This window comes from Durio zibethinus, chromosome 11, assembly GCF_047325235.1.
Source record: "Durio zibethinus cultivar Kanyao isolate XHJ-2024 chromosome 11, ASM4732523v1, whole genome shotgun sequence".
Classification (NCBI taxonomy): domain Eukaryota; kingdom Viridiplantae; phylum Streptophyta; class Magnoliopsida; order Malvales; family Malvaceae; genus Durio; species Durio zibethinus.
In genome coordinates, this window is record NC_143172.1 from 17,461,233 (window position 1) to 17,587,747 (window position 126,515).

At 31.2% G+C, this 126,515-nt stretch overlaps 7 protein-coding genes and 1 pseudogene across 14 annotated transcripts; 5 read left to right on the forward strand and 3 right to left on the reverse strand.

Moving 5' to 3' along the window:
- Window positions 1-12,993: 12,993 nt before the first annotated feature.
- LOC111290997 (peptidyl-prolyl cis-trans isomerase FKBP53) lies at window positions 12,994-17,538 on the forward strand. 2 transcript variants are annotated; one of them, XM_022882524.2, is made up of 11 exons: window positions 12,996-13,106; window positions 13,444-13,517; window positions 13,910-14,148; window positions 14,286-14,428; window positions 15,111-15,456; window positions 15,598-15,753; window positions 16,249-16,522; window positions 16,832-16,919; window positions 17,025-17,066; window positions 17,173-17,221; window positions 17,338-17,538. In XM_022882524.2, exons 1-11 carry the CDS (start codon window positions 13,094-13,096, stop codon window positions 17,417-17,419), a joined length of 1,506 nt encoding a protein of 501 aa, XP_022738259.1. In that variant the 5' UTR covers window positions 12,996-13,093; the 3' UTR covers window positions 17,420-17,538. The 2 variants fall into 2 exon arrangements, with proteins under 2 accessions (XP_089624254.1, XP_022738259.1); XM_089768128.1 differs by lacking the exons at window positions 16,832-16,919; window positions 17,025-17,066; window positions 17,173-17,221; window positions 17,338-17,538 and adding an exon at window positions 16,648-16,824 and having other exon boundaries at window positions 12,994-13,106.
- Window positions 17,539-22,420: 4,882 nt separating this feature from the next.
- Window positions 22,421-26,087, forward strand: LOC111290728 (enolase). Its single transcript, XM_022882175.2, has 17 exons — window positions 22,421-22,569; window positions 22,756-22,819; window positions 22,947-23,011; window positions 23,180-23,227; window positions 23,346-23,432; window positions 23,518-23,598; window positions 23,692-23,793; window positions 23,876-23,956; window positions 24,052-24,126; window positions 24,349-24,411; window positions 24,531-24,611; window positions 24,708-24,902; window positions 24,987-25,037; window positions 25,180-25,268; window positions 25,430-25,481; window positions 25,603-25,659; window positions 25,795-26,087. Exons 1-17 carry the CDS (start codon window positions 22,504-22,506, stop codon window positions 25,873-25,875), a joined length of 1,338 nt encoding a protein of 445 aa, XP_022737910.1. The 5' UTR covers window positions 22,421-22,503; the 3' UTR covers window positions 25,876-26,087.
- A 3,104-nt stretch (window positions 26,088-29,191) lies between these two features.
- Window positions 29,192-30,129, forward strand: LOC111289152 (putative rRNA-processing protein EBP2 homolog pseudogene; annotated as a pseudogene).
- Window positions 30,130-47,424: 17,295 nt separating this feature from the next.
- LOC111290472 (AT-hook motif nuclear-localized protein 3-like) lies at window positions 47,425-51,990 on the reverse strand. The gene is made up of 5 exons (XM_022881791.2): window positions 51,160-51,990; window positions 49,926-49,993; window positions 49,010-49,141; window positions 48,363-48,524; window positions 47,425-48,018 (listed from the first exon to the last, which is right to left on the reverse strand). The coding sequence occupies exons 1-5, from the start codon at window positions 51,524-51,526 to the stop codon at window positions 47,734-47,736; spliced, it is 1,014 nt and encodes a 337-aa protein (XP_022737526.1). The 5' UTR covers window positions 51,527-51,990; the 3' UTR covers window positions 47,425-47,733.
- An 18,964-nt stretch (window positions 51,991-70,954) lies between these two features.
- Window positions 70,955-76,780, reverse strand: LOC111289810 (65-kDa microtubule-associated protein 3-like). Its single transcript, XM_089768130.1, has 14 exons — window positions 76,663-76,780; window positions 76,031-76,554; window positions 74,988-75,071; window positions 74,396-74,602; window positions 74,055-74,306; window positions 73,753-73,962; window positions 73,489-73,644; window positions 73,202-73,361; window positions 72,953-73,104; window positions 72,641-72,728; window positions 72,378-72,451; window positions 72,208-72,282; window positions 71,771-72,062; window positions 70,955-71,611 (listed from the first exon to the last, which is right to left on the reverse strand). The coding sequence occupies exons 3-14, from the start codon at window positions 75,057-75,059 to the stop codon at window positions 71,151-71,153; spliced, it is 2,199 nt and encodes a 732-aa protein (XP_089624256.1). The 5' UTR covers window positions 75,060-75,071; window positions 76,031-76,554; window positions 76,663-76,780; the 3' UTR covers window positions 70,955-71,150.
- A 33-nt stretch (window positions 76,781-76,813) lies between these two features.
- Window positions 76,814-83,136, reverse strand: LOC111290214 (protein YLS7-like). The gene is made up of 4 exons (XM_089768726.1): window positions 82,979-83,136; window positions 78,981-79,846; window positions 78,012-78,286; window positions 76,814-77,630 (listed from the first exon to the last, which is right to left on the reverse strand). The coding sequence occupies exons 1-4, from the start codon at window positions 83,134-83,136 to the stop codon at window positions 76,821-76,823; spliced, it is 2,109 nt and encodes a 702-aa protein (XP_089624852.1). The 3' UTR covers window positions 76,814-76,820.
- A 710-nt stretch (window positions 83,137-83,846) lies between these two features.
- On the forward strand, window positions 83,847-87,186 carry LOC111289958 (ATP-dependent Clp protease ATP-binding subunit CLPT1, chloroplastic-like). 3 transcript variants are annotated; one of them, XM_089768132.1, is made up of 6 exons: window positions 83,852-84,360; window positions 84,442-84,477; window positions 84,647-84,756; window positions 85,304-85,355; window positions 86,436-86,563; window positions 86,648-87,186. In XM_089768132.1, the coding sequence occupies exons 1-5, from the start codon at window positions 84,257-84,259 to the stop codon at window positions 86,437-86,439; spliced, it is 306 nt and encodes a 101-aa protein (XP_089624258.1). In that variant the 5' UTR covers window positions 83,852-84,256; the 3' UTR covers window positions 86,440-86,563; window positions 86,648-87,186. The 3 variants fall into 3 exon arrangements, 2 of the variants coding, with proteins under 2 accessions (XP_089624257.1, XP_089624258.1); XR_016346419.1 differs by having other exon boundaries at window positions 83,862-84,028; XM_089768131.1 differs by lacking the exons at window positions 86,436-86,563; window positions 86,648-87,186 and having other exon boundaries at window positions 83,847-84,360; window positions 85,304-86,429.
- Window positions 87,187-109,592: 22,406 nt separating this feature from the next.
- On the forward strand, window positions 109,593-124,713 carry CPSF160 (cleavage and polyadenylation specificity factor 160). 5 transcript variants are annotated; one of them, XM_089768133.1, is made up of 27 exons: window positions 109,593-110,079; window positions 110,603-110,749; window positions 110,916-111,069; window positions 111,745-111,880; window positions 112,300-112,445; window positions 113,132-113,227; window positions 113,399-113,451; window positions 114,427-114,558; window positions 115,227-115,278; window positions 115,385-115,504; window positions 115,812-115,946; window positions 116,470-116,598; window positions 117,180-117,257; window positions 117,444-117,584; window positions 117,915-118,009; window positions 118,320-118,516; window positions 118,694-119,481; window positions 119,967-120,047; window positions 120,146-120,211; window positions 120,308-120,385; window positions 121,000-121,230; window positions 121,610-121,741; window positions 121,896-122,072; window positions 122,298-122,483; window positions 122,885-123,270; window positions 124,033-124,157; window positions 124,493-124,713. In XM_089768133.1, the coding sequence occupies exons 1-26, from the start codon at window positions 109,757-109,759 to the stop codon at window positions 124,145-124,147; spliced, it is 4,374 nt and encodes a 1,457-aa protein (XP_089624259.1). In that variant the 5' UTR covers window positions 109,593-109,756; the 3' UTR covers window positions 124,148-124,157; window positions 124,493-124,713. The 5 variants fall into 5 exon arrangements, with proteins under 5 accessions (XP_089624259.1, XP_022736190.2, XP_089624261.1 ...); XM_022880455.2 differs by lacking the exon at window positions 124,493-124,713 and having other exon boundaries at window positions 124,033-124,426; XM_089768135.1 differs by lacking the exon at window positions 124,493-124,713 and having other exon boundaries at window positions 110,916-111,014; window positions 124,033-124,426.
- Window positions 124,714-126,515: the final 1,802 nt, after the last annotated feature.

The window sequence follows — 126,515 nt, forward strand, 5'->3', positions numbered from 1 at the left end:
ATCCAATGTCGGTAGTAACTCATTTTTTAATCATCTAAAGGAATAATTTTAAGAGGTTGATGGGAACTGCTTGTCATCTTAGATCTTTTGAAAATGTGGATCTTTTTTTATATACTTGAATTTTATCTTATTTTTCATCATTTTAATAAAATGACATGCTTGATGCATTTTCATGCCATTCTTTTTTTTTGTGAATACCCATTATTTACTTTAACTTTTCATGCCTCTTTCATACTTATTTTTTTATTTTGAATAATGAATGTTCAGACAATCGTGACAATAATTCAGGATTTGACTTTGAAAATACTATTCATGATGTTTTGATTAATAAATTTGAGATTGCTGGGACTACTGAATAAAAAGATAAATTTGATGAAAAATTTTAGCGGTGATACAACACATGATCCTTGTAATTATTCTTCATAAGTCTGCTTTTAGTCAATGAATGTTTTTTATTAAAAGTTTTCATGTTCAAAATGAGAAATGGTCATCTTTTTTCTATTATTCAAAAAATTATTATCTCTTGTTACCCCATTTGAGTCGGTTAAAATTTTTTTTTGAAAAACCCTAACTAAAGATAAGGCAAAGTCGAAAAGTCTACTTATCTTTAGTAATTTTAAAGGCAAAGCCGTTCTGTTGAAAAAAAAATTGATAGGGTAAAATGCCAATATGCTCCACCAAAAAAAAAAAGAGAAAACAAAAAACAAAGAAAAAGAAAAAAGAAGAAAAATTGTTGGGCTAAAATGTCAAAGTGCTTAACATAAAGAAATTATCTTTGGTTTGATTACCTTTTAAGTACAATTTGGGCATATTTTATCCTTTTCTTTGGCACCCTTTACCCTAGCCTACGTTACATCCCTTAAAAGTTCATTTTTATCAAATGTGAATATTTGATTAGAGAATCATGAATTGAATTAGGATAGGTTCACCATTAGATTGTGTGAAGCTTTGATCAAAGTGTCATTGATGAATAAATGGGGAAAGAGAAATGAAAATTAAGAAAAAATGTGCAAAAAGAAAAAAAAAGAAAAAAAAAAGAAAAGAGACAAAAGAGGAAAAAATAAAACTTAAACTAAAAAGCCAAAGGCGGTTTAAGATGAAAACTTGAAAAAAAACAACTTCATGTGAAGGTCCCCAGAATGAAGATGATGATTAACTTAAAGATTAAAGATATTAATGGATATTAATGTCCTATTTGAATAAATTATAGTATTTTACCTTTGTTCACCCTTGAGTTACTCTTGACCCTACCTTTTGTTCTTTTAATAATAAAAACACATTCTTCTTATCCTTCACTAAATGAGCATCCCTTGAATGAACCAAAGAAATGTATCATGTCTGTCACTGATTTGAATGATGGTAAATAAATTAATAACATTTTTCATAAAGAGTTTTTCATTTTTGAAAGAATCACAAGATAAGATAAATGAAAGAAACATGAGAAAATGATTTACATTGAGGTAAGTAAGGTGATCCTGTGATAGATTGATTGACATGACCTACGAGTTATGACTAGATGAAAAGAATGACATGGACTAGTTGATAGATTGCTTTGAGATGCTGAGAAGCTAAAAAGAACTGATAAAGTCTTGAGAACCTTGTCTTCACAATTGAAATTTCATAATATCAACATTACATGTATTGCGTTTACTTTCATAGCCTAGATAAGATATACATTCATATCATTACATAGTTATTCATCACAAGTTCTGATCTTGGCTCAATCTAGATCATTTTTTTATGACTCGTGATTTTATCCCAATCATTTATTTTCGACCTTGAGTCGGTCTTAATCGTTTTATATTTTGATTCGTTGTTTCATCTCGGTCACCCGATCTTGGCTCAGTCTAGATCATTTATTATGACTGATAGTTTCATCTTGATAATTTATTTTTTACCTCAACTCAGTCTTGGTCGCTTCATTTTTTGATTCATGATTTCGTCCCCGTCACCCGATTTTGTCTCAGTTCAAATCATTTGTTATGACTCTCGTGGTTTCATCCTGACTATTTATTTTTAACCTTGACTTGATCCTGGTCACTTTATTTTTTGACTCATGATTTCATCCCGATCACCCAATCTTGGTTCATACTAGATCATTTCTTATGACTTATGATTTTATTCCGATTATCCAATCTTAGCTAGGTCCATATCATTTTTTTTACCTTTATGAAACTTAGAATCTTGTGAATATTTCTATCTTGCGAATCTTTCTTACGAATTTAAAAGTCTCTGCGAACCTGAAATTTTGTTAATCTTTTTATCTTACGAATCTTTCTTACGAATTTGAAAGCCCCTATAAACTTAGAATCTTTGTGAACCTAAAACTTTTACGAAACTTAAAATCTTACAAATCTATCTTTCTTAAGAATCTGAAAACTCCTTCGAATTTGGAATCTTTGTGAACTAAAACCTTTACGAAGCCTGAAATCTTGCGAATCTAAAAGTCCCTGTGAACTTAGAACTTTTACGAACTTAGAACCTCTATGAATTTTGGAGTCTTACAAATATTTCATTCTTGTGAATCTAAAAACCTTTGTGAATCTTGAATCTTTGCAATTTTGTTAGACTTGAAATATTGGGATCTTTCAACTTTTATTATGAAACATCACAAAATTTTGAATGTCTAAATTGTGAATCTTTGGATCTAGAGTGAAATTTTGAATTTCATTTTTAGATCCGATCTCAACTCTAGCCAGATCATTTTTTTTAATTATGATATCATCTCGATCATTCATCTTCGATCTCGACTTGGTCTTAATCACCTTCAGATTAACAGCATCATCCCAGTCATCTAATCTTGGCTTAGGTCAAATCATTTTTAGACTTACGGCTTCATCTCAATCATTCATTTATGACCTCGACTCGATCTTGGTCACTCTCAGAGTCGCGACATCATCCAAGTCATTTATTTACAACTTTGACTCGATCTTGGTCACTTTTAGACTCGTGGCATTGTCTCAGTTATTCGATCTTGGCTTAGGTTAGATCATTCTCAGACTCACAGTATCATCTCAGTCATTCATTTACAACCTTGACTCAATTTTTGTCACTTTTAAACTCGTGACATCATCCCAGTAATTCGATCTTAGTTCAAGTCAAATCATTCTTAGACTTGTGGCATCATCCCCGTCATTTATCTTTAACCTTAACTTGGTCTTGGTCACTTTCAAACTCACGGTATCGTCTCGGTCATTCATTTTCGATATCGACTCGATCTTAGTCACTTCCTAATTCATGATTTCATCTCAGTCAATCATTTTCGACCTTAACTTGATCCTGGTTGTTTTATTTTTTAACTCATGATTTTATCTCGATCATTCGATCTCGGTTCCGTCTAGATCATTTTCTGATTCATGGTTTCATCTCGATCAGCCTTATTTGGCCTCGACTCGATCCTAGTCACTTTATCTTTTTGACTTACGATTTCATCTCGACCATTCTTTCCTGATTCTGTCTAAATCATTTTCCTAACTTGTGGCTTAATCCTAGTCATTTTTGCTTACTAAGTTGAGTTTTGAAACAGAATGGGTGTTTAAGTCTTTGCATCATCCCTATTTAATAGAGATGTGCAAAGAGGGGCAGTTGTAGACACCTATCTGTATTTAAAGTCAACTGGATCAATTTTATTTTTTCTATTATTATTACTAGAATTGTAGTATAGTATATCACTATTATTATATTATTATTATAGTACTATATTATACTATATTATATTATTAAATTATTATACTATATTATATTATATTATTATTGTTATTGTAGTTATTTTTTTTTTTTTTATTATTATTATTATTATTATCTTTCTTCCTTTCTTTCCCAAATTTTGGCGAGAATTTTGGAAACGAAAACTAAATAAGCCAAATCAAAATCTCACAGTCAAATGTTTTTAATGATGAATCAAGCCTGGATAATTGACCAGATTCAATTGGGACCAAATCAGGATCTTAGACTAAGGCTTAGGCAGAATCAAATTCTAGGATTCAAGCCTAAATTGATTTTGTTCGTTTCCTAAAATTGGTTCTAAGATTGCCTATAAAATGAACTAAAGATCAAAGGAATAAGATGATGGTGGATTTTAAGAAAAAAGGTTGGTTTTTGGAAAAATGGATGTTCTGGAATTTTTTGGTAGAATAGAAGTGTCCGGGATTTGGATTTCTGATTTTGGTTTCGTTCGAAAGATCTGGGTTAGATTTAGGTTTCTGGATTTGGATTTGGATTCTTGAGCATTTTTTAAGAAATCTGGGCAAATTTGTAAAAATTTGGGATTTTTTTGGAAAATTTTGGGTTTTTAAGAAGAACATGAAGTTTTTGATGAATTTTCGAATGATCGGTTGAATTTTCTGGTCAATTTTCGATTAGATTTCTGGAAACCAGTGAGTTTTCCAATTTTTGATTAAAATTTTCAGTAATTTTTCTAGAAATCGATAAAATTCTCAGTTTTTGGTTGAAGTTGCCGATGGTTTCTAGAGAAATTCTAGAGAGAAGTCAGAGCTTCTCGGTTAAGAGAGAAGGAACAGATGAGATTCTGAGAAAAATGCTAGGACGTAGCTTTTATAACAGCCCAAAACGATGTCGTTTTGGCACATCAAAATTCATGCTCTGACTCGATAACCCGCGTGTTGACCCGTGCACCAACCTAACCCGGATCACAAGGTTTTCTTTTCCATTTTATTTTTATTTTTTGATTTTATTTTAGTTTATATTTTTTAACTTATTTTATTTTTAGTTTTTGTTATTTTTATGGTTTTATTTTTGAGAAATTTCGTAAAAATTGTTTCTGTTTTTTTTTTAAATGATTGTATAAAAATAAAAAAATCTTTTAAGTAAATAAAAAAAATCTTTTTCAAATAAGTTTTCAAAATAAAATAAAAACAAAAAAAAGATCTTTTTAAGTTTTTTCAAAAATAAAAAATCCTTTCAATAAATAACAAAAAAAAATCCTTATAAAATAAATTCATGAAATTCTATCAAATTATTGGAGAATTTTTATGGATTTAATTTTTTAAATGGAATTCACTAAAATATTGAGAAATTTCATAAAATTAGTTTTAAAAAAAAATAATTTTCATTGTCTAAACTATTGGAAAATTATTTTCTAAATTAAGTCTTACCAAACTATTGGGAGACTTAATGAGATTTTTAAAATTTTTACAAATCTTTTTACAATAAAATCTCATCAAATTATTAGGAGATTTGCCTCAAAGTAAGTCTTATCAAACTATTGAGAGATTTTACTAATTTTTTTGAATAAAAGTACATTAATAATCCGATGATGAAGCCTCTTCAGAATGAGAGACTAGTCTTTATGAATACTTATGAGGTAAAAAAATTATCCTAAATTGCTATCAAACTATTGGGATAATTTTAGAATTAATTTTTAATATTAAATATTTTGGTAAATCATAAATATGATTAAGGCTTGGATAATTGGGAGTCAAACTGATACCATCTTTTGGATGGACGTTATGGGGGTGTTATAATCTTTTCCATACGTAATTGTACTCTCGAACCTAACATCTGGTTCATGGATCAAAATATATTCTAGGTGGCCAATCACACCTAAAAAAAAAAATAGTGGCAACTCCTCTTATACATGTCTAGCAGTAGGTCCATGGATCTATACGTTATGACATTATTATTTATTTATACAATAAAATCATATTCTCTTTGTTATCTATTTATATAACAAAAGAATTTTTACACACAAAATATTTATGGGCTTTTTGTATAAAATAAAATGAAGATGTGCTTGAATAAATGTAATCTGTCCACATAAAAAAAACTAACAAATTATTTATTCTTTATTAAACTTTAGCCATATAAAATGAAGTGAAGATGTGTTTGTATATACTACTGTTCATAGTATAAATATTTGTGGGCTTTTTATATAAAATAAAGTGAAAATGTGTTTGTATAAATGTAATCTATCCACACAAAAGAAACTAACAAATTATTTCTTCTCTATTAAACTTTAACCATTGCCATCAGCTTTCATTCATCAATTCCTGGAAAGCATAAAAATCCCACAAACTATTTACCTAAAAGGAATACATCCAAAGACATTTTAAGTTTAGCTAACTATTATTCGATGCACTGTACATTTCTACTATAGTTGGAGAATTTTACAAATACTCATCACCTACAACTAAGAGATATTGCTATCTTTAAATATAACAAAGTCAACAATACATTCGATGTGTCCATCTTCACCTTTGAGAAAGTTCTCCTAATTTCTAAAACAATTCTTACTAGAAATGGTTTGTTATTTCTTTGTTTCTTATATGTTATATTTATATGATACCTTAATTTGAAATTTATTTTGTCAAAACAAAAGTTCATAATTCTCAAAATCAACCAGGCTCATCCAATGACAATGACATTGAAGTCATTAACCTTGTAAATTAAAATGCACATTTTGAAAATTTCATTATTTACAATGATGAAGATTTTGATAAGAAAGAATTCAACACTGAACAAATCTTTGATGATGATAATGACATAGAAACTTTTGACTACATGTTAACAAAAATGAATGTATAAACATCTTATATTTTGTTAATGAACACTGACTTACTATTTTTATATTATTATACTATATTTTTCTCTGACAACTAATTTTGATCATTTTTGTTTTGATAACAACATATTATGATTGATTTTGCTAAACAATATATGCCAAAACGATAGTCAACCATTACCTTTTCTGTTCAAAGTAGTGATCAAGAATAGAACATTTAATATATATGCAAAGGAAAAAACAAAGCTTTTTTTGAAGGTTGGCGTCAATTTACAGTTGAAAACAATTTAAACCTAGGTGATCATTGCATTTTCATGAAAATTAGTCCAAAAAAATTCCAATTTGTTACATATAACGGTAATTGGTGATTAGTAATTTCTCTAAACTACATAGAACAACTTTTAGTTTTGTTACTTTTATAATTAAGCTACTTTTATAACTTAAAACTACAATATGGTTTATGAGAGTTTCTTTTTACTTACTATTACTTTAGCTAATTCTTTTTGTTATAAACACCCAATTACTATTTTAAAAGTTGTAACTATCTATAACAAGCGACTTTTAGTTTATCTTTACTTTATATTAACAACTTATACTGTTTAAATTTTATTTTTTTTCTAATTTTCTACTCTATTTAATTCTTAAAATATATTTTAAATACATTATAGTATTTCGAGTTCTTAACTAAATTGTACATTTGGCTATAAAATATTTAGTATTTTTATAGACAAAATCTCTACAAATATTAATTTATTTATGGACTGTCAATTTGTAGTAGATTTTTTTATCTACATTTCAGGTTACACATTTTTAATTTAAACTTTAAAATTACAATTTCAATATAACAAATACAAAAAATATTGACAATGTCCTTTATAAAAAGTAAAGACAAGATCCAAAATTTATTTTGTTTAATGCATGAAATACAAAAAAAAAAAAATAGTGCTATTTACAAAATAAATTACTAAAAATCAATTAAAACAATGAAATAAATCTTTTATAAATCTATAATCACTCATTGTCAAAAAACAAAATGCTATTTCGTTTTCTTTTAAAAAATCATATGAAATATTACAATGCAATAAAAACATCAAAATTTTCCAACAAAATCACTATTCATAGTTATCTTAAATATCAATTTTAAATAAATAATAAAGTTCAACTTTTTCTAACCTATATCAGACTACCCAAAAATAATAACAAATATATTAAACCCTAACCCAATCTTTGCATAAAGTCCAACAATTTCCTAATTTTTACATAAAGCCCAACATTTTAAAATCTATTACACAAAAAATTTGACCAAACAATTCTTACAACAAACAATCTTTTAACAACCCGACAAGTTTTCCTTCTAGATCACAAACTCTAGTAAGCCTACATCACACAGTACTCATTTAACTCAAACCATGGACTCACTACATTAAAATTAAAAAAAAAATTCCCTTAAATTGTTTTCCTACACCCATTTAGAGCAATACCTAAATCTAATGATATTTAAAACCCACAAAATTACTTGACCCAATTATACACAACAACTTTTATCCACAAACAACTAAAACTAAATAAAAAACTTTAGAAGGCACAAACCTTACAAATTTCCCTATCAAAACCAGTCAACCTAAAAAAAAATCATGGTTGCTAAAACTTCTTCTCAGAACAAAAACACTACAAATCTCCAATAACTACCATGATTCTTCAAGCATCTGACTTATGAAGATACTATTCAACATTCCATGGTAAAAATCTTTCTAACAAAACCCTTTTATATTTAATTTATAGTTTCAAATTATATTAACCCATATCAACTATTATTATTTTATTTGCATAAAATATTTTGCACTGAAAATATAGTTGAAAATTTTGATGTTAATTTAATAAAAATACTATTTCAGTTTGTACAATTAGAACATCAACTACCAAAAAATAGAGTTAGAAAAAATTTAGAAATACATAGTATTGAAAAAATTGTAAATCAAAAACTTTTTTTTTATTTTAATAATTTTTTTTGAAAAAAGTCAAAATTTTAAATATCTTTCCCAAATCTTCTTTTTTATTTACAAATAAAAAAATTTCCATTTTTGTTTTAATTTTCTATTCCCATAACAAAACTATATATAATTATAAGAAATTTCAAAAGACTTTACTCAATAATATGTGTCAATGATCCAAACTTCAACAACTGTGCACATCAAGGGTTTTTCTACCAAATCCATTCAAAATGGAATTGGCAAAAAGCAGTAGACAATTATACTTCTAAAATAGATGGCACAAATTTGTTATCACACATTATCTTGCATAAGAAAATATTCTAACTTTTACATACAAAAATGCTAACACTTTTGAAACATTTTTGCATCATAAATCATCCACTACTATAACAACAAATGTCTTCCAACAAAAACAAGGTAAAATTTAAATTTCATAGACTTTTTTTATTTCAATTCATTTAAAATAACTCATTATATTTTATAACTTACATTACATTTCTCAATCTTACTATGTAGAAAATGAAAATGATGACTATTGTGACTTCTGTTTTTCATTGCTTAATGACCAACACAAACATTAATCTTCAACCCATCTTGGTAAATAATTAGATATATACTATTAGTGCATGATATAACAAAACATACATTCAAAATTTTCACTAACAATTTCTTATTACATTATTTTTACAACATATTTAAAGCTATTTTCATAATCATCTACCAAACAATAATTCTTTTATCACATTCATGCTTCTTGAAGAAAATAAATCTTGGCTCATAAATTATAATAACAAAAACAAATTATTCTCAGAATGATGGAAAAAATTTGTCACCGACAACGATCTAAAGATCAACGATTACTATTTATTTGTTATGATAGCAAACAACACATTTCAAATAGTTATCTATTCTAACTATGAATAAATTGTTCAATGATCATCTACAGCTACAAAGCATCTAACTATTCTTCAATTTGATTCTGTCTTCTTTTGGATCTTTCTAGCTTTGTCATGATATTGAAGTTCTTGGTTTGTTTTTAATTTTTTAACAACATTTATACTTATTTTTATCTTAATAATTGAACTTAGAAATTTTAAATTTATTTGTTTATAATTTTTACAAAATCCTTAAATTTAAAGTATTAATTAGTTAAAAATTATATAATTTTTTTATTTAACGATTAACATTTTTTATTCAACATTATCCAGTAAAATATTAATTCAACACAATACAAAAAATTAGATGAAACCATTCCAATTACTAATTGAGTAAAAAAATAAAATTCAAAAATCCATATCATAACCCATAGCCCATTTGTTAAAGTCCATCCAAAACAAATGAAGACTTAAAAGGCCAAATTAAGCATTAAAACTTCTTATTTATTTAATTAATAAGACTATAATAATAATAATAATAATAATAATAATACAAAGGTAACCAATCAATTACTGTCAAATGCCAAATAAATAATCTTTAAGAGAGTCTTTTCAGTGTATGATAAATAATAATAATTGTCGTAACGATTTTGGGACCGTCAGATATAAAGTGTTTTATAATCGAGAAAAATAAAAAAGGAGTAGCCACCAATCTTTGTTAGGGTGTGATTGACCACCCAAAAGTTTATCTTTTTAATAAAACTATAAAAATGAGTTTAAAGTTTATCAAAAAAATAAATTTCGATTTACAAAAAATCAGGTTGGGTTCGGGAGTGTGTTACGTGTGGGGAAGGATTAATACTCCCACAACGCCCATAACTTTGTACCACTTAATTACGCGCTATTTTCGGTGTTGGATAAAAATGATTTCAATTTAAAATTTAATATTAATTCCCTTCAATTGGAAAAATAAAATTTTGCTAAAGCTATTTATTTAGGAATATTGAAAAAATCTTAAAGTTAAAGAATTATTTTAAAATTCTCTAACATCTAGGCAGAGTTTGAAATAACTCTTTTCGCTTAAGATTTAACACGATAATCCTTAAAATGAAATAACAATATTTATAGAAGATAATTGTTAGTGACTCTCCAACATATAGGCAGAATACCAAGAATTATTTCTTTCGAAATGTTATTTTTATTTTATTTTATAATATCACAAAAAAATTTTTTAAAATGTATTATTCTTTTTTATTATAAAATATTTTATCATCAAACAGTAAATTAAAGAAAGAATAATGCAGATAATTATTGATGATAACATGATAACGTATGAATGCTAATGAATGTCATGTAAAATGAAATACAATTTAAAAGTTAGGTTCTTAAGTATAATGAGACCACCTCGACTCTCCAATATCTAGACAGAGCTTAGGTGCGACTGTTTATATTTGAGATTCTAATTTACTATTATTCTTTTTACTTATTAATCTTATTACTAATGCGAATTAAGAAATCGTGTGAAAAGACTTAACAAGGTAAAATTTTCTAAATACCCCATCATCTAGGCGGTATTTAGGAACAAATTACTTCAAATGAGATTTTCACATGCGTCCTTAGAATTTTCAGGATGTTTTGAGTAAGGGCTTGAGTAGAGGTTTTAAAGATTAGGGTTTCAAGATTTTGAAGATTCGGATTTTAAAGGTTTAATTTAAGTTTTGAAGGTTTTAGGGTTTGGTTTTAAGGTATGGAAGGTTTAGAGTTTTGATTTTAGAGGTTTCGATTTAAAGGATTTTGGATTTAAGAGTTTAAAGGTTTGGGATTTCGGATTTTATGGGGTTTTAGATTTTAGGGGTTTCGAATTTTAGGGGTTTGGATTTAAAGGATTTTGAATTTTAGGGTTTTGGATTTTAGGGGTTTTTGAAATCTAGGATTTTAAAAATTAAGAATTAGTGTTTAAAGTTTCGTTTTTAAGAAAATACGAACATCTATAAAAATCCTCAACATTTAAGCGAATTTTCGAAGCAAGTTCGATTTTAATGATTTTTGAAAATTAATTAAAAATTTCTTATATATTTCTTTTTATGAAAATTTATTAATAATAATTCTCTAACATCTAGGCGAAATTATTTCTTTAGAAAAATATTTTTTATTCCCTCCAATATCTAATAATTATTCTATTATTATTATTTTTTTAAACATTTTTAATATATATATTTTTAATTATTATCTTACTTATTTTCATTTTTATTATTATTAAAACAATTAAAAAACTTATCCTAAAAAATTTAAAACTTATCATGCATAAATATATAAAAAAATATTTAAAATAACAAAAATATATATATAATTAGATAATTAAAAAATTTTTTTTTACTTGAATCAGATCGATCAACGGTAATTCAGTTGGACCGAAAAAGGTTTGGTTTGGTGTGTGGTTCAGGTCGGTCTAGGGAGCGGTTCGGTCCAGTCTGATCAAACCGATTCAGGGCTGCTAAAGACCGGGTTGGCGGGTCGATTGCACGGACCCCGGGTCGAATCCGGATCCATGCACGGATCTTCCCTTACCCAATACGACGTCGTTTTGGCATTTAGGCCTTTTATATATAACTGAAAAGAAATTTTATTCATTTTTTTTCTGTTTCAGAAAAAAAAGAAGAGAGAGAGCTTTGGGGGAGAGCTCCGAGGCTCTCACTGTCTGATCGTTGGACCGTCGTGCTGGCCGTCACCTAGGTCACCACCGGCTGTGATCGCCAGTGATCGAAAAAAAAAATTTTGACCAACAGGTTCCGTTCAACCTCCTGAGCTTAGATCTGTCACCTTTTTTTATGAGAAACGATCCCAATTGACGTAAATCGAGTTTTAAAGTTTCTAACCCTTTTTTTTTAAAGGCTGAAACTAATGATTTTTTTTTTGTTGCAGGTATCTCTTTGGCCTTAGGTTCATAGTCGATTCGGTGAGGACTATGGTTTCTATTTTTGTGTTTTTTTTTGTGTTGATTTTTTTTGTTTTCTGGTGGGCATGGGTCTGTCTGTGTTTTTGGCTTCTGTTTGGGGGGTTTTTTTTGGGAGCAATATGAGCTGGGATTTTTTTTTTTTTTTGGTGTTTCAACCCCTTTCAAAAAGGAAGAAATTTGGGGTTTTAAAGAGTTTCAAATAAGAGGATAGATAGTGATCGTAGGCATGGTAGGGTGACTGTCTGGTCTGATGACTGGAAAGGAGGTTGATCAAAGGTTGGAAAGAGATTGGTCGGAGGCTGGACAAGGGTGACAATGATACCGTACCAACCCTATGATTTTTGTCTTCTTTTTTTATTATTATATTTTTTAAAATATATTATTATTATTATTATAATTATTTCAAAAAAGACAATAAATTCAAACAAAATCAATGTTTACAATAATTATCAAAGACAAGCAATCAATTGCTATATCAAATAAACAATTCTTTAGGGATTCTATTCGATATATAGCATAGATTTTTTCATTCATGCCATATCCTATTGAAGAGACACGTGTTATTCTGTGGATTTAATCATCTAATGACACGTGTCATCTCTTCATAAAGGTTGTATACCTTTTCGATAATACTGCATGTACCATATCTAACCTGAAAACGGCGAAGTATGTAATAAACTGGCTCAGCGAAAACCCTAGGGTTTTAGAAGGAGCTGCTTTTTGTAACCAATATTTTCTCCATCAGGAAGAAATGGGGTTCTGGGGTCAGTTCTTCTATATCTTGAGCAAAGCCATTTTTTCTCGCTTTAAATTCTTACTATTTCCATTTTCAGATTTCATTTTTCGATATGTTTGGTTACTGGCAAACTGCAGAGAAAAGATTAAGCATATAGAAATTGCAAATTTAATTATGATAACGGGTTTGGATCGACGTGTATGCTTATGAAATGAAAACCCCAAGTTTCATTATCATCATCCTGCCATTTGCGAGTAACCAAACGGCTCATTAATAGTTGTATTTGTTATTCATGAAATTCTCTATCTGTTCTCATAGCCCTTTTCTTTTTTCTTTTTTTTTTTTTTTAATTTTTTTGGTATCAGGAATTGAAATCAAACCTGGAAAACCGCACCCTTATCATTCGGACAATGTGCGGGGAAAGCTTCACATTACACAGGTACATTCTTCTGGTTCATTAATTGAAAGTTAAATGAAAAAACTAGATCATTTCATTTTCTGAATTGTGGTTCATGTTGGAGTTTTCGTTTTTATCTAATTAGTAATTAATAATTAATGTAGCGGTAAGGTATTGTAGTTTTAGTAGTTTACATGCTTTTATGAGTTATTTTGAGGTTCTTACACTTCATTACTGGAGTGCTTTGCTTATTTGGAGTGGAATGAAGTCGAAACATTTACAATGCAATTTTGGTTAATTTTAGTTAGAATTTAGACTTAGTTCTCTGAATTGCTTCTCCAAAGCATTTTTGGATTTCTAGTTCTGGTTTTTGGTTTTGTTTTTCTTGATGCTGTGTATGTTCCATTGTTAATCTATGTTATGTGATAATTCAGGCAACTTTAGGCCTTGGATCGTCCACAGAGAGGGCTGTACTTCAGTGTTCTGTCAGACACAAGAGTCCGATTATCTTGTGTTCCTTGTTACCAAATCAGAATGAGACTTGCTCCTTAGATCTTAAATTTGATGAAGATGATAATTTAATTGCTTTCTCAGTAATTGGCCCTCGAAGCATCCACCTCTCTGGTTACTTTGTTGCTGAAGATGGTGATCACCTACGAGATGAATATGAATCGTATCCTTTTGTTTAATTTCTCCAATTTGACTAACAAGAATTTGTGCATTCCATTTTTTTTTTTTTTTAAGTTTCATGAAAGAACTTAGAATATGGTATATATCGCGATTTATTCATTCCTTTACTACATTATGAAGTGATTCTTATGGGGAGGATATTGCTGAGACTGAGTCAGAAGATGAGTCCTCTGATTATGATTCTGAAGATGAGTATGAAGATGACTTCATAGATGATGATGATCTTGAGTTCTTCCCACCTTCACCTGTCCCAAATAGCGGAGGTATGTGGCATTTTGGATAGCTTTACGGGAATTCATTAACTAGAAATTAGATCATACATGTTCCTTTTTCCATCATGTCATGTGATTCAATCTGTAGCCTTCCAAACCAATTTTATTTTGATTTCTTAATAATTTTCTAATAGCTTGTTCCCAAAATTTTGACCTATTGGTTCAGGAATTTGGGTTTGTTTTCAACAAATTGAAGCTTCAGTTAAAATTGACGTCACTGCAGAAGTTTGGATGATAGAGTAGCTTTCTTTTGTTGAAAACCTGTCTATCAAAGTGTCTAGAACATGGCCCAGGGATAAAAATGAAAAAATTGTTAGAATGAAAAGTATCAGCCAAAATCAATGTGACACAAAGGAAGATTTAAGAACCATTTGGTAGATACGATGAGAATTTAGTAAATATAGCTGCTTTTCTTTATACAAAAAGAAAAAAAAAAAGAAGATTATTTCTGTGGTTGACAGGTAAAATTTTGGTGAAATTTTAATGTTTTAAACACATTACCAAAGCATTACCAATAGATTAATCTATTATTTCACTTTGTTGATCCATTGCCCATTTTCTGAAAATTGTGCCTCATAATTTTTCTAGATGTTCATTCTTACAGGTTTCTGTTGCATTTGTACTGGTACTTGACATGCTTTTTGCTTACTATTCTTTTTTGAATTAACTATAGTTGTAATTGAGGAGATAGTGGATGATGAGAAACCTACAAATGGAAATGTGGAATCTAAACGATTCAAGAAAAAGAATCAATTAACTGGCTCTGAGGACAAAAATGACTCCCAGCGTCAACTTGTTGTCAAAAGAGGTGCTGGTGTGACAGTTTTGGAAAGTGAAGATGAAGATGGCTTTCCGGTTTCTGCTTCATGTAAAACCGAAGATGCTATTCAACAGCCTCAGCCAGAAGCTGAGAAACAGAGAGAAGAATTAACTACTGAAGAAGGCAAGAAGACAACAAAAGATGGTAGAGAAAAGAAAAGAAAAATCAAAAGCACTGATGAAGATGGTCAACAAGAAAGGTGAGTTGGCCTTCAACTTAACAGTTTTTCCTGAACTTGATATCATAGTTGGTTCTATTATTTATATTTTGCTGGCCGCCTAACTTGCTAATGATATGTTCAATCCATTGATCTTTGAGATGGTTACAAAAACTTTGTTAGGAAAAAGAAGAAGAAGAAGAAGAAGCAAAAAGAAAAGGGTACAGATAACATCAATGGTTTCCTGTATGATGAAGTTCAGCCTGTGAAGGAAGAGAGCCTGGATCCAGAGCAGGTTTTGCCTGTTGGAAAGAAACATGATCAGCCATCCAGTGATAGGTGAGTACTCCTTTCCACATTTTTGTATTCATAGAGAGATATGACTGTAGATAGACAGTGCCTATCTGTGGATATGCACATGCATGTACATTTACTCAATTATATTTTCTTTTTAAACCCTCTCCAATAAGAAAAGGATCATAAATTGATTTGCATGATAAACAAGTATACTGATTAGGTAGGGTCTTAAGTTAAAACCTTTCAGGTAAAATATTGTAGGGAGAATAGACTTTCCTCTCCTTAATCTGTTGACCTTGCTTTACATAAGCAAGAAGAGCAGGCTTAATGTTCAATGGTACTTTTTGATAGACATATCCGAAGTCTTGAAGTGGTGGAAACTTGGAAGTGACTTAGGATGTTAGGATTTTCTTTTCTCCCACTTTTTCTCTCTCAGAAATGTACAGAATGTGATTTGCATGGTAGGATGATGCTATATGTTGCCCTTAGCTAAATTTATATGTTAGTTACCCAAAAATGTTACTACATACCTGGCAGGGTCCTTGGTTCAGAAGCAGACAATATACCTGGCGGGAAGCTCTCTGAGAAGAAGAAGAAAAAGAAAAAAAAGAGTAAGACTTCGCAGGAGAATCAAGAGGGTGCAAATGCATCAGTTTCACAAAGTGGAGACAAGGATACTTCCACTTTGAAGTCTGAAGAGAAGCAAACTGCTGCCAAATCTTCTCAAGTGAGAACCTTTCCTAATGGATTGGTCGTCCAGGAGTTAGCAATGGGCAAACCAGATGGTAAAAGAGCATCTCGTGGGAAGCAGGTTATTCTTTCTCCATTAGTTTTCTATTGGTCAATTTTCTCATCTGAAGAAAAATAACATTAGTGCTTTGCTCTATTTTTCTGCAATCATGAATGCTTTAATCATATTTTGGATATTTTCTGAAGGGAATGGATAGCAGATTGCCTGAAAAGAGAATGGAGCCTGTATAACTCTGATAGATTTCAATTATTCATGTGATGTGATTCTGAATTATATTTGATGCGAAGATCATGTGTGTTATTATGTGCACTGCCCATGTCACTAGGATTTAGTCGGAGATTCTTACCCAAGTCTGTTCACTTGGTTCAGGTTAGTGTCCACTATATTGGGAAGCTCAAGCAGAATGGCAAAATATTTGATTCCAATGTGGGAAGGGCCCCCTTTAAGTTTCGCCTAGGTATTGTGACATTAAGACTTGTGAAATACCAAAACTTTTTTTTTTTTTTGGAGTGAAACTTTTGATTAGTTAATCATGTTTAATTATTTTGTTTTGGTTTTATAGGTGTAGGAGAAGTCATTAAAGGATGGGATGTTGGGGTTGAAGGTAATTTAATTTGAATTGTTACCAATTTGTTTAATTCTGGTTATTCTTGTTCCTTTAATTCATTTTTGAAGCATTTATATATTTCTGGAACATATATGGCTCTTAGGCATGCGCATTGGAGATAAAAGAAAACTCATAATTCCACCATCAATGGGGTATGCAATACTTCTTAAGTAATCACATTCAGCTTTTGTAGATTAGTGGTATAATGTTGTGTACCTTTCTTGTGACCGGCAATTTTGATCATGTTTAAATGCAATTTTTTTCTCAGTTATGGTTCTAAGGGTGCTGGCGGCAGGATACCTCCAAATTCATGGCTTGAGTTTGATGTGGAGTTGGTTGGAGTCCGCTAATGCCTGTTATTTTTCTTACCTCTCAAGCTATGAAAAAGTTTTTCACTGCTTGAGTGATCATGAACCTGAAAAGAAACAATGATAATCAATCTTAATTATCTTGCAAATTTACAAGTTCATCCGATAGTCTGTCTGAATTTTGAGTTTGTATGAGTATGAGGGAAGCCGTGATGACGAGTTTTTGCTGAAAGCGTCATCTGTTTCTGCTGAATGAAATGAAAATAGGTAATTTTGTGTGGGAAGTTGAACTTCCATTGCCAAATCAACCATGAAAAGGACGTATTCGTGTTTTACGTACTGAGGGTAATGCTGTATGAAGTTTTTAGTTAAAAAAAAAAATCGTCATTTTTCCGGAAAAATTAATTATGCAAAGTACAAAGAGGCAAAGATTCCAAACATAAACGAGAATTTTAGGTTTATTTTTTAACAAAAATTCAGGATTCTTATGTTAAAGTAAAATATGTCTCATATTGTAAAATAATTTTAATAAGTGATTATCGATTAGATTTAAATTTAAAATCTTTACTACTACTGGAATTGATCATTCAAAAATTTTAATTATGTTAATATGAAAAATAAGTAATGAACTATAGATGTGAAATAAAAAGATAAATATATTTATTATATTTTTGAATTGTGATTTTAATTTTTTATAATAGTAAGATTGATTTAATTTATAGATAAGAAGTTTATTTTTTTGAAAGATTTTTATTAAATAAATTTATTTGATAAATGCAAATGAGTTAAACATTACATTGTACTTTTCAGTTTTAAATTTATATTAATGTTAAAAATAAAAATTTATATTAATTAACATATAATATATAAATGTACATCAAACAAATTTTACATGTTAATATTCACTTTATTAATTTGAATTGTTTTTATATAATTATATATTTAATAAATAATTATTATTTAAATTTTTTAAAGATTTAAGTTTACATTAAGGATAAAAGTAATAAACCTATTGTCATTCTTGTGTATTTTATAAACGGGACAAATATTATATGTTAACTAGAATAGATCTCGCACTTTGTAGCAGTATTTTTTAAAATTAATTTTAATTAAAAATTATAAAAATTTAAAAATTATTATAAATAAATTATCAAAAAATAAATTTATTTCAAATAATTTACATATTTTCATCCATTATTAATTATTTATCATATTTCATTTTTATGAATTTTGTGACTTTAATTTTATTTATTGTTTATTAATTTAATTAATTTTTAAAATTTTTTAATATTTTTATAGAGTTAATAAAAATCTATTAACCTTAAAATTTTATCTGAATTTATTTAATTCTAATTTTAAAAATTCCAAAGACTTCATTAATACTTTGATAAATTTTATAAAATTCTCATCACTTTAAAATTTTATTTTAAAATTTTACTTTGTTTTCTACGTAAAGTTGAACTATTTTTAATAAAGTTAGCATATATTCATTTAGATTAGTTTTAAGCCCGTGCTATGCACAAATAAATAAAACCACTATAATTTTTGTTATACATAACATTATTAGTTTTTAAATAATTATATGAGTAAAATATTAGAATATCTATATTGTTATAATAAATACATGGCTATATTTAATACATCCACTTTTTTTTTTTTATACAATATTGAAAAGTCAAGTTTTGATTTCTATCAAATATTTAAGAATATTATGTAATTTCAAAATTTTAAGATAAAAAAAAATTGCTATTTTTTTCAATTTAAAAAATTAATTGTCAAATACTATTTATTTCAACATTTAAAGTTTTATATTTCTGTGCACACGAAGCAAGTGTATCTATAATAATTTTGTAATTTAATATAATTATAATTTTTTATAGCAATTTAAATTTTATTTTCATGATTACAAAATATATGGATAATGGTTGATAAAAAAAACTTAAATCATCATAAATAAATTTTTATCATCATTTTTATTTACAATTTAATAAATAACTTTGATTTGATTAGTAAAAATAAAACTATAAGAGTTAAAACAGTAAAAAGTGTGATATAGATTCTTTTTCTCATTTAAAAAGATAAATTTATTCATAAAATTAAAGAATTACAAAACTTAAGAATCTCACTAAAAAGATTCTAATGCATAAATAAAAAAATATTTGTAACAACTCCTAATAATACACACAATCTAATTTATCAAAAAAAAAAAAAAAATACACACAACCAACCTTTTTGGAGTCTACTATCAACAGGCATAAAATAATTTTGTTTTTTGCACTGTCGTCTTTGTTAAATAATCAGTAATATAGTTTGTTACTTTGCTTCCCTAAAGGTATAGGCAAAATTAACAATTCTAATTTTGCTTGTAACAATTAAAAACTTTATGCTTATTCTAATCTTGTGAATCTATGTTGAATATCTAGAATATAATTGTTACTTTAAATTTAATACCATAGATTCACCTAATTTTAAGGGGATATAGAAATAATTAATTAGATAAAATTATATGTTAAGAAAATCAATGCAAAAATAAATTTTGATATTAATTGTAAGAATTTTTTATAATATTAATATATTAAATTTAGGACTTTATTATATGTATGTTTTCTTCGTAAGGATGAATGAGTTGTAATAATATATATATATATATATATATATATACACACACATATATCTTATATTATGAAAGAGTTGAACTTATATTAAAATTAAATTGTTAGCATTTTTTCTTTCAATATTGTATGTGTTTTTGTTATGAATTTGTGACATATCAACATATCAATATGGAATCTTGAAAATATCTATTTATCTAAAAAAAAATTGAATAAAAAGTGTTTATCTAAAAAATAAATGTAGAAGAATATAGGAAATTGGGTATAAAAGTTTTAATTATAGTTTTAGTATTTCTAAAATTGTAGGACTTATTAAATGAAATAAGTGGTAAATTTCACAAAATTGAAGAATTTGTTTCATTTTTTTATAAGATTTTTAAAAATTATAAAACTAGTACCACTTATATCATCTAAAACTTCATTCGTTACGAATTTAAAAAATAAAATTTTCATTTTTAATTGAAACAAAACATGTTTAGTCAAGCCATAATCAACTATATTATTTTAGGTTGATTTTGCTTATAATACAATATTTGTGAATCTTTATGACTTAGTTTACAATTAATACATAACGCCCAATATGATAGCATCTAAATTAATCAATCGTTCTTAGCAGCTGATTGTAAAACCTTACAAATAAACATAATCTTATAGAGTAACCTCCTAAAATAAACCAAAATCATTAAGTCTATGCTAATTATTACCTCACAAAAGAAAATAACTTTTTAAAAATATCATATTCAACATATATATATATATATATATAATATCATAGATTCACCTTTAAATTATAAATTAGAAAAAAATAAAGTATACTAAAATACATAATTAATAAAATTACTATTCTAAAAACAAAACCTAACATTTGCACAAACCAAAAAAAAAAAAAAAAAGAAGTAAAAACTCAATAAACTTACAAAAGAGTAGTAAACAGGATTAAAAAATAAATTTTTTATAAGATGATAGAGATAAAATTGCAGCAAAACAAAGTTGAAGAATAGTTAAATTTAGTTTACTTAATATTCCTTTTAGAATAATATTTATATTTTATATTATTATCAAGAAATATTATCGTAAATGTATTAAAAGGTTACATTATTAACCGTCTAATGTAATAAGTATTTAAAGATGTAAAATTAATGTAGTTTTTTCTTTAAATTACAAATTTATTTATTCTATTTTTTTTAAAAATAAAATAAAATCTTCTCTAATTTAATGATATTATTATTGTTAACTTGTTAAATGACTCATTTTTCTTTTCTTATTTATTACATTAAATTTCATTTAATTTTTCATAAGTAACAAGGAGATATGAAAATATATTAATGAGTAATTAGCTATTAATTTAATTTTTTAATCTATATTATTAACTAAATTAATTGTAACTTATTCGTATAAAGTAAAATATTAGATAATTAAAATGTAATAAATATAATTAATTTAGTATAACTAATTATTTTTTAAGTAATAAAAATATTATTATAAAAATAATAAAAATATTTTAAATAAATAAAATACATTTATTATAGAACACATGTTTAAATTCATCTACATTAAAAAATATGAACTATTCACATTGAACTGCTTTCTTTATTATCAAAGGGTTTGGATTTTATATATTTATATAAGATAAATGAAATAAAGCTTTCTGGAAGATCTCAACCATAAAATATAGTGAGTAAATTCTTTATTTCTATTGAAAAATTTTTATCCACACCAACAAAATTAGACAAAAAAACATTTTTCATGAAAAATGATAAATTGAATCCTAATGGATCACATTACGATTTTTCATGTAAATAAAATCCAAATACAAATGTCAAAAATTAAGAGTAAATATTCAGTCAATAGTAGACATGGATAGCTGTCAATATTTGAATATTTTTTAAATTCTTTTAATATGATGTGGTAGAGATATATATTATTAATTTTAAATATTTATAATATACAACTATATATATTTAATATCAATATATACTGTTATTTAAATACAGATATAATATAACAATAAATACTAAATAACAGATTTTATTTTTTCTGTAAAATTTACGCTTCCCGGAATTGTACCTGACGAGAAACTTCTCGCTAGTCACTTGTTTAGTTTTGTCAGAGTACAATACAATACGTCATTTTCTAGGAAAAACAATTACTTCTAACGCTCAAAGTCTAAACCATTTGAGTTGCCCCGGTTTAGCCGAACCACGGGCGCCCCCCAATCACATCTTTTCATGGCCACGCCACTTCAAATTCCACTTTTACCCTCACTTTTCAAATTCCAATGCTGCTTTTGTAGCCGCACCAAAATCTCGTGGCCCTCACGGTCAATAAAACAATCTCTACCGTCCACTTATCACCAAACTTCCCACGATGAACGGTCTGGATTGGATTCTCTAACCTCATTATATTTCCCCCTGGAACCTGCTTTCTTCTCAGGGCAAGGAAAGAACAAGAAAAACTGAAGCGGTAGTGTAATACTAAAGACGAACCTCGTTTATATCGAAAAAAAACCAAGCAATGGCGACCATCAAGTGTGTCAAAGCCCGTCAGATCTTCGACAGTCGTGGAAACCCCACCGTTGAAGTAAGTTGTTGATTTCATTTTTGGCGTCCGATTTATAATACTATAAATGGCATACACATTTCCTTTTGGCTTTTGTTTTTCCCTTTAGTCATCGTTTTCTTTGGCTCTGTTTGGTTGAGGAGAAGCCCTAAATGTAACTTCCTTTTGAGTTGAGTGATGAATCTGGGTTGAATGAAAAATTAACAGGTTGATGTTATTCTCTGTAATGGGACCGTAGCAAGGGCTGCTGTGCCTAGTGGTGCTTCCACTGGTAATTTAATCCTCTCTTATATTTATTTATTTATTTTTTCATTTTGATAGTTATAGTTGAAAATGGAAAAACTGAATATATACCGATGCACTGTGGTTACTGACTCTCGTCTCATTTACTCTGGAAGGTATATATGAAGCCCTGGAATTGAGGGATGGAGGATCTGACTACCTTGGAAAAGGTGTACTTAAGGTAACTTCTTTTTTTCGTTGTTGTATAGATTGTAGATTGAGTCAAATTTTGAACTATTCTTCTTTTGATAACTTTACGCATGAATTCCAACAACTGTTGTGTGTGTTACAGTGTCTATTGATGATTTTGAACTATTTGTAATGGTTTTATCATCTTGATGACGTTTAGGCTGTGGAGAATGTGAATACAATTATTGGACCTGCTTTGGTTGGCAAGGTATTATATGCAGCTTTAAGTTCTGATTTTCGTTTTTTTTTTTTTTTTACATCGACTGCAAAATCAAGATCATTAATGTATTTTGATTTATATATTGTTACTCCTTATGTGTTAACAGGACCCAACAGAGCAGGCCAAAATTGATAATTTCATGGTACAGCAGCTTGATGGAACAGTTAATGAGTGGGGTTGGTGCAAACAAAAGGTAAGTTTTTTTTTCTTTTATTATTTTTAATCTTTTTGTTATTTTAATTGCTCTTTTCTAATTAGTTAACGGATGACTATTTCAGCTTGGAGCAAATGCTATATTGGCTGTTTCACTTGCTGTTTGTAAAGCAGGCGCTATGGTGAAGAAGGTTGCCCTCTACCACGTATGTATTATGCTCTTGTATCGACTTGTTTGATTCCTCTCCCAATATAACTTTTCTGTAGGTTCAATTCGATTTGTGTCTTGTAACTTGCAGCACATTGCCAATCTTGCTGGTAACAAGACCTTAGTCTTGCCTGTACCTGCATTCAATGTTATCAATGGAGGTTCCCATGCAGGCAATAAACTAGCAATGCAGGTATAATTACTTAATCTTGTGAACGATGTTTGGATGCCCTTTCTCTTTGTTGAAGTCTTTGATTGTTTGGTACTTTTTTCAGGAATTCATGATTCTCCCAGTTGGGGCATCTTCTTTCAAGGAAGCCATGAAGATCGGTGTAGAAGTATATCATCACCTGAAGGTAGACTTATTTTCCTTTTTGTCACTTTCTTCCCGTTCCCTTGGCTGGTTGTTTTTCAACCCTTGTAGTTTGTTTTTACTTATGTGCTCTTTCAGGCTGTTATAAAGAAGAAGTATGGGCAAGATGCTACCAATGTTGGTGATGAAGGTGGCTTTGCTCCTAACATTCAGGTCTGTAACTACTTGCTTTAATTATGAACCCAATTCTACGTCTGTGGTTTAGTATGAAAGGCCTTTCACTTTTCTTATTTTCATAAAAGCAGTGTATTGAATAAAATGAACTACTTCGCAGGAGCTTAGATTTGTAATGAGCAATAGAGCTCAGGGTCCTGATCATTTGAATCATCTGAGTAAAGAATTTAATTTGCATTGGATTGATGATATAATTTGCAGGAAAATAAGGAGGGACTTGAGCTCTTGAAGACAGCTATAGCTAACGCTGGGTATACTGGAAAGGTTAGTTTCAGAAACATTTGGCATATTAACCTAAAATGTCATGGTTGCTTCATTATCTGCTGTGTTTTTGGTGAAAGCTTATCATAAAAATTGAATTGACCGAATATCTTTGTCGGCAGGTTGTTATTGGAATGGATGTTGCTGCTTCAGAGTTCTATGATAACAAGGATAAAACCTATGACTTGAATTTCAAGGAAGAGGTAAAATATTTTTTTCATGTGACATATGTCCATTTCCGGTAGTCTTCATTTGGTTTAAGGTAAACTGGATTGCTTATCAAAGAATTGTTGCTGCAGAACAATGATGGATCACAAAAAATATCAGGAGACAGTTTGAAGAATGTTTATAAGTCGTTCGTGACTGATTATCCAATTGTCTCCATTGAGGATCCATTTGATCAGGATGATTGGGAGCACTATGCAAAATTGACAAGTGAAATCGGTGAACAAGTGCAGATTGTCGGTGATGATCTCCTTGTCACAAATCCTAAGGTAAAAGGTTTTATGATTGGGATTAAAATATAGAGGTTGGCTTCGTGGAGTTTTTAAATACTTTATGTTTTATGCGTGATTCAGCGTGTGGAGAAAGCAATTAACGAGAAAACCTGCAATGCTCTTCTATTGAAGGTACTTTTGACTAATTTTGTCTACTTCTTCAAGTAACCTCGTGCGTGATGTAGAATTAATGGCGTATTTGTTTGTAGCTGTTGGTTCATTGTTCAGATGAATTAAATTCTTCAATGATATTGATGCTCCGTTTATTTGTCAGGTGAATCAAATTGGTTCTGTAACTGAAAGTATTGAAGCTGTAAAAATGTCTAAACATGCTGGTTGGGGTGTCATGGCAAGCCACCGGAGGTATGCCTCCCTCCATGATTTGTTTTGTGTTATATTGATCTCTGCTTTGTAATCCTCCATGTCATTTATTTGAAGGAAAAATTGTTTGATACGACCTGATGGTTTGAGATATCAGTGTTACATATATCCCTACTTACGTTGTGTTTATTTTCTCCATGTAGTGGTGAAACTGAGGATACTTTCATAGCAGACCTTTCAGTTGGGTTGGCAACAGTAAGTGTTATGCTAATCATATTTTACTGTTTTAAGTTTTCACCAAAACACAAATGTTCCTTGGTTTTTAATTTTACTATTTCCATTTTGTGACGTATTGACCTGCCATTTTCCAAAACAGGGCCAAATCAAGACTGGAGCTCCTTGCAGATCAGAACGTCTTGCAAAGTACAACCAGGTAAAAGTCTTATTCAATATTGCTGTTGGCTTGTAGGTACATTCTGCTATCTCTATCATTCTTTATAGGGAGCCAAAATATCGACTGCATTTGCATTTGGCTAACTATTTTATGATATGGATTGCTCTACTGCAGCTTCTGAGGATAGAAGAAGAGCTTGGAGCTGCTGCAGTTTATGCAGGAGCAAAGTTTAGAGCTCCAGTAGAACCCTACTAGGTTCATTGATGGTACCTTGGATTGCAATAAGCTTCATGGTGTTTCTTGCGGAAGTCAAGCAGACTTTGGTAGTAGTAGGGAAGACTTGAAACTAGTTAAGCATAGATATGAGGTGTTTGTTTGTGTAGGTGTGGTTTTGAGCCGTTTTTGGAGCAATGCATTTGTAACAGTTGTTTATAAGTTATTTATTATGATGCTTCAACTTTGGTGTTTCTCTGCGTAATTATGCTTTGAATGCCGGTTGAATATTTAATTTTGATTTATTCTCTAAAGATCACAATCTAGCGTACATCTATGTTTGTCCTCAGGCCCTATTCTTTCAACACGTGGCAAAAGCTTAATCAATATAAGTATCGGCCTTTTCATGAGCAGATGTAGAATTTCAATTGATTAAAGCTTTTTTTGAAAAAAAATAAACAAGAAAATTCCAACCGATTTCCCGTTCATTCATCTAACCCGTTCGTTTAGAATCCTTTATAATTATTCAAACCTTTTGGCTGCCTAAATTCATTGAATCTACAACAATATCCTAAATATTATCTTAAATTTCCTTAAAAATCCCAAAAGTCCAAATGCTTCAAATCAATACATCTCTATGAGATTTTCGCATGCTTGCATTTTTCAATCATTTATAGCCCCGAATACATGGATTGTGATTTTCTCACCAAATTCTGGGCAACATCAAGCTACGTGTGGGTCATCGCTTTTTATGCCAGTATCACCTTTTCTCCTTCGATCCAAGGCAGGTAAATCCATATTTTATATATCAAACTTTTTAAATAGAACAATCATATCATGATCGTTGTCTTAGATTTAAAATTGCAAGATTTTTCGTTTTGCATCTCTTCCAGTGGAATGTTTAAATCTTAAATTTAACAATTGCAAAAGCTTTCTTTCCTTTATCACAAATTTAATTCCTTCAATTTTTTTAGAGTCCCACCAACTCCAGATTTGATCTGTTCCCCTTCTCGATATGCCTAAATCCCTTCCCTTATCCAACCATTCCCGTATTGTTTGCCAATGGATTTATTTACTTAACAATAAACAATTTCGATCTTATGCTATTTTAGATTTTTTTTCTTTTTGTTTGTGCCATGTAATGCAGAATTTGACTGATCTACCATGTAATATGCCTTCAATGCCTTTGCTTCTTCACAAGATCTTATACTATTTTAGATTTTTTTTTTTCTTTTCGTTTGTGCCATACAATGCGGAATTTGACTGATCTACTACGTAATAGGCCTTCAAATGAGAATACAAATGCTTCAAAGAATATCAAACCGCAACGCGCTGAAAACTATCTAATAATATCTAGTCTTCAAATACAAAAAAGAAAAAAAAAGTCTTAAAAAAAAATTAACTACCTAATTTACCTTGCATTCTTTCTTATCATGTCGCCTAAATCTCATTAAGTTAGTGTAATAAGTTATCAAGCAAATAAATTATAAGAAATTAATATTGATGGCTCAAAATAACTAAATAAATTAAATTAAATATATAAAATTTAAATTAAAAAAATGATAAATTATCTTGTAACTTTGTAATATTTGACACTCTAACATTATTTTCAATGATTTGTTTTTTTCCTCTCATCTTTTTTTCCTTAAAACTTTTCTCTTGGTAGGGATATATAAGATGAATTTAAATGTTAATTTCAATAAAATTCATTGAGTATAAATTTTTTCTTGACTTTTTTTAATTATAATTATAATAATTATTTTAAATTATAATTATAATTATTTTTAATTTAATTAAAATAAATCTCATTGTTCATCCGAAATAAACATAACAATAAGACTTATTTTCTGTTCACTTTACTTCTCATGTCCTATCTGCCTACCATCCAAAATAAACCATATAGAATAACAATAAGACTTATTTTCTGTTCACTTTACTTCTCATGCACTATCTGCCTCCCACTTTACCATTCTACCAAACAAAGCTTATTCATCTCGTATCTTCCTTCCATTTTTGTCATCTTATCAAACAAAGCTTATTCATTAAAAATAAAGTTCACATTTGACAAAATGGTTAACCAAAGGCTCAATATTATTTTAATTCATAATGCTAGTTGATTATCGGCATGCTATGATTGGATTGATTTATTGAATAGATTTAAAAATCATTGGTATAATTTATATTTTATGTAGTTATATTTTTTACATGTCTTAATTTTTATATTTGATTAGTTTTGTGAAAATTGTTTTAAATTATAATTATTTCAAATAAAATATTTAAGTAAACAAAAGAATAAATAAAAATAAAAAACAAAAAAAGGAAAAAATATAATGCTTTAGAGGTTTCTTTTTTTATTATGGGTACCTTAGTTTTAGTGAATCCAATGTAATGTTAAAGGAGAACACAGCAAAAAATTAATCAAAATAATTTCTCTTACTATTCATATTAAAGTTAATGATGTAAATGATTTTTAAATTATAATAAAAAAATTAAATTTAACACTTAAATTATGAACCTTTTTTTAATATGATATAAAAATTATTCGTCATATGTAATCGTTTAAAATTAATTATTTTAAAAATAAATAATATTTTAATTAATAAATTTGTAATTCAAATATTGCATTAGAGATATTTAAAATTCAAATATTCAAGACCTCTGGTTTTTCTAAACAAAATAAAGGGTTTTGCTGAAGTTTTGAAAGAAGCAACATGTATTTTATTCTCAAATTTATTTTGTTTTATCTTTATTGTTTCCAATTCTTGGTGTATGACTTGATATGATTTTACTTTAGATTTTTTTTTTTTTGGTAAGAAAAATCCGAGAGTAGATAGGTTACTCAATCCCTCAAGTCAGGATAAGATGTACCGTACTTGACAGCCTAAGACAGGTGACTGCAGGTCGTGCATTCAAGATAATCCCAACAAGCGACCACCAAAAGGACTCGAATCCAAAATCTCTTTGTTTAGGAGGATGAGCCTTAACCAATTGAGTCAACCACTTGTTGGTATTTTAGATATTTGTATTTGTATTTGTATTTCTCTTTTTTTTTTTTCCTGAAAAACACAAATACAAGCACAAACATTAACATCAGATATTGGGTTTTAATTGCCTTTTGTTTTCTTTACTTTTTTTATTTTGCTGTGGAAACTGTTATAAATCTAGGTCCTGTCTTGGGCTCTTACTCACAATTTAGTATGGTTTATGGGTAATGGCACCCTTTTTCTTTCTGATTGTTTGTTTTGGAAAATGTTTTGCTACATTTGATGACCTATACTTTGCTTTCAATGTGTAGTTTCTTTTTTAAAAAAAAAATACCAAATTTGATTTGCTATTTTCTTTGCCTCGTCACTTTCGATTTTGATTGCTTTTATGTGAAGAATAAAAAATAGTGAGAAAAAAATTACCCAGTGCTATTTAAATCCTAGCAACCTTTTTGAATTTCTCCTTTTTTGGATGGTAGGTTTTAGGTTGCCTAGTAAAGAATCAATCTTACTAGATAAACATGTAGAGGATGATGATGATGATGTTATGGATGATGTTAGTGAGGCAGAGTCTGAATTTGAGTCAGAATAAGAAGAAGAAGATATGAAGTCGACCGAGCCTTATTCGTAGAACTCTATATACAACAGAGATGATTTTATTGAAAAACTTGAGAAACTTAAAGATACCAGATGGCCAAAAAATGTTGAATGGATGCACAAGCTTTCCCTTGATATTGATAAAGAGAAAAATGTGGATGTGAATGATGACTTGGCAAGAGTGATTGATTTTTATACACAAGCATTGGAATGGAGGGGACTAGTTTGGCATTTGAGAAGTTTTAGTCAATAGGGCTATCTTTTTTAAGGCATTCTACCTATTGTGCAGAGATGGTTAAGACACATGCCTACGTGCTGAATGTGAAGATCAAGCGTTTGGTGCACAAAAGACAAATTAAAAGGCTGAAGAGGGAAGAAAGTAGAGAGAGGCCAAGAGAGTTGCTAAAGAGATACAAGCTGATAAGTTAAAAAAAAGAGCTAAGCAGATAAAATAAGAGATTGAGGCAATTAAGAAATGACAAAAGCACAATGGCTTTCCTGCAGATGGCAAAAATAGTGACCTGGACTTAGGTTTTGAATATGGTAAGCCATTTGAGAGCTCAAGTAAAAAAAGGCCAATAGTGTCTGTTGGGGATCGCAAAACAAGGTGACGAAAAAGGTAAGTGTTGGGGACACTTAGTGGTTAAAAAGTTATGTTGATATCTTCCCCAATAAGGGATCCTAGCATATAGCTAGGGGAATTTAAGATATTTGTGACGACTAATCAATACGCTTAGTGTCACGTCAACTTGACTATTTCATTATTATCTCCTATTAAATCTCTGCCTTTCATTTATAAATACAGACATCAATGTATTATTAAGGCAGGTTTTTCTTAATCCTAATTTTATATCTTTCTCTCTTTCTGACTTTTTTTTGACTTGCGCATCGAAATGTAAATGCAATGAATACTCCTTGCCTTTAACTTTAACTATTTTTTCTCATGTTCTTCTAGAAACACTTTCGCATTGGAGCTCGACACAAATATTTGGCGTGCTAGGTAGGGGTTCTTTTATTTATTAGTCAAGCATAAAACAATGCCACCTAGGAAAAGATCTTTAAAGGAAAGAAAAATGATCGTTTCGGCTAAAAAGAAAACACACCATAGCCAACATTCGGATTGACCTGCCCCATAATAGGTTGGTTTGACCATGAAGTAGTTTTAGGCTTTGATTGAGCAGACACAAGCCCTTAAACAAATATTGTAGACTATAACCTCACCACAAGCTTTAAAAGTGCTAGACTTAGTTACCCTCGATAGACATGCTTCAAAAGGATAGTTAAGTTACAAAGAGATGGAAGCTTCATTGGCCTTAAAAGAAGAAGAACATAACAAACCAGCTTGTCACTACCTCAGCCGTAAGATGACAAATGGCACAACCTAAAAATCTAAATAAATAAATACAGAGCCCCAGTTGAACAAAAAGCTTGAAAGCTCGAATGTAAGTTATGGAGAAAGAGCTAAAGGCAAAAGTAATGGCCTTCAAGGATGAGCTTAAATATTTGCAGATCTCATCGTGAAGAGATTGATAGAGCCATACCTTTCAAGGGGTTTAAAATATTGACCTTAAAATTTATGACAGTAATTTTGACCCCTTCGATTATTTGAAACTATATAAAACTAACATGATGATGTAGACCATGGATAAAGCTTTGATGTATAAGGACCTTGCTACCACCTTTAAGGGCACAGCTCAATCCTAGTATAGCAGTATGGAGCTGAGGTTAATCATAACATTTAAAAAACTCAACCATTTTTTCTTATCCTGATTTGTAAGTAGCCAAAAAACGAAAAAGATAACCTTGAGCTTAATGTCAATCCATCTAGGATGCAATGAATCCTTGAAAAGCTATGTTATGCATTTTAACATAAAAGCTTTATAAGTAAAAGACCTAGAACAAACGATCACTATAGTCACCTTAATAAGTAGACTCAATGATAGAGAGTATCACATGAAGTTGTCCTTATCATTAGAATCGTCTAAGACTCTGGCCGACATCCTACTTGTAGCTGAAAAGTATATAAATACTAAAGCTATAATGAGAAACAACCAAGGTGAGAAAGGTTTATCTCTTTTTTTTTATTGTAAAAAAGATAAAGATTTCTACGATTCTGCCTCAATAGGGAGACGACATAGGGTTACAAGCTCTAGTAGATAAAGAAATTATATAGCACTGAATACCTCTCGAGAGAGAATTTTGATACAAATTGAAAGGATCTCGTAGCTTAGATGGTTGAAGCCACTAAGACATAACATAAAGAAGGATTCGACCAAAAGATGTATTTTTTATAGACATAAGCCACAAAATTGAAGACTGCGTTAACCTAAAAAATGAGATTGAAGCTCTGATTAGGAGAGATCAGCTAAGAAGATTTATGAAATAACAAAGATGAGGACAAGCTAGATCAGGCTATGGATAGAACCGAAAAGAACCCACTAGGGATAGGAAAAGTAGGCCAAAAGAAAATAAAAAAAAAGTTTGAAAATATTAATCAAGACGGAAAGAAGGTCAAATTGATAACAATAGGCCAATCTCTTGAATGATTAATGTGATTACTAGAGGGAGCTTAACCTCAGCTAAATGAAGGTTCAATCCAAGAATGATAATGGCAATTGGTTCTTCAACAAAAAAAAAAGATTGGAAAGATGAATTGATCTATTTCAGTATAAAAATTTTGGAAGGAATCCAATACCTATATGATGATGCTATAGTAATTATAGTTGTGGCATATAATTATGTAGTAAAAAAAATCTTGTTTGATAACGGGGGCTCTATCGATATCATGTACTACAGCACCATAAAAAAAAAGAAAACAGTGAAAATAAGCTACAATCAATCATTTCAACCTTAATGAGATTTGGGAACTAGCATGTATCAGTAAAAAGAACTATTAAATTACCAACTCTCTAGGCATAAAATTGAGGATGGTTACCTCTATCATAGAGTTCATGGTTATGGATGTTCTATTTGCCTATAATATGATATTAAGTCAACCTAACCAATTTGTTACGTAGCTCATAAGCTCAGCTCCCTATCTAAAAGTGAAATTTTTAACACCCTAGAGAATTAGATAGGTGATGGGAGACTAGTCCATTTAACAATAGTGTTACGTTAACATAATGAAAGAGAAGATTGGGAAATAGACTAGTAGTTCGACTGAGACTAAGAACTTTGAAGAAAAACATGCAACATAAATTGAGAAAAAGCAACAAAGTAAAAGCAAAAACATACAATGTAAGATTGACTTGACGGAAACGTGCTCTTAAGTCATTCCAAGCTCTTAAACTCAGATTAAAAGACATTTTTTTATCCATTTTTAAAATTTTTGAAATAATTTTGAAGATGACTAAGCTCTAAAGTAGGTACAAACAAATTACATGATATCTAGATCAAGCTAATACGTTGGCTAAAACATAGTTTGAAATGAAAAATACATACTAATTCAACCATGTATTTCAGCAAATTACCATAGTAATTATCACGTCAGGATTTGTCTTTATAGGAAATGATCCTGACCTGATTGAATAAAAAGAGATAATTGATCAAAGACCTAAAAATCAACCTAAATCGGTAGATGATCTCGTAACTATACCTTTCTGATCAAAGACCTAAAAATCAACCTAAATCGGTAGATGATCTCGTAACTATACCTTTCTGAGATAACATCTTTAAAAAATATATGTAGATCAAAACTAAACTTAAGCACGAGAAACAGTTAATTCAACTTTTAAGAAATAATGCCAATCTTTTTACTATGACATCGTTCAATATGCCCGAAATTGATACCGAGGTAATAGTCCATAGACTGCACACTAATCTCGATGTGAAACCAGTTTGGTAAAATAAGAGAACTTTTATCTAGGAAAGATAAAGGACTATTGAAGAAAAGGTTGACAAACTATTACAAGCAAGCTTCATCAGAGAGGTTTATTACCCTGAATAGATAGCCAATCTGGTCATAGTCAAAAAGTATAATGAAAAATGAAAGATGTGTGTTACTTTATCAGCCTAAATAAAGTATGCCTAAAAGATAGTTTTACCCTTCCAACATAGATGACTATTGGATAATAGAGCCGAACATGACTTTTTTAGCTTTATGGATGTCTATTCTAGCTATAACCAAATTAAAATATTGAAGAACAATAAGGAAAAAAAATTTTTTTTACCAAGAAAGGCTTTCACTATTACAAAGTGATGCCCTTCGAATTAAAATATGCATGAGCAACCTATCATAGGCTGGTTAACAAGATCTTTAAACACCAGATTGATTGTAATATGAAAGTATATGCAGACGACATGATAATCAAAATTAAAAGTTTGACTAAGCACTTGAAAGACCTAGAAGAGACCTTTAAACCTTGAAAAAGTATAATATGAAGTTTAACCCAAGCAAATGTGCTTTCGAAGTCATGTCAAAAAAATTCTAAGGTTACATGATTAATAAGAGGGGGATAGAGGTGAACCTAAAAAAAGTTCAAACAATTTTAAACATGAAAGCATCGACCTCGATAAAAGAGGTACAAAAACTAACTAAAAGAATAACTACCTTAAATAGGTTCATATCTATGTCAGTAGAACGATGTTTGTTTTTTTTTTTTTTTAATTTTCAGAAACATCTCTGACCCTAGGTGGACTTTTCAGTGCCAAAATTTTTTTTGGAAAACTAAAAGAGTTCTTATCTTTTCCACCTATTTTATCCAAGTCGAGGTCTGACGACACCTTGTACCTATACATAGCCACCATAGACTAGACCATCAGCTCGATCTTAGTCAGAGAAGAAAAAAAAAAAAGGTAAATATTAGTTTACTTTGTAAGTAAGGTACTGATAGGGTCAAAAATAAACTACAGCAATATAAAAAAATTAGCTTATGTGGTCTCATATTGGTCAGAAAGCTTAGGCCATATTTTTAAGCTCATGTGATCTTTATACTAATTGATCAACCATTGAGACAAGTCTTACAGAAGCTAGAATTGTTAGGAAGATTAATTAAGTGAGTAGTTAAGCTTAGTGAATTTGACCTGTATATACTGCTCAGGGCAGCCTTGAAATCTCAAGTGTTAGCATACTTTGTTGTAAAGCTTACCTTAGTCCTTCTTAAAGGATAACTTGAGAAAAATGAAAAAACTCCAAACAAGGAAAAGTGGAAGCTTTTTGTTGATGGACCGATCATAAACCATAGTGGATGAGCTGGTTACATTTTGATCAGCCCAGAAGGACGAGAATATCAATATACCTTGAGGTTTAAATTCAAAGCATCTAACAATAAGATGAAATATGAAGCATTGATAGCTGGCTTAAGATTGGTAGTTGAGTTGAGTATTCAATATATAACCATGCATAATGACTCCCAATTAATGGTTGATCAGATAAATAAAAAGTTCAAAGTTCAAAAAGAAAGGATTAAAAAATATCTGGATAAAACATTAGCCCTAATCTTCAATTTTGAGAAAGCTAAGGTAAAAAAAAATCAAGGTTTGAAAACTCATTGGTAGACTCCTTATCTAAGTTGGCTTCAAAAATAACAACAAAGAGTGTAGATCAAGTCCTGGTGGAAGAATTGGTACAAAAAAATATTGAAAAAAAGCTCGTAGGATAAATAATAGAAAAAGAAACTTAGATGACCCCAATAAGGACATACCTGACCATGGAAGCGCTACCTGAAGATAGAGTCTGAGCTAAAATACTAATGAAGAAGGCTCTTCGATACACGATGGTTAATGAAAAATTATATAAAAGATTTTTTAGCTTGCCTTACTTGAGATGTGTAGATAAGGAAGAAGCAAATTATTTCTTATGATAAATCCATGAAAAAATATGCAAAAGCCATCTTGAACCTTGACCATAAGCCTATAAAGTGCTTAGATAGAGTTACTATTGGCCCACCATCAGAAAAGATGTGATTGACCTAGTAAAAAAATACAATAAATGTCAAAGTTTTACCCACATACAATATATCCTCTTGACTGAGCTCATTCCTATCATTAGCCTTTGGCCATTTATAAAGTCAGAAATGGATGTTCTTGGACCATTTACCTTAGCTATAGATTTAGCCTATCTCGATCTATAATAACGAATAATGGCAAATAATTCAAAAACTTAAAGTTCAAGAAATAATGTTCAAACCTTCAGATCAACCTAAGATTCACATCGATGGCATACCCTTAGTCCAATGGATAAGCTGAAACTAAAAATAAGATAATATTAGAAGCTTTAAAAAAAAATTGAATGTAGTAAAAAATAAGTAGGTATATGAACTTTTTAAAGTACTGTAGGCCTTGAGGATAACCACTAAGGTACCAATAGAAAAAACCCCATTTCATTTAGCATTTGGAACAAAAATTGTAGTGCTCATTAAAATCAACATTTTAAGTTTAAAAGTTGAATTAATGTCAGCAAAAAAAAAATAAGGATGTTTTAAGGGCCGACCTAGAACTCATTGAAGAACAGAGAGATGTAGCCCTACATGAATAGTAGCTTATCAATAAAAGGTATCCAATTATTATAACAAAAGGGTCCAATGTAAGAGCATTTCAAAAGATAACTTGGTATTTAGGAAAGTTGAAGCCTCAGGAGTTAATGATTGAGGTGACAAATTAGCTTTGACCTGAAAAGGACTATATGTAGTCAAAGAGATTGTCTAAGACATGACTTACAAGCTATAGGACATGAACGACAACACCATTCAAAGGACATAAAATGTGAATAAACTAGAGGTGTATTATCAATAGCTTGGATACGTTGAGTTCAAACTTGTAACCCAAAAATCAATGAAGTTGTAACATTATGTTTATTTGACAGCGTCCATGTTTACTCTTCACTCTAACTAACCTAACAAAATTTAACCTGAGAGTTTAGATAGATTCTTAAGTTAATTTATTTTTGGATACTTGGTGAATCTTCATATCACTTTAATCAAACTTAAAGTTGGGATTATTTCTAATCAAATCAAATACTAGTTAATTCATTTTAGATAGTTCGAGGTAAATTTATAAAACTTATGTCACGACGGTCTTGACAACAGTTAACCAAGCTTAAACTTCTCTGAGTAAAGAAAAAAATAATGTTAAACTTATCATTGATAGAAATTAAACTTCATTTGAGTAAATATATTTAATTTTAAATCAGTACAAAAAAAATTATCTTAGATAGAAGTTTTGGTAGAGTAATTCCTATTCGAGGTCACAACAAAAACCAACCTCTTACGTCAACAATTCTAAACAAAAGTTTACAAAAGGTTAAAAAGGAAAAAGAGCTATGTATTAACAACATCAACAGTAGCAATGACACCTTCATCATCAGGAGTAGCGGCAACAACCTTGGCCTGAGGCCCTTAACCTAGTCTATTTTAGCTTCGATCCCAAAAGCAATTTCAAGCTCAGTATCTAGTGCCCTATCTTCATCCTTTTCTTTTTTTTTTCCTTTTTGGGCTGATTCGAAAAAGGCATTGATATGATATTGTTGATATCGATATCAGAGAGATCAAGGTTGAGGTCAGTAAATTTGAATTGCACTTTATCTTTGGCCAACTCGAAGGCAAGCATGTTATCATTGGAGAACTTTAATTAAAGCCTATGAAATTCACTTGAGGCTTTGAAGTCTTCGATGACATTCTTTTTTAGCTCTTTTTTTTCTTTTTCCCTAGCTTTTAGCTCATATTTTAGCCTAGCTATCTTAGCTTGAGCGTTACTAAGTTTTACCTCAACTTGCTTCCTCATTGACTTTACTGGGCCTTCTTAATATGGACGGTCTCTAATTTGTCCGTCAACTTGTCTATTCTCTTTCTTTGCTTGGCTTTCTTTTTATAAGACACATTAAGACTGGACCTAATATTACCTTGAGCATCTGAGCTCCTTTGTGCTTTTCACTCAAGATACCTATATCTTTCTCAACCTTAAGCAAGTAGGCTATAGCAAGGTAGGCATGCTGCAGGGCTTAGCTGGTATTATTAAGAGGCTGAAGTGGGAGTTTTTAATGAACTACATAAGATGAGCTCTGACTTAAGCAAAAATAATAATGAAGAACAATGAAAAAGCTAAACTAGAGTTAAGTAATGCTCATCTAGATGAGGGACTACAACTTTACAGAATCTTTTTTACCACGTGGAGGTTTTTCATGGGATTATCAGTCTGGGTGTATTCCAATCTCATGTAGATTTTTTTCGAGCCAAGCCTTAACACCTTTAACTCAAGATTTTCAAAGTAGAAGAGAAGACTTTGACCCTTGGCTTTTTGGTATAAGGGGTGTCCATCGAGAAAAGCTCTAAATGAGCTATTAACTTTGTTTTTCTATCAGTGAGGAAGTGTTAGGCTAAAGTGTTCGGTGGTCTACCTATTGTGGGGTTGATAACCTTATTTTCCTTGCAAGAGGGGGCCCCAAGCTAAATTTTCTTGCTTTAGGCCTTGGTTTGTGTTTGAACAAGGAAAAACTAAAGTCTTTGTTGGTGGACATCTTTGTAAAATTGAGCTAAGTGTTAGATAAAAAATTAAATAAAACAAATATCCCATGAGGTTCCTCATACCTAACCTAGTATTTTGTTTCATTTATTACTTCGGGAGAAATCAGCTTGTGGGCATCTATAACAAACTCTCCCCTACGAGTGTACTCTATTATTTTATCTTAATTTGATAAGTCTAGGACGAAAAGAGCTACTGGCATATCTACAAAAACATTGGGCTTATTTATTATCTCCTAGGCCTCGACATCGATCTCACCGTCCTTATTTATTTTTTATTTCTAAAGGCAAAAGAAAAGTAGTTTCTAATTTTTTATAGAGCTTGGGCAATTAGCGAATAGTTTTTTATTAGGCCAAGTTGTTACGTAATACCACCTCCTATCACTAAAGTGCCTTTTAATGAAAAAAAATTCTCTAAATAGAGGAAGATTGGAAAGAATATCTACATGTTGGCAAAGAATGATAAAATATATTATGTATCATATAGAGTTAGAAGTGAGCTGAGTGATAATTAAATTATAATAATTAAAAATTAAAAACAAATAAAAAATGAAGTGAAAACCTCATACCAACCATAAATGAATCTTAATATACATAGCGCCCATATGGCTCCAATTTATCAATGACCTAATATGAGGAGTTTGACATTAATATACTATACCCCTCTCTGGGGAAAAAGAAGTTTGTTACCAAAGTACAACGTGATGAGCTGAACATATGATAAGGCAGTCTTCGAGATTGGCCTTACCTTTCAACTTTCTTATCACATCTTTAGGGATCACATTGAGGTCACAGTAAGCATATACAGTAACCTCGCCTAACTCATCTTGCTCTGAAATATTCTCTTCATCGTTGTCATTTCTTCCAGCTAGGATGCCTTTCATTTGTTCCTCATCAAAACCTTTCTCATCGTCAGAATCTTCACTGCTAGAAGACTTTGAATCTTGAGTAGGAATAAGATTTCGAGATAAAACAATGGCTGAGAGCAACATAATTTTGAGGGAAAAAAGGTGAAGTGGAACCCCTTAAGAAAAAAAGTAATCTTAACAAGAGTTAACCGATAAGGAATGAAAGTAAAAATGGGAGCATTTATGGGTGAGAGAACATAAAAAAAGAAAAATTGATGAGATTGTACCATGAAAAAGGGAACAATCAAATAAAAAAAAGGTCATCCATAAAAGATGTACTGACTTAAGATATAGGACAAGAAGGTGGATGTGATTTTTTAATTCAAAATCTATCTGAGCACATAACTTCTCTATGTTTAGGACCTGTTTTCTTCTTGCTTGAGCATTATTATCATTTTGTTGTTACCCTTCCTTAGACATTGGTTGAACTAGTATGCCATCCTTTGATAATCATGACCTCTGAAGATTGATAAAATTAGGTCGTTGTTGTCTTCCCTGAGCTGACCTTTCCTAAGTTCTACCCTAAAACTTTTAGCTTCCCCATAACTAAAACTAGAAGACTTAATGAAAAGTATGTACCAAAAAAGTTAGTAAGAATGGATGAAAAGAAAAAGAACTGTAATGCCAAAAAGCTTTTGAAGTTGAAAAATTTAAGTCAGATTAAGAGTAATGAAAGCAAAAAGGTGAAAAATGAAGGCCCTAATGGCTCTTTATATAGCTACATCTCAAATCAAATAGGCGGCCTAGATTTCGCCATATGTTAGAGCACAAATTGGAAGATATCTTTTTGTCTTTCCCATTTTATATTTTTTCGCTCAAGCTACATTTCTTCTTATTTAATGCCATCAGGCTAACCAAACTAGATGGCCCCCTAAGTCAGATTGATCAGATCAGATAACTTTTCAGGATAGGTTCGACAGATTCCCCAACCTGAACCAACTTGATGAACTGATGCCTCAGTTCATCACCAAAATTCAAAATGAAGACTTGAATCCAAACTTTCAAAAAAATGTATAAGTTCTATGTTGACTAAACAAACTCTTATTGTAATTCCAGATCACTCTAGACAAAAGGCACATTGGCCACCTTGAAGCCAACTATGCACTCAACCTAAAATATGTGCACAAGATCAAACTCCCACCAGTTTAGACCACAGTTTATGGTTGGTTATCCCAAATGTCGACTTCTAAATTAATTTCAACTAGAAGAGAAAGGATTTCACATCGTCTCCCTTCACTCGATTGACCTATACAAAATAGATTAAATGTATACCCTACAGTCTGACATTTAAATTGCTTGATAGAGGAACAGAATGTTAGGGACATTTAGTGATAAAAAAGGTATGTTAGTCTCTTCCCCTATTAGGGACCCCTGGCACATAGCCAGAGGTATTTTGGATATTTATGTTGACTTGATATGTCAATTCAGCCTTACATGCTCAGTACCATATAAGCTTGGCTATATCATTATTGTCCCTTACTGATCCATTACCTTTCATCTATAAATACAAACATCTAGGCATTATTAAGGTAGGTTTCTCCTAATCCTAATTTCATATTTTTCTCTCATTCTGATCTCTTTTCTAACTTACGTGTGGGAGTGCAAACACAAGAAATACTTTATGCCTTTGCCTTTAACTATTTTTCTCTCTTGTCTGTCCAAGACCATCCCCACATTAGAGCTTGGCATAAACAATAAGAATATGAAAAATAAGGAGCTCAATAATTCTAAGCTTGGATTTGGAAGAAAGAAAGGTTTGAAAAAGTAGAACATTGCTAAACCATGAATGATCTTAGGGGTTTTAATAAAGGTAGTGTTACAGGAAATAAGAAAAGGAAAATGTGATATAACTAGGACCTTTTCTCACTTCTTCCTACTTTTTTTAGCTTTTATATTTACTTTAACCTGTTGTTTCATCTTTTTAAGTATCTTTTTGATATTCTGGTTGAGTAATGGAAATTTGAAGTCATGATATTAGTCACTATTTTTTTGGTTGAATTTATGAAGAAAATCATCCAATATGCATAATTTACTTCATGTGACTCATAATGGTAAACTAAGATCCATTATTTTTCAATTAATAGAATAGTTGTTGCTTGATCCAACCTTTCATTCTGTAATAGAAAAATATATTTGGAGGCATAGGATTTGCCTTGTGTCAAGTTTAGCCAATGCCTACTCAGGCCTCAGAAGCGAACTCAATAGCTAGGAATGAGAAAAAAATTTTAGAATAATGCCCATATGTTACCCAAAAAGGAGAAAAAAAATCAATAATGCGAGGTAGTTGGTGTTTCAGTGTACTCATTTGATTCTGAATTTTATTCTACCACATCTTTCATTATAGATTCTTCCATATACCTTATTCGTATAATGCATTGAAATTTTGAGTTCAACATGTTCAATTAACATGATTACAAATATAGAAAGTCAAAAAAATTTAGAATGAAGCACTAGTCATCTTATGAATAAAAGAATTTTCATTTTGATCTTTAGCCCTTTGTTTATTTGCCTTGTTCTTCTCTTCCTTATCTGATTTCTCATTCATCAAAAAGACTATCAATATATTAATGATTTTTTAAAGAAAAAGAACCCATTAATCATTAATAAAAAATGTTTAATCATTTGTCACTTTTTATTAAATTATACCTTTCAGTTAACTTTTTTTTGCTACAAAAGCTTCACATCCTAATTCATTATTTTCTTCAACTATGCAAAGCTACAAATAGACTTAACTAAACTCCCGAAGTTACAAAAATTAATGGTAGGCCACATTTCGTCACGGGTATGATTGATTATATTAATTATTAAATATTTTAATAAATAATTGTGTGTTATTGCGGGTCTAAAATTTTTTCTGTTGTCATTGAAGAATAAGTCATAATTTTAAAATGTGTTTAAAAAGTTAAATATATAATTGGGAACAATAACAACATAAAAATGATAATAACTACATCAGGTTTGTAATTCTCTTTTAAAAAACTATAAATTAAGTTATAAAACTCTTATTCAAGAAACATAATAATTCTTCTAACATATCAACATATCAATTGGTACTTCACATAAAAATGAATTAACATTTATTTATGGTCATTTCTTACTCATAGATAGTGATCAAGATTGGAGTGAACACATGAAAAACAATTCTATTTTGCTATTAGTCAACTCATTTAGAACTCTCCACCATATTTTTACTGCAAATAACATTATAGCATTAAAATTTAAACTAATTATCAATGATTAATAAATCAGAAGTTGTAAATGGAGAAGTTAAGAACACCAAAGGCACCAAAGCAAGTATGAAAACAATTCAGCTTAATAGAAGAGATGATAGATAAAGATTACACTTACATCTTTAAAGTGCAAAATACAATCACATCTAAACCATTTTGACCACTTCTCATGATCTACAACATCATCTTAATCATAAAAACATGAATTAATAACCATTAAAAAATAGATAAAAAATTTCAAATTAAAATTTCAAACTATAAAAAAATATAAAAAGATGAGATAAAGAATCAAATGATTTATAGGTATAATAAAATAACAAAGATCATCCACGTGTCACATATTCATTTCCCCTTTCAGCGTTAAGCTTCATTTGATACAAAAATTATTTATATGTGTAAAATTATAAGCTGAAATGCTAACAAATCAAAATTTTCAAAGCATAAAATATAAAGAGATGAGATAAAGAATCAAAATCTTTAAATTAGTCTATTGTATGCATGATTTTTTTCTTTTCATGTTATATTGAAATAAAATATACATTTTTCTTTCTCTTGTTTGAAGAAAAAATATCTTGAGAATAAACTTATGAATGTAAAATGGATATACAAAGTAAAACGTGGCCAAACTTACACATTCTTTGAATTCTAAATATAAATTCTTCAAATCCATATATGTATTGACATGCATTTATGCCAACCTTTGCTAAGTAACACATTCAATTTCTTTTTGCAATCCACATTTAAAAATTAACATCCATTTATAAATTCTTTTTCTTTTGAACTTCTTTTGGCATTCATGTACCCTGCAAACATTATGTTCTAAGAGGATGAATGCCATTTTGTACTATATCCAAATTTTTTTATGATTACATTTTTCAAAGATAAAGAGTTTTGACATAAAATACCATTAATTTAATAATTAAAATAAAAAGTTTCCAGAATTTTTCCAATATTAAAAATCGTGACTATTATCAAATTCAAGAAAATAAAATAATACATCAGTTTAAAATAAATTTGCAATTGAATGGATAGAACAATGAGTAAAAGAAACCTAGACCTAAGCAGTTGTAATGCAGCACCTAGCAAGAGCAAGAAAACCCTACAACAATGCATCTAAGATCAAATTGGCAATTTTTTGTACCATCATTCTTTTTCTTGCTTTTTGTTTTCTACCTACAAATCTTGAAAGCATTTAAGAAATAAAATGCTAAATATTAATTACCTAATGCAAAGTTTCTATTCATAAATAGAAGGAAAGGAAAGAGAAAAAACAGGTTTTGTAGTAAGGATATTGTACACATATAATCTACAAAAAAAAATAACCATAAAAAAAAAAAACATGAATAGAAACTTAAGTGAAACCTTAAATATAATTACCACATTATACTCATAACGAGAAATTAAACCCTCTCATTTTCATGAAGGGACTATCTGTAAACCCAAAACAATAATTCATTATTATAAAATGTAATGCAAACAATTGATATTAAACTTTCATGAACCCACATAAAATGTAATGCAAACAATTGATACCAATGGACGCAGCTATGTTCATTAGAAATGGACACATATATAGAAAGGCACATTCATTTCAACTGACCAACTTAAAAAATCAACAAAAATCATCTAACAATGGCTATATACAGAAAAGTGACAAAATCAATTATTCTAACAACTCCTAATGACACCACAAATTAAAGACAATAACCTACATAAAAAAATTACTAAAACATCATAAACTTGTAATTAAAAAAGCCTATGCAAAAAAAATCTATCCAAAAAAGCCAAATAACCAAGATAATATCACTAAGGAACAAGCAAAACAAACCTAAAAGCTAGAAAAACAAAATGATTCAAAAATAATTAAAACAAAACAAAAAAAAAGGTGAAAACTTTTAATAACTTCAAAAACAGAGTTATATTAGTTGAGGGCATCAACAATGAACTTGTAAAGTTGAAAAGTAGTAAGTTTGACCACTTTACCAAATGGATTTAGATCCACAACTGAGTTTCTAATAGCCTTTGTAATGTACATACGATCTGTCCAAGTAATCCTTTGTAACATCAATAGTTAACAATGAAGGTATCCTGTGAAAGAACATGGCAACATATAGCAAAAATGAAATTAACCAAAATTCTTTACACACCATATTTGTTATTCACCAAGTTACCATATGCAAATATAATGAACTACTTGGTACCAATGTTTTCCAAGGAAGAGATCCAAGCCAAATTAAAAAGAACCCATTTAAACTCCTAAGCATTAAACAATTTCAAAAAAAAAAAAAATGACCTCTTATAAGAAAGTTAACAGTCAAGGAAAAAAAGGCTAAGGAAACTTGTAACGCCTTGCAAACAATTCTTTGAGAGGCTGATGTGGTGGTGGTAAAGGACCAATTTGATATGATGTTGCTGGACCTGATGATTTTGAAGCAAAATTATTTCCTTTATATTGCTCATGAAATTGTTTCAGTTGAGCTGTAGTTTTTGGAATAAGAAAAAGAATCAAATTTCAAACACCCATAAACTTGTATTATTTGAGAAGCAAAAGCTAGGACAAAAGTTAAAAAGATGATAACTTTTTTTTTTTTGGGTTTAAAAACAAAAGAAAAAAAAATGAGCTTTTGAAGAACAAAAAAATGATAGGTTTTGAGATACCTTTTTTAGGTTTGTTGTCATAAAGCTTTGGACCTTCGCTCATTATTAGCTGAAACTCCTTTTTGTCACAACAGTACTTTGATCTTCCTCTACTTTCTCACGTAATGTTTCCTTGTTACGCCTATATGGTTCCCAATTATCTTTATAGGAAACAAGTTTTTACCTTTTAATGATAAAAGTCTAAGGGATCAATAATGACTTTAATCGAAAGTAAAAGTATTCTTAGTAAAGGATAAAGCTTTTTATTTCTCCATTTTGCTTCCATTTCTCTATCCCTAGTAAGGAACCAACCAATTAACCTTACTTAGCAAATCATAGGGTTCTTCATCTTGGCCTCCTTTAATGCAACATCTCTTACATTATTAATGTTTGGTGGAACTGCAATGAAAGAGAAAAAAAAAAGAATGGTCAAGTAATGGGCAAAAGAAGGAAAAAAAAAAAGATGAAATAAAAAAGAAAAAAAAAGGTGGGTAGGAAATGGCGTGAAAAAGGAAAAAAAAAAAACAAAGATTAAGTATCTAGCTGAAGAAGAAAGGAAAGGAAAAATGAAAAAAAAAAAAAAAATCAACATGTAGATAACTTAGATGAAAGTCAAAATGGGAGTTGAAAAAGATGATTTTTTTTATATGTTAAATACTACATTTCTTATGTATGAAATGTGGTTTTTAGATTTAAAAATTACGTTTTTTACATAAAAAAATACTCTAAATAATTTTTAAATTTAATCCTTTTTATTCATTATTAATCATGTTTTAAAACTAAAAAAAGTGATTTTTGTTAAATTATCAATCACATTTTTAAATTAATAAATGTGATCTTTATTAGGAAAGATCACATTTTTAAGCATCATAGGTTTTTTTTAAATTACATTAATGATTACATTTCTCATATCATAAACATCATTGATATAAAAATATTTATATTATTTTGTTATTATTTTAATTGATCTATTACATTTCAAATATAAAAAATATAATATTTTCTAAAATTAAAAAAAAATTAAATCATAGTTATTCACTCCATTTGTTCATTTAATAGCTATCCTTATATCAGTATTTGAAAAGTTACGAAATAATTTCAGTATAGATTTATCGCTTTTGACTTTTTACAATCTTTCTCTTATTCTTACTGCAATTAAAGCAAAATAGGAAAAAAAAAGAAATAATTACGTGGGGGTACCTTGGCTTTGTCTTTGCATTTTTACTTCTTACTTTCTTTGTCATTTTTTTTTGCCAACTTTCGTAACTTTTCATCAATCTTTTAATAATATCCAATCAATCTTTTCTTTCTTTATTTTTTTATTCACATACAAAAGACAATAAATTGAGCCATGTGAAAGAAAAAAAAAGTTATAAATAAAAAAAAATTAAGAAAATTAAAAAAAAAAAAGAAATTAGACGACTTATCCGTTCAGCATTTCTTCCAAAATTAATTGGATATTTTGATTTACTGTTGCCCTTCTCCTCAATTCATCTTCTTGTCTTTACGTTTTTGCTAACATGCTTGATTCAACACTGGATTTGATCAGCCAAGCTGTTTGCAACAATCTTTATGTTTTCTGTCTCTTCAATTTGATCATTTTCATGATCTTCATGGGTTCAAAGCATAGTTCCAACTTCGATCGAGATTATGAAATTTCTCTCTCGACATCTACAAATGATAAAGCAAGATTTAGAGGTAAAGCAGTTACCCAACAGAAGTGAACAAGCAACGAAGGGCAGTGGAGTGTCAAGTGCCCATGAGACAGCTACGGAGGAAAACAAAGGGAACAGAAATGATTGTAATGGCAACAATACCGTTGAAGACGCTGAAGGGGTTGATGAGTTAAGAAGAAGAGTAAATTTATTGTCAAGGTCAACAGAGAATGGAGAGCAGAAAAGTTAGGGATGTCTATTTCAGCTCAGAGATAAATCTGAAATCAAGGTTTTCAAAGCCTTTTTTTTAATTGATGGGGTCATGGCTGCTGGAAAATATTTCCCTTCTATTCTTTTTCTTTGGAAAAAGCGTCGGGACATGATCTCAGAGCTGATAGGTGAGACCATACAAGACATTTTCTGCAGCTTTGTTTAGAATTGTACCATGGCTTGGCTCCCTATGTAACTGAATGCTCTAAGTTTCGATGATCAAAGGAAGAATAAAATGAGATTAAAGATGGATTATTTTTCTCTCTATGCTGTCCAAATGCTGCATTCTTGACCACTAAACTAATAGAAATTCATTTAAAAAAAGGTTAAATATAAACTGGTCTTCTGAACTCTGTTTTTTTTTTTTTTTTTCTTCTGGTCTTTTGAGCTATCCTTAATCTCACTTTAGTCAAATAATAAAGGGCCAGATTAATAATGGCAACTTTGTTATCTTGATGCTGCAATTTGAAGGCCTGATTTTTTTTTTCTCTTTTTATCGAACATAATATTCTGCAAATAACGCAGATTTTGACATCAAGGTTAAGATTGTATTTGACCAAAAAAAAAGGTTTTAAGGTTGTCTGACAGCAGTTAGAATTTCAAAGACAATGAGTACACAACTAGCCGTGACCCATGATGAAACCCTTAAAGCCGAGCTCTGGAAAGGTCAAATATCTATGAAACTTGAAATAAATTCTATTTTGTCGTGTGGCAAACTTGAAATGGTGGGATGCGGGATTCTCTGTTATTTGGAAATGTAGCAATTCATTATTTAATTAAGCATCTTGAGTTTCGACAAACCATAATCAAAACATGCATTTTAAGCTTCAAATCATTCGGATACAGGCACTTGATCAGGGGAAAGGCACACCAGGTTTCAATCATTCATAAAATTTTACATCAATAAGTAATACACCATCACCGTTAAGAAAGCCGGATACCGATCTAAAAATTAGAAATCCTACCTAAACCTAAAAAGGCAGTACAATTATGGGTTAAAACCATCATGACATTAAACCTACTTTTCCCTTGGTTAGAAGCCAATGAAATTATACTGGTTTTGGACGAGTTTGACTTTGGAGGCTACAGTATGTTGTGTCCACATAAAAAGAACAATGATGATGAACTAGCTTCCAGCATGCAAATGCTATCAACTGGAAACCTCACTGTGATAGACTGTGGCCTTTTGATTCCTCTCCACTTGAAGATGATTTATTGTCAATGGTAGAATTTCTCAAGCCCTGGATAAGGTTGAAAGTACCTGAACTGTCTCCACGGAATGATGGAGAGGTGAGAATTGCCTTTACTCCACTACAGGAAACCTTAATTCCATCTGCAGACATTGTATGCACAGCCATTGGGCTCACAACAGCTGCTGCCGGTTCAGTTCTCTGTTTCTTGTGCTTCTGCTCCTGCTGGTGACCTGGAAGAAAACTGCCCACAACAACCTGTTTGCTCAAAACGATTGAGAAAGAAGGTATTAGACGGTGACACATATTCCTAGTGTTGTCCACTGGCCAGGAGGTATTAGACAGTGACACATATTCCTAGTGTTGTCCACTGGCCAGGTGGCACATTCTATGTCCATTGCAATAAAATTTACCATTGAGTTTTTGTTATATTTTATGTCAATAACAAATGTCTGAATTTTCTTTTCAAAACAAATTATCATCATCAAAACCTTATCTTAAAATTAGAAAGTTTTTAACAACTTAATGACCCTCAACTTTTTTATTATTTGCCTTTTTTAAAAGAAAAAAAAAATGCTATATTTTATATAATATTGTTTTACCTGCACAGGACCAGCAGCTACCAACAGACCAGCAAGCCCCCCTCCTAGAACGCGACCATCTGGGCCTGCCAATGAAACACTCATCCCACCAGATCTACTCTTTGTTCCACCATTCTCAGTAGGCATAAATGAACCGGACAAGGAAAGGATCTCAAAACGTCCCTGTAGAAAATAATAGGGAAGCTGGGTTATTACTTCACAGCTATGAGGAGAAAAAAATAGGATACACTTGATAATCACTAACTGTCCAAGCTTGGAAGCATCCTTGTGATACAAATGCAAAAGCAAGTTTGGGGCAATCTAGATTGCATCATGAGTTACTTTTTGGGTTCATATGAAGAAACAAATTGGCCTCAAAAACACAACCATGTTCATATGTGTAACTGAGTTCTACAGAGAATGCCACATGTTTTCTGCCCTTCTTCCATAATTAAGTGAAAATTAAAAGCTTCAAAGCATATCACATATTGAACTTCTAAAGAAACTAACACCCACTCACAGGAGTTGTTCCTCTGCCTCAGAAGTAAACCAGAACCGTTCTTCTTAATTGGTTTAATGGGCCTCAATAAAACAAGGAATCTTTTTATCTAATATTTCATATATCCTTATGCAATTGAACTTGAATTAGAGGAGGAATAAAGGGGCACCTCATATGTCAGAGAACCACCAGATGAAGTAGGCTGTCGAAGGGTAACATTTGAAATAGTGCCATTAGCAGAGAGAATGCAGATAGCATGAGTGCCTTGTTGAGAAAAAGACATCACCTTCATTATAATATCCTATGACAATCATAAGGAAAGTAAGAGATACAGAAAAAAACATAATAGCTGAAATGAGAAAAAAAGTCACCTTTTAAAAATAAAAAATTCCCAATCAATTTACTTCTATTGTTCACCCCTAATATCATGAATAAATTTATATATATATATATATATATATATTTTGCTCATTGTGCAATTAACATTCACCAAAGTAATACAAAAGATAAAAGAAAAACAGTACAACTTAAATGTAACATGCATGCATGTCTATGTTTCTATATTTGTTTGATTATAGATATGCATTTATTTATCCTATGGTTTCTATACAAAAAACAATAGGAAGATTATGTAACAAACTGAGAGAGTTTGAGAAATTGTGTTTGAGTTTTTATAATAAATTTGTTCCATTCTTTGAACCACATTCAAAGGGAGTCAGGATACTAAACCCTAAGAGCAAGAGGGAGAAAATTAAAGTTTAGATTTGATAGGAATCAGGAGTGGAATGTGGCCTTGGAAAAAATACCAACTTGAAATTCATTTTTTCTTTTGAGTTGGGGAAGGGGATTTGAACTGTGCTCTTTTGAGTAAGGAATCATGCACCAACCAAGAAGCCCAATGCCTAGGTGCAGCTTGAACGTTTTTTAATCATTATATAACTGTGCAAACGCAACTCATTTCCTAAATTACGTTTCCTCTGTAGAACCACAAGAATAATGCCAGCAGAAAACACCACACAATAATAATGCCATATGCAACTTACTTTATAGTGGTCAAGGAAACATGCTAAGTTACCAGGGCATACCTCACCAGCATTAACAGTGATCACATGAGGTGTGAAATTTGCCCCAACAAAATATGCAATTCCGTCACCTATAAAAAGTAATCAAATTAGTAAACAAAAATGAAGCAGCAGATTTTTTAAGCATATTGATTGATCACATCTCAAATAAAAAGTTTGTCTTACCAATAAATAAACAACTTTTTAAAGATAAAAAAAAAAAAAAAAAACCAAGCACAGTTATAGTAGAACTTGATGCTCTAGCTGGGTGCCTAAGTACAAAGAGGCGATGAGAAAAATCTGAATCATTGACATCTAAGGTAATTGGCTATTCACCAATGCGCCCTACATGTGTTGCACGACCCTATCCTGCAGTTAAGCTTAATTGTATCCAAGGAAGACTGAAAGTGGTGTGAGTCGAGTAAATATATACATTAATTATTGTGCTCAACTGTGGATTAAAGACAGTAATTGTACTTCAAGTTAGGATCATCTTCTGACAGAGATGGAAAGAAAATAGAAGTATAGCAGTAACTGCACCACAGAACCTGACAACTATTCTAAATACTAAGAAAATTAAAATGAAAGCTTAGAAAAGGTCAATTCAACTTCTAGAGGCATCACCTTGAGGTTCATGTTTAAGGTCAAATGGTTGTAGGCTTGTAGCTGAAACCTGATTCCCAGGTTAAAGAGGTGTGGACTTAATCAGCTGCAATATCTAATACTTATATTTTATTCTAGCTTACCTACTAAAAGGCTAAAACACAAAGGAAGGTGGCACTGGCACCTTGACTAATATTCTGTACCTTGCCATTTTTCCCTGTGGAAAGGCAGTACAGTACTCCAGACAAGAGAGAGATTCTCCTCGTTTTGCAACATCATCATATCATTAACTCGGCCTGTCTTTCAATAACTACCATTAATTCTAGATAGGGGCTAGAATCAGATATAACGGTCCCACTCCCATTTCAAACCCCACAAAAACACAGTCTCTCTGAACCCCTAAAACTCAAATCAATGAATTATCCTTTCATCCCTTTCTACAAAACTCAAAAAATGTACCACGCCTTTAGCTTTTTCGCAATACCAAAAACGTTAGTTGAACTCTTAACCTTTTTTAAAACAGATTTTCATTTTTTAAGCGGCCCAGATCCTGATATCCAATGTAACATTAAAAGTGTTAAACATCAGTCAAAAACATCTTCTAAGATTTCAAGGCAAACTAAAAAAAGAAACAAATGTATTACTGTCAAAGTACCTGGGCTGCTCTCGAACTCATACTGGTTTGACTTTTTGACCGTGTCAACCGACCGCCCTCTTCCCCGTTTCCAAGGGGTAACCTCTCCCGACAGTGGAATCGACGACGATATTGGCATCGGTGACAATGCCATTGCCAAAGACCCATCTGGTCCGTACTTTCTTGGTCTGCCTCTTTTTTTCTTCATCTCGGTGCTGGTGCCAGGTCCCAGAGGCGCTGCTATGCTCGCTGGAGGTGCAGCGTTGGCCTGCATTGTGGGCCCCGCATATGGGGTGGGGTTTTCCATTCTGGGCGCCACGTGGTAGCCCTTTGGAGCTTCATCCACTTTCACTGAGACCCCGGGCGTTGGTCCCTCTTTGTCCTCCATTCATATATGTTTTAGATCAAGAAAAAAGAAAAACCCCAGCTGCCTAAAACCCCTTCAACCTACGCATAAAACTTTAAAACTCTCTCTAAAATTTGGGTGATCAGAAGGTTCAAAAGAATTAATTTTGCCAATAAATCATCAAAAAGAAAAGAAAGAAAGAAAACAAAACTTGAGTTCAATTACAGAGTAAAAAACATACCAGAAAATAGAAGAAAATGTAAAATAGACAACAACTTCAATTAAAAATTCAAAGATCAAAAGTAACCCAGTTTTATGAGCATGAAAATGGGTTTACTTTTTTTTTATAAAAACAATTTTGTGGCTTAAATTCTCACCATTGCAGAGACTGCAGAGAGCTTGAAAATGCTCATAAAAAATTCAACAAAAAAATCATCAAGAATTACAAAGAAGAAAATGCAAACCTTTTGGAGTGAGACAAGAATTTGTTCAGGAAACAAGAATTTAGGGTTTTGCAGGGAAAGGAGATAAATAAATAAAGTAAAAAAAAAAAATTGGAAAAAATAAAAAATTATAAAAAAATAAAAATATAGTATATATGATTTAATATTGTGAATTTAATTAATAATTATTATTTTAATTGCAAAATTCAAAGTATGAATTTTGGTTAAGAAAAAGGTTCACGTCCGTCTTGGAAATTTAATAAATGGCAAAGATAGAAAATTTTGGGAGATTAAAGAAAATGAAAATTTGGGAAAAGAAAATTGCTTTTCCATTTTAAATTCCCATTTTTTTTAATTATTTAAAGCTTTAAAAATATATATTTTAAAGCTGCAAAGCTAACATTGGAGCCATGCCATTTTCCTACAACTGACATCTTCTTTGTCTTTTCAGTTAAACTAAAGTTGACAATACTAAATTAAACTAAACTAGAAATCGCCCCCCGTCTTCGCACGGCGTTGTTAATCTATCACTATAAGAGGAATATACTAATTAAGTTGTTCATACCATTAAAACATAAAATAGAAAGATATTCTTTGAGTTAGGGTGAGAAAATTTAGTAAATTTAATACGAGAATGAAACTGACTGTAGGGCGCAAATTTTTTTAAATTTATAGATTTTTATAAATATTTGGCAAAATAATCAATGTTACTGCTTATATTATATAGCATTGAAAGTTTTATGCATATATCCAAAAGTGAGAAGCAAAAGTTTGTTATTGTCACATATTTATGTACAGATTAAGTGGTTTTATGAGGGTTAGCCAAGCATATGTCAGTCCCGATATGTTTGATTTCCATCACAAATTTATCCCTATGTTTTGGGTTGAGCCGAAAAGCTGGGTTAACCTTTTTTTTTTTTTTTTGATTCTTTGATGCAAGCAAGAAGTTATTTCCTCCAGTGTTGTTTTGCTTTACATGCTTTAACATATTGTGGCTTTTGTTTCTTAGTTTTTACTAGTTGAACCTAGCAGGAAAATGAAACAAAAATGAAAATCAAATATTTTTTAGTAGTTTTTGGAAAGTGTAACGTAAAATTTTGGTTTATAATACGAGGTTAGGATTTTTTTTCAAGATTTTGGGTTAATATCTTGCTTTTGGGCAAAATAAGATACTCCATATGTACATGTTGCAGAGTTGCTACCGTCTTCTACTTGTGTAAGGGGTCTTTCCCCTTGCTGCTTCCACTGCCATAAAAAAAGAAGCAAGGAGGTATTAGTTTTTTAGTCAATGTTTTTTCTAATTAAATGTTAAGAATGTATTTTCTTTGGAATAGTAAGGATGCCTACCTTGTTTTTTGCATTTTTGTTGGTGATTCTTTAGGAAATAAGTCTGCAGGTATTTTCTGTTGTGTTGGTGAGCTTGGCAATTGCTCTTTCTGTTCTTCCTTCGATGGGGATTTTTGTTCTGACTGGTTAGGTTCCATTTCTTGTTAAGTCAACTATGTAGGTTCCATATGAATTTCAGATGATGATCTTCCTCTTAGTTTAGGTGGTAGTAGCAACAGTGGACTTTCTTCACCACCTTCATTTGGTTGATAAGCGGTATGAATAGAGAAATGAGGAATTCCTATATCTATTAATTGGTTTGTCATAGATATTTGGAAAGCTCCTTTTTGGTTCTCAAGTCTTCTTGGTAGTTGGGGAAGGATCATAGGATCCCCTTTGGCCAATGCTACCAAGCTCATTATCGAACCTCTCCATAACCTGTCTTTAGGGGCGCCAAAAAACATAAACTGTATAATTCCAGTGCGGTCTTCAACAACAATGGGCATATTACAAATGTAACAGGCAATGTTTAAGTCAAATGGTTATGACTATTAGAGGTATTTTCTTTTTCCAAGTTTTAGAGTATACCTGGGTGTGGGTATCCTTTCATGGTGTTGTAAGCACTAAAATTTACCATCACATACAATAACTGTTTGGATGCATTGGTTGCAAGAGTTGTAAAACCAACCTTGTGAGGTATCAATTTCAAGGATCCTTGCTGCACATGTGTACCTAATGTTCTGTAGTTGAGAAAATGTGGAGAATTTGTTATTTTTTCCTATTGCTAAGAACAAAAAGAAGTAATAATGAAGCCAAACGAGTTGATGAAATACCATAGATTTGTTTGGATCAAGTTTAAGCAGCTCTTCAATGGTCATTTTGTTTTTTCCTTTTTCTTCTTGTGGTGGGAGGCGAGGCACAATGTTGAGATCTAGCAATTCAACTTGTCTTCTCAGCTACAAACCTAAGAATGCAATCATAAATATCATTTCAACTGTTGTTATTGCTATCACATGCATTGTAATTTATTCATGTTTGTTAGCTTGTGATATACCTATCTTTTAGCTCAATAGCAAGTTCAATATCAGGATTGATAATGATCCTTGAGGCTGAACATGTTGTAACAGATAACCGACCTCTTTTTTTCTTTTAAATGGACCAGATGCATGTTGGTCTATGCATGAAGTACACGAGCTATGTGTATTTTTGGAAAATGGATAAGGGTTGAGAATTTTTTGATAAAAAAATTGTTTAATTGGTTATAAGTTCAAATTATGGAACATGCAACACCATTTGAACCATAAATGTAACAACGTACCCATAAATTTTGTGACAGTCATGGCAGTAAACAAAATTATTAGTTTATTTGCATCACCCAAAAACTGATCTTCTCTAAGTAAGTTTGCAAAGTCACCCCAAAGCGTTACATTAATCAAATCATTTCTGCAAAAGGATACTACCTGTTCAAAAAAAGAAAAAACAGCACAAACTATATTGATTGGTCAAATGATAATAAACCTGACAAAACTACAATGAACAACACATACTCACAAATTCATATTTGCAAGTTTCTCTATGTCACCTCCCGAGGGTTGTCTCCAATACATGTGCTACCTAGCTTTTCTATGCTAACCAACAATCCAAGTACATCTGGACATGATTATAGAAAAGTAGTGAGCTTAAAGTCTAGCTTAGAACATAAGATTTAAAGTTTTGTGTTTCTGTAAACAGTTTTAAACCTAAAATGATTTGATTTTTTGTAAAAAGTGGATTGTACTTTAAAAGATGATTTTTCATTGGTGTGCTTAAATGAAGACATACTTATTTGCTTTTTTCTGTCCAATGGGAAAATCTTCTTTAAGATCTGGGTGTGTCAAACCATTTCATTCCCTTAAATAGACCATATTGAGATTCATTTTCATCATTCGATGCAATAATCATTAATTTCTAAGAGATTCAATCACATGTTTTCAAAAGAATATGCGTTTTTTGGATCATGAAATAGTTATATGGTCAATTTCATTGGTTGTCATAAACATTGAGGCATTTGTTGTGAAGACATTTATATTTTAATTAACATAAATTGGTGTGGATAAGAGATAGGTGATTTGAGATCATTATGGTAAGAATGACTTTTTGGAACAAAGAGAATGGTCAAGGTAAAAGGTTTGAAGAAGATCCATGGATAAGATAAATGGTTTAAAAAATGGAATGCTTTGAGTCAAAAGAAAGGGATAAAGGAATATTGCTGAAAATTAGCTTGTTAGCTAGTTCTAAAGGTTTGCGACAGAAAATGAAAAAGGGCTTGAGAACCCATTTACTACAATTAAGGATTCATGACATTGATTTTTGCATTACATGCATAACATTCATCTCATTCATTACATATTCAGTTGACTTTGGATTTTGATTTTGAAAGGCTGAGAATTTCGAAATATAAGATTCTAACCCTCGATTGAGGAAAATTGTTAAGTATGAGATTTCAATTTTTGGTTAAGGAAAAATTTTCATGACAAAAGTGATAAGTTTTGGGCTAAGAAAATTTTTAAAATGAGATTTGTAAAAGTGTTTAGTTGTGATTAGGGAGTGAAGCCTTTCCTAAGATAAGATGTTTTTGTTTCAAAAGAAATAATATTTTTTAAAGTTTCAAAACCTATGTTAAGCATAAGCTTTTTCAAAGATAAAAAATAATTTATAAGACCATTGGACATGATTTGTAGGACCTGTGGGTATGATTCTCAATACCTTTAAGCATAATTTGTAAAACCTTCTGGCATAATTTGTAAGGCCTTCTGGCATAATTCTCAAGACCTCCAGGTATGATTTGTAAGACCTCTAAACATGATTTATAAGACCTCCAAGCATAATTTGTAAGACCTCCAAACATAATTTTTAAGACCTCCAGCATACTCTCAGAAAAACTAAAGTTCGAAAAAATAAGACATTTTAATAAGGTTTTGATCCTCATATGAGGAAAATATTGCAAAGATTAAGTTTGAAACCTTTGGATGATGAGAATTCAAAATGAGTTGGTAAATCTTAGTTAAGAAGCTCTTCCAATTTTAAAATTTCTTGACCTTTGTTTAGAAGAGTTTTTTTTTACCACAAGATGAGAAAATCATATATGAATCCTTGAGACATTGAATTTTAAATATAAACTTTTCAAATGAGAATCTTTGAATCTTGGATGTGAATCTCTAAGATTTTTAAATGTGAATCTTTAAATCATTAATGCGAATCTTAAAAAATTATGTAAGTCTCAAGAACCTTTCAGTAAGAATCTTGAATCTTTAATTTGAATATTTAAATGAACCATTAATTTCATTCAAATAAGAATCCCTTTTTATATTTTTAAAGTCATGTACCTTTATTATGATGAGCCTTTATTTTTAAAGCTGTGTGCTTCTGTTATAGAAGAGCCTTTATTTTTAAAGCTGTATGCCTCTATTATGAGGAGCCTCTATTTTTAAAGTTGTGAGTCTCTATTTAGAGGAGCCTTTTATATTTTTTAAATTGTTGAGTCTTTGATGAGATGAGTCATTTATATTTTTAAAAATTGCTAAGCCTTAGTCCACGAGGTTTTATTAAAATGAGATTTTAAAACTATTAAGAAAATCTTTTTAAATGCAAATCTTTGACATGAATCTCTAAAATTTTCAAATGAGAACCTTTAAATTTTGAATGTGAATCTCTAAGATTTTAAATGTGAATACATGAATTTTGAATGTAAATCTCTAAGATTTTGAATGTGAACCTTTGAATTTTGGATGTGAATCTCTAGATTTTCAAATGTAAACATTTGAGTTTTAGATATGAATCTCTAAGATTTTCGAATGTGAACCTATGAATTTATAAGATTTTCGAATGTAAATCTTTGAATTTTGAATGTAAATCTCTAAACTTTTAAATGTGAATCTCTAAAAATTTCAAATATGAATAAATCACTTGTGAATCTTTGAATCTTAATTTTTTGCAAATTTTAATTCTTTGTGAATCTTGAATTACTTGTGAATCTTTGTAAATCTTGAAATTTGCTAATCTTTAAACTTTTACGAATCTTTAAATTTTTGCGAATTTTGAATCTTTTACAAATCTTGAATCTTTGCGAATCTTAAATCTTTTGCAAATATTTGAATCTTTGCAAATTTTTGAATCTTTTACAAATCTTAAATTTTTGCTAATCTTTAAATATTTTGTGAACCTTGAACTTTTTTGAATTTTTTATTCAATTTATTTGTGAATCTTTGAAATTTTGGGAAAACTTTGAATGTTTTGCAAGTATTTAAATTCAAATTGAAAATCTTTAAAATTAATTGCAAATTTCTGAATTTCAAGTTGAGAATTCTTAAAATTCAAATTGTAAATGTTTAAATTTCAATTGCAAACTTTTGAATTTTAGTTGCGAATTACAAATCTTTTTATATATGTGAATCTCTAGATTTTTCTTTGTATCAAATCGAGACGTAATGGGTGTTTTTATCTTTACGCATTTCTTGCTATATAGAAAATATGCAAAGAGGAGTAGTTATAAATACCAATTTAGTCCAAGGTTAATTTATATTTTAAAATTAGGCTTTAAATTTTTTTTTTTTTGGTATTATATTTAGTTTATAGTTATTATTAGTATTTTTTTTTAAAAAGAAAGAATTATTTTGCTGAAACTTTAAGAGGGTTTAATTCTAATTAGGTTGTCAAATTGAAAATGTTTTAATTGAAAAAAGACTGTAAAAGAAAATTTGTTTGAGAGGTGAATTTGGATTAAAAATCCAAAGTTGGAGTTGATTAAGAGATTCAAACTAAGAAAATTTATTTTTCTATTGTAATTGGGATTCGAAGCCTATAAAAAGACCCTATTAGGATTAATTAAAAATAATGAAGAATCAATCAAAAAAAATAAAGAAAGAAAGAGTAAAAAAAAAATTAAGAGTTTTTTTTATAATCTTCTCTAGTGTTTTGGGTTTAGATAATTAGAATTTTCTCTTTGGAGTTCTTTGTTAGGGAAAGGAATTGAGATGAAACACAAAAGAAAGGCATCCAACAAAAAAGTTTTTACAGCAAAATTTTTTAAAGTTTTGGGTATATATGTTTTAAATTTCTATTTGATTTTTGATTAAACAAGAAAGAAAGGCAATCACCACAAACAAAAGGCACTAGCAAAGCCATACGCTATTTTGTATAGAAATAAGAAAGAAGACAAGGTAATTTCTATTTTTTTTTCTTTTTTATTTGTATATTTATTTATGTTACTTAGTTGTTTCTCTTTCTTCTTTTATGCATATTTTAAATAAATTTTTATAATGAATTCATGATTCCTACCAAATGATTAGAGGATTTAAATTTTGAATTATGAATTCTACCAAACGATTGGCGAATTTTATAGTGAATTTTTGAAAAATAATTTTACAATCTTACTAAACGATTGGAGGATTCAAATTTTCATTAAATCTAATTAAACTATTAGAGGATTTAATGATTTTTTTTTCAAAAGAAAATTTTAAGGTTTTCAAATAAAAATCCCACCAACGATTTAAAGATATGCATTGATATAAAATCTAACTAAACGATTAAAGGATTTTATTATTTGCTTTCAAAAAATAATTTCTTAGAAAATATGTTAATAAATTTGACAATGTAGCCTCTTCAAAGTAGAACATGAGTCTCCATGAATACTCTTAAAATAAAAAAATTATCTTAAATTGCTACCAAATAATTGAAGTAATTTTAAGAAAAATTTTCAATATTAAATTTACTAGGAAAATTACAAACACATTTTATAACTTGGATAATATGAAATCAAACTGGTACCATCATTTGATGAGCGTTATGATGATGCTATAATCTTTCTTACACGTAACCGTACTCTTGAATCTAGTTTTGCTTTCATAGACATAAAATTTACCTTTTAAATATACCTAAATGAAGCTTAGGATTTATCTTTAAAAATAGACAAATTCATTTAGGTAGCCAATCACACCTTAACAAAAAAGATTGATGACGACTTCTAAAATCATATCTAATTTTAGGTTTATGGATCTATACTTTTAGGTTTATGGATCTATACATTATGACATAGAGAAGATAAATGAAATATGAATATGAGTGAGAAAATACTTGTTTGTTTTATGGGACAAAGATGAACCAACCAGAATCGAAACTCTATGACACACCAAACAAAACAAAAACAATTGAACAATTAAATGACATTAATGATACTAATAGATGTGAAGTTAAAGATAAAAATTTTTTTTTAATTGACTTACTAATAAGCAATAAACAAACACCAAAATAACTTTATTTAAGAAATAACAACAACCATAACATAAAAATGATCAGTCTTCGTAATTAATGAGAAAAAGTAAATATATATGTATTTTTTTCAATCAAATTAATTCTGTCACCTACAAAGGTTATCTTAAATAATAAATCACTTTCCCACAAAATGAAAGCAACCTTGAACTACAAAATAAAGAAAGATATCCTAAGAAATAGCTAAGGTAAATAAAGCCACGTTCTCCAAGCAATTGTAAAGAAGAATTCAAGCAGTAAATGATCAGATAGAGATTGTGAAAGTTGTCCAAATAACAAAAAAACAAAAACAAAACCTTAAGTCAACTAACACTCACAAAAGAAAAAAAGAAGAAAATTCAATCAAAAATCAAGGAAAATAAATCTAAAACCAAACCAACATACAAAGGATATGATGACCAGAGAACAACAACCCTAAGTAGAAAAGCCAGAACAATAATATTAAAACGTTAAAATAGCAGAAAGAAAATAAGGCTTTTAAAAAAAAGATAAGGAAGAACCTAGAAACACATCCCCTAAAGCAAAGCATGAATTACCATGAGATGCCATAATTTTTGCATACAATCAATTTGATAAAATATTTAAGCCTGAATCTATCACATCTTTAATAAAATAGTACATGACAAAAAATCATTACCAACATTTATATTTACATCTAATCACATCTAATAAAAATATCTAATGCACCTTATCACTTACACCACCTATTTGAACTTTAAAAAAAACATAATTTAGGTCAAAAAAATTTTTAAATTCGCTATATGATATATTTAATAATCTAAAAACATATTGCAATATAGCATATTACAGAAAATCATTACCAAGATTGATAGTTATCTAACTTTAACATTAGTCCTTAAAAGTGCTTATCATTTATATCAAATTACTTGTCTTTAAAAAACAAAAAAAATCATGACAAATTATACAAATCAACCATCAAACATTATACAAACAAGTTATTTTCTATTAAAAAAAGTCTAATAAAATTTAAAAAATTCCTAAAAAACCCAAAAGATGTGATAAAAATTTTGCCTATACATTGACCATAAAATGAAGAAAATCTTATTACCAAATAAAAACCCAAATACTTCAGAAAAAAAAAAAAAACCATCACGTTCATTTAGCCAACCAGCTTTAACTGAGATTCTCACAAATAAAATACAATAGCACCTATAAAAAATGAAAGAGCTAAAGAAAAAATTGTCCCCCTGGCCCAAATAAAAATCAAACTTATCTATGGAGAATTTTAAACCAACAATAAAGTTAAATTTAACTACAAATTTATCTAGAATTGAAAGCTCAAACTTTAATTTAAAAAGTCAACAGCATTAAGAAATTTACCGAATAATCTAAATCTTTTAACGTAGTATTAATCCAAATATTCAATAAGCCAAAACAATGAAGCCATAAAAGAAAAAACCAAAAGGCTATCTTTTTTTATTTTAAAATACAAACCTAAACAACAAATTTAAAACTTTGACTCAAGAAAGGAAGACAAATTTGATACCAAGTTATGCTTATCTTTGAAGTACTCCGGTTGAGGCTTAGAGGTCTTAACACATTTAGCTTTTGAAACAAGTTTAAAGCTCTTCTTCTGATTCTCTTACGAAAAGACAAAGAAGCTTTTATTTCCTTATCTTGTTTCTTAGATGCAACTTTTCTCTTCGATTCCTTCTTCATTTTATTATCACTAGTATTATGGGAGAAAAAAAACCAAAGGTAATAGCCATAGCAAAGCAGGTTCCAACTTCTAAAGACGGAAAGGATAAAGAAATAAAGAAAACCACCAATTGAACCAAAATTGTTCATTCCCAATTGACAAAATATGCTCCTTCTTCAATGCAACACTAAAATCTACCCAAAATCATTTCCCCTAACACTCCACCATTCACTTTCTTTTTGTCCATTGTCATTGAAAAAATAATAAATTTCAAATTACACTCAATAGAATAGATAAAAACTCGAAACAAAAATTAAGAACAAAAAATGATCCAAATGAAATATTAAAACCAAATAGGGTAAAAAGAAGGTAACAAACGGAAACAATCTTAAAACCACATAAAGAAAAATAATATTTTACTGTTTGCATAAAGGAGAAATAAGATAAGTCAAAATAATTCACTATTTGCATAAAGGATAAATAAAAAGTAAAAAAAAAAAGAATTTCACTGTTTGCATAAAGAAGGTGGGCAGGTTTGACCCCATTTCTTGCTTGGAGACCTGTTGGAATCTTATTTGCCTTGAGATGAGCAGGCTTGACCCCATTCACTGTTTGCATAATGCAAAACTATTGGTTTTCTTATTATAATTGTCGTGTTCAATGGAGAAATACAAAACACATCGATTCATTTACAATTTAAGAGACGACATGACATGTTGAGTGTCACAGACTAAGCTTTCTCTCAACAAGCACTAGCCCGTGTGGCACTTGAATGGACGCTTCCACCCAAGTCAGCCTTCAATAGATCGAGATCTGAACAAATAACCATAAACCATTGTTAGTCTCAAGCATTCACAATAAGGCACAATATAGCGAGGTCAATCTCAAGCATACACACAACAAGGCACATTCACATCGAGAAAGAAAGAAACACATCGAGGCAACAATCGGGATAAATTATATTATAAACGGGAATCATACATCGGGACCTTCCACCATCACCAGGGCCAGGGGGGCAGCCCTTGGTGGGTGGCCTAAGCTCCAATAGCACCCGGTGAGACAGCCCAACACTACGCTGCCGGTTCACCCCCCCTAAAGAGCCTTAGAACTTTTAGAGCTATGCTACCAGTAACCGTTACAATGTTTGAAATAGAGACACTTTTCCTAGTACAAGTGATCTACCCGACCATGGCCCTATACATGGGTGGCTCATGGTAACCTAAGTTCGGGTCATGGACCTATACAAGGGTGGCTCATGACATCCTCCCCCACCTATTCTATCGACATCCTCATCGACTTGTTGGCTTGAAACTCTTCGATCTTCCATTGAAATCTCTGGAGGTTGTGTTCTCTCTCCCAGCTGGTTTCTTCTAGTCCTAAGTCCTCCCACTTCACTAAGTATTCTCGAACTGATCTTCGAGATATCTTGGTTTCCCTGTCGGTTAAGATCTCTTCGACTCGATGCTCTGAGGGTGGCTTCATGGTGATGGCAGCTCTGGTTGGCTCCCTTTGACTAATATCTATAGGATCTGTATGGAAAGGCTTCAGGTTACTTACATGAAATACTGGGTGCACTTTCATCCACTTCGGTGGGTCGATTTTGTAAGAAATGTTCCCCACCTTGGAAATGACCCTTACTGGACCTTCATATTTACGCACCAGTCTGCGATCTCTCTTTCTTAAGAACCTGGTTTGTTCTGAAACTAGTTGGACCAAAACCAAGTCACCAACTTGGAATTACTGAGCTCTGTGATTTTTGTCTGCCCATTTCTTCATCCGCTTTAATGCCTTCTCCAGGTAAGCTTGTGCAATCTCTGTGTTTTGTTCCCACTCCTTGCTGAAGTTAAAAGCTCTCGAATTTTTTCCTCCATATTGTTTCAAGAAAGTGTAAGGTAACCTTGGTAGTTGTCCAGTGACCACCTCAAATGGGCTCTTGTTAGTGGAAGAGCTCTTGTTAGAATTGAAGCATAATTGAGCAACGTCCAACAATGAAGGCCAGTCCTTTTGGTTGGCTTGGACAAAGTGTCTCAAATACTCTTCCAACAATCCATTGAAGCATTTCGTTTGACCATCGATCTGAGGATGGTAGCTCGAAGAGATGTTGAGTTGGGACCTCAAAATCTTAAAAAATTCCCTCTAAAAGGACCCCGTGAATCTCGGATCTCTATCACTGATGATGTTTTGAGGGAGGCCCTAATATTTGACCACATGTTTGAACAATAGTCGAGCTGTGTCTTCTGCTGTACAATACTTGTGAGCGGGGATGAATGTGACATACTTGAAGAATCGATCAATTACCACCAAGATAGTTCCAAGATCCCCAACCTTGGGTAGGCTCAAAATGAAATCGAGGGAGATGCTTTCTCATGATTTGGTGGGTACTGGTAATGGTTCCAGCATGCCCGCAGGTTTCTTCTTTTCGACTTTATCCTGTTGGCAAATGAGGTAAGTTTTCGTGTAGTCCATCACATCTTATCGCATGTGAGGCCAATAGTATCCTTGTTTCAGTAACGCTAAAATGCGTTGCCAGCCTGGGTGTCCCGCCCATGGGGTGTCATGGCATTCTCTCATCAGCATCTGTCTCAGCCCTCCTGCTCTCGGCACAAACACTCGAGGCCCCTTGGTCCATAAAACATCATTTTCTTGCCAGAAGTATTTGGATTTCCCTTCTTCCACTAGCTTCAAGATGGCACAGGCTTGCAGGTCCTTCCTTAGATGATCTCCAATCAACTTATGAATGTTGGTAGTGGCTCTACTGGTTACCATTGAGGCCATTCTTTTGAGGGCCGCCAACTCTGATCGCTTGCTCAATGCATCCGCCACTTGATTGGTCTTTCTAGCGGTATGCTCAAGCTGAAAGTCAAACTCCGCTAAAAATTCTTACCACCTAGCTTGTTTCGCTGTAAGCCTTGGTTGGGTGAGAAAGTGGCTAACGGCTGCGTTATCCGTCTTCACGATAAAGTGTGAACCCAACAAGTAATGTCGTCAAGCCCTCAAGCAATGAACCACCGCCAGGAGCTCTTTTTCTTGGGCCGTATATTTCCTCTCCGCTTCGCTTAGCTTCTTACTTTCAAATGCTATCGGGTGATGTTGTTGTAAAAGCACACCTCCAATAGCAAAATCTGATGTATCCGTCTGAACTTCAAAAGGTTTTTCAATATCGGGGAGAGCTAAAATGGGATCTTTCATAATAGCATCTTTCAATCTCTCAAAGGCCTCTTGGCACTCGTTGGTCCAACATCATTTGTGCTCCTTCTTTAATAACTCCGTGAGGGCTGTGGTCTTGTGAGAGTACCCTTCCACAAACCTTCTATAATAGTTGGCTAGTCCCAAAAATGAGCGAAGTTCACTAACATTCTTTGGTGTAGTCCACTCTTTAATGGCCCTAACCTTTTTCATGTCCATTCGAATGTGGCCACGTTCGACAATGTGACCGAAAAAGTGGATTTGGGTTTGAGCAAACGCGCATTTCTCTTTTTTTACATATAACTGGTGGTCCCGCAGCCTTTCAAAAACCCGGCGTAGGTGTTCTTGATGTTCTTCCAAGGTGGAGCTGTACACCACTATATCGTCTAAATAAATGACTACAAATTTGTCAAGGTAGTCATGGAACACCTGATTCATCAACGTACAAAATATGGCAGGAGCATTGGTTAGTTCAAAGGGTATAACAAGAAATTCAAATGCGCCATACCGTGTTACACAAGTGGTCTTTGGCTCATCTCCCTCAATGATTCTGACCTGATGGTATCCAGATCTCAGGTCCAGTTTGGAGAAGTACTTAGCCCGGCTCAATTGATCAAATAAGTCGGTTATAAGCGGGATAGGATATTTGTTTCTTACGGTGACTTTGTTTAGGGCCTTGTAGTCAACACATAAGCGTAAACTCCCATTATGCTTTTTCTGGAATAGCACTGGCGCTCCGAAAGGAGCCTTTGATGGTCAGATGAACCCGACTTGTAGAAGCTCATCTAACTGTTTTCTCAGCTCGGCCAACTCTGGAGGGGCCATGCGATAGGGAGCTTTAGCAGAGGGTTTTACTCCTGAGAAGAGCTCAATTTCGTGGTCCACTGCTCGTCGAGGGGGTAGAACCTTAGGCAGCATCTCTGGCATCACCTCTTCGAATTCTTCTAACACTTTCTTTACGCCATCGGGTATTGGTTCTACTTTCGACCCTTCTTTGTAGATCGGCATGGCCACAAACGAGGGTTCCCCTCTCTTTACCTTTTTCTTGAATTGCAAAGCCGAAATCATTTTCTTCCCACTCTTTGGTAAGATATTGGCTGGCACCACACATGGGTGCTCTCCTAAAAACAACAAGCAGCTAACCGTGGGGATATGGATCGCCTGAGCCAACGTCATGAAGTCCAATCCGAGAACTACATCAAAGTCATCCATAGGGGAGACTGTGAAGTCTACTTTCCCTTCCCATGGCCCTAATCGGGTTGTCACACTTTTTGAGCTTCCACTGATTGCAAAGGCTGGCGAATTGACCGCCTTCATTCGCCCACAGTCTTTACTAATCTGAAGACCACACCTCTTTGCTTCTTCTGGCGTGATGAAAGTGTCGGTTGCACCCGTATCCACCATGGCCTTGGTGGTTTTCTCATTGATCGTCAAGTTCACGTACATCAAGCCTCTACTTTGCTCTTTCTTTATAGTGTTCAATTGGGTGCGGAGGGCACTGAGGAACCTTATTGAGCCCATCCTGACTGGCTCTTTTTCAGCTTCTTCAACGCTCTCTGGCGCTTTCGCAGACTCTTAGGATGAGGTCCTTAAGGCATTCAGGGCTCCTCGGTAAGGGCATTCAGCCACTCGATGCGGTCCCTTGTAAAGAAAACAAGCTAGCGGTTGTCTGGGCCTGAAAATCCCCGTGTTGTTTGTCTTGGGCTGGGTGCTATCTCACCCAAAGGACCTCCTATCTGATCTCCCACTGAAGGGTCGGTCCAACCTAGTGATCTTTCCCCCACTCCCAAGGTTAAAGCTACTGCCCGTTGATGGAGGATTTTTCCATTTTAAAGAGCCATCATTGTAATCATGAAGGCGTTCCGCTGCAGCCATGGCCGTGGCCACATCTTGCACTTTCTGCCTTTGTAGCTCTATCCTCACCCACGGCTTGAGGCCCTCAAGAAAATAGAACATCTTGTCTTTTTCGAACATGTCCCGAATATCTAGCATCAAGGTAGAAAAGTTCCTTACGAACTCTCACACCGTTTCGGTTTGCACCAACTCTCGAAATCTCTTTCGAGCCATATACTCCACATTGTCCGAAAAAAATTGGTTTTTTAGCTCTCGCTTCAGATCCGTCCAAGTCTTATCAGACACTCGTCATCGACAAACTTGGAGCGCCACCACAACTTGGCATCCCCTACGAGGTACATCGATGCCATTGTCACATTGTCTTCCTCTGAACTGGTGTGTATAGCTCAGAAGTATTGTTTCATGTCGAACAAGAAATTCTCAAGTTCCTTAGCATCACTTGCCCCCTCATAGCATCGAGGCTCCGGCACCTTGGGTTTTTGTCCCCTGTCCATCGAGCTCGAACCCGATCTGGCCACAGCCAATTGTAAGATGCTCACCTGGGCCCTGAGCTCCTCAAACTCCTTTTGGAGAATGATCAAGGCATCTCTAGCTTCTTCGCTCACATTGTGGAGAGTATCGGACAACTCCCGTTGGGTTGTCTCGATCTCCCTCACTCGGTCTTTTGTCACCATATGAGTTTTCATAGCGGCCACCGCGACATCTAGTTCCTCAATTCTCTGCTGATGATCCGGTCCACCACTTGTGGCCATCTCATCCATTTCTCTAGCACTTCTCAACCGTGCTCTGATACCACGTGTCACGAACTAAGCTTTCTCTCAACAAGCACTAGCCCGTGTGGCACTTGAATGGACGCTTCCACCCAAGTCAGCCTTCAATAGATCGAGATCTGAACAAATAACCATAAACCATGGTTAGTCTCAAGCATTCACAATAAGGCACAATATAGCGAGGTCAATCTCAAGCATACACACAACAAGGCACATTCACATCGAGAAAGAAAGAAACACATCGAGGTAACAATCGGGCATTCAATCGGGATAAATTATATTATAAACGGGAATCATACATCGGGACCTCCCACCATCACCAGGGCCAGGGGGCAGCCCTTGGTGGGTGGTCTAAGCTCGCATAGCACCCGGTGAGACAGCCCAACACTACGCTGCCGGCTCACCCCCCTAAAAAGCCTTAGAACTTTTAGAGCTATGCTACCAGTAACCGTTACAATGTTTGAAATAGGGACACTTTTCCTAGTACAAGTGATCTACCCGACCATGACCCTATACAATGGTGGCTCATGGCAACCTAAGTCCTGGTCATGGCCCTATACAAGGGTGGCTCATGACACTGAAGGTGAGTCGGAAGTTAGTTTATATAGTTGTTAGATGTCTTTGTATTTTTAGAAATCTATTATTAATGCCATTATTATAATAATTTGCAATTAGGCATGGTAATTCTTTTATTTGTATTTATTTAATCGGTATTAAATATATAAAAAACATAAAAATTATATTATAATTTATGTTAATATGATAAATATAAAACTAATTTTTTATTAAATATATATATAATTTTTTATAAATATTTTAAGTCATGTTATTTTTATATTATTTTCGTATCTTATTATCTTTAAAATTATAATTTACTTTACAACTGTTACTTTGAGTTTTGCAAAAACAAAAAGGGGAAAAGTTTGCAGGCCCAAGTTACCGAAGTTGACGTGAAAAGGGCTCTCTGGTTCTTAAAACCTTCTGAGGCAGCAGGGCCTGATGAGATGCACCCTTTTTTATTTTTACCAAAAGTTATGGGAAGATGTCAAAGTTTAAGATCAACGCTTTATGTATGGAGGCTTTCAATAATGAGAAGTTGCAGGAAGGTCTGAACGATACTATAATTACCTTAATTCTGAAAAATCAAGCTCCTAATACTGTAAATCACTTTCGGCCTATTAGCTTGCTCAACACCACGTACAAAGTGGTGACGAATATCATGGTTTAAAGGTTGAGACCTTTACTAGACAAACTGATCTGGCCGCTCCAAGGCAGCTTCATCCGGAGGAGACAGGTCATTGACAATGTGATTATTGTGCAGGAAACAATTCATTCTCTGAAAATAAAGAAATGGAGGCAGAGAAATATGATTCTTAAACTCGATTTGGAGAAGGCTTACGACTGATTGGAGTAGGGTTTTATAAGAAAAGTGCTGACCTACTTCAAATTTCCGGAGAAATGGATATCCCTGATCACGGACTGCATTATTTCGTCCAGCATAGCCATTGTTGTTAATGGGGAGAAGCTCTCACAATTCAAACCCTCTAGAGGCATAGGGCAAGGGGATCCTTTATCCCCTTACATTTTTATTTTATGCATGGAATACCTCAGCCTAATAATTCAAGAAGCGTGCGAAGACAAGAAGTGGCATCCGATGCAGGTCTCAAGGAAATGGCTTGAGCTATCTCATTTGCTATTTGCGGATTATTTCATCCTATTCGCAAGAGCAGATAAGAAATCAATGGGCAGTGGCACAATCAAAAGGGTGCTGGACAAATTTATAGAGGAATTTGGACAAAAAGTGAGCACTGGGAAGTCCCGTATTCTCTTTTTCAAAAATACCAAAGCTGGGACGAAAGGCTGAATCACCACCACCTTGGATATTGAAAACACAGAGGAGCTTGACAAATATTTGGGTTTCCCCATGCATAAGCAGAGACAGCGAAAGCAGAACTTCAACTTTATTCTTGAGAAGGTCGGAAGTAAGCTTGCGGTCTGGAAAGCCAAGTTGTTATCCCCAGTTGGCCGTATGGTCCACTACAGTAGTTGTCCCTACTTTATGCAAAGTAGAGCCCTTCCAAGTTACACTTGTCTTGAGTTGGATAAGATCGATCGAAATTTTCTATGGGGAGGGGGAGAAGATAACAGAACTTCACAAACTAAAATGATGTGAAGTGACCAAGCCAAAGAAGAAGGATGGTCTTGGATTAAAAAGGAGCAAACCTCGAAACCAGGCATTACTTACTAAACTTTGTTGGAGGATGATACATCAGCAAGATGATCTCTGGGGGAAAGTCCTGGCAAACAAATATATTTTTGGAAAAAACCCCAACAACTCCAACTCTTCAGCTGCATGGAAATCCATAAAGCAAAGTCATGCTCTCATTGAAAAAGGGATAAGGTGGGTGATCTACGATGGAGCCAAGACAAATTTTTGGTTCGACAATTGGATGGCAAAGGGAGCCATGAGAGCTCTCATTGAAGGACCTCTTGAGTGAGAGGAAGCAAACATCACGGTTAGGGACGTGTGGACCAATTGGGAAAATCATGGCTGCTTTATGATTTCTCTTCAACTACCTGAGGTGGTTCTCAACTTTATCTTGAACATCCCTTTCTCCCTATGACAGACCGGGGAAATACTATGCGTTGGAACTACTCAAGAACGGGAGAATTTTCTCTTAGTAGTGCCTACAAGCTTGCGGCACATGAAGACTTCCAAATCCCAACTGAAGAAAAAGGGAAGTGGACATGGATATGGAGGCTGAATTTATATCCCAAACTTCGTTTCTTCTCGTGGGAGTGCATGCATCGTCTATTGCCTACTAGGGAGTTCCTTAGAGCTAGAGGAATGGAGATCCAGGTGGACGAAACTCTTAACCATCTTTTTACCGAATGCCCTATTGTTGCACCCTGGTGGACCCTTGTCAGTGCCTCCCAGGAATGCTACTCCAACTTTAACTCTTGGAATGATTGGGTTAAAGCAAATGCTACATCAAACTTCATAACCATGAACCACAATATCCCATGGAAGGTAATGTTCACATTTTTTCTATGGAAAATTTGGAAAGCCAGAAACAAGCTTGTCTTTGAAGGTAATTTTGATCCAACAAGGGTTGTGGCTAAGGTCACTGAACGTGCCTATGAATTTAAGCTTTGATGGGCAAAACAAAAAGAATTCCACTTCCTTCCTTCATTGGGGTCCAACGGAAACCCCCTCCCTAAGGCTGGCACAGGCTTAACACAGATGGATCCTCCCTTGGAAATCCAAGGCAAGAATTGGATCAGTCCTTCGTGACCACTCAGGGCGGTGGCTGGCAGGATCTTCAAGACACATACCAAGGGCCACCAGCGTAGAAGCAGAATTGTGGGCTCTTAGGGATGGCCTCAAAATGGCCAGTGAAGCGGGAGTTCAGAAACTTGTGGTTGACTTGGATGCTATGGTGGTGATAAATCTGATTAATAATCTTGACCACAGCAACTTGTTTCTGAATACTCGTCTGTGATTGCAGGATTCTATTGAAGAGTTTCCAACAGACAGTGCTGATGCATACCTTCTGTGAAGGAAACAAAAGTGCCGATGGCCTCACTAGGAGGGGAAGCGAGGTCTTGCCGGAATCTTCTTCCCATGTTTCTAGTCCTTTCCTTTTTGAATTCTTCTTATCTCCCTTTTATTAGCTGAGACTAATGGGATGATGATATATCGTACTTTATTTTCATGATCTGTGAATGTTTCCTTTCTCCACAAAAAAAGAAAAAAAAAACATAAATGTTAGAAGCAAAAGATTAAAAAAAATATAGTTCCTGTGAGAAAAAATCCATTAAACTGTTAAAACTACATAAAAAAAATTATAATTCTGGATAATGCTGATAAATGATAAGCAATGCTTATCACTGATTGGGAGGGAGTATTTGATATGTTTAAGCATTATGAAATTTGAAACCTCGCATTAGTCAGAAGAATTGTTGCAACAATTTCGTCCTCATTCAGGCTCGCAGACTACATACACAGTAGAACAGCCAATTACAATTGACTTTTGCCATTATAAACCGGAGAGGAAACAGAAAAGAAAAACAAAGAATAAAATCAATTTGATTCAGTTTCAACTAAGGCTTCTGAAACATCATACTTGAATCAGTGATGTTATTTGTGTTTGAGAAAGCACAACCGCAAGCCTTCTTTCCTCAAACGACTGTTCAATCTCTTCAGGGATTTCTTCCACTGGTTTGGTAGCAGTGAAAGGTATTGGTGGAGCCGGTGTCATGGCTGTCTGCATCGGAACTGACACTGTTGAAGGTGTACAAGGCACCGGAATAGGCGTTGCCTTTGGTGTCCTATTCTCTTCGCCAACCAAACAAATTGTCTTGAAGGGAGTAGTGTATGACAGATCATTAGTCGGAAGCATTTTCTGTAAAGTTCCACCATTATCTTCTAGCTTGTTTGTCATATTGGCTTTTGATGATATTGTGGAAGAGATGGGCGAGAATGGCTTACGAACCAATGGTGACTCGGGTTCATTAGCATTTACAGCACTGGATGAGCGCTTTCTTACAGGAATGTCAGCAATGTCCAGGCCTCTCCTAACTGCACAATGGTGAAAGTGTAAAGAGATAAACAAATTTCAAACTGATCCTCATTTAAAAATATCCAAGATGATTTACTAAAACAAATGTCGATTGTTAGTTACCCTTGAAAGTAATTGAGATGTTTTTTGGTTGTAACAAGCAGAGACAAAGAACTTACCAGCTGAGAAAGCTGGAATGGTATCATCCTGTCGATGATTTAAATGGTCATTGTGAAACATTCGCTCAGTTTTCTTACTAGGACGTGTTTGAGGAGTAGCCTTTGCAGAGTGAAGTGAATCAGGTTTATGAGTGGGAAGCAATGCTCCTCCCAAGGAGACTCTTCTATTGCTTGCATCTCCAGATGAATACCTAGGACCATTTTTTACACTCTGGGGCTTTGATGGGCTTGGTTTTGACCCATAGAGTGCCTCTTGCTCTGCTATTAGCTGTCCCTGAAGTTTCTTCTGGTCCTGGAACACAAAAAGAATAGTGCCAGACTATTAGCTCAATTTCATCAAGGAATATATGTCCATAATTGCATCAATCCTGGGCCCATAACTTGGTAAAATAGTATTAACATATGCACTGCGATTAGGGAATTGGTTAATATCATACCCGCAACCTACGTCGTTCTTGCTCTTTCTCTTGTCGTAAAATAGTGTATTCTTCAAGCATAGAAAGCAGACAAATCTGGATGGTGTATAAAAGGGTCAGTTAGATGCCAAAAGTGTAGGTAAATATGGAACATAATGGTTCAACAATCAGCACTGTAGGTTATTACTCACACCATCATACAAAAATTCAACCTCTCTTTCCTTCTCCCATGCCATGGTCTTTGAAGCCAATGCCTCCACCATTCCTGGGTTAATATGATCAAACAACTTCAGCACTATGTCAACTGATTCTACTCAAAACAGGTAGAAAATAGAAACTGATTGAGAAGAACCTGAAAAATTGGGCTGCATGATGTGAAATCATAACAACAAAACCAAGCCTAGTAGTGTGAAGTTTACATTTCTTAACCTTTTATCTAGAATGTATTATTTACCTAGGAGTTTATTAACCAAGGAGCGGGCTTTCTCAGCACGCTTGAGTGTAAGATGAGCACCTTTTCCCGCGTTATATCGGTTTTCATCCTGTTGAATAACAAACCATTAAGCAAGGAAATCATACTAGAAGAACCAAAAACTAAAATCTGCTATATTCCTCAAGCCAGCACTCCTGCTAAAAGCTTTTAAAGTACTCTTTCCAGTTATATTCCTCTCTGACCCTCCTATATTCCTTTAACGGGTTTGAGGAATATAAAGCCCTGTTATATTCCTCAAGACCCTTAAAGGTCAAAGATGACAAAAAGACCCACCCTGTTGTATTCCACAAGCCAGCACTCCTCATCACATGCCGTCAACCATTTCTCCACCTTTTCGAGTATTTCTTTCCTGCTAAAAGCTTCCTCTTTGACCTTACCAATTTGAAGTTCAAGTTGTTCTAGTATGTTAGCAGCATCAACAGCCCCTGGATGTAAAAAGTAAGAATAACATTCAGTAGGAAGACGGGTCAAAGTGAGATATAACAGATAGTATGATAACAATAATATAGCATTGGCATGTACCAGACTCAATAGCTTCAATGGCATCTTCTATTGAACTTTCTGAATCTGGAACCAGGTGGGTCTTTCTACATATCTCCTCTAGCTCTGATCTCTTCTTGAGAACAAGCTCTTTCATTTTGCTTGACTTCAACTCTTCCAACCTATAAACTTCTGCCTCAACCTGTACATATATCATAATTACTTCTCTATTAATGTGGAGGAAAGCACTTAATACCTTCAAAATTTTATAGAACAAAGAGAAGATAGAGAAGATCAGTAAAATTGGCATTTAAACATGCATCACTTACATAGTTGATGAAATCCACAGAGAGAGTGTTGGGTTCAGTAATTTCATCTTCTGAAGCAGCTATATTACAGGTAACACTCTGAAATATCTGTTGCTCCTCAATGGGTGTATCCATCTGATTCCATAACTTTAACATGGTAATTGCAAGATCTTGTAGCTGCCAAGGGTCAAAGAATCATTATTATAGTCAGAGAGGAAGGAAGGGAGGGAAGGGGGGAGGACGGGGAATTTTGCAAAACACAAAATGCTGAAATTAACATTTTACCCTTTGCATCCTCTGTATCTTAACTTCCCGTAACTTATTTATCAATGTTGCCAACTGCCCAATTGTATTATTGCTAATACTCCTAAATCCTTCAGAGTCAACTAAACTAGGATGGACTTCAGTAACTGTGAGCTTGAAATCCATACCTATCACTGAGCAGAGTGAGTTCAACAAGTTAAGGTGGTCCTGAACCTGCTTCAGACGATCACACTGCACAAGGGAGAGATCATTCAGTGAGCAAAAGATAAGCATTTGTTTTCATAGGGTCAAAACAATAAAGAATTGAAAAAAAGAAAGCTGACCTTCTCTTTCTGAAGTTCATGGAGCTGTCTGTGCAATTCTTCAAGCTTCCTTAAGGATAAGTCAGTTTCATCCACAACTGTTTTGGAAGAAACTGAATCGGTGTATCCATAAATCTCATTTGTGATCTTCTGTACTTGCTCTAAAACTTCTAAAAATTGATTTCTTCTTTCGATCTTCCTTTTCTTCATTTCCTCCAATTGTGGAAGAATTTTGCTGAGCTCCTCCTTCAAGCTTCCAGCGTTTTGATCAGACTGAAAAAAGTTTGAACCATAACATAAGTGTATGGTTCAATCTAATTGGAAAATTTTCATCCAGGATTTGTTATCATTTCATTCCTGACCTGCCTAATATGCACTGGCCTCTCCCCCATTGCTGAACAGATGGCAGCAAGTTCGGCTTCAGAATCAGCAATTGTCTGTCTTAGCTGAGCTCTACAGTGATTTGCCTGATCCACCTTTCTTCTGTATACTTCCAGGCACTCTCTTTCGAGCTCAAGCAGCATTTTATCCCTGTCAGCATCTGTCTCACCTACTTCATCCCAGATTATCTAATTTTTTCATGGAATCATGAAAGTATGAACATTAGATTAGTGTTCAAATTTTTAAATAAAAACAGGATAGTTAGTAGGCATCATCTTGGCAAGAGAAAGAAAAAAGATTTGAAGGTATTTATTGCAGTGGAATGTTCATAAACCTGGCAATCTAAAATACGACACAAACACAATACGAAAAAAAAGATACAAAAGTGGCACGGTTTAAAACTTTAATAATAACTATGATTGGGTTTAAAAAAAAAAAAATGTATTTCATGTTTTTGTTTCGACATGAATTGTGACACATAATGCTCATGTAAAATACAGCATGAATACACAAATTTCAGTATTTTACACCATACAAATATACAAATTGCCAGGTCTAAATGTTCATCAATACCTGAAGTTCATATAGAAGGGTTCCACACGTTGTTTCCACTTGAAGAAGTGGATCACTTGGCGGAGTAGACATGTTGAATAATTCCTGACAAAACCATTATCTTCAGAAATCAGACAACACCCAAAGTTATGCATACAATAAAGCAAGCATTGAGAGGGAAAAAATAAACTGAGGTTCCAGATGGTATAAAAATTTGTAAAAGATAGCTAATACCGGTTCAGATCAATTTTAGCTGGAAGATTGAGAAGTGAGAACAATGAAACCGGAAAAACAATGTTGCAGTCGCTAAGAAAATAAGCTGAACATTTAAGCTTGCATTGAGATATGAAAATGGATACTTATTTCCATGTTTCCAACTAGACAAAGTCATACTCTAAATTCATAACTGAAGAAAACGATATAGTAACTTTTTTCTGAACTATTATAAGTAGAAATTTAAGGACCTGTCAAGAGCAGCAGCAGCATCCAAATTCAATAGAGTGGTTGTTCTAGACATCGAAAAATGTTACTATTTTAGGCAAATAATGAGTATACAGGATTTTGGATTTCCATCAGTTTTTCTAAATTAAATATAAAATGAAATTTAAACTATGAGTTCATTACAAATAAAATCTCAGGATGAGAAATGCCAAAGAAAAGAGAAAATGATAATTTAAAAACTATAGATGATATTAGATCCATTACCATCAGACAACCCTAAATCCATAAAAATCTTACTGTAAAAAATCAAATGCAAGCTCTAAAGATTGACCTAAATTTTGAGGTCAAATACTAATGGAAACAGTTTTAACCAACTTGACTACCTCTCAAGAACACACTAAATCACGATTTTATTCCACAAATTTCAGTTATAAAAAAAAAAATCAGAATGAGCTATTACATTAACATAAAAAGCAAAATAATTGGCCTCCATTTTCATGAAAAATGAAGAATAGGGGATATAAGCTTTAAGCTCTCCTCTTGTTTTTTCTCTCTACATTTTCTTGTCAGCCAAATTTAGCAAGAAATTGAAGGAAAAAAAAAATGGAGAGTTGGAGACAAACCTTAACAATTCAAACGAAAAGTTTTTCCTCTGAAAGATCTGTTTTTCTTAGAAAGAGTGAAAATTTTCCTCAGAAAATGTAGGTTTACCCGTCAAAAAAAGCGAGAATTAAGGTTTGAATTTTTTATTTGCAACAACAAGGACCGAAGGTTGAGAGAGAGAGTAGGCGTTTATGGAAAAAGGACCGTTGGAGAGCGCTGGTTATGGATTTGTTTTTTTATGATGGTAAGGATGGATTCACTAGGGACGAAGACGATTTGAATTTCAAATCCGACGAGGGGGCGGCCGCGATCTCGTGTACCAGTTTGCTACGGATTTTGGCGATGAACCGTTTGATTATTTTATGACTTCGGAATCGAACGAACGAGAATGGTTACAGTCACGAGATAGGCTGTAGGAGGATTGCATACTGTGATTCCCTAGGAAGAGGTTTTAGAGGACACATAGGATTTGGACACGTCACCATCAGGGTGCCCCATCGAATTGCGATTTGCATGCATCCGCTTATGTTCGGAGGATTAATTACTGTGAAAACAAATTCAAAACCATTTGAAAATTTCCTTTTCATCAAATACTAATAATTTCAAAAAAAAGAATGTGAGATCTATGTGAATACACTGGCATTTGATATACCTTCAATATTGATGGATGATGTCAATATTTCAATCCGCGACAACAGGTAATTTCTCCCCCAAACTCCCTTCTACCTCACTTTAACCATACATCTTACCGAATATGTTACTGTTTCAATTACAAAATCACAATTATGTGGGATTCAAACACATTGATCCTTATGATGAAAAGTTTTGGTCGCCCTCAAATTCTCTTGTTACAATTTCAAGCACTAATTCATTCCAGGTATCAACTGGACCTGGCATGCACCAGTGCAAGCAATCTTGAGGTGGAGGCTTTCCATCAGGACCACGTTTTGTGATCTTATTTGGATCGGGGTTCCTGTAGGGCCCAGGATGCCCATCATGGCGATACCCAAAGGCTTCTGTAATATCCATCAACCTCAACTTGGACTTATTCGTTGCTTTCTTAACAGCACGTTCAAAACCTGTCAACTGTTTGTTGTGCATTATATTTGTAAACCCATTCTCCACTAATTCACCGGTTGCAAGAGGCTTTACCTTCCCTGTGCATGATCCACCTGTATTCCAAGCTCCACCCTCATAATGATCAGGAGAAAAAGAACGTACGATGGTCAGGCCTGTGTAATTCGGATGCGTAACAATTGCAGACAGAATCGTCTCAATAGATATTCCAAATGCATCAATATTATTGACCTTCATAGGACGAGAACGATCTGGCCACCATAATTGTCCTCCCACAATCTCGTTGCTCAAGATATAGACAGACTGTTTGGCAAACCAGTGGCCAGAAGAAATAACAATCACATCAAACTTTGGGATGAATTCCATGAAGTTATTATCAGGCGCATCAAGATGCAGCTTGGTAACGCCCTCTGGAGCAAAGTCAAAATTTTCAGATGTTTGATGGACAAGCCAAGAGGACCATATCCGGACAATCATTACAGATGTTGACCTGAAATACCACCGTTGCATTCTTCGGTTTCCTTGATTTTTTGGAACTTCAACCTGAATTTATCCCATAATTTTTTTATCATGAGAAACCAGTGCTAAGGTAGAAAAGAGTCAAACGATCAATATATCTAAAGAAAAAAGATGCACACATACAAACCTAATTTCTCACACTTAAAGAGTACAGAGTGCTAGAAAATTACTACTAAAATATTTACTAAAGCTAATAATATATGAAACCTCTAGCCACATGAGCATATCACAAAGCAACAACCAATGAAATTGCTGAAAGTGAAAAAACTGATTAAGAGAATCAAGAATGCTACTGTATTCTTGGTTAGAAAAATTATGGTGCAAACTTGCGCCAATCTTATAGGTTACTGTGGGACAATTTTTTGTTCAGAAATAACTGGCACTTTAAGAAATGCAGATACTTGCCTGCCAGAGAAGACACAGCATTGATTCCATCTGATTTCGAGCTACAGAATCACCAATGAAAGCAAGTGTCTTTCCTCTCATCAACTCTAGAAACTTTTTGGCATCAAATCTGGGGAGATCACATTTAGAGGGTTTCCAACGCCAATTCTCATATTCCTTGTCAGTTCTCCCATTACCCTGGCAATTCTGCATCTGTGTTAAGACTGGGCAAGAGTTGTTGGTGTATAACGGCCCTTGTGGATCATAGAACCAGTTTCCATGGTACAGGTCACAGCCTAGAGAGCAACCAATCAAAGTCAGAACCAGGATCTCAATGAGGAAATGGAGAGAAAATGTAAGATGCAAATACATTAGAAGGAACACTTGGAAGCTAGCATTGTTTCTTACAAGTAAAAGAGATCAAATAGGGATCAAATAAGAGATAAATGGACCTTTATCTCTCTCTCTTTTTTCTTTGTAAATTATCAGATATTTCTGATAGCAGTTTACCAGCACATAAGGAAAATTAAAATTGAATTAAAAAACTATTATCAGATACTTCTAATAGTAGATTATTGGTTGTAAAGGAATTCAACATTCAAATGCATCCATTTCTCAACATTGCTGCATAAAATAGATAATTGACCACAAAACATTTTAATAATCACATTCTGCATTTCTTCCCTCTGCTTGAAGAAACTTTTTTCCAGAATCTGGGGACAAAAACGTAAGCAAGGCCTAAGACTTGAACAAATTATACACTATTCCTGATAAATAAACCATGTAACAGAGAGCTACCATGTTAGAGAACTAGGATAAAGCTTGTGAGGAAACATAATAAACCAGTATCAACAAGTTCCTATATGTTTCCAGTATAAGATGCAGATTCCACCTCAACTATAGCAAAAACTATCAAACAAATATGTATGGCAGGTAACAATTGATCTAAATTCAGATATTATGTGAAAACAAGTGTAAAAGGAATGCTACCTGAAGCAACTGAATTGCCCTCAGATGCATTGCCAGAGGCAGAACTGGAAGTGTCCACCTCCTTTTCTGTTGATCTAGGTGACAGTTCTGACAGTGCTACAGGTTTCTCTGGCATCTCATTGTCTTTTGAATCATCTGAACCTTTGGGACTAGAAGGCAGCTCTTTATTAGACTCAGAAGGCAACGAATCCTTATCAACAGAAGATCTAATGGATACTTGTGCATTTTCATTATTATCAACAACAGTACTATTTGAACTCATTGTGTGCAGTTCTAAATTTGACCCAGATGATGAATTGTTATGATTGTAATCTACATCCTTATCAGCACGTTGATCAAAGGTAGAAGCAGGCAAGACTATTTTCCTATCAACACCATAAAAATACCCTTTAACAGTTGAACTTATTGGATATGAAGGTAGAAGACAAGAAGCAAAAATCAGGAACATTGCTAGTAAAACCACTGAGGCTGCAATGGAGGAAAGGCTCCGCGAGAACGCAGCCATTTTAGGAAAGCCTTTTGGGGAAGCCAATGTCGTGGTTTCCTTTTTAGGGAAAGTCCTACAAAGAATCGTAAGGCATGAAACCTTTGCAGACAAACCAACCAACTGCCTATGATTGAAATGTTCCTTTGACGAATCTGAGAAATAGTGTTTTTGAAAATGACCCACCAACAAAAGACTTCTAAATGCATGCGAATCAGTTTGCAAGGCCCAAACCGTCTTTTCCTTTCCACATACAAAGAGGGAGAAAACTTTTCTAAAGTTTATTGAATCTTCTTCCCTGATCGAGGATATCTGGAAAATCCTCTTCACGAATCTCAAAACAGCACAACTGCTTGGAGAGACTAGAATTCCTCCTCCTATCCTGAAAAAACAAGACAAATCTCACACGTTAATGGAAGGAAAAACAAAACAAAATCAGAAAAAAGAAGAAGCGTGATTAAGATGGTCATTGCTTAAACTTGGAGATATTCACATCAAATAGGGGGAAAATCTTCAATTCTTAAGGAAATAGTCAAAATCTTTCAACATCCTTTCTGAATAGAAGTTTTATGTTTGACTATAAGCACATTATCAAGCTTTAATTGAATATCTCAAAGAAGCTCCGCATGAATGAAAAACCAAAAAATATAAATAAATGGATTTGAATGCCGATAGGAAATTTAAACCTGAAATGCAACTTGAAACTTACAATGTTCATAGAAAGAAGAGGAGGGTTTGGTAATGAAATGAAGATTTCGCGATCTTAGAGAGAGCGAAATCGGCACGGATATAGAGAGGGGACAATTGAGGGAAAATCTCGTAACGGTTGAAAGGGAATTTTAATGTAATTATATTGAGGGATGTTTAAAAAATAAATAAAAATGATGAGTATTTTATGCCGCACCGTGTTTCTCTTGTTCCCTGCAACTCCCTAGTTGCCTTGTATTTCACTATTTCTCCGCCAGAAAGAAGGTAAAGCTGATAAATTACCTGACTGCCCACGCTTCCAGTTTTCCAGTTTTCCACTTTTTTTTTTTAATTTTTTAAATCTCCGAATGACACCGTTGTGATTTGTAAATGCATAACGCTCGTTTGTTTCGTAAAAAATAAAATTTTAAAAATAATTTTTATATTTTTAAGTATTTATTTGATAAAAAATTTACTGATTAATGAAATATAAAATTATTTTTTAAAATTATCTTACCCTATTAAAAGAGAAAAATAATTTTTGAAAAAAATTAGCTATGAGTATAATTACTTATCAATGTATATAAGTATAATTTTACTTAAATCAAATCTTATACATAATTTTTTTTAAGCTCAAACTTAATTTGATCAAATTTAAAATATTATTATATTAATAAATAATATTTTTATTTAATTTTACTACAAAAATTAAATATTAATATTAAAAGTCTCTTAATATTTTAATTTTAAATATTTTTATAATTTTACTCAAGTAAGACTTTGAACATAATGTTTTAAATTTGAATTTGATTTAAATTGACTTAAAATATTATTATATTAATAAAAATATTTTATAATATTTTAACTAAAAATTAAAATATTAACATTAAAAGTATTTTGCTATTTTAATTTTAAATATTTATTTTGTATATTATTAAATTTAAATATTTTTAATATTTCAATAATAAATAGTATTATATTATTATTTTAATAATAAATAATAACATATATAATTATATTTTTATTATTTTACTAATTAATGTTAAATAATACAATAATATTATTTTCTTAATATGAATATTTTGAATAATTTCATTGATTTAATGTGAAGAAAATTGTTATTTAAACTTGGTTTCGTAGATATCTTTTTGCAATAATAGTAGAAAAAAAACAAATACAAAATTATAAAATAAAAAAATTTACCCAATGAAACAAGACTATTATGGCAAACAGATCGTGTCAGTTCATTTAAAAGAAAAAGAAAGTAGGGAGAGATCAATTTTGGTGGATTGAGGTTGCTTCAAATAATATATATTTTAAATTTTAAATTTAATCTCTGATTTATATTTATTTAACTCATAAAGACATTATATGTGAAATTTATAATTTTTATAAAATTCCTTCTGGCCGACTGTAGGTCTGGTTTGTAATAATCGACCCTCAAATTTTTTTAAAGATGAAATCGGCCCTCATTAATTCATCAACTTTTGCCACTCTCTCGTTTAAGGATGACATTGGATCGGGTTCGGGTCGGGTTCGAAATGGATTTTGCTCGCCTCGAATTCAATCTGATTTTATATTTTTATTAAATCCGATCCGATCATATTCGAATTTTTTAAATATTCGAATTCGATCCGATTCGATATTATATAAATCGTATTCGATCTGATTCGATTCGAAATTAATAAAATATTATTTTTTAAATATAAAATATTATTTTTTAAATATAAAATATTTAAAAATATCATTATATAAATATATATAATTACTTAATTAATTAAAAAATAATTTTTTAAATAATATCAGATCGAGTTTTAAACATATTCGAATTCGATTCGATTATAATTATCACATAATTTTATCTAATTTGATCCCGACCTAAAACTTAAAATTTTAAAAAAAATTTGATCTTATAAAATTGAATCAAATCAAAACTCATTGAAGATAGACTCGATTGCCGTCCTTACTCCCATTCATCTTGTAATTATTTTTTTGTAACTTTCCAATTCATCGTGTATGGTTTGCGGGTAGTAGTTGTAATACGGTAGCGTGGGGTCGACACGGCTGGTGGGTGACAGGTGTAGGTTGAATGACCCACTCGCTAAAGGTTAAAATAAAGGCTCGCGCTCTTCATTTAAGCTTCAAACTTCAAAATCTCCTAGCCGACTTTAAATTTTGATTTTTAAATTAAAATTTTAATATTTTATCACGATTGTTAAATTTTTATTATATTATAAAATTATATTTTTAAATTTAAATTTAAATTAATAAAATTAAAATTTTAATATTTTTATCACGATTGTTAAAATTTTATTATATTATTATTATTCTTATATTATACTTTTATTTTTTTATGTTTAATTTGAAGCATGTTCATGAAATATTTATTTATGGATCTCAAGAATAAGAAAACTATTTTTACTTGTTTTATTTGTTCATGATATGTTTGGTTCACAAAATAAATTAAATAAGAAATGAAATTGCTATTATGCAGGAATAAAATAGAAAAGCAAATAACCTTTTTAAGATTGGTTTATTAAAATGGAATAGAAGAGAAATATTGTGAAGATGTTTGGTTGGTTAAAATTATACCAAATAATAAGAAAGGAATAAATGTAAAATACTATATTATCCCTCAATAAAAAAGTAATTTTAATTAAAAATCTAATATAATTCATTAATATGTTTAAATGTATATTAATTATAAAAGTCTAAAATTTTTAATTAAAAAAATTACTTGAATATCTATCCCTCCTTGGATCTTCATTTTTATTTTTTTCGTTTGTTGCAGAATCTCGTTTTTTCCCTTGCAATTACAAAAGTTTACTTTGAATCAAGTACCATGCTCTTCTGTCTCTTTCTCCAAATCCACTCGTCAATATTTTCCCAACCCAAAACCCAGAAAAAAACTGTACTTAGCCTCTTGCTTTTCTCATCAAATCCAACTTGCACAGCCCTGAAGTTTGCAAGTTTAACAAAATTCATAGCTACCCTTTGGCAATATCCAAGATTTGAGCACCGAAACAACTCATTTAAGCAATGTCTATAAAAAGCCATCTAAGAAACCAGGATCCCATGTTATACGGACAGAGAAATAAAGAAAAAAAAAGAATTGGACAAAATTGGAATTATAAAATATTTATAAGAACAAAATTATGAATAAAATTAAATTAAATAATATCATATCATTTTATATTTGATGTATAAAAAAATTAAGATATAATAATTTATTGATTGATCAAAATTATATTTTCTTAAAATTTATATAATTAAATTATTGATGTAATTTTTTAAGGTATAATAAAATATATAAATTTAATTTCATAAATTAAAAATAATTTTTTATTCTTTCAAAAAATAGTATTATCCTATTGACATAAAATATTTAATCTTTTTAATAATTTAATCTTTTTATTTAAATACATAATAAATATGTAATAAGATAATTAATATTTTATCATTCAACAAATCCTATATGTTAAACTTTCTATTAAAATATTAAGTTTAAATCTCGTTATGTGTTAATTTAATTATTTAATTAAAATTATAATTTATTAATCAATTATTTAGTGATATAATACTTAATTATGAATTTAATTATAAATATAATTTTAATAAAAAAGAACATTACATGTATAAAAATTTTATTAATTTAAAATGATTATCTGTGTATGAAATCAAAATCAAACAATTTTTATTTTAAAACTGAGAAAACAAAAAAAAATCGAATCAAATAATCCTCCCAATTTTGAGGAGTGTCGGCCATCGATGATCAGCCAAAAGAAATTCAGGGCTTTCATAGACAATCGGTAGCCCCCGAAAGACAACTTTCTAAACTCCAACATCCATTTCCCTGGCATCTATCCGCTCAGATAAAGTGAGTGCCTCACTTATTTCAGCCGAGAATCTGAGATTGCCAACTCAAAACCAAATTAATACTACCATCACCATATCCATGCATTCCTAAAACATTTTCATTTCTCCTCAAAATCTCCAGTTTAATTTTCTCTTCCTTTTGAATGACTACCCTCGTTTCTTCCATTTGCGATTTCCACTTCCCAATCTCTCTCTTCCGAACGCCACAATTCTTCTTTTAGCTCTCTCTATGGCAACAAGCTTTTACTTCAAACCTCCAATTTGTGCCGTTTCGTTACCAAACGCCTTTCCTCAAACATCACCACCGTGTCGTTTAGCCTCGCAACTGCATAAGTCTGAATGAAATTTTCTGCAATGATAAATTCGAGAATTACCGATTAGTTCAAACCTTTTTCCGTTGATTTTGTTTTGCAGGAAACCAGAGAGGGAGCCTTCCGAGAAATCCCCAAAGTGAGTTTATACTATAGAATAAACATATGCTCATAGACGTATGTATACGTATTGTACATGTACATATATGTGTATACTCTGAGATTTAAGCGAATTCTATATTGGATTGATGGTTGGGATTCTTCTTTTTGCGAATAATTGTTTGGAATTGGGTGATTGTGATGTTTAGATGGTCGACAAGATCAATAAAGTCGTTTGCAATGGCGGAATTGGAGGCAAGGAATATCAAGTATCCAAATACCAGAACCGAATCGCTTCTCATGGGAATTCGGGTCGTGGGTTAGTATTTTATTTGCCATTTTAGCTCACTACGTACTGTTGTAGCATCATTTAACACACTTCAAAAAGTACTTTAGAAAATTTTCTTGTGGACTTGGATGAAAAACCCGTTTCTGTTGGGTAATTGTGGTGAAAAAAATGTCATTCTCAGTTTTTCACTACTGTGGTGTTATCTTTAATTTGTTTGGGATCATCAGGGTATGCACTGTGAAACAGAAGCCTCTATATAATTAAGTAGGTGTTCTTAATGCCACAGAAGTATGTAAGAGGTGTGAAATCGTCTGCTTAGGAATGTTAACTTGATGCTCTGCTTAAAGCAGGCTAAACCTACCCTCTCAGCCCCTATCCAGAGAAGGGGAAAAAGATATCTTAAATGAGCTAGTATGAATTATGAACAAAAACGTATATTATCTTTAAACTTAAAAGAATATGATGCCATTGCAAGAAAGTCATATTGTCTTGCTTTTGATCTCTTTGATGGTTGAAAACTTTTTAATTGTTTGTCTGATACACATTTTCCCTGGTAACGCCTCTTTTCCATGTACAGGAACAAGCCAAGCTGCAAAATTTTTTAGGGCTAATGGAATTACACTTTCAAGGTACGAAAGGAAACAGTGAACTTACTCGGAAAGTCGGATATGTCTTTTTTCAGCCCTGAACATCCTCCATTAACCGAATAAGCTCAAAAGGTCCTTGATTGGGCTGTTGAAGAAAAACTAAAGTCATGTAAAAGAAAATTTTTGATTCTTCATTTGTTATATTTATCATGCCTTATAGAAGTTTAGAAGCGTATGTGTAGGGATGGATATGGAAACATGGTGCAGCATGATGAATGCAAATTAATCATGGTTAAAGGCCCAACAATTTTATGGTGTGGAGTTGGTCTAATTCTTATTTTTCAATTTTGAAAAGGAACTGGTTAAAAGGTAATTATATGGAATTGATGGAAGATTAGAAGACTGATTTGAAAATTAAACCTAATACATAAGTATTAAATCAACAAATCTTGTCTGACTAAGTGGAATATTAGTTGCTGCTACTTACATATATAGGTGGGAATTATAGGTCTTGGTTTCCATAGGAGTCAGTTTTTGACATTATCAGAAGAAAGGAGGAGGATGAAACAAAATTTTCAGTTCCATTTTAAGGAATTGACCATGTTGTAAAAATTAATTGTCAAGCTAGAGAAATGACCTGTCCTTTATGTTTACTAATTTCCTGACAGTTGTGTAAAAACTATGTCTTAAAATAAAGCGGATTATCATTCTTAAGGATGACTGTTCTAATATTAAAATTTAAGGATGGCACTTGCACTTATGTACCCTTTTGCATGTTGGGTTGGCTTACGATAATTTGAAGATCATGATGTACATGTTTTAAAAAATTATGAAGCAGTTAACGGTTAACACTAAACTATCCTATCTGCCACAATAAGAAGTAAGAACTCTACAGGCGCTAATGTTTACATGTGCCAAACTCCACATTTCTTCAACAGCTTCTTTTTCTTCCTTTCTCCATGTTTCTAAATGTTTGAGATTTGGTATGAACTGGGCAGGCTGTTGTGAATAATGAGTTCTTTTTTTTCAATATGTTATTCCTTATTTCAATCATATCATTATCATATCATCTTTGAACTGTTATTTCTTCATATTTAATTGAGATGATCGTGTGAAGTGCAGGTGAAAGTGGGGAAATAACCACAACTTATTTGCTTCTTGGTATTTGGTCTGAAAAAGAATCAGCAGGCCACAAGATCTTGGCCATTTTAGGTTTTAATGATGAGAAAGCCAAAGACCTTGCAAAATATGTAAGTCTGAAGAGTTCTCTTTTAGATCATTGAGCAACAGCCTTTATGGCTTTGTCATTAACGTGTTTTTGTTTTTTTCTACAGATTAAAGAGGATATTGTTTCGAATTATAAGTAGGAGGTCAAAATTCTCTGCTTTTTCCAAGTTTGTACCAGCTTTGATGTCTTCCAAATAGTAGATACTTTGTGGTGGAGCAAGTATTGTTGCTTACGAGGGTTTTCCGCCCCTGTTAGTGGATCAAAGTTCAATCGTGGATACCAATTGCTTTTTAGGAATTAGCATGAAATGTTCAAAGCTGTATTTTTCTCATGAATGTGTAACTGTCGGGGCGATGATGCATGTTCCTGGTGCTCCTCTAATTTGCTTAGGCCGGAAGTTCATCTTTGTATCAAATTAGAGGATCTGAATGACTTGGCGGATAGAAAATTACTTCTCAAGTTATGGAAAGATCTCTTTGCTTGAATGAGGTGAATCCCCCCAGTTTGGTCATGGTTGCTCAAGCTCTGGCATTATTACAAAGTAAAGGATTTTTTTTTCTAAAAAATATTTGGGTTAAAGTTTGATCCATCTTGTTCATCTACTCTTTTTGTTATTCTTTTATCCTTTTATCTCTCCACTTTTTTAGATTTTTTTTTTTATAAGTACACTAGATCAAATCTTTCGTTATAGAGTGAGTTCAAATCTAGTATGGGTAATTTTTGTTTTAACTGGTCAAATTTCCCGTTGAAATTTCATTTATATATATATATATATATATATATGTATACTTTGAGTAGGGATTCACTTGTATTAATATAAGTTTTATACTAACACTTACATTTTATTAATTTGATAAGGGTAAAAAAAAATGTAATATTTATATTAATATAAATGGATCATTCCTCATATCCCTTAATTTAACTGTAATAATTATTTAACTCTAATATATATATATGTATTCATATTTTTAATAATATTTACATATTTTTACAAATCTAATAATATTAATATTACATTTTGTATAAGCTTATTTTATTGTTTATTATTTTTATTTTCATTTCATTAAATTCCAATAGATTAAATTGTTTAAAAAATATTTATCTAAATAAAATAATTGCAAATGTTAGTATTTTGAGATGATGCATTTTAAAATATTTTTATTTCAAATTTTTTCAGAATTTTAAACTTCTTAGTTTCAATCACCTCATATGATTATTCTAAGTTGTTTATTTTATAAATATTCATTTAAAAATTCGTATTTGAATTTGATTAAATTAAAAAGTTTTCAATTAAAAATTAAATTTTTAATTTCAAATTTGTATTTGAATTTGACTCAATTAAAATTAATTTCAATTCATTTATTTTAATTTGTACATTTTTAATTTTAAAATTTCAAAAATTATACACATAATTTTATCATCTATATTATATAATAAAAAAATCTCCTTAAAATTATTATAGTACTCCTCCAATTATTTTATAATTATTTGACACATGTCCAAAAGTGCAATAATATTCTTCTTACTGTCATTATTAGTTAAAATTACTATAATACTCCTCCCACTATGATTATGAAATGAAATTGTTACTCTTACCATAATTGACCAAGTATAATTAAAATTAATTTCTTTTAAAATTATTATATTAGCCTTATAATTATTTGATAATTGTTTGATATGTGTTCAAAAGTACAATATTACCCATGCTTTCATAACTAACTAAAATTATTATAATATTTCTTTTATCATAATTACGAAAATATCATTTTTACTATAATTGATCAAAATTACTATAATATTTTTTATCATAATTACAAAAATATCCCTCATATCATAATTAGCTAAAATTACTATAATAGCTTATCTACCATGCATGTTGAAATGATATGTAATATTTTGTTTGAAATTTACTATAAAACCCATATTAAATTATATATTAAATCTTATCATAATATAAAATTAACTACATTAAATTACTAAATACCTTTATTGCTTCATGAAAATTACATAAAATTTAACAACACATAAAATTATTATAATAAAATCAATCTATATAATATATTAAAAGCAATCTCATTAAGAAATTACTATAATACCCTTCTAATTAATTAATTAATAGCTAACACTTGTTCAAATTTACTATAATACCCTTTCTTCCATAATTAACTAGAATTAATATAATACTCTCTTACCATAGTTATGGAATAAACCTCATAATATTATTGATCAAAATTACTATAATACCGTTCTTACAATAATTATGAAAATGTCTTCATACCATGATTGGTGTTAATTATTATAATATCACTCCTACCATTATTATGGAATGTCCCCTCTTATCATAATTGACTAAAATTACTATAATGTCGTATTAAATTATATAATAAATTTTAATAAGTTATAAAATTAACTACATATGAAATTACTAACATAATCTTGCAATTGCTTCATGGAAATTCGATATGTGGCAATTTATAAAAGTTACGATAATAACTATATTAAATTATATATTAAATTAATTACATAAGACTTAACTATATATTAATGACTAAAAATCTATACAATATATTGAAAGTAATCTCTCATGAAAATTATTAAAAATAGATATTTATTAATGTTAAAATAATAAATATATTAAAAATAAATTTTGATAAAAAATTATCAACTCCAACATCACAAGGGCAAAAATCTATTATTTTAATAAAATTAGAACTTGAATTAATTGATTAAAGCCTAAAAAAGGAGTGGTTTAACTTTAGCTTCAACAGATCTTAAATATTGAATTAAAACCCATTTATTATCAGGAAAGATTTAGCTAAAGTTATTTAAGTGAAGTTCATAAAATTTATTTATTAAAAATCATTAAATAAAAACTAAAATCGAAAACCAAAACTAAAAAATTAAAAAATCTTATTATATAGTTAAGTGTACAAAATTTAAATAAATAAATAAATATATTTTGATATATTTTTTAGATTTGTATTTTTAGTAAAAATTTTGATAAAATTTTTATCGTTAAATAAGTATCAATTAAATTTAAATTATTGACGATATTTTTAATATTTTATATTATTGATTTTCATATAAAACTCTATCAATCTATAAATTTAAAATTTTTATTAAATTAATTTTTAAAAAATTCATAAACTTAACCTAAAAAACTTTATCTAAATTTTATCTATTTATCACAATCCCCAGCCCAAAGAAATAATGAGCAATCTTTCCTAAAACCAATAAAATGACAAAAAAAAAAGGCAAGATTATGTCAATTTTATTCACCATCTACCATCACAAAACTGTTTTCAACAACCTATCTCTCTGGAGATTAAGGTAGTGTTTGGTTTATGAAAATAAATTTGTTTTTTATTTTTAATTTTATAAAAAATTAAAAACAAGTTAAAAAAACTTGTTTGGTTAAAAAAATTCAAAAATATTTTTAGAAAATGAAAATAAAAATAAACCCAAATTAGAAAACAAAAAGAAGTTATTTTGATTGTTTTTAATGAAAACAATTTGGAGGAAATGAAAAAGTTAAAAACACAGGTGTTTATATCTTGTTTATATTTTGAAACAAACACCTAGGGAGCCCGAGTTTGAATTGTTAGGTCTCCAAAAAATATCCTTTCATTTAGATAAATATCTCTTTCATTTTCTTCTTCCTTCTATAGCTGTAAAACCTAGATGGCCTTTCATTCTCCTCTTTCTTCATTCCTTGTGTAAAACCAAAATAGCATTTCATTATCCTCTTTCTATAACTCCCTTTTTTCCTTCATTCAAATAACTTTGTTAATTCCAAACTTTTTCTTTATTCAAATACCAAAAAAAAAGATTTCAAAGGTTGTGGTTTTCTTTTTCTTTTTTTTTTTCATTTTTTGTAAGTATTTTTTAAGATAATTCTAAACTTGAAAACTTCTCTCTCTCTCTCTCTCTTTCTCTCTCTTTCTCTCTCTCTTTCTCTCTTCAGGAAGGAGATAAAATTCTCCAGCTAATTCATAAAACTCAAACTCATAAAAACAACAACTTTTCTTTCGTTAGTGTAATCTGAATTGGTAATTTTTTTTATATATTTTTAATATTTTTATTTTTTCATACATTAATAATATGTATATGTCTTAACAATTTTTATTAAAAATTATAAAATCAAAAAGTTGTGAAATTGTTTTGTGGTGAAATCATGTTTAGCTTGATTTAGTGAAAGTTAATTGGGTTTTGATACAGTGTTCCACTTTCAAAGTTTCTATTTATATTATTTGTGTTCTGCATATATGAGTGTGTAATAACATTAACGAAAACTTATTTTTGATATATGGTATTATATTTCATGCTTTCAATCCATTAGTGTAAAATTAAATGGTTTACCTTGCTTTAGTGGAATGATGATGGTTTGTATGATGTCCAATTTGGTCATTTGAATGAGTGTAAAGTACCAATAGAGTGCAAGTTATCATGCACATGGATTGTGGAAGATGAAAAATTTGGAGAGTTGTCTACTATCCTTGCCTTATTTGTTGCAAAAGGAATATATATTTTTTTTAATTCTAGATAGTTGTTTTGGATATTATGTTATTTGACAATTGTGCTTGCAATGTCCATTGTTAACCACTGATTTGCTTAACAATCTAGTTGGATCACATGTGTAGATCATGGTGGCTTTCTTAAAAAGGACTAGTATTGAGATTAAATTAATGATTTGCTACTTTCTTTTGTTTCTTTGATATCTAATATTTTACTATAATTTGAGTTCGTTTTTTATCATTATAGTTGAAAATTGGATAGGCTTGAACAAAACTCATTTGTTGATATAGTTGCTCAAAGCAATTTGTTTAGTTTCAACATAAACTAATAAACAAAAACTAAGTTTTTCCTTGGTAACATTATGTTTTCACAATGCTGTCTACTTAGTGTCAAGTGTGCATAGTACATCAGTGCCTATATATTAATGGCCACATTTTCAGTTTATTGTAGGTCTTGGATGCAATGTTATGTTAAAAGTTTTAGTTAACTGGAAATGAAAATGTGGATTGATTGTTGGTGCATTTTCATATGATATATATATATATATTTTCTTTTTAAGAATAGTATATTCATTTCACATGGTTGATGGTTTGAAGAAATATTATTGTCATCTTAGTCTTGAATACCAAATGCCACCCCAGGTCATATATTAATAAATTAAAAAACTTGATATGACAATTATTATTGCTTTTGATTTTAAAAAAAAAAGGCTTTGTCATGCTATATCCTTTTTTAAAAAAGGCATTTCAATCAAGTTTTTTTTTTTTATATTTCTTTTATTGTTACGATATATTTCCTTTAGTTTTATTAATTCTTTTGAGTTTGGAGTTACTTATGTTTTAGAAATTTTCATTGCTTTATTGACGATTGACTTGTATTATAAATAATAGTTTAGATGGGAGGGAAAGGTAAAGATGTTAATGATGAGAAACATTGGCCAAAGCAAATGAGATGATATTTATTCATCTTTTAATTGAAAAAATAAGAGAAGGAAAGTAGCAATCATCTACGTTGAAGAGAGAACTATAGTCAGAGATAAATAATGAGTTGCATGATACAATTGGAGTAGATTACATTATTGAAAGATTGAAAGATAAGTTCAATTGATTACATACAAAGTATCGTCAGTTTTTTGAATTAATTGGACATACTGGAGTTAAATAGGATGTGATATCCAACATTGTTAATACAACACAAAAATTTTGGAAAGATTTTTTTAAGATATAATTAATTTATATTTTTCTTTTATCTTATAGATTATAATATATATTTATGTTATGCATTTGTTTTTTTATGGCAAATAAAAATATAGATTTTAAAAAATACAAAAAACAAGGTTGTGCGAGTTATGAATTACTTGGTGAAATTTTCAACAAAATGATTGCAACTAAAAAACTTAAACAATTATCATATCCATTATCTGCCATTAAAGAAAGGTGCTTGTAAAAATAATTTTTATCTAATACTATGCATGTTGATTTAAGTGACAACAATTTAGAAGGTGAATAGGGATCAAAAAGGTAAAAAGCATAATATTCATTAAACTCCTGGTAAGTATCCATCTAGTAAGTTGGATAAAATGGATAAGATTGATTTATTTTGGAAAAATAGGCTCTACACTGAGTGTAAAATAAAAAGCTGTTAAAGCAAAAACCTAAAGATACGAATCATCTAGTAATAGTGGAAGTACCACTTCTGATTTTTTCTTATCCTTATTCTATAAGTATATGCATTGGTCTTTTAGAAAAAAAGAGAGGTGTTTCTTCATGTTCTTATAGTAAAGCAATAGAAAATTTCATATTAGCATAATAGAGACAAATTTTCGTTGAAATGTTTGATGTGAGGAGAAAAGATTGGGTGGGATAGTCTTGCTTGATCTTAGTTGTTTTTTTTTTTTTTTTACTTATCAATAATTGACTTCTATTTTTATTTTATGTAATAATATTTGAATAGTAAATTGTGGAATGTACGGCGTATATGATGATATCTTATCAATATATTATGGAATTTATGGTTATTAAATGATTGATAAATAGTTTTCTACTTTGTTATAGTAATTGAAATTGTTATAGCAAGTATAATACATTAATAGAACATTGATATTCATCATTTTTGCAAGTAATTATAATGAGTATTAACTCTAGTTTAAAAAGTTTGTCCAATTTATATGAAAAAATGGGGCAATTTATACTTATAAATTTTGTCATGAGTACTACAAGGCCAACTTACCTAAAATGCCATGTAGGATTTCTATATTAAGTGGAAAGGCATATGTTATGGAGATTTTATATAGAAACATTGCGGTATGTTATGAAATGTTTCGAATTGAAAAGTATGTTTGTTTAAATTTTTATGATAAGTTAAAAGTAGAACACCTTTTACAAGATGAAAAATTGGTTTTTGTGGAACAAGTAGTTGCAATGTTTATATATATAATTGGTCAAAATGAAACATAAAGAGTTTCGGATGATCAATTTCAATATTTAATTAAGACTTCTGCATTGTTGGAAAAAGTTTTGGTTGTTATTCGTAAATTGGGAATTAAAATTACTTGTCATAGAAATCGAGGTGAAGTTCAACCAGAAATTGTTAGAAATCCTAATTAGTTTCCATATTTCAAGGTATGTTATATATAATACTATTTATATATATATTTTAAATTTATTTTTTGTGTGGAATAACATAATTTGTATATTTATTTATTTTTATTAATTAATGACTGTATTAGAGCTATTGATGACACTAAAATATCTGCTTGAGCTTTTACATTGAAGTAAGTACCATTTCGAAATAGAAAGTACAATATGTTACAAAATGTAATTGTAGCTTGTTCTTATAACATTTTACATTTGTGTGTGCTAGATGTGAGGGAACAGTTCATGACATAATAGTTTTTATTAATATATATATATATTCATATTTTTAATAATATTTATATATTTTTACAAATATAATAATATTGACATTACATTTTTTTATAAACTTATTATTATTATTAAATTTCAAACGATTAAATTTTTTAAAAAATATTTATCTAAATAAAATAATTATAAATTTAGTATTTTGAGATTATATATTTTAAAATATTTTCATTTCAAAATTTTTCAAAATTTTAAACTTCTTAATTTCAATCACCTCATATAATTATTCTAAGTTGTTTATTTTATAAATATTCATTTAAAAATTCATATTTTAATTTGATTCAATTAAAATTTTAATTTTTAATTTCAAACTTGTATTTGAATTTGATTCAATTAAAATTAATTTCAATTCATTTATTTTAATTTTTACGTTTTTAATTTTAAAATTTAAAAAATTATACACATAATTTTATCATCTATACTATATCATTAAATAATTTCTTGAAAATTATTATATTACTCTTCCAATTATTAGATAACGATTTGACACATGTCCACAAGTGCAATAATATCCCTGCTCCCATTATTATTGAAAATTATTATAATACTTCTCCTACTATAATTATGAAAGTCTCGGTTTAACCATGCTTGGCCAACTATAATTAAAAGTAATTTCTTTTAAAATTATTGTATTACTGCTCCAGTTATTTAATAATTGTTTGATACATGTTCAAAAGTACAATAATACCCATGCTTTCATAATTAGCTAAAATTACTATAATATATTTTTTATTATAATTACGAAAATATCTCTTATACTATAATTAGTCAAAATTACTATAATATTTTTTTATCATAATTATGAAAATATCCCTCATGTCATAATTGGCTAAAATTACTATAATAGCCAATCACCATAATTACGAAATGATATGTGACATTTTGTTTGAAATTTACTATAATACCTATATTATATTACATATTAAATTTTATCATAATATAAAATTAACTACATTAAATTACTAAATACCTCATTGCTTCATAAAAATTACATAAAATTTAACAACATATTAAATTATTATAATAAATAAATCTATATAATATATTAAAAGTAATCTCATAATGAAATTACTATAATGCCCCTCTAATTAGTTAATTAGTAGCTAACACTTACGCAAATTTATTACAATACCCTTATTTCCATAATTAACCAGAAAGTTTTACTATAATACTTTCTTACCATAGTAGAAATAACTTTCCTAATATTATTGATCAAAATTTCTATAATATCGTTCTTACAATAATTACGAAAATACTCTTGTACCATGATTGGCCACAATTACTGTAATACCCCTTCTACTATGATTAAAGAATGTCTCTCTTATCATAATTGGCTAAAATTACTATAATGTCCTATTAACTTACACAATAAATTTTAACAGGTTATAAAATTAACTACATATGAAATTATTAACATACCTTTACAATTGCTTCATGGAAATTTGACATGTGATATTTTATAAAAATTATTATAATAGCTTTATTAAATTAGATATTAAATTAATTACATAAAGTTTAATTACATATTTAATTACTATAAATCTATACAATATATTGAAAGTTTCTCATATGAAAATTACTATAAATCTATACAATATATTAAAAGTATCTCCTATGAAAATTGTTAAAAAATATATTTATTAATGTTAAAATAATAAATATATTTTCATAAAAAATAATAAATATGTTAAAAATACAATTTGACAAAAAAATTATCAACTTCAACATAGCTGGGGCAAAGATCTATTATCATAATAAATTAGAAGTCAAATTAATTGATTAAAGCCTAAAAAAAGAATGGCTTCACTTTAGCTTCAACAAATCTTAAATATCAAATTAAAAACACATTTACTATCAGGAAAGACTTAGATAAAGTTATTAAGTGAAATTCGTGAAATTTTTTATTAAAAATCATTAAATAAAAATTAAAATTGAAAACCAAAACTAATAAATTAAAAAATCTTATTTTATAAATCAAGGGTGCAAAATTTGAAAAAAATTAATAAATTTTGATATATATTTTTTATATATGTATTTTTAGTAAAAATTTTGATAAAATTTTTATTGTTATATAAGTATAAATTAAATTTAAATTATTGATGACATTTTTAATTTTTTTTATGTTATTGATATTTATGTTAAACTCTATCAATCTTTAAATTTAAAATTGTTATTAAATTAATTTAAAAAAATTCATAAACTTAACCTAAAAAAATTTATCTAAATTTTATCTATTTACGGCAGTCCTTAGTGCAACAAAACAAAGAGCAAACTGACCCGAAAACTATAGGCTTTATCTAATTTATAAAATTTAGCAGCGTTTTTCACTATAAACACCACTAAATTATGAAATTTATTTTTTTATTTTCTTCAATATTTATTATTATAATTAAATGAAAAAAGTATTGAAAGAAATATAAGTGAATTAAAATTTATAAATTGAATACTATAAATATTTAAATATTTAAATATATAATTTGTTTCAGTTAACAACAAAATTTAATATAATAATATTCAAATTATTTTAATATATTAAGTAGAAAAAATTAAAAAATATAAAAATTGGCAAAACTATAATGTTAAAGGCAAGATTTAGTGCTTATCAACTTTGGAATTAGCTTTAAAAGAAATGAGAACTCTTGCTATATTTGTTGGCATCAACATCATCCCACTTTACCAATAAAAATGAGCCAAAAAATATTATTAAATTACCTCTATTAAAGTTTTGATTAAATCACATATTAATGAAGAGACTTTGAAGACATTGTCATACAAAGATAGCTAGTTAGCAAGACTAAACCAAGGCATCCAAAACAATCATGTAAAGCTCCCACCATAAAAAAAAAGAGAATGGTTAGAACTCTAATATGTCCAAAAAGAAATTGAGTTAATTGATTTTAAATTAAGTTATTATAATAATCAAATATTGTCTAAGGTTGGTCAAAGAGAATTTTAAAATTATCAAACTCTGAAATATAACAAAGGTAAACAAATGCAGTGTGTTGTTTTATATTAATATTTTTTTTTAATTTGTAATTAAATAAAAAAATTTCAATTTGGATGATTACAAATAATACTTCATTTAAATTATCAATAAGATTTATTTTTTAAAATGAAATAATGATATAACAAAATCTCTTTTTTCAGAGAAAGAACCTTAAATAATTGGGAGAATCTTTATATGTATATTTTTACTCAATTAAACCTTTTATTGGATGAAAATAATTAATGATTTTCCCTTTAACAAGGACTTAATTGATGAAAATAAATATTTAAAGGTTTAATTGATTAAAAATAATAAAAGCTTAAATGATTATTAAATTTAAATTTAAATTTTTTATCATTTTGTAAAAAAAAAAATTAAATCAATAATTTATATATATTTATTAAAAAATTTAATCATTTTTAAAACTTCAACTTTTTTTTATCTAATAGGTAAAAAAAAGCTTAAAAAGACAAAGTTTAAACCCTACACCCCATATTCTATCCCTTATTCACTATCCTTATCCAGAAAAGGAAATTTTAATCATTAATTTCCCAAAAAAAAAAAAAAAAACATAGATTGTCTAGTGTTTGACTAAAGATTTGGGCACTTTGGCCTATATTTTAGTTTTAAACAACAATTAAGATTACTCTTTGGTTACTTTTTTTTAATAGATTACTCTTTGGTTAATATTTTTATAAGTAGCCATTAACCAAACAAACAAGAAGCTAGAATAAAACCCATGTCACTTTTAGGAACCAATGAAACTTGCGCATAAACCTCATCTGTCAATATGCTATTAGACTTTTGATCTTGAAACAATCCCTTGTAAACCTCATTCCAAGTAGACCTTTATGGCCTCCTCCAAGGAATTCCTCTTAGCATTATAGTTAAGCTCGATCCCACTATTTGTTAAAAAGAAAACCTATGGATTTTCCAAAAAAAAAAAAAATTAAAATAGTCTAAAAGTAACAAGCCCCAATCATATGCATGTTGCATTAAAAATGTTGCTAGAGTCCATACATTATAGTTGTTATGTAACTTCCTCACAAGTTAAGCTACATTAGGCTGCAACTTAGAGAAGATTATAGGCCCATTTTTAGCAAACTCAAAAACCACTTATCATAAAATTCACAACAATTAAGAACAAAATTCTTTACCATTCCTATAAAAAGAAAAAGAAAACTATATGTAAATCTAATCCTTTAATAAGTACCTGTAAAATGATTGTAGAACATGGATGAGATGGTCTTGCTAATAAACTATTTTGTCATCAAATTTCAACTCAATATTGAAACCTAAAGAAGGCTAAACTTTCTAGAAAGCTTCTTCCAGTGTACAAAGTGGAATCATCAATTTCAACAATCCATTTAACAAATTTTTCATCTTTTATTTTCCTCAACAAACATTTTCTATCTTGTTAAACACAACTTTGTGACTCTCTTCTCAAACACAGTACCTTGGAATACCAAATTAGATTTTAAAATCACAGTAAATTTTCAATCAACCATTACATGTAATCCAATAGCTACAAAATTTTCAATTTTTGCTAACTTAAAAATCAAATTCTAGAATGACCACTTGGAACCACATGAATAACTTAGCAAAAAAACACTAAGAATAATAATTTTTTCATTTTTCAGTGATACTCTATTGAACATTATTACTCAATGGAACTTGTTATAAACTATAACATCAGCTGAATTAACCATAATCAACTTGTATAAAAAGTAAGTGAAGCAAATCTTAAATTAACTTAACTACAATTTGAAATGATTACATTATATAGTTTTTTTCCTCACTAGTTACTCTATTTTTTTTTTAAGTGGCTACTAACAAAATGTAGCAACTTTTCTCAGTCAAACCATCGTAATCTAGGTGATGAAAATAACTATTGATTATTAGTCAAATTATTTTAGACAGGTTACCTCTTAAGCCTTTAGCTAACCCTACAACCTTGTGCACTTTAAACATAAATAATCCATGGGCCAAAATGAAAAACAATAAGCAACAGATGATTCTTATTCAATCTGTTTAGAAAATAACCATGATTCCCCTTGAAGTGTGATGCTTTCCTATAAAAGTAATGTAATTTTAAAACACATAATACTAAAATAAACCAAATTAATACAAATTATATACGAGCAAGTAATAAGTGGAATCCATGATGGTAAAAAACAAGCAATGTGTTGACCAAAGAAGTTATATAGTGATTTGATACCAATGGACCTGTTTCCATTCAAAAGACTTCATACACCATTAAAAGTTGTAAACTCAAATATCCTTATCATTTTGAGGAAAGAGGTGTTATGAAAACAAATTGAATGTGAAAGGAAATGTAAGAGAACTCATTCAATTCCAGTTCTTCCCTTACTAAAAGGAAAAGATATATCAATCACATGATAAGTACTTGAAAAAAAAAACTTCATAAACTACCTTTTAAACATATTTGCTTTAGGAAGCATATGAGAAACAACAAGCATTACTTCAAGAGGCACCAAAGAACAATTAACATAATCTTCAAAACCTATTCAAATGTGGAATACAATTTTATTAATAAGATACCAAGCCACAAAGCCACTGGACCACTGCATAAGAAACTTGTATAATATAATTTTCTTAAAGATAAGATAATGCACAATAGCTACCTTTTATTGTAAAGACCAAGACATAAAGAGGCAAGTAAACTAACTTCAAAAAATAGCCCAACCAAAATGGCTACACTGTCAACTTATAAATACAAAGAACAAGTTTTTTTTACAATGTTTTACATGGACAAATAGAACAATATATAATATGATTTCCCACAGAGTTTTATTCCACAAATAAAAATAGCATGTCAACCACTAATTGAATGCAGTAGCATCTATCTGTTTCAAAAAATTAAGGGAAAAAGTATTCAGCATTATTACAGAAAGCTATTTTTTAGCATGATGTTCGAAAGTAAGAGATTTATTTTTCAAAAGAATAGTCATATTCTTGTCCTACCCTATATAAATTTGCAAGAACAATTGAAACAAGAAAAACAAAATTACAAAAAACCAAGAATATTAACTTCTTTTTAATCAAACAAAGACTTTTCCTCATCAAGTTTGATTGTAGGTAAATCCTTTGCATCATCTAATCCCCTAAATTCTAAAAAATGCATATTGTAATGCATCAAATACTGCACCTTCTGCACCATAAAAGTTAATTTTACTAAAAATGTATTCTTTAACCAAAAAAAAAAATCCTCAAACATAAAGAATAAATTATACCACTAAAAATCAGTGACAATGCATGCTCAGAAAAAACAAATTGAGACATAAAAACAATTGAAACATACGTAAAATCAACACAATTTTCATCAATGCCTTCTCAAAACTCATGAAATTATTCAAATAAATGAAGTTTTTTCACGAAATTATTTAAAAAATTAAATTTCTTTAAAGAAATTGAATATATAAATATAGAACCTTAGTTATGATCCTTTAAAGAAAAGATGAGAGAGAGATAAAGAGACCTCAGAGTCAAAGAGTTTAATAGAGAAGGAAATCCACCAAAATGGGTTTGCGAAATGGGTTTGAGAAATGGCTCAAGTTTAAAATGGGTTAATTCGATAGAAGGAAAATCAAAGAAAAATATTATGGAAAAAAAAAGGAAAGGAAAAGGAATGAAAAAAGTAAGGAAATCAAAGGAAATGGGGAAAAACTTAATAGCTCTTAGCAGAAATGGAGGGGTTGGGTGGATTTCAAAAATTTAATGATTAATTAGCAGCGTTTGTATTAACAAACGCCAATAATTTTTGCAAAGTAAAGCTTTTTGTTATAGAAAAAAGCCGTTATTTGACATAAATTATATATTTTGATTTATGTTTTAACTATTCAAAAATTTTACTTTCTAAAATTTAATAATTTTTATTGTCATTTTATTTATAAATGTCGCTAAATTTTAAATGTTAGTGACATTTATAGCTCCAAACATCGCTGATAAAAAAATTATATTTTAAAAATAATAAATTTTTATAATAATTTAGTGTCATTTTATTGTATAAACCCCTTTAAATTTTAAAGTTTAATGGTGTTTTTTTTTTTTTTCAAAAAGCAACTAAATGTTTATTTACCAGTGTTTAGACAAAAATGTCATTAAATTTATAAAGACATGGCAAACAAACACCACTAAAAAAATGCAACCAAATCACTATTTTCCTGTAATGATGGGATAGTTTTGCTTAACCTTAGTTTTTTTTTTTTTTTACACTTATCAATAATTGACTTCTATTTTCATGTTATATAATAATATTAAAAATGTAGAATGTATGGAGTATGTGATGTTATTTTATCAATATATTATGGAATTTATGGTTATTAAATAACTTATAAGTATTTTTCTCCTTTGTTATAATAACTGAAATTGTTATAGCAAGTATAATGCATTAATAGAACATTGATATTCATCATTTTTGCAAGTAATTATAATGAGTATTAACTCTAGTTCAAAAAGTTTGTTCGATTTAGATGAAAAAATGGGGTAATTTACACTTATAAATTCTGTTTATGAGTACTATAAGGCCAACTTGCCTAAGATGCCATGTAGGACTTCTATATTAAGTGAAAAAGGCATATGTTATGTAGATTTTAGATGAAAACCCAATGGTATATTATGAAATATTTTGTATGAGAAAACGTGCTTTTTTAAAAAAAAAAATTTGTGATAGGTTAAAAATGAAACATATTTTACAAGATGAAAAATTGGTTTCTGTAGAAGAAATAGTTGTAATGTTTATATATATAATTGGTCAAAATGAGACATAAATAGTTATAAGTGATCAATTTCAATACTAAACAAAGACTATCTCTGCATGGTTTGAAAAAGTTTTGGTTGCTGTTTGTAAATTGGAAACTAAAATTACTTGTCCTAAAAATCAAAGTGAGGTTTTAACCAAAAATTGCTAGAAATCCTAAGTGGTTCTTATATTTCAAGGTATGTTATATATAATACTAATTTTATATATTTTTTATTTTTTGAAAATTTATTTTTATGTGGAATAACATAATTTGTATATTTAATTTTTTTATTAATTAGGGATTATATTAGAGCTAGTGATAGCACTAAAATATCTGCTTAGACTTCTACATCAAAGCAAGTACCATTTCAAAATAAAAATCAAAATATGTTACAAAATGTAATGGTATCTTGCTCTTATGACATTTTATATTTATGTATGCTGGATGGGAGGGAATAACTCATGACACAAGAGTTTTAGTTAGTACTAAGTAATTCTACTGTATAAAATTCTTTTCCAATGTCAAGTACTGGTGTTATAAGCTCCAGTCTTAAGCCTAAGTTTCGTGTTGCCTTAGACAGGAAATTGACTTCGTATGCCTAAGTCAACCTACAAACACTCAAGGCCACTCAAAGAACGTTGAAAGGTAATAAGAACAAGAAAGTAAAAACATAAAGAGATAAGCTGAAATACTCTTATAACTCTATTGCACAAATGTGTGGATGGATATAAATGAGGGTGAAGTGACCCTCTATTTATACTTGAGACCCTAATACATCTATGTTTGATCGTAAATTTAAGGGATTATATTTAAACACAAGATTACATCATATCTCTCTAATTTTAGGAGATTTGACTAGATCCTCATATTAACTAACATGATTTAAGGGGTATATTTAGTATATTCTAAGAATATGTTTAAGCATTGACTTTATTGGAATATTTTAGATAATCACCCTTCTCTTGGGCCCTTCTAGAAATTATGTTGGCATGGTTTGGGCCTTGATGTTATAGTGTGGGCAACCCTGATGTATGTTGGCTAATTATTGTTTAAACCATATAACCTATTCCTGATGCACAAGCCTTAGCCCTTAGTGAGTAGGCCTTAGTTCCTAGTGTGCTTGCATGGTGCGTGACATTTTTTTCCACTTGATCTTGTGATGCCTTTGTCGTTTCTTCTACATGAAACTATTAAATTTAGTACTTGAGCTGTCATAGATCTTTGATTGGTTCCCAATTAGCCTTATTGTCAAAAAATCTTTTCCATTACACCAAGTACTCTTGTCTTAGTTTGTAACTTTATTGCCTTACAACCCAGGTCAGTAAATATACACTGGACCTTTGAATCTCTTTATTATATAAGCTTTGGCTTTCAATGGTGCACATCATGACTCTACCTATTCAAAGATCCCCTTAGTCCTTATAGAAAGTCTTAAGCATGTTAACATAGAAAATTAGGTGTAGCTTTAGCTTTGATAACATATCTAACTTTTAGCAACTTTGCCTATCCTTTTAAAACTTTGAAAGGTTTTTTGTACCTTCAAGTTAGGATCTTATGCAAACCTTTGTTGCACATGATGGGATGTAGCTTCACCAAAACCAAGTCTTCCACTTAAAACTGCACTTCTTTTCTTTTTTGGTTTGCCCACTTTTTGGGCTTCTTTGTTATTTTATGTAAACATACCTTAGTAAGGTTTACTTATTCCTACCAAGATTTATCAAACTTATAAGTTGCTAGATTAGACCATGTGTAACCTACTGTAATAACTCATAAAGTGAATGGTTACTAACTTATCATAATCTCGAATAAACTCTAGTTCATTACTTCATTCCACTGTAAGTTGTATGAGAGCTGGATAACATCAAGCAACTTAGGCTAATACCACCATGTGACACTTACATAATGCCTGAAGTAGACTTTTAATAATCCATTAACTTTTTTAGTTTGCCTATTAGTTTGTGAATGCATACTGGTGAAAAATTTCAAGTCTGACCTCATCAACTTAAACAACCCTGTAAAATGTCCATCCCAATTACTAACAATGGTTTGTGGTACTTCGTAGTACTTTACTATATTTTTAGGAACAAATGAGTTACTTTTTTGCTAGGCACTCTTTGATTGCTGGAATGAAAATTCAGTATTTAATAATTTATCCACCACTACCATAATACTCCCAAACCCATCGACCTAAGGTGGATTAACTATGAAATCCAATGAGATGCTTTTCTATGGGCATTTTGGTATGGGTAATGGCTTCAAAAGACTAGTTGATGGCTTGAGCTTTACTTTATCTTACTAGCATATAAGACAAGTTTTCACATAGGCCTTGATGTTATCCCATAATGAGGCCAATAGTATTGATCCTCTAGTAAAGCTAAGGTGTAACGTACGCGTAGGTGGTTAGCCTATTTAGAATCATGGCATTCTTGCATAACTTCCCTTGGAGTTTTTCATGCTGTGGCACAAACAATATATTAACCTTGGTGTAAAGTAGATTGTGTAGCTAAAACATTTTAGTTTTACCTTATTTAGCATATTTGATGAGGGTTTTTGCTATATGATCGTAAGATAACCTTTCTTTGATGTATGGCACTAAGGATCCTTCAGGTTGGTTGACGGTAGCAAGGTTCACTTTTCTATTAAGGGCATTAGCCACTATATTAGCTTTCATAGGCTTGTATTCCATGTTGAAATTAAACTTTACAAAAAAATCTTACCAATGAGCTTGCTTAATGGATAATTTTTTTGTGTGTTTGAAAGTAACTGGTAGCAATATTATCAGTTCTGACCATGAACCTTGACCTCACCAAGTAGTGTCACCATATACATAAGTAGTGCACCAGTATTATCATCTACTTTTCTTGAAACGTGTATCTATGTTCAATTTCATTCATTGTGCTTCTGGCTCTTAAATGCAATTGAATGGTTGTTTTACATCAGCACACCTCTAATAGTAAAGTCTGATATATATGTATGCACCTTATATGACTTGGTATGATTTGACAAAGCTAACATAGACTCCTCAGTCACTGCATGCTTCAGCCAATCAAAGGTCTGTTGGCATTCAAAACTCTAATCCTACACTTTTTCCTTCTAAAGCATATCAGTCAATGGTATGGTAATGGTTGAATGGCCATTGATAAAGTGCTTGTAGTAGTTTACTAACCTAATGAATGATCTTAACTTTATGAGCTTTGTTGGTAGCTCTCAATCAAGAATGGCTTATACCTTACTTGCATCTATACGAATCTTGCTACCTCTCATTATGTGGCCTAAAAATGATACCTTTCGTTAGGCAAATAAACACTTCTCTTTCTTTACGAATAGTTTATTCTTTTTTAAAACTTGAAACATTTAGCTTAAGTGGTCCGTATGCTTCTCTAATAACAGGTTATATATCACAATATCATCTAGATAAACCATAATAAAATGATTAAGAAATGATTATAGTACCTTATTTATAAGAGTACAAAATATTATTGGTACATTAGTAAGTTCAAATAGCATAACTAAGAACTCGAACAAGCCATAATGAGTAACACAAACAACCTTTTGTTTATTTTCCTTAGTAATTTTGACCTGGTAATACCATGATTACAAATCTAGCTTGGTGAACCACCTTGTGCCTCCAAGTTAGTCGAACAATTCAATAATGAATGAGATTGGATATTTGTTCTTGACGGTCAGCTTGTTTAGTCCCTGATGTCAATACAAATCGTAAAGATGCATCATACTTGCGTTAAAACAAAATTAAAGGCATCAAAAAGGGTTTTGGATGGTTTTATGTAGTCAGCATCAATCAACTTCTTGAGTTGTTTCCTTAACTCTTTCAACTCTGAGGGTGACATTCAGTAGGTAGTCTTGGCTAGTGCCTTGGCGTTAGGCACCAACTCGATTTTATGGTCCATCTTTCTCTTGGGTGGTATCTTTTTTTGTAACTCTGTAGGCATCATATTATAAAATGACTTAAACACCTTTAACACTGCTAAAGGGATGTCTAACCTCGACTCTTTAAACTCATTTAACTTTAGTGTAGGTAAAAAGATGTCTTTATTTTTACTCACACCCTTGGCAAATTATATGGTCAATAACACCTTGATCTTGAGATAGATTCATGTTTCATCAATACAATACATCAACATCGAGAATCTAATATACAAATGCAATTGGCATAAGGCAAGATGAGAGCATTAATTCGATCAAGAAAATCTAAACTAATAACAAATTTATAGTCATCTAATGGGATTATTTCAAAGGTTTTTTTGCCTTTTCAATTTCTAATCTGAAACTCTATTCCATGGTTGAGACCTTTTTGGAGTTGATTATTTTGATTGTACTAGTCTTTTTATAAATTTTCAAATTAAGCTTTTAGGTTGCATCATTGGATATAAACAGATGGGATGCATTGATGTCTACTAGGGCATTCATCCACTCGTTTGCAACCATGAAATCCATGAAGATCAGTCATTTATACTTACGACGCCCCTTTGCATGGGCTAAATTTAGCACAATCAAACCAATTTTCATAGTTTGCTTCCCTGGTTCTTTATCCTACTTTTTGTTGATAGCCGACATCTTGGTTCGTTTGGAGCAGTCCTATGCTCTATAGAGTCCATCATATAGGAAACATGAAATTGACTCTCGATTTTTTCTCCACCTTTTAGGCTTTCACTTTTCTAATGATACCCCTTAGGGGTGAGCAAAAGTCGGTTTGAACCGACTAAATCAATCAAAATCGAGTGAATTCAGTTGAATCAGTTCGATTTACTCGATTTTAATTATAATCAATTTTTTAAATCGATTAAATTGATTAATTCGATCGATTTTCAGTTTTTAAAATTGATAACTGTACTGACCGAATTAACCGACTTTTTAATAATTAAAAATAAAAAATTGAGATAAATATTTTTATTTATTTTTTTTGGTAAAATATTGTTGAAATTATTAAATTTTTTAGTAATTTAGTTTGAATGATATTAGAGTTTGAATTTTATTGAATTGAATTTGTGGTTAAATAATTATTCATAATAAGAAAAAAAATGATAAAAAAAATCGGTTATTTAATCGAACCGACCAAATCGAATCGATTTTGATCGGTTCGATTATGGTCGATTATTTAATAATATTTAATCGGTTCGTTATTTGTTAAATGAAAGTCGGTTAAGTCGGTTATTGATTTTTTCAAATCGAACTGACCGAATTGACCATTTACTCACCCTTAGTTTCCTTTAGCTATCTTTGGATGAAAGGTCTAAATTTTCATTTTTGGCTTGCTGATCATGGTCTCTATCTTTAGACTATCACTCACGGTCTTTCTTGCCTTTGCCATTGCCTTTAGGCTTAAAAAACTCGAACCTATTTTGTGGCTTGAACTCTACCAAAGACTTAATGGTTATTATGGCCTTAGCCAGATCATGGACTTTTCTCCTCTGTAGCCCATGTTTTACCCACGATTTAAGTCTATCCATGAAAAAAAAAAAGAGCTTTGGTCTTACTTAGATCTAAAATCTACAGCATCAACTCTAAAAACTTCTAGACATATTATTGTATCTCACATTGTTAAGTTAGCTTACTTAACTTTACTCGCTTTTTATCATTAGCATACTCAAGGTTAAATTGTTGCCTGAACTCTGTTTGAAACTCTTCTAAGTCATAATCAAAACATTTCCACGCTTCACATCATCGCACCTATGTTTGTACCATAATAGGGCAACATTAGTAAGATACGTTGAGGTTATGCTTACCTTAGTGTCATCATTCTATATGCATATGGCTCAGAAGTACTGATCCATTCCCCATAAGAAGTTGTCCTCTTTCTTTCATAGCCTTAATTTTCTTGAACTCCTTGAGCTTGAAGATTTTCATTATGTGTTTAGGCGTCCCAACAATCATGCTATTCCCAATGGCTATTTTGCACACAATGAGCTCCCTCTTAAGCTTTTCCATCTCTTTGTGCATGGCCTTTACCAAGACTTCCAAGGCTTTGTTCCTTTAGATAAACACCTTACATATCTTTTTGAGGGCAGCCTGTATTTCGCATTTGAACCTTATCCTATTGAGTCCAGCTTATTAAAATGAGTCTCCACATCTGTAAGCTTGTCCCTCATATCCATTACTGCCACTTCCACTTTGGTCATATGCTTATTCATAGTAAACCAAATGTCTTTCAAACTAGCCTTTTTACCCTTACCATGCGCTTCATAAACCTCATGTTGTTGGTTGGAAACATCATCTTAAAATGTCATATCTGAGTAACAAACTTGAACAATAATTGAACAACCAAAAACTTTGATACCAACTATTATGAGCTCTGGTCTCAAGCTTAGGTTTTGTATGGCCTTAAGGGAATTGACACGTTATGCCTAAGTCAGCCTATAAACACTCAAGAAAAATGAGCTACTCAAAGAACACCGAAAGGTAATAAGAACAAGAAAGCAAGAATACAAAGAGATAAGCTACAATGCCCTGATAACTTTATTGCACCACTGTGTAGATAGATACAAATGAAGGTGGGGTGACCTTCTATTTATACCTTAGTACATCTATGGCTAATTTTAAATTCAAGGGATTACATTTAAACACAAGACTACATCATATCTCTTTGATTTTAAGGGATTTGACTAAATCCTCCTATTAACTCCCATGATTTAGGGGATGTGTTTAGCATTTTATAAGAAAATACGTGAGCATTGACTTTGTTAGAATATTCTGGATCCGTAACTTTTTCTTGGACCCTTCTAAAAACTATGCTAGCATGTTTTAGACCTTGATGCTATGGTGCTAGCAGATTTGGGTTTGGATACTATTGTAAAAGTGGCCTTAATATCTGTTGCCTGATTATCTCATGAACCCCATGACTTGTTCCTGTTGCACGAGCTTTGGCCCTTAGTGATCGGGCCTTAGCTATTAGTGTGCTCGCACAATGTGTGACACCGACATGTTTTAATTGATATAATTATCTCTAAAAACTACTTAATCGGTTAATGTTGTTTATGTAGTTTTCATATTTCTTACAAAATTATAGGTAAATATTACGTAGTAGATGTTGGATATCCAAACATACTTGAATTTTTAGCGCCATTTCGTGGATAAAAATATCATGTATAGACTTTATAAGTAAGCTTCAACTAAGAGACAAGAAAGAATTAATGTAATTGAACAAAGTATCAGAGTGCTGAAGAAAAAAGATTTGTCATATTGAGGGATATGTCTAACTATCCTTTTAAAAAACGTCATATACTAAAAATAGGTTGTACTATATATAATTTTATTAGGTTGGAAGGCGAAAAAGATGAATTGTTTGAAAATGGTGAAAGAGAAAACGTATAGGAATTTGATAACATGGAAGCAACTTCTACTAATTCAAATAATAAGGAAATTACATTTGATATGTCATAAAATGGCACAAGTTAGAGAAGAGATTGCTACATCTTTATGGAATGGTTATAGGTAAAATTAAGATTTCAAAAACTATAAAAATTAAGAAGTGATGTTTAGTTATCCAATATTAAAGTATATTTTATTAATTTTTTATTAACATTATGAATTGATTTTTATTTAAAATTTTGTGTTTATTTTAATTGCAATTTACTTTTATTATTCAATTATTTTTTTTAAAAAAATGCAATTTATTTAACTATTATTTTTTATATTTTTTATTTTGAAAATGCATGTACCAAATATATTTTCACAATTTTTATTTTTTAAAAACAAATTTTCGTTTTGTACATAACACATTTTTTTTAAATTCAAAAAATAAAAAAATAAAAAATAATATTTTCGTTAACCAATCGTACCCTCACTTTTTTTTTTTTTCTTTCTCATTAACAGCTAGTAAGATAAAGATTTTGTGATCTCAGCAGACTTACTCCCAGTGGTACCCTCCCTCCACACCAAAACCGAACTAGCAAAAGGGTTTAAGACTAACCAGCAAAAACCCTAAACCCCTTTTCTCTTCTCTCTCTAATTTTTTGATCTCCATTTCTCTTCTTTCTCCAATCCCAAAACCCTAGAACCCCTAGACTCCGACAATGAGCTACGCCGCCTACAAGTTGATGCATTGGCCCACCGGAATCGAGAACTGCGCCTCTGGTTTCGTCACCCACTGCCGTGCGGATTTCACGCCCCAAATTCCTCTCAACCAGACCGAGGATCTTGAATCCGAATGGCCTGCAAGGCGTGGCATTGGTCCCGTTCCCAACCTCATCGTCACTGCTGCTAACCTACTCGAAATCTATGTGGTCAGGGTTCAAGAAGAGGGTAGCAGGGAAGCCAGAAGTTCCACGGAAGTAAAGCGCGGTGGAGTTATGGATGGGGTCTCCGGGGTTTCTCTTGAGCTTGTTTGCAGTTATAGGTATGGCTCCATATTCATAAAACCTTTAAAAAATGTGCAAATGCTATATCTATAGTATCAGGTTTTTTTTTCCTTGGTTTTTGGACTGCAGGTGTGATAGTTTGCTCGGTGAGTATTGAAAATGAATTGGATAAGTAGTGGATTCCTTATATTGTGTCTGGTTATGAATTTTGCTGCTCTATATTTTGGTTTCTAAGCTAAAAGAAAAACATAATGTAAAAGCAATTTTGTATGAATAATAAAAAAATTGACTTTCATGGATGGTAAAACTCGTATTATTTTACTTCTATATTGAATTGTTTTTAAATTGGTGTTACCTGTTAGCCATATAGTATTAATTTTTAATCAACATGGTTTTTCTTTTACCTTACAGAAAAATTTAAGTGACGAAAGTACTAACCCAATGTGGTTTGAAAAATTTTCCCTTCTTTCTTTTGTTGTGTTGTTTTGTAAGGTCATGTGTGGTTGCTGACTTGCCGTACTTCTCTTTGGGAATTTTTTTTTTCGGTTAATTTCATTGCAGATTGCATGGTAATGTTGAGTCTATGGCAGTTCTATCTATAGGAGGTGGTGATGGCTCTCGGAGAAGAGATTCAATTATCTTAGCGTTTCAAGATGCCAAAATTTCAGTCCTGGAGTTTGATGATTCAATCCATGGACTTCTAACAACGTGAGGATATATCATGAAAAGGCTATTCATATGCATTCTGATGTGTGGAAGCTTTATTATGCTTCTAGTTTTTAAATTCTTATCTGAGAACTAATTATCTGATTTATGGCCTGTTTTCCTATGTTGGAAGCTGATACTTACTCATTGATGGTGATTTGTTTTCCAGCTCAATGCACTGTTTTGAGGGCCCAGAGTGGCTTCATTTGAAAAGAGGGAGAGAATCATTTGCAAGAGGTCCATTGGTAAAGGCTGATCCTCAAGGCAGGTGTGGCGGTGTTCTTGTTTTTGATTTGCAGATGATAATACTTAAAGCCGCTCAGGTCTCTTTTGCATCCTGTACTTTTGACTATTTCAAAGTTTACTTTCTCTAGGTCAAATAATGCTATGAAAAACCATTTAATGTGAAGGGAGAAAATGCTAGAACAGTATCTCTTTCATTGTCAGTTGTACTAGGTGTTGTTGTTTCTTTTTCGGTTATTGCATTTATTAGTGAGATTCTTTACAATGTGAATTGTTGATTTCTAAAAGATACCAAAGATTCTGCTTTTTGTTTGACAGCCATCTCGAGAACACTAATTCCTGCAGATCCTACATTCCAAGAGTTTGTGTATATTTGAACTCCTAGTTCTGTGGATGAGGAGTTTTGGTTCTCATCATCATGCTTTAACAAGAATTTATTCCCATAATACAAAAACCAAAATAACATTTTAGTTGTTGGCTAGCCTGGACCAACAAAAACTAGGATCTTTTTTAGAAAAAAGGGTTTTGTTAAAAGATTCATGTACTTAGTAACTTTTGAACAGAAGTTATTTAAATTGTTGGGAAATCTCACTCTTATACATTTAAAATTACAACAATCAATATTTTAAAATTAAAATTCCCATGAAATGGAAGGATCCTTCTGGTTGCTTGTGTTAAAAGGTCTTAAGCATTCTTAAGAAGCCTTCAGTAGTTTTTCTTTTTACAATTTTTAATATTGAATCTTTATTTTTCAGGCTGGTTCTGGATTTGTTGGAGAGGATGATTCTTTTGGATCTGGAGGTGCAGTTTCTGCTCGTGTTGAATCATCTTACACTATCAGTTTACGAGATTTGGACATGAAGCACATAAAAGACTTTATATTTGTGCATGGTAAGTTTGAACGACTGTCTCTTATAGTCTTATTGATTTAAGATTGTCTTGAAAGTAATTGAGCTGTAATAAGTTAGTGTATCTATTTTTGGTATAAATTTCCTGAAAATCAGTTAGTAGTCTGGAATTTGTTAACTGTCCATGTGGACCTGTTCTTCCCTGTTGCATTTTAGTTAAGTTGAATGACTTTGCAGTCTCTATTAGACTGTTACTCTTATATTGGATACTTGAAATAATGTTGCTTGGAACACATTTATTATTCATAATGTCACGGTTTAAAGTCTTTTGTGTCATCTTAAATGCAGCTGATGTGTTTTTGATACTTTGATCAATTGTTTTTTACTTTTTTTTTCTTAAAAGTTTTTTGAGCTCTTTTTAATTCCTTGCTCTTTTCCCGTATTTAATAATAAATCATCTAGGTTACATTGAGCCAGTGATGGTTATCCTTCATGAGCGGGAGCTTACTTGGGCTGGGCGAGTCTCTTGGAAGCACCATACTTGCATGATTTCTGCACTTAGTATCAGCACGACCATGAAGCAGCATCCTCTCATATGGTCAGCAGCTGTATGTTCTCAACATAATTAGTTCATCTGTAAATATTTTATAACTGTTAGCAGAAAAATTTTGATATATTTTATGGACCCTAAGGCCCAAATTACGAGTGAAATTTGACTAAGATAAACTACTAGTTAATCGTCTCTTGCAAAAAAAACTCTGCTCTCTTGATTCCTTGCTATCTTAATTTAGCTATGGCAGTAGTAAGTACGTGTAACTGAGTTTACCGTGGGGTTCGGATCATGCTATTAATTATGATAACAAAATTTCATATAAAATTGAAAACATATATAAATCAATTTCTTCCTTCCCCCCCTCCCAAAAAGGAAAAAGAAAACTTGCAGCTGCTGGATATGTTCCCAAGGTAGAAGTTTGTGCTTTTATTGACTACTTTTTCTGTGGCTTTTCTTTTGAAAAATGGTTGGTTGGTGCATCATTCCTTGAAACATGAAAATTTCCAGATCAACTGAAGGAATTTCTATTACTGAAACTATTACCGGTGGATGCTATAAAAGCATGAAGTCAACTTTATGCTAATCTGTAATAGCAAATTTTGAGGTTTAAATTAAGTGTAAAATTCTGAAATCTTTTATTTTGTTGCTGTGCTCGAGATTTGTACATAGTCCTTCCAAAAGCCATTCTTATGATTATTGATATTTCCATTCTTATGATTATTGATATTTCTTTCTTTTCAGAATCTTCCTCATGATGCTTACAAGCTGCTTGCAGTTCCATCACCAATTGGAGGTGTTCTTGTGCTTAGTGCAAATACAATTCATTATCATAGTCAGGTAGACTTCTTCTCATTGTGTAGGCACTTGAAATGGTCTAGCTACTTTTTATGGGATTATTTTTTGCTTCGTTCCCTTTTTCAAAATTTTAATTTAGTGATGCATGTTATATGGGTTTTCAAGTTCATATCTTTAATAATGGCATAACTTGCAAGTCTCCTGTTTCTGCAGTCAGCGTCATGTGCACTTGCTTTGAATAGTTATGCTGTTTCTATTGATAACAGGTGATGATTCTCTCTCTTTCTCTCTCCCTCCCAGTCACACACACAAACACAAGTGTGCATGAACATGGTACCCACCGTCGCACACCCATGTATATGTACCTGCACTGCAGCCGCAATGCACTTGTATTTGTATAGAATCTAGTTGTTTTTCAATTTGAAAATCTCATAAATTTGGGATCTCCCTTCTAATTTAGGCACCATTTATAATTCCAAAATATTTTCTGTCTTAACTAAGGGCTTAATAAAGTACATTATAGCTTAAAAAGTTCCTAATAAGTCTTATGTAAAATAAACACCATAATCCAAATTATTCTTGGAATTTAATCTTGACTTCTCTTGATGTCTTTGTTATCATGTCATCTCAACGGTTGCAACCTTCAGTATGCTTGACAACAGTGGTGAAAGTGGTAGATTGTGTTGAATCATGGTTATGCATGGATGTCATAGGTTGATAGGGCATGTCCAAGGAATCTTGTGAGCATCACTAGAATTCTGTTAAGAAGGTGGTGGATTGCATGTGCTGGTATATCAAATTAGTGCCTTAGGCTGTTCTCATTCCTGCTTGTCATTGGATTATGTATGCTTATCTGATCAATCTTGAGAAAGAGCTGTTTGCCTCGTGTATGTTTCGGCAGTTGCTTGTTGGTTTGACAATAATGACTGATCATCACATTAATTAATTAATACCTCACTTTTTTTGCAGTGGTCTATTTTATTAAAGTAGTTTTTGAGATAACAGTTAAATGTGTTAAACATCTAATATTTTCGACATTAGATGAATTGAGTAGAAGAAAATAGTTCCATCTTGTTGTTCTAACCATTAGATAAAGTAATCTAGAGAACTGAGTTATGGTTGTATTATGTCTTTATGTTGATGAATTGAGTTCTGAAAATTTGCTTTTGATTCTCTTTAACTTCTTTTTAATGTCCCCTTTTTGGCCTCTCATGCTTATGATGGTTTGTTTTTCATTTCAGTCCAGAGCTTCCAAGATCAAGTTTCAATGTAGAACTTGATGCTGCTAATGCAACTTGGTTGCTAAATGATGTAGCTTTGCTTTCAACAAAGACTGGAGAACTACTACTGCTGACCCTTGTTTATGATGGCCGGTAAGTATTTTTCATTTGGATTTTCACTTTTTATTAGTTTCCTTTGAGCTGCTGGGTAAGAACTCAGGTATTGTTTAGTATGATATCACAATTAGTTGAATTGTTAGACATTTTATGGTTTTACATAGCAATCTTCGTCATGGTGCTGGTAACAGAAAAATAGTTTAATGAGGTGTATGGGTTCTTGTGTTGGCTGGTAGTCAAAAATGCTGAAATCTTTTGAAAAAAAATCGGCAAAGGAAAATTAAACATGCACAGAAGTGGTAGTAATGTGGTCCTAGAACATGGTTTTTCCTCTTTGAAATCTTTTATTCTTAATTCAAATTTCCTTGGTCATTTCACTTCAGCAGTTTATAATAAACTAGAACAAACTAAAATTAGTTTTTTTAATAAGTAATTCCATTTTCTCTGGTAAGTCATTGACAGAGTAAGCTAAGGAAATATGACTCCTTGAAGACTGCTTGATTATTTATTTATTTATTTCTGTTTGAAAGTCAAAACAGAAAAGAGACTGTCAGAAAAAAATGCCTTTACTCCCTCTAGATTTATGCTGTATGTTGTTTGAAATGTTAAGTTGTAGTGCATATTTCTTTTTTTCCTTTATGGTGTGAGATTGGAGAAGTTTTTATGCTGCATGTTTTTTTAATTTATTCTTTTCTCCTTTGAAGGGTTGTGCAGAGACTTGATCTTTCCAAGTCTAAAGCTTCAGTACTTACTTCGGTTAGTTAATCTGTTAGAATTTTCATGCTAATGATGGTATATATATTTTTCAATATTTTCCACCCATTGAATAGTTATGTTGGGAATTTTGCTGAAATTAATTTAGGGCATTACAACTATTGGAAATTCATTGTTCTTTTTGGGTAGTCGATCGGGAGATAGTTTGCTTGTGCAATTCAGCAGTGGATCGGGAGCGTCAGCCTTGCCATCTGGTTTGAAGGAAGAGGTTTGTATTGTCATCAACTTCTATTCGGTAATTTGTGGGCTAAGATTAAAATTATTTTAAGATATTCTTGTTTTTGGACTGTGTGGCATCCCCATTCTAGTATCAATATTTTCTCTTTACATTTGACTTTTTAGGCACTGTTAGTTGGTGTATAATCCTGCACTGAAGTGCTGTTATCTCACATCCCAGGAATATCATGGCATCATTTCTATAGATTTCATAGTTCATTCGAATTTTGGTTCTTAACTGAATTTTTTGTTGTTGAGAATTCTGTAATGATTTCTGTTCCGCTTTTTCATTCTTCTAGGTTGGAGATATTGAAGGTGATACCCCTTTGGCAAAGCGATTGCGAAGGTCATCTTCTGATACTTTGCAAGATATGGTTGGTGGTGAAGAGCTTTCCTTGTATGGTTCAGCCCCAAATAACACCGAATCAGCACAGGTGGTTTATCATTCTATAATTAATACAGTGCCTTTTGTTGATTGCTTTAAGATTCATCTTAAGAAGAAAATTTTGAATATAAGGGGGAGGGAAATCAAACTCTTCTGGGATTAGAACAACCAAATAAATAAATCTATCAATAATAGAGCATCTAAACTAGTAATAAAGAGCTTAGGCTAAAGACTTAAATATTATAGCTTTGCCGTCTAAATAAACTGGACAATTGCTTCATTCCTTTGGAATAAACTGCTGTACTTTTCATGATTTCTCCTTTGGACAGTTCATGTGTTAAAATTGCAGTTGTTCTGAAGTTTGTTTGTGTAATAGGCTAGAGAAATTAATTGTTGGATTTATGATGGCTCACATAATATAATTTGGACTGCATTTACCATTAAGAGATGAATGTTTCTGCTGTCCATTGCATTTGTTCAATGTATTATATTCTGCATGGTTCATCATGGTTATGGTTATTGTTTTTCAGTCTTTTCACTCTGCTAATGTTTCTCTTCCTTCATGTGTTCAGAAAACTTTCTTGTTTGCAGTGAGAGACTCATTAACAAATGTTGGCCCTTTAAAGGACTTCTCATATGGCTTGAGGATTAATGCTGATACAAATGCAACTGGAATTGCCAAACAAAGTAACTATGAACTGGTTAGTTTTTGTGAGTTAGATGCTTACTTTTTAGTCTTCTTTGACTAATGCATATGGAAGTGGTTCATGGAAAATGAGAGAAAAGAAAAAAGAAAAAAGAAAATATATGGTGTGTTATTGCATTTGACTGGATGTTACATCCGCTCCTCCCCAACTCCCCCAAAAAGTCAACTGGAACATGTTCTCTGAGGCTTTCTGTTTTCTTTTTTTGTTTTTCTTTGTGTTCTGTATTTTATGTTCTCATAGTATTTGATTTCCTCTTGTTGTTGTTTGGTTTGTATGTTTGTTTCTTCTCTTATTAATGACCTTCTGGTGGACATCATATATTGAACTTATTAAGTTTGGATTTTAATATTTTTTTTTATAGTTAAGTTGGGTGGGTGGGGGGTGATTTGAATCTGGGACCTCTTTTTTGAAGGTATGGTTCCATCAAGCTTAGAGATTACCTAGGTTCTGCCTATTTTATTACTGTGCATTTTTTATCACTTGTTTATCTTTCTTCTTCTTTTGTTTGCATGTTTTTCTTCCAAATGATTTGCAGTTATGTTGTGCCTGAAGTCAGGTCTTGGCTAATCTTTCAGGTGTGCTGTTCTGGCCATGGAAAGAATGGTGCCCTCTGTGTTCTTCGGCAGTCAATTCGTCCAGAAATGATCACTGAGGTTGATGCATACTCCAGCTCTGACTGAATTTTACCTGATTAATGTTTTAATTATTGATATCATCCACTTGAATAATTTTCTGGTCACCATTGTTAATCTAACTATGCATTTTCAGTTGTAAACATATCACTTCGCAGTGCTAGAAGCCTCATCTGTGCAATGCATGCACACTTTTGTCATCTGCAGGTTGAACTAACTGGTTGTAAAGGAATTTGGACTGTTTACCACAAGAGCACGCGCAGTCATAATGCTGATTCTTCTAAAATGGCTGATGATGATGACGAATATCATGCATATTTGATTATAAGTCTGGAAGCACGTACTATGGTAATCCCGTTTCTAACCTTTGATGACTTTTTTTTGCACATTTATTTTTTTTTTTGTTTTTGACAGATAACTCTGCTCTTTGTTCTGAATCAGAACAGTCTTGATAAGAGAAATGATTTGTCACTTTAATTTTCCATTGTTTTATAAAGCAACATTTTTTAAGAAGCTTAAAGAGATTATTTCAGATCAAATCTGACTCTCAAATCTCGATGCTAGACGTTGCTGTTTTTGCTAACAAATGAAAAAAGAAAAATCAACTTCTTAACTTGCAATTGGCATCAGATATTTGACTTTCTAGATTGACCACTGCTAGTTCTCTATGTTGACCAGGTTCTTGAAACAGCTGATCTTTTGTCAGAAGTGACTGAAAGTGTAGACTATTATGTTCAAGGTAGAACAATTGCTGCAGGAAATTTGTTTGGAAGGTGAGCACACTTACGTGCTCTATATTTTCATGAAAAAAAATTATTTGCTTTGGTTTGTGGTCAAATTTTCTAGAAGAATGGTGATGTACATTTATTTTGTTCGTATGGTTGATGCTGTGTTTTCATGTGATTTATAGCATGTAATGATCAGATATTATGCTTCAAACTATACTGTTAACAAGTTAAATGCCATTGGGTTTATATGACATGTTGATGTGTTACTTTGAAAATAAGGCTATGCTGGTTCTCTCTTGTTTAGAGGTGGTTACATTCATTTACAAAATTCTAAATACTTGTTATTTTCTTATAGGCGCAGAGTTATCCAGGTCTTTGAACGTGGTGCTCGAATTTTGGATGGTTCTTTTATGACTCAAGAACTGAGTATTCCATCTCCAAACTCTGAAAATAGCTCTGGTTCTGATAGTTGTACAGTGATGTTTGTTTCTATTGTGGATCCTTATGTGTTGCTAAGAATGACTGATGGAAGCATTTTGCTCCTTGTTGGAGGTATGTTTCATCATAAATTTGTTTGAGCATGGGCTTTTTAACTTGCAACTCTCTTTACTTGTCATTGGCTATACCCTTCATAACTTATTGTCTTTTCTGTATTACAAAACCATGCAGCATCCTATTGCTTCCATTATTGGATTTCTTGCTCGTTTTATGTTTAACTTTGAATTACAGATCCTGCAACTTGCACTGTTTCTATAAACAGTCCAACTGCCTTTGAAGGCTCAACGAAATTGGTTTCTGCCTGTACATTGTATCATGATAAAGGTCCAGAGCCTTGGCTCCGGAAAGCTAGTACTGATGCATGGCTTTCAACTGGCATTGGGGAGTCCATTGACGGTGCTGATGGCAGGCCACATGATCAAGGGGATATATATTGTGTCATTTGTTATGAGAGTGGTGCCCTTGAAATATTTGATGTGCCAAATTTCAATTGTGTTTTCTTTGTGGAAAATTTTGCATCTGGAAGAACTAACCTTGTTGACTCTTATTCACAAGAATCTTTTGAAGATTCTGAGAAAGTGATTAACAAGAGTTCTGAAAAATTGAATGGCCAAGGCAGGAAAGAAAATGTTCATAATATGAAGGTTGTTGAGTTGGCCATGCAGAGATGGTCCGGAAATTACAGTTGTCCATTTCTTTTTGGAATATTAACAGATGGAACTATTCTTTGTTATCATGCTTACCTGTTTGAAGGTCCAGAGAATCCTTCCAAAGTTGATGATTCAGTTTCTGCGCAAAATTCTGTCAGCTTAAGCAATATTAATGCTTCTAGGCTTAGGAATTTGAGATTTATTCGCATCTCCTTGGATGCATACACAAGGGAGGAGACAGCAAATGGAACCTTATCCCAAAGGATTACAATTTTTAAGAATATAAGTGGTTATCAAGGTTTTTTCCTCTCTGGGTCAAGACCAGCTTGGTTTATGGTTTTTAGACAACGGCTCCGTGTTCATCCACAGGTCAGAAATCTAGTTTGTCATGCAATGACATCTAAATAATTTAATGGTCTGCAGTTTCTCTATAAAATTTTGCATAATTTTTTTTAATATGATGCTTCAATAATCACAAATTGACTTTGGATTAAAAAAACTGGGAAAATTAGATCGAGTGTACACTTTAATTATTCTAGTTGTTCTGCTTCAACATTCTAACATTATAATTAGAAACTTCTAGCCTATTTGAGAAACAATGTTTTTCTTTTTTGCTATCTTGTCTTAATCTTCTTTCTCAAATTCATTTTTTTCATGGATAAGGTTTGAGTGCCATTTAATATTTGCCTAGTTCAGAAAGATGTATGCTAGACATTTTATACATGTCCCTATGAATAACAAATGGAATCAATATTCAAACACTGCCAACTGGTTGACAGAATCGCATATTTTATTGTTGCTTAATCTTATGTAAGCAAGTGTGTTTTTCTCATTTCCTTTCTTTATTTTTGCAGCTATGCGATGGATCTATCGTAGCTTTCACTGTTCTTCATAATGTAAACTGTAATCATGGGTTCATATATGTTACATCACAGGTTAGATTATGCTATAATTTAGTTCTATATTTTGAAGCAATAGGCTTTTGCATGCTGGCTGAAATAGCTAACTTTTTTTGGCATCTTTTATTTTCTAGGGTATTCTGAAGATCTGCATAATGCCATCTGCATCAAACTATGACAACTATTGGCCAGTGCAAAAGGTGATCCCTAGCCTATCTTACAAGAATAAGAAATTCAATTTTCTCATAAATTATTTCTGTCAAGTTTACTTAATAGAAACTTTATCTCTCAATTAGATTCCACTTAAGGGCACTCCACATCAAGTTACTTACTTTGCTGAGAGGAATCTCTACCCACTTATAGTTTCAGTCCCTGTAAGCATATTCTCTCTTTTTATATATTTATTTTTGGTATGATATTAATGGCTATAATTCTTGTTGCTATCTAAACCTTTACAAGGCAATATAGCCTACATATGGGTGGAAGTCACATGCTCACTGTGTTTTTCTGGCCTCTAATGGTTTGAAAATGAACTTCCTATGTTGACAATTATTCATGCTGTCAAACTCCATGCTCTTGAATTCTGCAAACATGCATTCATGTTGTTAGGACCAGGCTGTCTGTTTCATAATTCATATTCATGGTAATTGGTTAGATTTATTAACATTTTAGCAAATATCATAACTAAAAAATTGATAGGTGATTGTTTCTCAATTGCTTCTTAAAGTAGCTGCAATAATTAAGCATTTCATCAGAGGCTATAAATGTATTCACTGGAATTTTTAGTTAGGAAGTAATTTCCTAACCTTGTGCACTGTACTTAATTTAAATTTTAATTATGAAGTTTCTGCTGTATTCCTTTGTCAAACTTTAATACCTGCATGCATAAGTTACAAGTAGGACATATATAGGGGTGGTAGGGGTTGGTGAGGCGGGGAGAGGTTGGGATTGTTCCCAGAAGTATTATGCTGATCGTTTACAATTGCAGGTTCATAGGCCAGTTAATCAAGTGCTATCTTCATTGGTTGATCAAGAAGTTGGTCCTCAGATGGACAATCATAATTTGAGTTCTGATGAATTGCACCGAACCTATACTGTTGATGAGTTTGAGGTTCGGATTTTGGAACCTGAAAAATCTGGTGGTCCTTGGGAAACTAAAGCAACTATTCCAATGCAGAGTTCTGAAAATGCTCTAACTGTGAGAGTGGTGACTTTGTTTGTAAGTTTTTTTCTCCAATGTTCTGGGTTTTTTTTTTTTTTTTTCATGGTTCTGGAAGAGGGGCGGTATTGAAGGATGGTGGAATTCAAGATATTGTGTTAGTCTTATAGCAAACGTCTTTTCTATAGAAGGTAGCATTTAAACGAGACCGTAATGAATGCAACACATTATAGGTTAATTTATTCTTTATAAAATGAGGGAACAAGTTTATAATTATTGGTTTGAGGGGTAATTTAAGAAATAGGGTGAATCTGGCTTGGACATTTCCAAATTGGATACTCAGGAGTATATATATGTAATTAGCTAGTCTTTTCTGAGGTATCTCATTCCCTTTCGCAGTTTAGACAAAAATCTGAATTTAGACGGTGCTTTATTGCAGAATACCACCACAAAAGAGAATGAATCCCTTTTGGCTATTGGGACTGCTTATGTTCAAGGAGAGGACGTTGCTGCGAGAGGACGTGTGCTTTTGTTTTCTATTGGAAGGAACACTGATAATCCTCAGAATTTGGTACTTTCTGATTATTGATTTTTCATGCCTCCCCCTCCAAAAAAAAGAAAAAAAGATGGTCTGACTTCTCTAAATGTTTAATCCAAATCCATATTGTGCTTCATAAAGTTTGTCATCCCCGTTGAACTTATGCATCGAGTTTGATCTCCCATAGGTTTCAGAGGTTTATTCAAAGGAACTAAAAGGTGCTATTTCTGCTCTAGCTTCCCTTCAAGGTCATCTCTTGATAGCTTCGGGTCCTAAAATAATTCTACATAAATGGACTGGTAGTGAGTTGAACGGCATTGCATTTTATGATGCCCCACCATTATATGTTGTGAGCTTAAATATAGTAAGTTTTACTTTCCTTCGGTATCTTTATGACATGCTCTAGGTAAAAAGGCCTGGATACCACTCTGACTTTATTTGATTCCATCTGATCGTGTTTATTTTATCTTACTTTCTACTGATGCAGTTATGAACTGTTTGCAGCCTGCAAATATTTCCTGGTGGCAATTTGCCCTTTTATGCTTGATTTTAATGCATTCTTTAGTTAATACCTACAACATAACTGCAGGTCAAGAATTTCATCCTTCTTGGTGATGTTCACAAGAGCATATATTTTCTTAGTTGGAAGGAGCAGGGTGCTCAACTTAGCTTATTGGCCAAGGATTTTGGCTCCCTTGATTGTTTTGCAACAGAATTTTTGATTGATGGAAGTACCTTAAGTCTCATGGTTTCAGATGAGCAAAAGAATATTCAGGTTAGTACATCCATCTTTTCTGCAATTTTTTTTTTGGCCAACCTTTTTTCTGCCATTTTTTAATGTAAATTTATGTGTATATTGTAATTACTTTTCAGTGGTAACATATAGATTTGATAATCATGAGCTTTTTAACCCTGTCCCCCTCCCTTCTTTATTTATTTTGACTTAGGCATATGTAGGAATTACAAAGAAATCATGGATGATACGACATGAGAAGATGTGGATATTTGAATACTTTACTGTCAAAATTCTAGGCATCTTGTAAAAACTGCCCTTTGCTCTCATTTCTTTCATTGAAAGGCCTTAAATTCATCTAGCTGAGGTTTGGTTCACTATTTGTCATTAGGATCTATGCTGATTGAGCTATTTGCTGAACCATTAATTACTGTGTTGCATAGATATTTTATTACGCGCCAAAGATGTCTGAAAGTTGGAAGGGACAAAAGCTTCTTTCAAGGGCTGAATTCCATGTTGGTGCCCATGTAACGAAGTTCTTGCGGCTCCAGATGCTTTCTACTTCATCTGATCGAACCACTGCCGCTGCAGGCTCTGATAAAACCAATCGGTTTGCTTTGCTATTTGGTACTCTGGATGGCAGCATTGGCTGTATAGCTCCTCTTGATGAACTCACTTTTCGTAGGTTGCAGTCATTACAAAAAAAGCTTTTTGATGCTGTTCCACATGTCGCTGGCTTAAATCCAAGGTCTTTTCGCCATTTCCGTTCAAATGGAAAGGCTCATAGGCCTGGTCCTGACAGCATAGTTGACTGTGAACTGCTTTGCCAGTAAGTAATATATTTTGTGTTTCTAGAAAAAATTACTGCAAGTATCATCTTCTGATAGTTATTGAGTGCCAGAACTTGTGTTTTGATAAAAGTTTGTTTCATTTTTCATGTTCTTTCCCCTATCCTTTGTGCTGCTCTCTATCTCTGGCTACATAAGAATAATGGCATTATGACATCTCTTCTTCTTCCAAACATAACATTTGCATTTATTTTGAAGTTATTAATGGGTATGCCTGACCATTTTTTAATGCATCAGCCCACGAAAACCCAAGATAATACCTTGATGAACATTAGTAAAGGATATCATTTGCTTCGGTTTATTCTTTTCTTTTCTTTTCTTTTTTTTTTTAAATTAATATCCCATACAAATTTGTAAGATCTTTCCAAGAGTGAGTTGCATTTGTTTAGATCCTTGACCTATAACTTAAGGATGAGAATTGCTGGTCAATACAATTTGCTTGAATTCTTTACATCAATCAATAGCTCATTTAGAATACTTGATTTCTGCAAGATGTATAAAGTACCCCATTCGCCACACTGATCTTAGGCTCACTATGAGAATAAAGTGTGTTGCCTGGATGCATGCTGTTGTCTTACACTGTCATTTCAAGTTTGGACAGAATCTATAGAAATTGCAAGGTTTCCCTAAAATGGAAATTCAGAGTTTGCATTGCTATGCAGTGCCAGCAAATAGAAATTGACACCATCACACCATTAGGATTGTAAGTGCTGAAATAAACCTTTTTGAATTCATTTTTGCAGTTATGAAATGCTTCCGTTGGAGGAACAGCTCGAAATTGCTCACCAGATTGGAACGACCCGTTCCCAAATTCTCTCTAATTTAAATGATCTTACGCTGGGAACAAGCTTCTTATGAAAGCAGCCAGGTACGGAAAATATTTAAACAACATTGATTGAATCCAAAGTCATGACGGGCTATACCATGTTGTAGAATGAATGAAACCATTCTGATGTAGAATCTTGATCGCTTAGTCACTGTATTTATGAAATTTGACGGTGTAGAATCTTGTATCTTAGTCTAGGGCTATAGAGTTCACTCTAATGTAACAGGACTGATTACTGCCGGAAGTAGATTGTAAAACATTGTGAAGAGACAAATTATATAGTGTCAAATTCTGTACCAATTTATTTTTCAGTTGCCCTGTGGTGTCTGACTAGAATTCTTGCACTTGTACTTTTGTAACTGATTAACTGTCAGCAGGTGTAATCCTTTTATATTCCAGTTGAGTTGTGCAGTGTCTGCTTCTTGAGTCCAGCTATTTGACCAACTAATCGACGGCTGTGACCTGAATCACGTTTGGTGCAGACTACACTGGGGAAAACAGGTTTTTTTTTTTTTTTTTAACTTTACTTAATGGGGCCGACCGTACTTGAACAAATCCTATATATAAATTATATATATACGGATACTATTAAGATGGCTAATGTCATTTCGCCGCTTCTCCTTTTTATTTTTTTGGTTTTCTTTTTTTATTATATTTAATAAATAGTTTTAAAATTATCAAAAATAATATTTATTTTTGTAGATTTTATTTTATTATTGTGTGGAACTCATTTATATCAATTTTTTAATTTCCTTTTTACAGTTTTTCCTTTGATAAAAATATTTAATGAATATTTTTTATTTAAATTTTTTCTGTGTGATTTGTTTGCTATCAAATAAATGTCACGTGTTTGTTTTTTACTTTTTTATTCTTAATAAATTTAATAAATAATTTTTTAGATTTTAATTTTTTTTTGTGAGATTTACTAAGTATCAAATGTATGTTCTATGTTAAGTCATCTTATTCTTTTTTTCACTTATTTTTTTATTTATATTTTCTTTTTTTATAATTAATAAATATTTTCAAATATTTTAATTTTTTAATATATAGTTTATTTGATATTATTATTAAAAATGTATTTTTTTTTATTTTTTAAAACACCGACTCTTTATGTTTTTTAATTTATGATATAAATTATGTAGGTTTATTGATTTTTATTTGTTTTTTAATTAGATTGATTTAAAAAAATATTTCATGTTGTATAATATTTTTATAAACACGGATGTTTTCATGTTGCATAATATTTCGCTTTTTAATCTTTCGTCTTTTTTTTTTTGTTTTTTAATTAAATAAATATTGTAACAAAGGAAGCTGGTAAATCAATTTTTAAAGAAAAAAGTCAATAATAATATGGATGACAATACAATTTGTATTTGATGAGTTTCAGTTCTTTGGAATTAAATGTGTTCGTTTTTTGTTATATTGGATTGGATAAAGTTTTAGAAAATCGAAATTAGGTCAAATGTGATTTTAGGGTATTCCGTTTGTTCAAATGCATGTAAATATATTTTATTATTTATTTAATTTTATATTTATATATGTATTATATTAATAAAATAATTATTTAATACATTAATTTAATAAATTTATGTAGCATCTTCATTTAACTTTTTCTTTTCTTTTTTAAATTTTTAAGTTTTTTTAATTAAATAAATTTTGTAAAAAACAAGTAAACGGATGTAAGGATGACAACAATCCATATATCATGGATCTCAAATTTTTTTGATCCAATATGTGCAGAGTATTAAAACATTCGGGATCAGATTGGGATTCCATTTTTTTTTTAAATTGTAGTCGGGATAGAAGAGAATCTAAGGTCTTTCATCCCACCCAAGTATATATTATATTCTTAATTTTATATTTATATATATATATTATATTAATAAAATTATTATTTAATACTTTAATTTAATAAAATATTATGCTTGTTCATAATTAAAGATGTAATCCATTTATTTATATATTCAACAATTATATAAATTTTATTTATTTTGAATTTTTTTTAACTCTCGATTAAGGTATCAACATGATATTTTATGTTTCTTTTTTTTTTTTGTTTAAATTTTTAAATTTAGACAAATTGAGAAAAATAATAGAAATGTTCACATGACATCTCAATTTAATTTTTTTTTAAATTAGATAATTTTACAATAAAATATGCTCATAAATAAAGATAAAATAATTTATGTCTTATGAATTTCAATTGGACCGGATTTCATGAAAGAGATATTTTTTTAGAAGATAAACAAAATCAGGTTGACAATGGGTTAATAGAGCTTTATCGCGATCCATATTAAGGTTTATATAAAATATATATTTTGATATCCACAAAATAAATTTTACACTTTTTTGCTTTCACACGGTGCCTCCTTTAATTCGTTTTTTTTTTCTTTTCATATT

Coding starts and splice junctions, on each gene's coding strand:
- LOC111290997 (XM_022882524.2), top strand. Junction 13,518..13,909: donor GAAAGCTTCACATTACACAG/GTACATTCTTCT, acceptor GTGATAATTCAG/GCAACTTTAGGCCTTGGATC. Junction 17,067..17,172: donor ATGGGATGTTGGGGTTGAAG/GTAATTTAATTT, acceptor TATGGCTCTTAG/GCATGCGCATTGGAGATAAA.
- LOC111290728 (XM_022882175.2), top strand. CDS start 22,504: ATGGCGACCATCAAGTGTGTCAAAGCCCGTCAGATCTTCGACAGTCGT. Junction 24,612..24,707: donor ACTTGAATTTCAAGGAAGAG/GTAAAATATTTT, acceptor TTGTTGCTGCAG/AACAATGATGGATCACAAAA. Junction 25,038..25,179: donor GCAATGCTCTTCTATTGAAG/GTACTTTTGACT, acceptor TTTATTTGTCAG/GTGAATCAAATTGGTTCTGT.
- LOC111290472 (XM_022881791.2), bottom strand. CDS start 51,526: ATGGAGGACAAAGAGGGACCAACGCCCGGGGTCTCAGTGAAAGTGGAT. Junction 49,994..51,159: donor TGAGTTCGAGAGCAGCCCAG/GTACTTTGACAG, acceptor TACTTTTTATAG/GTGACGGAATTGCATATTTT. Junction 48,019..48,362: donor TAGCTGCTGGTCCTGTGCAG/GTAAAACAATAT, acceptor TTGAGCAAACAG/GTTGTTGTGGGCAGTTTTCT.
- LOC111289810 (XM_089768130.1), bottom strand. CDS start 75,059: ATGTCTACTCCGCCAAGTGATCCACTTCTTCAAGTGGAAACAACGTGT. Junction 73,362..73,488: donor CTGTGGATTTCATCAACTAT/GTAAGTGATGCA, acceptor ATATATGTACAG/GTTGAGGCAGAAGTTTATAG. Junction 72,063..72,207: donor AAGAACGACGTAGGTTGCGG/GTATGATATTAA, acceptor TTTGTGTTCCAG/GACCAGAAGAAACTTCAGGG.
- LOC111290214 (XM_089768726.1), bottom strand. CDS start 83,136: ATGAATTTTGTTAAACTTGCAAACTTCAGGGCTGTGCAAGTTGGATTT. Junction 79,847..82,978: donor AGCATGGTACTTGATTCAAA/GTAAACTTTTGT, acceptor TTGTTTTTTCAG/GATAGGAGGAGGAATTCTAG. Junction 78,287..78,980: donor GGGCAATTCAGTTGCTTCAG/GTAGCATTCCTT, acceptor GTTGCTCTCTAG/GCTGTGACCTGTACCATGGA.
- LOC111289958 (XM_089768131.1), top strand. CDS start 84,257: ATGGCAACAAGCTTTTACTTCAAACCTCCAATTTGTGCCGTTTCGTTA. Junction 84,361..84,441: donor TTAGCCTCGCAACTGCATAA/GTCTGAATGAAA, acceptor TTTGTTTTGCAG/GAAACCAGAGAGGGAGCCTT. Junction 84,478..84,646: donor CCTTCCGAGAAATCCCCAAA/GTGAGTTTATAC, acceptor TGTGATGTTTAG/ATGGTCGACAAGATCAATAA.
- CPSF160 (XM_089768133.1), top strand. CDS start 109,757: ATGAGCTACGCCGCCTACAAGTTGATGCATTGGCCCACCGGAATCGAG. Junction 113,228..113,398: donor CAATTCATTATCATAGTCAG/GTAGACTTCTTC, acceptor CTGTTTCTGCAG/TCAGCGTCATGTGCACTTGC. Junction 119,482..119,966: donor GGCTCCGTGTTCATCCACAG/GTCAGAAATCTA, acceptor TTATTTTTGCAG/CTATGCGATGGATCTATCGT.